We start from the raw sequence: 144,179 nt of genomic DNA, 5'->3' as shown, positions 1-144,179 counted from the left end.
ACCTGCAACCAATGCCCGCCCACAACCTCACATGCTCTTGTAGGCAGCGCTTTGTGGGGCAAGAACTTTATTCTATCTTGACAGCCAATAACTTACTGTATGACATCTGCCAGAATAGGCAGTATTTTCTATTTGGCTCAGCCTATGCTGACAAATGACTACGTTGAAATAGTCTTTGAAATAAAGGCAAGGAAAGACTCAGGAGTTGGATGAGTTGAATGTGGAAATGAAGTTAAGCAGACTTTGTGTGATTCCTAAGACTACTTGAGATTTTCTTACAATATGCCCTTCATTTCCCTCCCAGTAGCTACCAAAAAAGTGGCTCATTTTAGTACAAATCCTGTTTGCATGGCAGCAACACTTCAATTTTTTTTTAAAAAAGAGAGAAACTAAAATACTTTTCTACTTTGAAATATGGTCTGCAGGTATGTTTAGATTTTAGGCATAAACACAATAACTCAGAAATGATTATTTTGCTCAAAGCTTTTTCTTTTCTACATTTACCTTTCTTCTACCACAAATATTATAAAAGGCAAACCTTATGTTTTTAAGAAAATGATCCTACTTTGTATACTTTGTTTATAACTCTCTACTAGCATCTTTGATGTGTGTCCGGGCATGTGATATATTTCCAATGACATGATTAGAACAGCACTTTTGTTCAGATGTCAGAAAGTGATACAGTAGGTACCTAACTGGCTTCATTTATCCTTCCTTTTTCCCTGGACAGAACCTGGAATAGAAATTTTACCACATCCAATATCCAGCATACTAATAAAGATGTCAACATAAAGACTGCATTTTAGAGGGGGGAAAAATATGTTGATATTGACCCCAAAACAAAACTAACACTCACCATTTAAAATAATAAACCATGGAGGCAGCCAGATGGCTCAGTTGGTTAGAACGTGAGTTCTGAACAACAGTGTTGCAGGTTCGATTCCCACATGGGCTAATGAGCTGCACCGTCCACAACTAGATTGAAGACAACAAGCTGCTGCTGAGCTGCCAGAGGGGCAGCCGGACGGCTCACTTGGTTAGAGCATGAGCTCTCAACAACAAGGTTGCCAGTTCAGTTCCCTCCATGGGATAATGGGCTGCACCCCCGGCAAGGACAACAACTTGTCCTGGAAAAAACACAGTTCCCCAATATGCCCCAATAATTTTTTTCCAAAATAAAAAAGTAAAATAGCAAACCACATGCATAAGAACGAGTGAACTGTTAAAAAAAAAGAAAAAGAAAAGAAAAACGAGTGAACTGTTTAACTATTATGAGGGAGAAGTGTGAGCTCCCTCTCCAAAATGAAAGTCTACACTCATGCTACTTATGCAACACTTTTCTGAGAGCTGTGGTTCTGCACAGAATAAGAGTCTTTGAGTTTCCAGAGAATTCACTGCTGGCTTCTCTCAAATAGAGAGTTGTCCAGGGCTTAAGTGGAATTCAGCTTATAAACACAAAACCACTCCACCCTCATCAAATTGAACAAGTTTCTTACTCCTTAAGGATGGGCTGTGCAAAACGACTCCCTTCCAAAGAGTACAGTATGAAAGGGGGTGGGGTGTGACTTTACAGTAGAGAAACCTGGAAAACCATGAGAGAAACACCAGATCTCAACTGTGGGTCATTCTATGACATCCCTAACCAGTATTTCTCAAAATTGTCAAAGTCATCAAAAACATGGAAAGTCTGCCCTGCCAAGAGGAGCCTATGGAGACATGACAACTAAATCTCATGGAACATCCTCATTCGAACCATGAAACAGAAAAAAGGACATTAGGTAAAAACTAAGCAAAACTGGACAAAGTACGGTATTCAGTTAATAATAGTATCAATATCGGTTCATTAATTGCAACAAATATACCATGTTAATGTAAGATGTTATTCATATGGGAAGTTGGATGTGGGGTATATGGGAAGTCGCTACACTGTCTTTGTAATTTTTCTCTAAGTCTACAAATGTTCTAAAAAAAATTAAGTGTATTTTTAAAAAAATTAAGCACCGATGACTGTAGGAATGTGGCTGATTACACATGTGTAAAGCTAGAGAGAATCGGGATTGCAGTGCCACCTGTGGCCCAGTGGGGTCTCTTCTCCAAGAGAATTCTCCCAGATCTGTAAGCACTATTTTGTCTACAAGCCTTTCAGGTGTGAGACTGATGTGTAGCCCCAGAAAGATGCCTTCCAATGACCCCTGGAAGACAGTCTTTTACAGCTGCCATTTCACCTGTACTGGCTCTCAACAGAGGTGAAATTCATGAACACAGAAAGTACAATCAAAAGCAGCCCCGAGGCCAGAAAAGAACTTCCACCTACCAAAGAGTACAAGGATGTTCTCTGAGATTCTTGAGATTTGTTTTCTTTATTTGGTTGCCGTTCCCTGAAAATGATGGAGGATGTGGCCCATCAAAGACTATGCAACTTTCAGATCAGGCCACTGTCCCTCTGGAAAGACAGCATGCCCATGCAAGGGGAGCCAGAGTAAAGGGGGTCAGGGATGAGAGAGAGGCTATCATAGCCTGGCCTGCTGCTGCTTATAGAAAGTTAAACCTATGCACCTGACAGTCCATCTTCTTATCTCTATTAATGTAGATAAAGAGTCAATAGATCTTTCTGTTGTATTTCCAACGAAAGTTTGCTTTTAGTTAATACTATGATTTAAAATAGTATATTTTTATGTTATTGCTTTATTATGATTCTCTCTAATGTAATGATATGCCATATTTTATTTAGAACCACGACCTGCTGGATCATGCAGGGTACAGAATGCAAGGAGACTTAGGGGTTCAGAAGATCTGCTGTATCCTGGATTCACGTGGACATCCATGGGCCCAGAGCCCCTTACCCCAGCAGGAAATATACCATCTCTGTCTGGAACGAGAGGTAATCCCATGTTCCACAATCACTGGGAGTTTTGGGTCCACTTGCCTAATGGCCAGCTTTATATGCACCTGACCCTCCTATGTAATGGTCTGACTTGACACATGTCTTAGTGGTTTGGCTGCCCTAACAAAAAAAATACTACTGACCACATGACTTAAACAATGGACCCTTCTTATACTTTCAGAGGCTGGAACTCCAAGATCAAATTGCCTTCTGGATTGGTAATAGGTGAGGCTTCTCTTCCTGGCTTGCAGACGTCCACCTTCTTGCTATATCCTCATAGCCTTTCCTTAGAGCATGCACAGAGAAAAAGACAGATCTTAGTGCCTCTTCCTCTTATAAGGGCACTCCCTATTGGATTAAGGTCCTAACCTTATGATTTTATTTAACATTAGTTATCTTCCTAAGACCTTATCTCCAAATACAGTCACATTAGGGGCTAAGGCTTCAACACATGAATTTTGGAGGGACACAATTCAGTCCATAACAACATGGAAACATAGCAAAAGTAATTTAAATAACACAGTAGAAAAACCACTGGTTTGGAGTGAGAAAAGTTGAGTTTGAAACCAATTTTACTAGATAGTGTCACAGAATTCAGGTCACTTGCCTTCTCTAATTTGTTTCTAATATTTTTTTTCTGAATGAGAATAAAAACAATGCCTACAAATTAGAATTATCATAAAGGTAAGATGTGACAAAGCATATAAAAATGCATTGTTGTTAGCAGCCCTCAGTTATAATAAATTATGGGCCCACTGGTTCCGGAAGTAAGTGCTGCAAAAGTAAAGGATTCAGAAGAAGGAAGACATAGGCTCCAATGGTGCTTCCATCCATGGAACAATCAGGGCAAGCTCCAAGCATCCCAGAGTGTGAGCAGCTGCACTTTCCGTACCTCTGCAGCCACAGAACACAAGCTGCTGCTTCTATCTGAACAGATTCCTCATACAAAGCTCAGTCAGGTAAAGTCTGCAGCCTAGGGTACTTTCCACTGCTGGTGAAGGGAATTTCAGGAATTAAATTGAGGTAACTGAGTGCTACCAATTGCCTGGACCCAAGCTTCAACTGAGATCTTCACTTAAAGGATTAATCAATGAATGAATTGGATCCCCTAATGGGCAGGATTTTTGCTTTGTATAAATAAATTTCAATAGCCAAGGGCAGAATTTCTTTGATCCATGCAAGTCCTTCACCTCCAAGGCCTGCAGTCACCCATGCCAGAGGCAGGACCCAGCCCCAGGCGTCCTGACTTAGTCATTCGGTGAATGTAACAAATAGTACTGAGTACCAGCTGTGCTGGGTTCCAAGAATATAGCAAGAACATAGCCAGATATTGTTCCTGTCATCATGGAGCTTATACCCTCAAAGGATTCAGATAATTAAATAATTACACAGATATTAAAAAATGAAATTATCACTTTCAGAACATGTGTATGGTGTTATGGGGGGGGGTTAGGTAGGTGGTTCTGAGGATATAAGTACCAGTTAACTAAGAAATGACTGAGGAAGAGAGAGAAAAGTGGATCAGATAGAAGTTCCCATGGCAGGAGGGAGTGTGGCAAGTGTGAAAGGAATGAAGCCGTGCAGCTGGTGTGCTTGACACAAAGAGAAAAGGGGGAGAGTGGTGTGAGACGAGACTGGAGAGACAGAGGCCCTTATAAAACTACACAGACCCTCATAAGTGGTGTTATAAATTGTCATTTTATCTTATGAGCAATAGGAAACCATGAAAGTGTTTTAAGCTGAGGAAAGGAAGTGATGTGACTGGGTTTACATTTTTGGCTAGATCCCTTTGGTCATAATATGGGACACGTTCTAGATTTGGAGAAACACAGATTCGTGAAACCCATGTTAGGAAGCTCTGGCAGCTGTCCTGGCCAAACACCATAGTAGCCTGGACTAGAGTGCCACATTCATTCATTCATCAAATATTGTATTGAGTCCCTCTATATGCCAGGCCCTTTGCCAGGTTCTAGAGGTGGACAGAGGCAGAAAACTTGGAGCACTAGTTAAGAGATAAAATAGACAAGACATACTGATGAGGGACATGGAGTGCAAAAAAACCGAATGCAGGTGACAATAATTTCCAAGGCTAGGACTCATCAGGTACAGAATGGATGGTGGAGCTGGAGCGGCCCGTGGTTGGGGAAGAAGATTGAGCATCTGGAACTGCATATTCTGAGTTTGCAAGGGCTGGTGAGGGAGTTCACAGCTCAGAGGGAAGGTGTGTGAGGCTCCAGAATACAGATGCTGGTGGAAGTCCCAGGTGTGCCGACAGCCTGCAGGGCTAATGGGTGAACAGTGTGAGCCAAGCATGGGGTTCAGGGTTAACCCTCAAAGGACCACCAGCACATAATGGCTGAGGTGACAGGAGAAGGAACCTGAAAGGGAGTCCACAAAAGAAGAGTGGCAAGAAAGATAAAAGGAAAACTTGGGCCAGTGTGGAGTCATGGAAAGCAAGAACAGCAGAGTGGAAAATTCTGCTGGTGGGTCAAGTGGAAGGAGGACTGAAAGTATTCATATGCGTGTTCTGCAACACAAAGGTCATCGATTACGTTAGTGGGAACAATCAGGGTAGGGTGAGAGTAGCCAAATGGGAGTGGGAAGAGATGTGAGGCAGAGTGAGAAAGCAGAGAAAATTCTAGAGACATTTGGCTATGGAGAGGAGGGGGAAGATGCAGGGTGGGCATCTGGGTAACTCTCCTGCCACAGTGCACAGCTTGGCTTTGGCTCTGATAGTCTAGGATTTCCACCTCTATATTTCCTGCTTCACAAAAAGCACACACACTCACACCTCACGTTGTCACAAAGGCATGGATCCCTAGGGCTCAGCTCAGAGCGTCCACTCTGGCTCTGAAATACATACAGGTGAATATACTGCATTTGTCAAATCATCCCAGGGACTAAGTTCCCAGGAAGACCATGGCTCATAGGCAGGAAGATGTTTGGAAGGGTTCCAAGGATGAGAAAAAAACATTTGACTACCTGTATCTTTATTAACAAAATCTCTACTCTGGGTAACATTTCAATATGAGCAAATGTTTCTGTTAATACAAGTAACGACTGTACTGCTTTACACAGAAAGCAATGGTGACAGATCTGTGTTCCTAAATAAATACTTCATTTCATTAACCGAAGCTGTCTTCATCCTTATGCACTAACTCACTGAATCCTGCCACTTAGAATCCTGACAAAAGCAAACATATTTCCTTATGATTGCACAAAACTTGCTTTCCTATAACTCCGTTTTTCCTTTAGTGCTTGAGCTTTATGGCAGTAAAATGTTGCAAATTGTCATTTGGTACTTTTTGGTGGCAGCAATTTAGCATCCAATGAGCAAATCGATCCCCTCTCCCCCACCCAGGCAGTGCAGACACTCAGGAGCTAGTTCTTGGGGTGAAATGGGAGTGGCTTTATAAAGGGAGCAAATGTGGTTCAGACATGGAAATCCAGCTGAGAAAACAGGCTCCTGAGTGTGCGTGGGAAAGAAATACAAGCAAGGTTAAATGCAGGCTATTGCTGCATATTAGACTAAAGAGGGACAGCTGACAGTAGTAGTAAGAAAAAAGTACTAATCATAATATTGATAATAGTCGCCATTTTTCAAACGCCACCTACTGTGGCCCATGCACTGTGCCAAGGGTTTTGCAGAATGATCTCATTTGTTCACTACAGCAATCCCATGAGTGGTTCAAATCATCCAACTGCTCTGATCTTCAGTTTATAAATCTTCAAAATGGAAATTATAATAACTGAGGTCACAAAGCTAACTTCAAGTGTTAGAGACAAATTTTAAACCTAGGTGCATCTGATTCATAAGAATAAGGTTTTCAAAAATTGTGCCAGGAGGTGTAGCCTAGAAATTAAGAGATCTGGTGTTTTTCCCACACATGGCTACAAATAAACTGTGTGACTCAGGACCAGAAAAGTAACATAACTCTTTCTGAGTTTCACACCTATAAAATGAGGAGGTTGGACTAGGTAAATTCTCTCCTCCACTCCAGAATTAACACTGCCATTCTCATTGGCTTTCCTCCCTAGGAATTGCTTGAATTTATGGTTTGTAAACTTCTGGAAATAGAGCAGATAGTTTTAAGAGATGGTCCATGCTATGCCAAGAACAGAGAACGATTTGTGCCCCCATCATTTTGAAGTTGCAAGATCCAGTCAACCGTTTTGAAGTTTTCACTGTACTAATCATACATCATCCTCTCTTCTCGGCTCTAGCTAACTGATAACAGAAAGTTAAAAACAAGAGACAAATAAATCAAGCAATAGAAGTATATGTCAAGAACTGCGAACAGGCTGAGATTTAACACTGCTTGCAAAGTAGCAAGTTATTCTGCCAGTTTCGTAGATGCTTACAGAAAAGCCGTGACTCCTGGGTCACAAGCAAAGGAGCAGGAACTTCTCATTCACATCAGTTGCCCTTGTTCCCCAAGGCCGGCAGGGCAATGCTGAACAGCCTGGGACGATGCTGCACGTGCAGTGGCTCTCATCGGAGCTGAGGAACCCAGAGTTTAGGAAACCCCAATCTTTTAGAAGGAGTCGATTAGGAAACGTGCCCAAACTTTGCCCCAAAGGGAGATATTATCTTTATTATGTTGGGCAGCAAATAAACCTTCCCTCTGCCCTGGTGAGTGATTCTATCTATACCAAGGTTGTTTGCTTTACAAATTTATCGAAGAGATTGTTCCAAAAAATAGCTGATGTATGATATGAAGAAATAGGAGCAACCCACAGATAATTATTGTTACTCAACCATATGAAAATACTTAAATGTTTAAAGGTAGGCACTAAGAAAAATTTTATAATCCACTATAACCAGGAGGTGGGTGGGAAAGAAGTAAATGGAGAGGAAGATAAGGTATGCTGATTTCACCATTGTTCACAATAAGGAGTTAATGGTATTAGCTACAACTTGTAAGAGTAAAGACAAAACATTTTTTAAAAAGGGCCGGCCCAGTGGCTCAGGCAGTTAGAGCTCCATGCTCCTAACTCCGAAGGATGCCAGTTCGATTCCCACATGGGCCAGTGGACTCTCAACCACAAGGCTGCCAGTTCAATTCCTCGACTCCCGCAAGGGATGGTGGGCAGCGCCCCTTGCAACTAAGATTGAACACGGCACCTTGAGCTGAGCTGCCGCTGAGCTCCCGGATGGCTCAGTTGGTTGGAGCGCGTCCTCTCAACCACAAGGTTGCTGGTTCGGCTCCCGCAAGGGATGGTGGGCTGTGCCCCCTGAAACTAGAAACGGCAACTGGACCTGGAGCTGAGCTGCGCCCTACACAACTAAGACTGAAAGGACAACAACTTGAAGCTGAACGGTACCCTCCACAAGTAAGATTGAAAGGACAACTTGACTTGGAAAAAAGTCCTGGAAGTACACACTGTTGCCCAATAAAGTCCTGTTAAAAAAAAAAAAAAAAAAAAAAAAGATCCCTTGGGGGGAAAAATTAAATAAATAAAAAATTAGCCCAGATATACTTGCAATGTGAGAAATAAGGCACGCAGCATCATTTGTAAAAGCAAAATGCCTATTTAACCTTGAAGTTTCAGTTAAAATCTCAGTTCCTTGAAGAGGCCTTCCCTGAACACCAGACCAGGTTTGCCGTCCTTGGTATCACCTCTTGTAGCTGCCAAGGTCACACAGCTAGTTAGTGATGGAGTGGTGTGGAAGTCAGTACCCTCAGTAGTTCAGCTCTGCCAGCCACTCACTGATGTATCTAATTATATTCCGTTCACACCTGATAGCACCTCATTTTGTTTTGTCTTCTAACTTTGCTTAAATGCAAGGCTTAATTCTCCAGTGCTCTGGGAAATACATTCTCGATGTGATGATGATGATGATGACAACAACTGAATTGACTGAGTGCTCACCACTTGGCAGGCACTGTTCTAGGTGCTTTACACACATTACCTAGTGTAACTGCCTTAAGTGCCACATGGTGGGTAACGCCATTAACCCTATGTTACAGACATAAGAACTGGAGCACAGAGTAACTTGGCTAAGGTCACACAGCTAGTATGAGAGCTACTGTAACCACTACACTTTACTGGTTCCTAGCAACAGCTACCCATTAAGTACATACCAGTGGGCCCTGGTCAGCCTTTTCTCAGTTGAGTCTTAAAACTCAAAACAAACAAACAAAAAAATGAGGTAGATCTTTGCATTTTCATGGAGGATTATAGAGATCAACTCTTATCCATAAACACACTGCTCCCATTACCTAATTTTTAACTCTGTAAACGTCTTAGTACATTAAAGGGTATTTAATATTGACCATTTTCTGGGTTTAAATTTTGCTTCTTTCCTCCAATGGTACCTCATTCCCAATTCATCTGAGTGTACATTGAGCCTTTGCATTAAAGGAATTTGTTGGGTCCTGGGAAGTCTTCCAGCTCAGGACCCCAACCATATATGTCCTGCCTACTGGCAACCACACTTTTCCAAAGAAGAGACTTATGTGGAAAATGAGAAATGCTTTTGGGGGACTGTGGCATTGAGGGTGGCATTGGGTTGGCTTCACTAGGTCTCTGGCTTTTCCATGCTTCCAATTATAACTGTGCAGTAGAGAGAAGGAGGACTAAGTGTGCCTAAGACAGCAAATCCAATCAGGAAAGCCTTTGTTTTCTGAGCCTCAGAGTGATAATGCTGTGATGTATCCCATCCCTCTCCTCCAATACATCTCTCACTCTTGGCTTTATCTCCATAGCAACCAAAAATGTGTCCATGACCTTGAGGATATATTTCTCTGCCTTTTTACCTGTCTTAAGGTTAAATTCATTAACATAACTTTGTCAGAATATGATGGTTTCCAGCACACTTTTGAATTAGCTTAGTGATGAATCATGAAATTCCAGGAATTAAACTGTCTTCTTTCAAACCCAAGCTATGCAGCTTGTCACCTGTATGTAACATTGAGTAAGTTGGCCCTGGTGAGACCCATCCTCCTTCCTCATCTATGCGATGAGGATAGAAATACAAGAATATTATCAGGATTGTCAGGGATAATGTATGAAAAATAAAACCTAGGACAATGAATGGTCTTTAGAAACTGCTCAACAAATGTGAGTGTCACCATTGGAGAGCACAGGGCAACTTTGCATCTCGTTAGCTGTATAGTGTGTTGATTAAGGAGACATGGCAAATGTGTCCCAGGCTTTTATCCTCAAAGGTTCGCAAACCCTGTCCCTTTTAGGGATAATGATAGTACCTCCCACAGTAAAACACTCTGATTACATTTTCCAGTTGATTCTTTATGGGTCATCTCAGAAACCTGGTGGGGAAAATTAAGGGACATACTGACTGGAAAACTTTGTGGTAAAACACATAGGTAAATAAACCAGCCAACCCCATACCTTGTAAGCCAAGTACCTTTGGTGACTGAAGACAATTGGCTTTAATTACCAAAGTACTCCTTTCTAATTTGCCTTGCTCTTTCAGAAAATGAGCCACAAGGGATTGGAAACAAAAAAAAACAAAAAATGGTTTTCCTATCTTAATCAGATTTCAGGAACAGAATGAATGATGCCCTCTCCTCATCACACCACCAAACAGGGACAGGACTGCTCAATTTTCTTCTGGGGAATTTGAGATAAGACACCTGAGTGAATGATCATGAATGTTTAGCTGCTACATGGGAGATGCCCCACTATGAGGTTCAAAATAGCATGAAATCCAGGCAAACCTCCCAGATGTGCACTCACTGGAGCAAAGCCCAGTCTGTAAAAGCTGAAATTTTCTGTGATGTATTTCTTTTTAATGGTGCTATATTCCAACTGACGACAAACTGATGCAAAATCAATACTTCCCAAGTTTCCCCAGACACACCATCTAGTCTAATCAAACCCACTGACCTACCATGACACCCATGAGCAACTTCTGTACACGGGTCTGCACACCTGACCCTGTCAGCCTCGGAATGCTTCTCTTCACCATCATTCCATTATTCATCCTCTAAACCCAGAGCATCATCAAGCCCTTCCAACATCTCTGGCTCTCACTGATGTCTGTCCTCAGAAATCCAAAGAAACTTAGCATTTCTACTTTGCTCTCTCATGGATCCACTGTGCAGCCAAATCACTGAACCCCAACAGCCTCGGGGCCTGTTGCTGCAAGAGGAGACACATCTAATGCAGAATGCTGTTGTGCAGACTAAATGAAGGTCAGTGGTCAGGAAAGGCGCTTTTAAACTGGACAGTGTTACATCCATGAAAACCACTGGAATCATTGTTGCTGGGAGTGGTAGTAGTAATCGCCACAGTAAGTCATGAAAGACAAACTTCACCATACACATGTGGATTTTTGTCCCTTAAATATGTAACATCCAAATTACCTCCATGGTGTCAAAAAAAGTGTTTTGTAAAACTAGATTACACCTTTGAAGATTTCTGAAATATTTTAGGAATAATTGATATGAAAGTTTGTGTACAAAACAGAAATGAATACTGACAGAGCAGCAGCTCTCCCAGAAGGGCAGCTGCCACCACTTCCATCACTAATGTGACAGCACATGGACGTCTTCGTGTACACTAAGTGTGTAGGTAGATCACTCACCCGGGGCATTGACTAGGGCAAACTGACTTTCCATGTTTAGATTTGTTGTTCTAATGCATTGGGCTTTTATTAGTAGGAGGAGGAGGAGGAAGAGGTGTACTATCATCATCATCATCATCATCATCATCATCGTCGTCGTCGTCATCATCATTATCATCATAGGATTAGCATTAGCACCTTTGAGAGAGAGATCTGTGCCTCCGAGTGGTTCAATTCCTGGGATGCTATGGACATGGGTATCAGTTAAGGAAAGCACCATTCTCAGGAAAATAGAAAAATTAATCATTGGATCCACCCAGCCCCCTACCTTCCAGCCCTTGGGAGATAATTTATTTATAGAAAGTGATGGCTCTAGAGCCAGAAAACCAATTTCTGCTTTCTGTTCTATGTTCCCCAAGTGTCTAGCTGAGCCTCAGCTTTCTCCTTAAATACATGGAGACAATAGCTTGTTTTTGAGAGTAAAATGAAAAGTAATATAAAAGTTATTATGAACATGGAATGCTTAAAAAGAGTGAAGTACCAGATAATCGTGTAACATAGACAGAAACTAGCCAATACTTATAAAGTCCTAATTTTGTGCCAGACGTCATTCTAATCACTACATAAATACTGTTGACTAGCAGCAATGATAAAAAGTACAATTAATAAAAATTTATCCATATGGATATTCACAATTTTCAAGCAAAATATCAGCACATTTCTCCACACAACATTTTGTCTGGATTCCAGGACAGGAAGTAGAATTACCTCTGAGCCTCATGTGATCTATGGAGAAATCAGTGTAGACTGTTCTATTCTATGGGGCCTTGAGTGAATGGTTTCTGACCTTTGTGGTCCCCAGTTCAGTGGACAGAAAAGTAGTCCTTCCCAGAGGGGAAGGGAGTGAAACTATATCCTCTCCTTCTGAGATAATTGCCTGTGCCAGGATTAAGGCATTGGCTGCAGTTGTAATCCCCATGGATGAAAAGATAACAAAATGCAATTTTCATTCCATTTGTATTTCAAAGGACTTCAGGGTTGATCGGGAGACAGGAAGGCAATAACATGGTAGTTATTTAAAGAACCAGAGGATCAAATGGCTTTGTTCAACTACTGCTAGACTGATGTGTCCACAAATAAAAGCTTTAAAATGTTGGAGGGGGGTTATCACTTTGTGAGGGGTGTAGATGTCTAACTATACATTGTTTTGTACACCTGAAACTAATTTAAAAAAAAAGTTGAGAGAAAAATAAAATAAAATGTTGGTTCCCAAGTGCACAAACTAAATAGACCCTGGTATGGTTTTTTTGGGGGTTTTTTTGTGTGTGTTTTTTTTTCTATGATCTTTGTTTTCCTTCTCCAGAAGGAAATCTAATAGCTGGAAGTTTCTCCATGGAGAGCACGCACTAACAACTCCTAAATGGGATGGAGCATGGGTGGGTACTATAGAATGTGCACTCTTCTTGGTCATCATTGGAAATAAAATAAGAACTAAAATTTTGTAGCTGGTGAGCTGACTGATTGTTGTTAACTGAGTACTTTTTGAGTGCCAGGCACTGTATCAGGTGCTAAGTGAGATTTTAAGGGGAATAATATACTTTCTGCCCTCGTTAATACTATGGTGCCATTTTTTGGGTGCCATTCTGTGCTGGGCACTGTTGTAAGTACCCTACCTGCGTTCGGTGATAATCCTCACAGCAGTCAAACAGACAGGTGCTATCATTATCATCACTATTTTACATACGAGGAAAGCAAGACGCAGAGAGGTTAAAAAACTGGCTCAAAGTCACTTGCTAGTGAGTGGAGTTGCTGGGATTTGAACCTCAGCAATCTGGCTTTAGTGCTCACAAGGCTAACCACTGCATTTGACTGCCTCCCTTGTTGGAGAGGGGATGTGACAGGTACAGTCACACCCTTTGGTCAGTTCTACCCAAATGGGTCACTAATAATGTGCTTCAAAGAAGAAATATGGTTGATCAAAATGCTTCACAGAGAGAGTGAAGATAGTCTTCTCTTTCCTTTTTGTTACATAGTGCATAGAATTTCACAGGCAGGGGTGAGTGGATGCCACCTGCAGCTCATTGGAAGGACATGAGCAAGGTCATCCCAGTACAAAAAGCTGTTTAGTGCAGTGCTTCTCAAACTTGGATACAAATATAAGTCACCTGTTTATTGTTGAAAGGGAATTCAAGCCCAACTTAAGGCTACACCAGGGGTGTTAGTGAGAATGCAACCAGATAATGCTTTTCCCACAAATTCATTACCTGCCCTGTTTACAATGGACATGCAGACACAGAAAACCAGTTTCTTTTAGGGTCTCTTTATTCTTCAAAATAACCTGAAACTTTCATTTGATCCAGCAAAACTCTTAATAACCTCTTTTTTCTTTCCCTCTTTTAAAATCTATGTTATATGTTCTAAGGAAAATAATTACCTACTAGGGAGAATGTTCTCATAATTCCACAGTTACTTTCTTAAAATTACCAACTTAAAAATGCTTGAAGTCTGAGATTTGCCTAGAAAACTAATGATTTATTTTATGTGCATTATAATTTTCTCTCCAATAATTACCTAATGCTTAGAAAGAAAACTAGTTGGGCTCAAAAGCCCTCGTATGTAACTTTAGACTTATCTCTCTGACAGAAATCAAACAGAATTTGTCGCTATGAAATAAGGCAGGATTTGATGAGTCTCTGCAGCTGAGGCCCTGGTTTCCTGTGGATGGGTATGTGTGTGTTCCCATATGTACATTATGTGTGCATGCATATGTATGTACTCATGAATTATCATAGAAGGGAAGGCATTTTTTAACAAGAGATTCATTTTTAATCTCAGTGGCTGAAAATTGAAATCAGTGACTAGGCAGCCTATCCCCTTCCACCCCCATTCAAATACATGTTTTGAAGCTAACTCCCTAGACAGGCGGCATAGGATTCTTTAGTCAGTTGTTAATGACTCAATGGGAGTGTAATTATCAAGTTCTCTCTGTTCTCCAACAAGTGAGAATGGATCCCACAGGTAATGGGAGCTTTGCTGAAGGGCAAGTTGGAATAATACATCGGGACCTGGGATTTTCAGGGCACCTGATGAACAGATGCAGAGCCCTGGGCACTACTAGGTAGTAATTGGGGTACAGATAACCAAAAACCAACTTGGTTAATTGGTCCACTCCACACATTTCTGGGAACCAGTTTTGTTTTCTGACTTATATATTAAAATCAGACATGATTTTTGCTCATGTAGACAGTCTTCAAGGATAAGCTTGACTCTCCTCCTACACTGGGAATGTTTCTTTGGGCAAAGGCATAGTGTCAGATCCTGGGCTATAGTCCTTATTAGAAACAGATTTGATATTTTTAGAAAATTCTCAAATAATCTTAAAATGTTCCCTTGGGATACTGGACATTTATGGATGGGGAAACCTTACTACTCCCCCCAGACTAGGATACTATAGAAAGACTAAGGGTTGAGACTTAATATTCTCTCTCTCTCTCTCTCTCTCTCTCTCTCTCTCTCTCTCTCTCTCTCTCTCAGCATGAGTATTGGAAAACTGAAGTTTTATAAATGGGTATCCATGAAAGTATAAATTGGTAGAATAGCTTTGAATCATTATCCGGCAGTCCTAGTCAAGTCGAGGATATAAATTTTCTGTGATCCAGCAATTCCGCTCCTTGGGATGTGCCCTGCAGAATCCTGCCCACGGAGACATGGTTAAGAGTCTTCCTAACAGCATTGTTTGTAATTCCTCAACATGAGAAAAGATAAATGAATTATGGCATTTCATACAATGAAATACTCTTCAGCAGAGAAGATGCCAGAACAAGAATGACATGTATCAGCATGCATTTATCTCACAAATATGATTTTGCTTATAAATGCAAGTTTCAAAAGAATATAATATAATAATATTTTGCAAATTTTAAAAACAGGCAAAAAATAAGGTGGTTTTTGTAAGAGATCCATACACATGTATGGATATAAAGCTATAAAGAGTAAAGACAGAAATAATGAACATCGAGTTCAACAGCTTCCCTGAGAATGAGGAAGGATATGGAGAAGGCATCCACAGTGAAAGTCAGGGTAATGGGTTTACAGTTTTCATATTAGTCTTTATACCTTTTTGTATATCCAATATTTCATAGAATTTTTTAAAACTTAACCTAAAAATAAGCTTGGGATTAACTTTCTCATCCATCCATCCATATGTTTATTCATTCAATAAGCATTTATTACCTACTTTGTGCTAGGCACCCTTCTCGAACTAAAGAGGGAAATGAGAAAAGTAAAAAGGGTGGCCAGTGACCTCAAAGGTTTACAGTCTAGTTGGGATGAAAAGACACACAGGGAAGTTGAGACAACATTGTAAGCATTTCACAATGAAGGAATCTGTGTCTACAAACCTGGAGGGAAAAGTACATGCAGTTCCTGTCTCCCAGGCATGTGGCTAAAGAAGAGAGAGACCATGGGAGTGAGGCAAACCCAGCTCCACAGGAACACAGGACTTCAATCCCACAGTCGATCCTGTCTCTTTTTCCAGGATGCAGTGTAATCCGTTATCTTACCAAGTGCTCCCACTCAGGCCTGGGCTGTTTCAAACACTTTTTACAATGGCTGAAATTCTGCACAAAGGGTGATTTCACGCTGTGTTGTGCTTCTTTTTCAATATAAGTGTCACAATTCTTCACCCAGCGGTGTAACAATGATAGAGGCTATATTCATCAGTCATTCTAATGCCTTGTGTTTGAAGAGCACTTTTGAAGCTATTTTTCCCCCGGAGTACCTTATATAAGAACATGCTGGTTCAGACTAGAGCCTGTGCTCTCCTTCACAAAAAACCACAGTGTGCATTATAGGAGGGCTCAGTTGTCCTGGTTACAACTATTTGTGGGCACCGGGTGGGGATGTTACTGGTCATTGCATGATATCAGAAACTGAGCAAGGGAGAAAGACTGGGCAGTATTCTATCACACCCAAGGAAGGAAACAACTTGCAACATTTTATACAACCTGTATGATGTTAATGACAGCAATAACCAGTCAGGTAAATAGGAACTGAGATACAAACATATTATCTGAGTCATAATACCAAGGATGTCCATTATCATTAAATGGCATACAGAAAGCCCAGAAGTAGTTTACGATAGAATTAGTATTACTTTTGCATTAAATACCTATTAGACATCTGGAACAACAACAAAAAGAATGGTAGCTAAACATTACTAACATTATCCACATCCATGATTCTAAATGCTTTAATAATAAGCACATGTGTGATAATTTATACTTTATAGCTTCACAGCCTGTTATGGGAGGATGAAATCTAATCCTCACATTGTGTAGATGAGCACCCTGAGACCCAGGTGGGCTAAATCGCAAAATCTAACAGTTTGTGAAAGAGCAGCGGTGAGGACCTGGCTCTCCTATTCCCCCAACACAGAGCTTCCAATCTTCTATCAGTGAACATAACAATGCTAAATCACTGGCAGTGGCTCTCACTTAAACTCCCATTTGGGTTTGAAGTTTAGGGGAGATTCTGAAACAAGCTGATTTTTCAGTCATGAGCAGCCAGGGGCCAGACAAAAAGGACATTTGTTGCTTTCCCCTCTGAATAGGATGAGAGGTGGGGAGTAGCTGCCTGTTCTTTGCAAGATTCGGTAGTCATGAATCCCTCTTACTTAGAAATACTGTACAAAAATCATGCCTATCCTCTGTCAAGGGTGGTGTCTATGCTGCAAAGAAATCAGAGCAGTGAATGCATGAAATATGAAGCGTATCAAGTTCAGAATAAAGGAGCAAGGGCTTTAACTTCCCTAGAACGATACAGTGGAATGAAGCACTGGGGTGCGATTTGCTTGGTTGGTTATTTGTTTGTTTTTAACTGCACGTAGAGGAGAGGCCCACCTAAGGTTCCTCAGGCCTGTGTCTGAGGAACCCTGTGTCTGTAGGCAGGCTTGTTGTCACATGAAAGCTCTTTCATCCCATCCCTCACATTGGAAGCAGGCCATTTATCTTTCCACTGGCTCTTTCGGGCCTGAGCACTGGTGCTGCTCTCTCAGTTGCTCTGGATTGTACAACTCTGTGGAGTCCAAGAGACCCCTATGCAAGCATAGCAGTGCCCGCCCCCTGTGTTTCTAGGCCAAGTTCGTGTCCATGTGAGGACTTTTGGGGGTACAGCCTTGCCCAGTCAGGCATAGGCGTCATCTACATGCCTCTGACTGGCTCTAAGGATAGGTCATTCTACCCAGCAGGCAGTAAATCGGATGCCCAGACTTTGGATCTTCCTGTTGGGATCACTAAGGTTGTCTATGGCATCTTCCTTTGTCTTGGTTCTCTGGACCCAGTCACCTTACCATCTATTACATTCTCTTAGGATTGGACGAAATGTGTTGTTGATCTTACACTTCATGGTCTTACCAGGGGTTAGCCCCATACAAGCCATGCAACTTCCAGAGAGCTAGCTGCAGAGTCTAACCCTGCTCTGATCTGACACACCATCCACAGCACCCGCAGAGACTCTGAACTGGTGCCACTGAGCCACAGGTTGTAAAGAACCCAACAGTTTAGTGTGGAGATGACTCCTGGTGCCATAGAGCAGAAGGCCGCCAGGACAGGAAGGCAGCCAGAGTGTAAGAGAGGTGCCGATCCCAGAGTCCATCCTTCAGGACATTTGCTCTTTCTGTCCCTCATTAGTGAGATGGCCTTCGGACAGTTATTTAACTCCATTGGCCTTAATTTCATCCTTTGTAAAATGGAAATCATAATACTAACTCCATTCAGTGATGATTACACCTATGACAGTCCTTGCTGGAGGACACAATAAGCTTTTAATAAATGGTGACTTTTATTGTTATCCTGATTCATAGAACATATGAAAATGCCTGGAACACAGTAGTCAAACAAGTGTCTGTGGAAGAATGCCGGTCATTTCAGGGCTTTTTTAAAAAATCTCCTTACAGATTTATAGAAAAGCAGGTGGCTGTCAATCTTTTCACTGACTCCTACCTTTATTGTGCCTCTTTTCTTCCCTGTGCCATGTAATTATTATTATTCCAGAGTCCCAGAGAAATCCACCACACAGTGTCAATAATGATACTTAGCCACTCGTGTGACACTAAACAGTATTTACATTCCTCATCTGTTACATCCTTATAACAGCCAAGTGGGGCTTTGAACAGGCGTTAGCCCCTTTCAGTTGTGAGGCCATCTAACCAGTAAGTGTCAACAAAGAAACCAGAGCCCAGATTTTATAATTTCTCATTCTGGTTCCATAATACAGGCTGAATCTATTACACGCTCCAATTCTCCCTAAACCTGTGAATCAGGTGGTTAAAACCAACCACATCACCTATAACCCTTTTCATCTGTCATAAGTCTATATTGAACAAAGCCATTCTCCACCCACTCAAATGGGAGCCCTTCATAGCCGGGTGTCGAGACTTAGAAAGCAAGGTGAAGGTCTATACCCACGAGAAATAAATATCTACGTCCACACAGAAACCTGTACACAAATGATCATAGCAGCATTATTCATAAGTGCCAAAAGATGGAAACAACCTAAATGCCCATCAACTGGTGAATGGATAAACAAAATGCGGTATATCCACACAATGAAATATTACTGGGCAATAAAAAGGAATGAAGTACTGATAAGACAGGATGAAGGTTGGAAACATGCTAAGTGCAATAAGCCAGTCACAAAAGACCACATGTAATATGATTCCATTCATATGAATTCCATTTATATTAAATATCCAGAATAGGCAAATCCATAGAGACAGAACACAGATTAGGGTTGCCAGGGCCTGGGGTACAGGGAAATGGGGAGTGACTGTTAATGGGTTCAAGGCTTCCTTTGGAGGTGATGTAAATGTGCAACTTTGTGAATGTAAAAAAAAAAAAAAAAAAACATTGAATTGTGCACTTTCAACAGATGAATTGTGTGGCATGTGAGTTATAGCTTAATAAAGTTGTTACATTTTTTTTTAAAAAAGCCATTCTATGGTGCATCAAACATAAACTATCCGTGTATTCAACCCTGTTTGGGGACAGTGGTAACCCTGAAGTACCCTCTCTGTCCATAAGGTGCCTATAGTCTCTCTGGAGGGACAGTGTAACCGTGATGATGACAGTAGCATGAGGCCAGATACAATGTCATCACCACAATGTAAGGAGCATTAGAAGACTTGTGCTAGAATTTGACTCCACATAGATTAGGTTCTTGATTTCGTGTAGTTCGTTTATGTTTCTTGAGTTTCAAGTTACTCACAGGTTTTTTAGTTACTCCTCTCCTAGGAAAGACCTACAAACAAAACAAGCAAAAGAAGCAAACAAAGATTAAACAGGATTGCCTACTTAAGATCTACCCAGGTTGGGAGAAAAGATCTCTAACACACACACACACACACACACACACACACACACACACACACGAGTATTGTCATGATGGAACTAGAAGCAAAAAAGCAAACAGTATTGCATTATTTCTAAATGTGTCTGGGCTGGGATGCATTTCTTTCCTTCCAGTGACAGCATCCCAGAAGCTGCCATTGGGTTTGTTAAATTGCCTTAGTTTCCTGATGAACAGCGGTCTGTCTGTGACATAGTATAGATCAGAAAGAAATAAACTTCTGGGTGAATATGGTCAAGAGATCGTAGTCTGGTGACCCATTAAGAAAGCCAACCCAGGGGCGGCTGGTTAGTTCAGTTGGTTAGAGCTGGGTGCTCTTCACAACAAGGTTGCTGGTTTGATCACGACACGGGCCACTGTGAGCTGCACCCTCCACAACTAGATTGAAACAACTATTTGACTTGGAGCTGATGGGTCCTGGAAAAGCACACTTAAATAAATAAAAGTTTAAAAAAGAAGAAGAAGAAGAAAGCCAACCCACATTAAGGGGAATGAAATGGAAAGAATTGTTGGGAGCCGCCTATGTCATTAGATTCCTTCACAGAGTAAGTTGCTGCGCACCGAAGAGAGACATTCGCAACACAAGAGTTCCTGGAAAGTGGAAAGTTCTAAATATAGTCACAGCTATCATCCCTCAAGGGTTTCGTTTTTTTGCTCCAGAGCCGGTTTCAGAATCTCATTTCAATTGAAAGCTTTTACTTGATCCAAAATGCACTGAAATGCCATCAGGTAGAATCCATCGAGGGAAATTGCTTCCTGCAATGATGTACGATTCATTCATTCACATCTCTGAGCTATTTAGAGGAAATTATCCATGGATTGTATCATTAGTTTAAAAGCCACTGCAGTTGTTTTTCTGTCAGTGTACTTCTAAGCCACATAGGATCATTAGTTGGGAAAACATATTTGAAAGGGTATATAAGTAGTTCTCTCACTAGAGCAGTATGATTTATGCTGGAGAAACGTAGCACTGGAAATTAAACTTTGCAGCATAAGTCATCCTTAGGGCTGACATCTGAACCCCTCTTCTCCCTTGACATACCACACTGCAACCCAGTACAGAGTTGAGAGATTGAAAAATGTCCAGAAAATGCAAGGATATTTCTAGGGGTATGGAGCACTACTATGCAGACATCCCATTATGTACAGCTTGGGAAGATAGTCAATAATCTTGTAATAACTATGTACAGTGTTGGGTGAGTACTAGACTTCTTTGTAAGTTATACAAATGTCTAACCACTATGCTATACACCTGAAACTAATATAATATTGAATGTCAACTGTAATTGAAAATAAAAATTTTAAAGGACACATAAAAAATAAATCTTTGTTAAATGAAAAAGACATCCATATTACAGCTGCAAAATTATTGTGATGGTAAAAGACATCTCCATTGGCTCTTTCAGCAAAAAGCCCCCCCAAAAAAGTTGTTCTCAAGCTGCATCATTCAATTAGACCATGAAGCAGCCTTAGTTTTCTTTCTCAGTTTGGTGGCCTCCTTGAGAGTTGTCAGTGTCTGGCTGCTGACAGCTTCCTTGGCCGTGAATTAGGAGGCAAAATACCGATTATATCTCTGCCCAAATTGCTGACACTGCCATCTTCAAGTCCTGCTCTTGGCTTTTAGATCACCTCTTCTTCTCTCCTCTCTATGAGAGTAAAATTTAGTGTGAGATGCAATTCAGTGTGAGATCCATAAATGTCATGTTGTGGTTTTACCATCTAGAAACCTCGGGACAAAATCTTATCTTTTGCTCAGAATTTTATCTTTTGTTACTCTATGTCTTGCTGCCCAGCACTAAGTCAAACAAATCTTTCTTAGGAATGGAATATACTCTGAAATATCTCCATAAACTACTTAAGTGGTGTGAGGATGAAAAAGGCAAGGGTGAGTGGAGCCAAACAGGTTTGATAGAAGGAAAACACTATGATTTTCTTGGCCCTTCTTTGGGCTTCCACAGAACTTTGGTTTCATGGTTTGCACACAGTAGGAGGTACAGAGAGACATTCAATGATGTTGATTCTCGTGGGGGCAATTTCATGGCCTCGCTCTGGTTCAGCTTTTCAATCTCAGCTTTGTCAATCTCAGTAAATCATTCAACTACTCTGAATTTATAATCTTCATGTGTGAATCTGAGGACATAACTAACAGAATTTTGAGAGATAAGTAAGAGTGTGTGTGAAATTACTTAATATAGTGCCTACTTTATATTAAGCAAAAGTAGCTACTATTATCATTGTTAATAATAACATGGTTATTGTATTTCTTCCTACGGACTTAATTCATTTTTAAAATCAATTTCTCTCCCCAATGTATGAATAAAGGGGGAAAAGTACTCCCAAAATCCTAATTCATGTGATTACCTACTAATCAGAGCTTTCTGAAACAGCTCTCTCTTCCCAAACTACATGTTTATAGGAGGTAAAGCAATGTAATCCAGTGTAGTGGTGGTAGGATCTGTAGGATTCATCTACAGAGAAAAGTGGGCAAAATTTCAAGGTGGAAAGTCGTGACCTATTTGGTGCTGGGGGGTTCTTTTATTTTCTCTTTATATCAGAAAATAATTATATGTACCTATTCAAGACTTACAAGTAATTACAATCATATCATTCAGAGATCTGATATGCAAACTTGGATCATGTATTGCACTTAGAGGTCATGTCTCTTTGGTTTCCTTCAGTGTGTAACAATGCCTCTGTCTTTCCTTGTCTTTCATGACCTCAACCATTTTTAAGAGTATAAGCTAGTTACTTTATATAATGTCTTTTGTTTTAAGTTTTTCTACTGTGCTATCATGATTTTTGCCTTTTTTAGCAGGAATCCCACGGAAGCGACGTCATACTCTTTTCAGTGCATCATTAAGGAGGCACACAAAATCCATGAGCCCTATGATGAGAGATAGAACCTTTTAACACTTGGCCTGGTGCCTGCCAGGTTTCTCCATGGTAGAGTTAATTGATAAACATGTTTTACAGCTACATCTCACAAATCTCTAGTTTTGTATCATGAAGAGTCTTTCTACTCAGGAGAGAAAAAACAAAGGTCAACTTGCCCCATCTTTTAATAAAAGGACTGAATGCAATGATGTTCCAACTTGGTTATACAAAGTAGAGCTTAATCCTTTCCCAGCCTGGATACTAATCAGCTTCCAACGAGGCACAATAATATTAAATCACAAAGCCATCGAGCTAGAAGGCCTTGTAGATGAGTAGGCCCAAAATTATCTTACAATGAGTTCCATGAGGTCCCAGATTGTGAAGTAACTTTCTCAGAGGCCCTCTTGAATTGTTGGTAGCATTAGGAGGAGACAAGTTTCCCAGTGCCCCTGGTAGTAGTGCTTCTCCTGCACCACCTTACTTCCCAGACTGCGACCTTACAAGAGCCATATTTTCCTTCCACCAAGAACAGTCATTGTTAGACTCAGAGTAGCCTCGAAAGCTTTTGCAAATGCCTCTGTTTATCCCAAACTAAACGCTGGCTGTGCTCTGCCTTTCACCTTGACAAAAAACAGACTGGGAAATGTGGGGTAGGAAAAAAAATGGTCTGGAAAAAACTTTTTATGTTTAATAACTGTTATTACTTGATTATGATTAGCAAGGCAATAGATATTTAAGGCAGGATAATTAGAAACTACAGGGGGGACAAGCACTCAGATGAAAATAAAAATGAATCATATTCCTACCAGAAAGGGATAAATACATTCTCTTATAAATTTTTCTGTCTCTTTATATATGCGTATGTTACCATAGATAGTAATATGTAATGATATATAATAATATTTTTCTAGCTAGCTCACCAGATGCTTTTTAATAAAATAAATGGAGTTTATCATATTTCATAAATTGTATATAGATTTTTTTTGCTAACCTTCTTGACAACTTTTTCCTATACCTTTAAATATTCACATAAATAATATTAATGATTGCTTAGTGTGCCAAAGCAGGAAAGCATCATTATTTACTTAACCAGTTTCAGAAACTTTAGAGGAAATGAATATACGAATACATTTTAATTTTTGAATTTGTGTATCTTAGATTGTTAGTGAGGAGCAATATTTGGAACATTTTTATGGATTTGGCATTTCTTTATTGGTGATTTATGAGTACATATTTTTGAGCATTTATAGTTTTCCTTAATTTCCACTCATATAAGTTGCAAATATTTTTTCCATTTATTATTTATTTACTTTCGTTAAAGATGATGTGCCTGTTTGTGTATGTATTTATTTTAGGATTGGGAAGAGAGGAATGAAACCATTCTTTCTAAAATAAATATGTGCAATGTGAAAATTCAAAGTTTATGTACTGACATGAAGCATAGTCTAACAGAAATGGTTTACAGAGAGTAACACATCTGGCATTTCGTTCTTTATCTTTGCCATGATCCTTGCCAAGCAGGCACACCTGTTTCTCTGCCTAAGTTCCCTCCACCCAGCACTTAAGGAGGTGGGTACTCTTGCAGGGAAAGCAATAAATCTACAGGAGAGAAGTCCATAAAGTCTTGTTCAAGATGCTTAATGTGAGAGACTTTGGTGGAAATAGAAAATTCAAACTATATCATCACTAAGCTGTTTGCATTTCCCACATCATTTACATCCACCCCCTCTGCCACTTACTTTTGCAAACCCTAATACATCACCCCAGAGGAAATTCTATTTCTCCAATTTTGAGATCTCTTTGCCTCCTATGTTCACTGCTATTTTCTCAAACCACAGAGACAGCAATCAGGTTGGCAAAAAGAGTAAAAGGTATATAGAAGTGAATTACAGATGGTATATAGATGATGTATTACAGAATTGTATACCTGACATCTATGTAACTTTACTAACAATTGCCACCCCAATAAACTTTAATTTTTAAAAAAAAAGAAGTATCAGGCTTAAAAATCAAAGAAGACAAAGAAAAAAACAAACAACTCTCAAATAGGAAAGGTCTACTTTGAATCTTAGTCCATGGATATCTTCAAATTTCTTAAAGGTTCTTTTCCTTGCATCTCTGGACTCCAGTTAAGTCTGTTTTTCCTATTCACAATTCAAGGGTAGAATCAGCATGAGTTAGTCAAGTAGAAAGGCAGGTGGGAAATTTGTATCTTTGATGTTAACATTCAGACCCACTCCTTGACAAGTGTTTCTTAACCTTTTCCTTATCATCCCCCTTTGACAAGGAGTCCTTTTAGACAATTTTTCCTAATGGCCCTCCTCCAATAAAATGTTAATATCACAGATATACCATATATCTGTTTATGTATTCTATTTATATCTACACATTAAAAGTGTAAGTTTTTTTCACCATCCTCCTCCTGCAACCACTAATGTTTACCCCCTTGAGAGCAATATCACCTCTGTAAAGAAGGAATGATCTACAATATCTTCTCTAAACAACCCATACTCACCTTTAGCACCACAGAATCTCAAAAATAAAAGGAAACTTATTGTTCTATTAATTGAATTGTTCTTACTCATTGATTTGTAGTAGACCCATCTAAGAAGACTCTTTCTTGTAAAATACAAATGCCGGGGCTGGCTCTAAAATGTGCTATATCAGACTCTGTGTAGTGGTGGCCTGGATAATGTTCTTTTTTAATGCCGTGATTTAGATGCACACTCTAAATTTTGAACCACTCATCAGTCCAATCTTTATCTAATAATAACTTTTAAAACAGCTTACGTTTATTTAATGCCAGTGATGTACCAAGCCCTGTCTTAATTCTCTGCCTTGAATTGCTTAAAGTAAACCCATTAGTTAGGTATTACTATTATTTCTTTTTTACAGATGGGGAAAGTGAGGCATAAAAGAATTAAGAAATTTGCCAAGTGAAACAGAACGAATCTGGGCAATCTGAAGCCAGAATCATCACTCTTTATTGTTAGTCAGAGTAGCCACACAACCACCTTTAAGCATAAATCATTTGTTGAAGTATAAATTTCTTGTAAAAGACACACACACACACACACACACACACACTTCATCTTATATTCTGGATAAAGCATGTTTTAAGAGAAAAGGCGTAAGGACTCAGATTCAAGTAAATTCTGGTTAGAATTTTAAATCCTCCATTTTCTTAGTATTTTACTTAGGAATTTCTTAATCTCCCTGAGCCTCAAAACCTTCACTTGTAAAATGGGCTTAATGATACTTTGTAAATCAGATTGTTTTGGAAAATAAAATAACATGTGTAAAAGTCCTAGCCTAGTGAACACAGAGCAGGTAGCTGATAAATATGAGTTATAAATATGAATTCTCTTTCCTCTTCCTTCCTTTTTTTCTGCTTTAACATGGCCAGTGAAAATAAGCTCACTACTTGCACAATGAGCCGACCAGAGCAGAGTAGCATTCGTTTGTAACCAGCGCATAATCTACAGGAGTTCCCAACAAGGGCATTGGTATACTGGTGAGCACTCCTCCCAGGCACACAACCAAAGTGTAATCAATGTGCATAATTCATTTTTGCAATAACTGAGCAGTCACATTATTAGGGTAATTAATAAGACGTAAAAGGTAAGCTTAACATCAAACTGAAAGGGCAAAAAAGGTGAGCCTTCAGAGAATATTGCCCTTTGGGAACATAACAGAATGTTCTTAGGGTGGTAAGCAGTTCTTATCAAGAAGTAACAGAGTGCATAACAGTGACCAAGCAATGTTGTGAAAACTATGGAATGCTTTCACAGATATTGTGTGTTACAGGAAATAAACTGAGATGGAAATTTGCATGCAGGAAATTTATTGGAGAATGTTACCAGGATCCCTGCCTCAAGGGGAAAAAAAGAAGTAGAACTGAGAAGAAGAAGGAATTGAACCATGACACAATTGTAACAATGTCCTCAGCTGATTCCTAAAGGGAAGGAGTGTGAAGTTGGGTGAGGCAATGCTCTTCAGTTGAGGAAAATACTCAGACAGTGACTCAGCTGAGAGCTGTTAGCTGCCAACAATCTCAGCAACTGGGAGAATGACTATCTCAGTCCTAACGGGCACAGGGGCAAGGCTGCAGGTATACCACAGCATCCACCACAGTCCACCCCTTTGAGCTGACGGGATTCACTTGCTTTGTACAATGAATTCTGGGAGCATCTCCTTCAAGATCCTGGTTGATCTCTCTTTCCTAGGAAAGAGTCACACTCATAGAGCCCATGGTGGTGAATTAATGCTTTATCCTTATTAATACTATTTCCTTATTAGCACTATTTCCTTATTAACACATCCTGACTTCATCTGAAGTGGTGTCTGCATATTTCATTTATTTATGTAAGCAGACTAATAGAGAATAGATAAGAATGGGAAGAGGTAAAAAAAAAAAAAAAAAGGGAGAAAAATAGAGTCCACAGAGAATACATCCACTTTGAAAGTTTGTGCAGCTGAATAAAGTGGATGAGGCAGGAGTCAGGGAGAGAACATAAAGAAGGCCAGTAGGGAAAGAAGAGGAAGGGTGGCAGAAGGTGGATTGCAATAGCACAAGAGGAATTGATGGGCTTCAAGGGGTGTGACCTGGAGAGGAGTAGAGGAGGTGTGCACAAGTGTGAGATCTGGTCTTCATTCATGGGAGACTTGAAATGACTGGGTTTGGGCATCTGCACATCTTGGTCTGAAATCTAGACTGGTCCAGAGAGGAGAAGTTGACAACAAGGGAAGTGAATGAGGTTGGTACTATGGATCTTTAAGGGAAAATAGGCAGATTGCTCTGGTAAATGGAACAGGGACCTTCTTGGCCTTTGTCTTCCATGGTCCCTTCTCTAGGTGGGAGTGCGGGTGGGGTGGGGGTAGGAGGAATTCCTTTCCCTCTGATTCTCTCTCTCTCTCTCTACCTCCCTTCCTCCCTCCCTCCCTCCCCCCCTTCCTGTATCAGCCCACAAGTAAATGTTCTTTTGCCAAATGATCATAATAACAACAACAAACCAAAAGCCATACATTTTGATTCATGCAAATCGGTGCCCTGCTAGGCCTCCCTGCTAAAGGAGATCTGAAGCAAGCACGGCTGCCCAGACTGAAGTTGCTGATCCTCCCCCAAAACTTTCCCTGCTGAGGCTTTAAAAAGTAAAAATTTGCTTTTTAAGAAAGTGCCATTCCTGCAAAGGGCAGCCCTGTATTTCTCTGTGACTTGAGCAATGTCATTACTGCTCAGACAATGGAGAGGGGGGGCGGGATTTACTGCTTAAAAGGCTTCTCAATAAGTCACTGGTCTCAGCCGAGATACATATCCATAATTTATGGAGAAAGTGATCAATCACTAGAAACATACATCCTGCCCATTAAAGTGAGCTGTTGGGCTCCAGACTCCTGTCAGCCCCTCCCACTGAAGCAGAGGGCCTGGGCCAAGGACACCTGGTACTGCCTCTCTCTGCCACTGGTTTTCAGAGCACAGACAGGAATCTTGTCTTTACCTCAGAGGCTTTGGAAAATAGATTCATATAGGGGGAAATAGGAGAGGAAGAAGGGTCTTTAATTCATCAGGTTTGTCTTAAAGGGAGACGCCTTCAGCTATTCCTGCAGGTTATGGAGAAGCATGCATGAGTCTGCATGTCTTATGTCTGTGGCCACAATAAGAGTGGAGATTGAAGGCTAGTAGTCAGTCTATAGAGACAGACAATGAGCACTGGCTTATCTAATCCACTTGCAAAATAAGAGGAAAGCGCAAGAGAGAGACTGAAGGGAAGAGAAGAGAGCAGGTGAAGGACAGAAGTCACCAAAGAAGGAAAAAGAAAGTGAGTCTGTACTAACCAAAGAACCGGAGGGAGACAGAGGACGCGGAAACCTAGAATCATAACGTGTGTGTAATTGCTTAGCAGTCCAGCTGTCTTGGCCCAAATCTCACGTCATTCTTGTTTGTAAATGCTCAGGAGCTCTAAGGGAGACCTGTTTCCTGTCTCTTGTAATTTATAAAAATGGAAAAACCCAGACACCAGGGCAGCTGGGCAGACATTTCATGTCACACTGGCCTGAGCTCCCGCTGGATTCTGACCACACAAAGGCTACCGCTTCTTGGCCCATGGGTGCTCTCAGTGAGCTCCTGGCCCTCCTGACAGCAGGAAGGCTTTGGCCAAGAGGAGCACCTGGGAGGTATTTCCCTCCCCCATGCCCACTGAGGCATTGCTATAAGGGCCTCTGTGGGCTAAAGTGAGGAGCGTCCCTCACTCCCAGTATTCTTGTTTCTTTCACTCAAGAGGGCGCCCCTACAAGAAAGCATCCACTTCTCCCCTAAGACAACCTGCTTGCAGAGACATCCTTTATACCAAGAGGACAGTGGAATTTCTTCCCCTCTGTGTTTTCACATTTTAAATGGGACCCAACCCTTGGTCTAAAAGAATGAATTGCTAAGAGTGGGATTTGAGTTAATAACCAGCCTTATGAGTAGGCTGGGCCTCAGTGAAATCACCCTTTTATGGCCTATAGGTCACTGACGGATCCAGCCTCTCCTCAGGTCTCTGACTTATATCCTACCACTCATGACACTTGTCTCTCTCCTCAAACACATGACCATCTCACCTGCCCCAAGGCCTTTGCACACATCCTTCCTTCTATCTGGAACTCTCTTCTGCACTTCTTCACATAGTAGTCCAGTTTAGCCTTTATATGACAGCACAAATGTCACTCCTTCAGGGAAATCCTCCCTGCCTCCCCAGGCAAGGCAAGGCCATTCTAATACAGGCTCCCCAGCACGAAGCACCACCCCTCCACAGCATATATGATTCATTCCTTCTTTGGACTAAAGGCCCTTGGGTCACAACGAGCTTGACAGTTTCCAGCTACCTACAGAGGACCAGTGTGTCTGGGGGACAAGGATGGGAAGATGAGTGGGTCAGAGAGGCAAATGAGTCGGACCCATGAAAGCTCAATTCAGGATTTTATTGTAAGGGCAATCAGAAAACATTGGAGGGTGTTAAGCAGTAGAGTGACATGACCTGATTTATACTGTAAATGATTGCTCCAGCTGCTGTGTGGAAAGGATGAGGTAGAAGACAACCTTAGAAGCAGGCAGGTCGCTTAGAACACTATTGTGCTTCCGATACATAGCGGAGTAGTGTATTCATAGGCTGAACGTGGTATTTAAAGGAAAGAGCACAACTGGTTTTTGACCTGAGTAACTGGTAAATGCAGCACTGTTTATTCACGTGAGGAAGATTGGACAGGAGTAGGTGAGTGAAATCGATACTGTTTTGGTGAGTTAAATTTGAAGTCTTTTAGATACCCAAGTGGAAATGTCAAGACAGCAGATGGAATCGCTAGGAAAAGGTCAGAGCTGGAAAAAGATATTGGGCAATTACTGACCCACAGACAGGCTTAGGAGAGGCAAGGTCGCTGCTTGAGTACAGTGGAGGGAAGGGCTGACATCAGTGTTTACAAGTGAGTGAACTTATAGAACTGCAGTACCTAACTGAGTGAGAAGGGAAAGAAAGACCCGCGAGCAGTGAGAACAAGGGGAAGTCACAACCAGGTTATGGAATTGATAAAGTAGAAGATCTAGAGGAGTCAAGATGGGAAGAGAGGCGATGGTGGTCATAGAGTGGACTTAAAGAGGCAGCTGGGTTGGCCTTACAGCTTCCAAACCCCAAGCCTTCGCTATGCTGGTGGTGTGCTCTGCTCTGAAATGCCTTCCTTCCTTGTTAGGTACCAGTGCTTCCGTGGATGTCGTGGCACACTCTGTAACTTTAAACCAGCATGATGCGCCTGTGGGAGGCGTACGCATCGACCATTAAATGGTCACTGGAAAGGCCCCCAAGCCATTTGTGAACATCTCCCCGAATCACTTCCGGCCTGCTGTTTGTTGCTCTGCAGGATTTCTCACCTGGCTAAACTCTGTTTGGCTCTTACACTCTTTGCTCTAGTCTAGATTCTTGGGTCCATTATCCATGAAAGATCACGCCTTCTGCCTGGATTCCCTCGGAGGGTAATCACTGCTTAGTTCCAAGGAGCTGAGCCTCTGGCCGACAGGGCTCCCCAACTATGTGTGCCAGGTTCCCCACGAGGAAGAAGATTAGAAAACCCCCACGACTTCCTCCGCGAAGCCCTCCACAGAAGGCCTTCTCGAGCAGACGCCATCTCCACGCTGACAAGCTCCACCTCCCGTGTTTCTCTCTACACTTGACAACATGTTCCCATCAGCTCTGTAAACATGTCCCTTCTGGCATGCCTTAATTGTCTGTAGGAATGTTATTCTGCTCCTTATTCCCTTTTTTAAAAAAAAAATATATATATATTTTTATGGACTTTAATCTCAACCTTTTCGTTGTTCATTTTCATACGGAATTTGGTGGTTTTGCTTCCTAACTTCATGGCTCTAGAGCGCCCTCTTCTGTTTTTGTGAAATGTTCACAATATGTCGTCTCCTTTGTGAAACTCTCCTAGCTCTGGTCTCCTCCTCTTCTTTCATCTGGACTTTTTTCGTTGGCTCTGTCGACTCGGTGCTGCTCACTTTGGTTCTTATTCCTGCCGTTTCTGCTCCCAGTGGGGCTTTGTCTTGGAAGAGGGTTTGGTAGGGTTAGTTTGGTGAGTTCACGGGGCCGTGACTACTAGGCCCCTTCAGAACTCACCACTTGCTCACAGAAGTCTACTAGCTGGAGTTGAAAAACTCCCAGTTTCAGCAATTGTTCCCAAGTGGTTCTCTAAGCTTCCAGTGAATACCTGTCTGCTTGTTTTGGAGATTGCAGCATCCATCAGCTGCCCCATTGCTTTTCTTTGCTTTCTCCAGCACAGTGTGGATACAATTCAGGTCTTGGAGTATTGGTGGATTATTCCCACCTACTCATATTTAGTGTTCATGAAGATACTTTATCAACTGGCTTTTTTGTAGATGTTGACGATAGATTAGGGGAAGTTGGGTTTGTTTGTTTTTTCCTGTCTAATTGCTGTTTAATTTTATAGATATACTTGGAGAAATTACAAAATTATGCCACCATGGCCGTTTTCCCAGACTTCTTTGGGTTACCTGTTTAAGACTTTTAACAATACTCTGAGGTACTTACCATTATTATTCCCGGAAACTAAAACCTAGCAAGGTTAAGCAAATTTCCCTAGATCAAATATTGTAATCAGTAGAAACAAGGTACAAATTCAGACCTTCTGCCAATGGAGCACATACTACTAACGTCTCTGCAAAGCTGCACCTAATTGTCATTGAGCTATCAGAAGGATCAGTAGAAATTAACAGCTGAACAATAGGGAGAAACCTATTCTAGGCTGAAAGAATAGGCTAGACAAAGGCCCTGAGACTTCCTGCTTTTGAGGATTTAGAAGAAGCCAGTGTGGCTAGAGACTTGAGAGATGTGGAGGATATCGGGAGATGATGATGGAAAAGAAGACAAAGTAGATTATTCAGGACACTGCAAGCCATGGAAGAGATTTTGGATTTTATCCCATATGCAATGTAAAGTCATCAAAAAAGCTGTAATTAAATGGCAAATAGACATATGAAAAAATGCTCAACATCGCTAATCATCAGAGAAATGCAAATGAAAACCACAATGAGATATCACCTCACCCCAGTCAGAATGGCTTTCATCAACAAGACAAATAGTAACAAGTGTTGGAGAGGCTGTGGAGAAAAAGGAACTCTCTCATACACTGTTGGTGGGAATGCAGACTGGTGCAGCCGCTGTGGAAGGCAGTGTGGAGGTTCCTCAAGAAATTACAAATAGAATTACCATATGACCCAGCAATCGCTCTCCTGGGTATCTACCCCAAAAATATAAAAGCATTTCTCTATAGAGACACGTGTACGCCAATGTTCATTGCAGCTATGTTTACGGTGGCCAAGACATGGAAACAACCAAAATGTCCTTCGATAGATGAATGGATAAAGAAGTTGTGGTACATATACACAATGGAATACTATTCGGCGTTAAGGAAAGATGATATAGGAGCATTTGTGACAACATGGATGGATCTCAAGAGAATAATGCTAAGTGAAATAAGTCAGACAGAAAAAGCAGAGAACCCTATGATTTCACTGATATGTGGTATATAAACCAAAAAGAACAAGACAAACAAATGAGAAACAAAAACTCATAGACACAGACAATAATTTAGTGGTTACCAGAGGGTAAGGGGGTGGGGGGTGGGTGATGAGGGTAAAGGGGATCAAATATATGGTGATGGAAGGAGAACTGACTTTGGGTGGTGAACACACAATGGGATTTATAGACGATGTAATACAGAATTGTACACCTGAAATCTATGTAAATTTACTAACAATTGTCACCTCAATAAATTTAATTTAAAAAAAAAAAAGCTGTAATTGTATGCAACATTCCAACAGAGCTTGGAAGAAGGATCACTTTTCTCCACTTATAGAACAAAATTAGGTTTCTTTGGCCCTGAACAACAATTTGACCACAGAGAAGATAAATGAATGCTATGACATAGTGGATTCATTACCCATTAAGAAATGAACCAAGATGGGAATGAAAATGGTACCCAGGAAGGGGAAAAGTCATGAGAAAGGAGGCTAGATAACTTGGACTCGGGACCAGACTGAGAAGGCCCTGGACAGCAGCGAGATCCTGGGAGCAATGGCCTTTCTTCACATCAGTTGCTACTGGGAGAAGAGTGCTGACAGAGCCACGGCACCTGTGACACCATCAAAGCTAAAGAGAGCCACTGCTTTCAGTTGAAGAGAGCAGCACATTTTTCAAGAAGCTTCATCCCCTCTTATAATTGTCAGGGCTCTGCATCAGAAGGTCAGCCACATCACCTGTCAAGATATTTTGGATAATGACTCTCTTGCTATTCATATCAGTTGCCTTTTGTTATAGTCACTGAGGCTTTGTGAGCTGGCTTTGTGAGAAGTCTTGTGTACAATGTAATATTCAGTACTTCCCTATTCTCAAACTTCAGCAAAGGTATCAGGGAAATATGAAAGAAAGGATGATGCATGTGACTCTTGTATTATTTTTATCTACATCTCACATGAAGGAAAGTTGTTTAAATGCTGTGGAAATGTCTTTCTGGGATTTCATACGTGGTCAGACAATTAAGTTGATGAACTCATCCTAGGAAAAATACTACATACCTCATTGCTGAATATCACTACAGTCACCTTCGAAGTACTCCCCTTGGGAAGCTATGCACTGATGCCAGCACCTAGTCCACCCTTCAAAGCAATTTTGGAACTCTTTTTCTGGAATGGCCATCAGAGCTGTCATCGTATTACCCTTGATGTCCTGAATGTCATTAAAATGTCTTCCTTTCAATATTTCCTTAATCTTCAGGTAAAGAAAGAAGTTATTGGGGGTCAGATCAGGTGAGTAGGGAGGGTGTTCCAATACAGTTATTTGTTTACTGGCTAAAAACGCCCTCACAGATCATGCTATGTGAGCTCGTGCATTGTCGTGATGCAAGAGCCATGAATTGTTGGCGAAAAGTTCAGGCCATCTATCTTTTTCACACAGCATTTTCAGCACTTCCAAATAGTAAACTTGGTTAATTGTTTGTCCAGTTGTTACAAATTCATAACAAATAATCCCTCTGATATCAAAAAAGGTTAGCAACATCATTGCAACAAGTTCACAAACTTTAATCGTCAGACCTCATATATTCAATAAACATATCCAGCAGAGTTGCTTTTCCACAATCACTGATGATTGAACTTCTAGAACTGATCTAGGTTTCCATTTTAAACTCTGTCTTCTTATTTTAGGTGCGGAATGATTGGGAATTATTTGTGGAGAGGACAGTGGATGATGGGACGTAGGCCATAGGTCGAAGGGAAGTCAAGACAGCTCTAGTCAGCTAAGGGCAACCGCGTGGAGATGAGTGCAAGTGTAAGCCATTATCATCCAACACCTGCAGCAGCTGGGGAACGAGGGCACTACCGTGGTCAGGGTACTCCAGGTGAGCCATCAGTCACATCTGCTCCCTGAGGCTTAGGTGGGACCACATTCCTAATATTTCTAACAACACTTTTGTCTGGATAAAGGGATCAACTCGGGAATCACTTTGTCTTTTTAGAAATGTTAACATAGGCTGTGATGCTTATTTGCTCTGATATTTGATCCTAGTGGCACTGCTCGAGATTTGGTCTCAGTCCTAAGGCTGTGCTTTAATGGCCGCACATTTGAAATCATTAGAAGCAGTTTCATTTTCCAACCCTGAAAGTCCCAGCATCTCTGAGTTGTCCATAGCTCTCTGAATATGCAAACCTTCTTTCCTGAGCTCATCTCTTTCTTGTACTGCGTTATCAAATAAAGCTGGTTAACAACCAGCTCACATTTTCAAATTCTGCTTTAAAACTGGCTAACCCAATACTCAAGTTAGGAACACTCTGTTTTCCAGATTACCATAGACAATAGTTTTACCAAAGGCTTACCAGTGCACAACATGAGATGTCATTCTCCCAGCCTCCTATACCAGTTCCCTCAATGCCATCTGTCCACCAAGAAACCATGCAATGATTTTAGATGTATAATTCTTTGGAAGGGTAGTAAAGAATTGAGACCAATAATATAATTAACACAGCATCTGACCCAAGCTGGACCAATGAGAATGCTTTTCATGGAGATGGAGACTAGAAGTTACCCCAGTGGCCCTGATTCAGATCCTTTCTACCTTGAGACTATCTGCAAAGAGAGCTAGTCTGCAGACATGGACAAATGAAGGAGACGAACAGAACAAAGCAGACATGTGAGAGGCACAGGGGAGGTTCCCTGGATTCCTGTCACTTTGCACGTTCCTTGTTCCAGCTCCTTCCAGAGGCTCAGCTATGTTCCTTTGCTTCTGTGAGTCCTTCTTTCCCCATCTTTATGATAAATTCCCATTTTTGTTTTACACTAGCTTAAGTGGTTTCCTGTTACTTGAAATGAAATGTTCTCAGCTAATTAAGACAAACATGATGTTCCTGAAACCTAAGTCATGCATCAATCTTCGTGTGGTCCAACACTCCAACCCCAGCCCCAGCCAGTCTATCTGCCTTTGCCTGTGCAGCAAAGGAGGGAAATCTTCAGAGCATGGGGGATGGGGAAGTACACGCATACACCCACTTCACAGGTGACAAAGATGACGATAATGACGATATGGCCCCACCAAATAGATATGTTCTTTAGCAGTAATGAGATGGACATACCATGGAGACTTGGAAAAGGCTCTTAAAAGACCATCTCCTCCAAGAATCTTCCCTACTACACAAATGAGGCAGCTTCTCTTGCCCACCACTCAGAATTCCTTGTAGAATCACTTGCATTAATATTTGTAATAAATCCAAGTCGGAGGGATGGCATTTATGCTTATAGTATTTTGTTTTGTTTTAAATAGAGTTTCAGGGTAGAAATTTCAGAATCAGAAAAAGTTGGATTTAAATCTAAGATACACGACTTACTTGTTGTGTATCTTGTAATCTTAGGCAGTTGTCTCAGCCTTTCTAGGTCTCAGTTTTGTCATGTCTAATAGAGATACTAATGTGTACCTTTTAGAGATATTTTGAAAATTAATTTGTGCTTACTATATAGAGTAAGTCCCTTTTTGGTCTTGCCTGGTTTTTTCTTTTTTACTTGTCTTGTGTTAAAGCATCACACACCAAAACTCCATGGGTGAGACTCCTTTTTATAGTAGAACTAAAGGGCACCACCTGTGACTTTGCAGTCTCCAGTGATCATGATATTAGTTGTGCCCCAATCCACCACTGGACTAGAAGAGCTCCATTCCTCTAAACGCCATTGAGATTGATGTACCATGTCTCCCTAGAATGTTAGAACCAGAAAGGCCTGAGAATTAGTTCATTTCTTGTAGTCCTTTCATTTTATAGATGAAAACACAGTTGAGATGACTGTGTTGAAGGTCATTTGGTTAGGTAGTAGCAAAGTACAGATTAAAATGTATTCTAGCCCACCTTCCACTCCGTTATCCTACCTAAGAGCTGAAATTGAAGACATCACGGGGCCGGCCCAGTGGCTCAGGCGGTTGGAGCTCCGTGCTCCTAACTCCAAAGGCTGCCGGTTCGATTCCCACATGGGCCAGTGGGCTCTCAACCACAAGGCTGCCGGTTTGACTCCCACAAGGGATGGTGGGCTGTGCCCCTGCAACTATCAATGGCAACTGGACCTGGAGCTGAGCTGCACCCTCCACAACTAAGACTGAAAGGACAACAACTTGAAGCTGAATGGCATCCTCCACAACTAAGACTGAAAGGACAACAACTTGACTTGGAAAAAAGTCCAGGAAGTGCACACTGTTCCCCAATAAAGTCCTGTTCCCCTTCCCCCAATAAAAAAAGAAAGAAAAAAAGAAATTGAAGACATCACAATTTTCTCCTGGTTAATTTCCTGCTAAATTTTTAGCTTAAAAAAAAGGGGGGGGGGGAATAATCTGATTCTCTTCCCACTTCATCTTGGCTCTAGATTGGTGCCTAAGTTTTCAAATCAGAGAATAATGGAATAGGCATGATTATGGATGTGATTCAAAGAGCAGCAAGAGCGCAACAATTCCAAAGAGCTCAAATATCTTAGAAGCAATCATCTTTGTGGAGTCCAGTCAGGGAACACAAGAGTTCTCCCTGACCACCCCACAGTCCTGCATCCAGGAACACTCAGCAGAAGGCCAACAACTTGACCCAGAAGCGAAGCTAATTAACATACACAACAGGAAATGAAGCTGGGCCACCTGCATCATCAATAACCAGTGTTTGTTCAAACAACTGTAGCATCGAGAGAAGAAAAAGTGAAGAAAATTCCACTATTGTAGTTGATTCCAAGAGCGGCATGTGGTGGTTTGTTTGGTGTTCCACCAAAGCATGTTGCAACAAGGAACCAGGCCTGAAAACCTAGAGCTGTTCAGTCGGGAGGTCAGCACTAGGACCAAATGATTTCAAGAGATATTAGTAAGGTGACCCAATGATTTCTACACATGTGAATTGGATGCAGAGCAAGACTGTTTCCAAACGTAAGACTTGTACAGCCGCCATATCTGTACCATGCACTGAGGTGGCCAGGTCTCCTGGATCGAACTGGAGAGACAAGGAAGCTCCACACTAAGGATACAGGCTACGAGAAACATCAAATCTCAATGCCAGGTGAGTGAAACAGCAGTGAGAGCGGGAGTGCAGCTGAGAAAGACCCCCAGGAGTGGAGGTGAAGAGGACTTTACTTAGGAGGTGAGATTCTGACTCTCTCCCCTTCATTCCAGATCACCTCCTCTTGGGCCGGTGGGTCTTAACCTTGATAGTTCACTTTGGGCCATTATGGTACCATCCTCTGCTGACGTCTCTGTATTCCTACTCAGGACTTAGGAAAACAATGAGGAACTGAGCTCCTGCTTCTGTGCCACCTGTGTGTGTGGCCAGCACTAGCCAAGCTTATGTGGGAAGCTCCTCACCAACTCAACCTTCACACAGATGATGACAGTGGTCGTCATGGTTCTGCTTATACATGTTTCAGGCCTATTATCTTCCTCTCGGCGAACACTGTTTACTCTCATTTCCCCAAATCTTCATGATCACGCTCCCTAACCAGGCCTCAGGGGCAGCCTCCTTTCTCCCAAAATGACCGGTTTATTCACATGCCTCAGGGACTCCTGCAACCACCAGCTTTCTAGTCACCACTTCCCTTTACTCTTTGAATGACGCAGCTTCTGGATAACTGATGACTTGTGCTTATGTTGGTAATGCCCGTGTATCTCTTCACTCTTCTAATATGCATTTAACTTGGATTTAAATATCCCAGTGAGCTACCCACAATCTAAGAAAAAAATTGTAAAAAGGTTTCTTAAGGGCTTCTTAATTTTTTCAAGACATATGCTGTGTCTGTTATCCCTAAGTATTATTGTAAGCATTATTTAACAGTGCACTGGCTGCTGTGAAGAAACAAAGATGTGTTCCCTTCTCAGTGAGTTAACAAATTAAATCCGGGGGGGGGTGGGGGGGAATGTCAGGGAAAACACAACAGAATAGGAAACAAAATACTAAGGAGACTGGCAATTACTCTGTAAAAATGTATGAGGGGTGTGCGTTTCTGAGCATGTGTCTAACAAACCTGGGAATCCACCAGAAGTCACTTGTGAGTCCCTCAGAGCATTGCTTTAATGATTTAAACTAGTTTCCAAAAGGAAGATTTCCTTTACTCAGTTTAAATTATTCTGATCACTTTGACCACCCATTCCACAGATCTTGAACCCGAGCAGTTACTCTCTGGCCATTCCCAGATGGGTCTCACACCGTGCCGTAAACAGGCCTGTTTCTGAGCATGGGCTGTAGCCCACACAGTCACTTTTCCTACAGAAAAAAGGACGTTTCCAGTATGCACCAGGCACCAGCAGGCCCTGGGATACAGTGGGGAGTAAAGCAGGCAAGGTCTCTGTCCTCAGGGAGTTTACAGTCCAGTGGGATGGACATACTTACACGTTCACCTGTGAGATTATGTGTCTAATTATACCTGCTCTGGAAACAACGTCCTGTGAGAGCTACAGGAACCTGACCTGTTTGGGAGTGGAGGTTGCCAGAGAAGTTTTCCCTGAAGATAGGGTGATTAAGCAATGTTATGAGAGGTGAGTGGGGATTAATAAGAGAAAGGGGAGGGGACTGAGAGGTTGGTGGCTTCTGAAGGCCCATTAGCACAGAGTAAGGCAGTGGACAGTAGATGGTGTCACTAGATTGCAGGCAAGACTGGCCAGATATGGCACCAGAAAGCCAAACAAGAACCAGATCAAACAGCGTCTTGTGGCTCATGTGGACAATTTTGAATTTTGTTCCAAGAACAATGGCAAGTCATTGGTGTGTGTTGAATAGTGGATTTGCGGTTCCATAACCATTAAAAGAAGAGCAAGGCTTGAATGTTGAAATCAGGTTAGCATTTGGCTGACATAAAGAAATAGTTCTTTGAATATCTCTCCAATCTGTGTATGTCTTTTTACAGATTAAGAAGGTCGTGGAGGCCTTCCCTCTGGAATCTCTGCTGTTGACTGCAGAAGTGTGAATGAATCTGGTTCTGTTTCAGCTGGGGAGACAGTAGAGCCCTCTGTGTGCTACGTGTCGGCTCTTTTATGTTTCCTTCAGAAATCTGTGTAAATTAGAGTTCAACAGTGGAGCAACATGGGAGTATGAACCAGGAAAGGCAGGTTGGACTGGGTCTGTGGGAAAAGCAGCGGCGAAGTTACAAGGTGAACAATAAAGCTTTCTTCCTCACCCCACTCCCCCGTCCTCCCAGGACCAGTGCTCAAAAATTGGGTTATGCAAGTTAACATGGATGGCTATGGAGTTCTGAAATATCAATTTTGAGCAACCTCAAAATCGATCACATCCATAAAGATTATTGAAATCAATGTGTTGAGAAACACTTCAGTTTAGAGGAAAATGAAGACGGAAATTCTCAAAATTAAGAAGGAAATTTCCTGTTGCTCCTGGGCCGTTGCTGTCTCCTCAGATCCTCTTTGAGGGGCATTCCTGCTCCCACCCCCAACAAGTCCTTTCTTTGAGTGTGTCCTGGCACAGCCCGCTTCCTCTCCCTCCTCCTCCCAGCCAATGACTACTCTCTACCCAGTCTCCGAACGACTTCCTTTTCTCTCTTTTAAAATTCTTATTGATTTCTTTATGGAATGAAACAGAATAAAGGGAACTATATGAAGAAACTGTACACAATAATATGTCAAGAAGACCTTCCGTTGCATGGTAGAATGAATTCCCGAGGGAAATAAGAAGAGGCCAGTGACCTGAGTTATTTAAAACTCAACTGGACAAAGTCACCAAGGATGTGGTGGCAGGAAGGGCCCCATCTCAGCCATAACAGAAGAAAATGACCCTAATAGGATTTTTCTCTTGTCTTATTTTTTCTCTAGGCTGAATTCTTTAACTCATACTGAAATCGGTTATACCCATAGACAGCAAGGTTCATTACTTTCCTGTGGCCAAATTCATCAGAAATTAGAACAAAAGTAGCAGAAGGGAATATTAAAGAACCCCTTCTTCAACTATCAAGAAACCTCCTGGACCATGGGAGAAAAATCAATGCCGTGCTCAGTCTAATCCTGCTCTTGATTCTGTAATCAAAGGAAAAATTCTCTGGAAATCGCAGGGTAAGTTCTGCCAACATTTCATGATAAAAACTGCTCTTTAGACATAGCTTTCTATAGTGTCTGCATACACTACATTTTTAATTTATAATTTTTGTCCGTCAACAATAAAGTATAATCCCTCAAATCCACCTGTTTTCCCATTACATGTTCATGGCAATTTTTCCGAAGTCCATTTTATACATATATATGTGTGTGTGTGTGTGTGTGTATATATATATATATGTATGTATACATATATATGTATACATATATACGGTATGTATATATGTATATATATGTGTGTGTGTGTGTGTGTGTGTGTATATATATATATATATATATATATATATATTTATATACACCACCTTGCAGAGCATTGCAGAAATCTTTTTAGATTCAAAATATGTGAAATATAAACATTACTATATTGGGACAGATCAATGTTCCAATGACCTAACGCTCTAAGATCCAAGGAAAAGTGTTGTGGTTTTTTTATATTGGCATCATCAGATAATCATATCCCTTGACTTTACCCAAAACTTCAATGAAAAATCTACCGTGCTTTGACAATGCATTATTACTCATACATAAAACATTTATACTTTATAAGCTCTTTCACAAGCAGGCACTCTTTTGATCTTCAGTTTGGGTATTATTAAGTCCATTTTCCAAATGAAGGATCTAAAGCTCAAAAGGGGGAAACAATTTGCTCCATGAATGACACAGAGATAACAAGGGCAGGCTGGGACACAATCCCAGATCGTTCGCCAAAACCCTGGATTCTTCCAATTCTACCACCCTGCCCTTCTCAGGGCTTTTGGGAGCCTCAACCTAGAAACGTGTAGATAAGGTGCTTTAGATGCTGAGTTCATTTTCTATATAAGCCAGACCAAAAGACAACACATTCAAATAGACATGACGTTTCAATCAGTGGCTCAAATGAAGTAGCTGCTTGTCTACTTTCAAACATCTTTCATTCACAAGCAAACAATCATGCAAATTAATTTGAACTTCATGTCTCTGGGTTGAGGGAATCCACCTGATTTCCCCAAATTGGATCCATTTTGCCTGCTCGCTTTGCCGAACGCTCTTCTCTCAGCGTTCTTAGCCCAGCCCTTTAATCCCACCAGGCCAGGGTACCTATAGGTATTCATTCCCCCAGGGCTGTTAGGAAGCAGCGCATCAGAGTAGCAATAGCTTATTGTTGATTAGGTTTAACTGGAAGATGAAGCAATGTAAACCATACAATGTCTTGAGCAGGAGCTCTCTGTCTTCTTCAGGTGACTTGTTCTCTGCCCATTCTAGTGGACCATCAAAAACTGCAAAAACTTGACTCTAAAGATGGCAAGGAATAAAGAGGCCAGCTTGTGGACATAGAAATAATGCCCTGTTAAAGGGGGCCTTAATAAAGACCTTAACAAGGCCCATCTTCACCCCTTAAGGGTAGAAGGGACCTGATACTTATTTTTAACCAATAAAATATGACAAGGGTAACTGGACGTCAGTCACTCCCATCTGGCTGGCTTGATGAAGTAAACAGCCATGTTGAGAAAGCCCACGCGTTAGGAAACTGCAGGTGGCCTCTAGGAACTGAGAACAACCTCCAACCAACTACCAGCAAGAAGCTGGGGCCCTCAGTCCTACAACCACAGGGAAATTAATTCTGTCAATACAGCAGTAAAAAACTAATACATCATACGAAGATACATTTACCTAGAGAGTGAAATAATACTTGGGTGGGCCAATTAGACCTTAAACGGGTATATAGTCATGTTTTCAATAATTTTTCTTAAGAGCTAAATGGTCCTGATGAAAATATTTCAAGCTGCACCAGAAGCAAACAATAGCCCTGGACTTTGAGCCAATATGGTCCTTTCTGTCTTGAGCTGATTGAGATGAGAGGGTTGTTTTGTTTTGTTTTGTTTTATTTTGTTTTGTTTTGTTTTCTGTTACTTGCAACAGATGTGGTCCTAACTAACACACTGCCACTAATAAACCCATACCAAAAGTCTAGTTTCCCAGGTTGATCTCCACAGCAACGTAAACCAATCAGAGATTTTTTAGGGCTAGACAAGAGCCATTGAGTTTCCATATAGAGAGAGAGAAAGATAATATACATACAGAGAAAGAGAGAGACGGGGGCTCAATGAGAGAGGGACAGAGATGGGGCAAGATAATCACAAGTAGAGAAGACTGTGCCACATTTGCTTTCGTTCAGTTTGACAATATTAAACTTTACCTGAGCCCTGTGCTACCAGAAAACAGTGACAGTGAAAAAATTCCAACATCTCACGTTTCATTAGTTTCCCACAAAGAATTGTCCTTCCCATGTGACCTAGATAACACTCAAAGTCCTTGATAACACACAAAGTCCTAGATAACACACAGAGTACTCTTTCTTGTGACTCTCATAAGACATGGGGTGGCTCCTTTATTTACCTGTGACATGGCCAAACACAGACTTTTTCCCTTCCCTCTGAACCTGCTGACCGTCCAACTTCCTGTTCTTTGTCTCATGATTGATTAATTGAGATTAGAATTGTTTGTCCCCCTGAAACAAGTTAACCACAGAGAAAAACATTTTCTGGTCTGATAGCAGACTGTGACTTATCCTGCTTGCAAAACAACCCCAACTGTAAATCATCTTATCTGCAATTTATTTACTCTCCTTCTGCTCCCATAAAAGTTTGAGGCAAGACCACCCTGCAGAGACCTTCTGATTTTCTGACCTGGGGCACTTTTTTTTTCTTTTTATTGCAATAGCCTGAATACAATCAATCTTCTTACTTGTCTGGTTTTTGCCTTTTTCCACCCAGCTTTATTGAGATATAATCAACTGGTCTTTGCCTTTGACAAGCTGTCCAGGTTTTACTGAACCTCTAACACACACGTGGGAGGCAGCGATAACTATGACACTCTCTCTTCGAAGAGTTCAACATGGAATAGAGAAAAGATACATGAGCCTAAGTCATCCTAGCACCAGTCAGGCTGCAGGAAGTGCCCAGACAGGTGAAGAGTGCCAAGGCAACTGTGGCGATGGGGAGAGCCATTCCACCTGGGGGTGTGGAATTTAGAATGCTATGGAAGAGCAAAGCAATCTTCCCCATGTGTGGCGCCTACTAGTGGCACTGAAGGGTAAGCAGAGAGAGTTCTAAGTACACCTGCATCACCTCTGCCCAGGCCATCTCCTAAATACACAATCAAAGTAAACCCAATGTCCTTGATATACTTCAAATATGATTGCTTCAAAAAACAAAAAAAGTCTTTTGACCCCCACTTCCAACCAGGTTGCTTCTTTCTATAGGGACCAGTGGCCGACACTGGCAGCTCTCAAGAGTCTGAAAATTACCAGAGCAGCCAGGATGAGACCTACTGACACCGGGCGGGGGAGGTGGTGCCTAGCCAGCCTCCGGAAAGTGGAACGGAACCTAGTGGCTGACCTGATTGCTGCATGCAGGTTATTTACACAAACCTTTTCACTGGTCCTGCCAGTGAAAAGTGGATTGAAGGAAATTATCAATTAGTAGTTCATCATGAGTTCGTCTTGCCTTAGAATGCATAGGCTCAGATTACAGCAAGTGGGGTGGTTTCCCTCCCTTTCAAAATTGAGGATGGGGGAAGGGGTGATAAATTGCCAGACAAAACCAGATTGCAAAGGGCAGCCTATCACAACTTCCAGAGAATCATAAAGGGCATCATCCTTATCATAAATCATCAATGTGCATACACTTAAATGCACATTACAGTAGCTGAAGCCTAGCCTAAATTGGTGCATTTTTTTCAATTATGTTTTATTATTCTTGTGAGGTTATTACTATGATTGCAACTCTTGCAATTTGCCCGAGTATAGAGATGGCTTGTCCAGAGAGATGCAGCTTGAAATCAAGAATAACAGAGATGATTTGCTGTGAGCACCGATTTGGAGGGCAATTGGTCAGGTGGCATCCCATTCAGGAAGCTCAGTGTGTCAGGGAGAGCCTGGTATTTACACCTGAGGAGAAAGATGCTGTGTAAGGAGAACTAGCCTAAACTCCAAGCTTTGCTGCTAAACAGTGACAGGACCTTGGATAAGTCAATTCACCACCCCCCCGACTGTGAAGTCCTGTAAAGACCCCTATACTGCAGAATAAAGAATGCTGCCCAATCTTTGCATACCCTGTTCCCTCTGTGGAGAATGCCCTCTTCTCTTTTCCTCAAAGGCCCATCTACTTGGTAAATTGTCTTCCTTCAAGTTTCTGCTACAGCATCACTTCATTAGCTCTTCCCCCAGTCTCTCCAGATAGAACAGATGACTAAGGACAGCCATCAACATTTCCTAATACCATGCACATAAGAGAGCGTGGTGGTCGTGGCCTCATGCATCACAGAATATTAGAATTATGTGTCTACTTGCTGCCTGCCTATCAGACTCTAAGCGTCTTAAGAACAGAAGGTGTGTCTCGATCAACCTTCCATCCACTGTGCAGTGATGGCCCTTGGAGGACAGAGTAAGTATTAGTTGAATAAGTGTCTTCCTCAGTATAAGAAAAGATTTCACAGAATTGTGGCCCTTGCCAAGCCAAATTGTATTAAAGTACCCGATAATGAACACAAATCAAATGTTTTCATAAACTCCCAACTGGACAAGAAGAATCTATGTGAGAAATCACACAGCTGCTCATAAAGCCAGCTGGTGTCTGTTAGTCTTACATAAAGAGATGTAGTGAATGGCAAGACAGAGTAATGGCTTTGAAACAAAACCTACTTTTCAAAAATTATATTTGCAAGCATTGACTCTGCCATACTGTTACACTTTACATGGCAGGTTGGCCTCTGACATCCAGGGTCTTCTCCTTAAAGGGTCCTGGGGGAAAGCAGGGTTGCTGGTGGTGCTTGCTCCATCCACAGGATGTAGGGCAACACGAGGTTATCAGGAAGACCAGAGAAAGGGGTCTGGCTCATGGGGAGGAAGCCTCTTGGCTGGGACACCCCCCAGGCCACCCTCTGGTACTGCCGGTCCGGACGGCTGGCCTTCATCTCCATCCTGTCCTCCAATGGACACAGGTGGGAGACAAAGGGGAGGATACACCACCAAGAAACAAGGGGGAAACGTCCTCAGGACACACAAAGGCCGCCAAGTCTGGGTTTTAGCACTCGGACCTGTTTTCCCAAAGTTTGCTGGAGGCTTCAGCAGCAGCAGGCAAATATTTACCAAGTGATTCATTTTGAGAACTTCAGTTCCATTGTTTGTTGCGGATATATTCTACAGGGAATGGGGACAAGACCAGAAAGGTACAGTTCCTTTCTCTCGCCAGGGAGATGGTGCAGAGCAACTCCAGAGGCTGGGTGTGGGCAGGACAGATAGTTTTCTTTGACACTGAAACCCCTGCTGGAGAGAGAACCAGAAGGAGGATGTTCACAGCGTATCAAGTGAATGCACACCAGTTCTCAGCACCTTCCTGCTAGATTCGACTGTAAGTTCCCTGAAAGGAGAGGGAATGGCTGGCTTACTTCTGTACTTCCATCAGCACGCACAGAATAAAAATAAGGAAATGAATGGGGGAATGATGAAATAAGCTCTCTTAAGTACCACCCATAAAGACAGAAGGGTACTCAGCTCTATTTTGCAGGGAGAGTGTTACAGGAAGGTGGACACACCGGTAGGAAAGAATGGGACTTGCTCCTCAGGGAGGACTAGGCACCATTAACCCAGGGGCTGATTTCTCCCCAGAAACAGCAGCCAGTGGATCTGTTTTTACCCAAAGCCCCGGCAGAAAAAGTGGGGTCAGGTAGGTTCCTTTCTCCAGGTTCTGCCCTGTTGCAAGTCAGAGGAAGGGCTCTAGAGGGGAAGAAAGGGGAACCCAGTTCTGGCTCTACTGGTAGACACAGTTATGGCCTAGACAAGTCCCTTTCGTTTCTGGGTCCCCTTTTCATTGTCACAGAATGGCAAGGAGGCAGTTTAGTCTGTGCTTCCCTGATGTCCCACGGGGGTTCGCCAAGTGGCAGAGGAGCGAGAAGGCCTGTGGGCTTGGAGCACAGCCAAAAGCTGCTACTGTAATCAGTAAAACTTTTTGAGAATGCCACTTTAAAAATTCAGGCACATTGCTCATTTGACTTAATAGTGTATCTGTTTGTTTAATATAGAATGACGTGTATGTAGGAAGCCCTCGCAGCTCCCAGAATTATCTGGGAAGCTGAGCCATATTGCCTTTGACTAGCAATCCCCACGGGCATTGCCATATCGTTCCTTGAGTGTTGAGAACCTCAGAGCTAGATGACTCCAGGGTCCCTTCGAGCCCCTAAATTCCATGAGTCTTAAAGTTGAAGCAGATGGGTTCCTCTCCAAACAAACCCACACTGTCTTTCCTGGTACCACAATTATTCTGATCTGAGTGTTGTTCTTTGATGAGAAAAGTTAAGGGTGCAGCAGACTTCTATGACATTCTTTAGCAAACCCTTAAATTCAGGAATGTATCCTTCCTTGTTTGATCTATTTTTTTCCTGGTCACCCTGATAAATTTAGGTAGAAAACCTGCAGGAAAAAATTCCTTTCCCAATATGTCTCTTCTCTAAAAGCACATTAGGGGAGGCCAGCAAAACTACTTGCTTCTTGATAACAAGTTGGTGAAAAAAAAACTCGGGCAGAATACACATAAGTGTTTCCTGTGTTGTTTGGTCTTAGTAATTAGTTTTATAACTGCTAGACCTCTGTTGGCTCTGGTACCCACCGTTTGCTATTTTAGCAGCACGTCTGAGCGATAGAGGATTACTAGATGTTGACAAGCGCTGGAATTCTGTGGCGACAACAATATAGAAGGCCTCTTGGTGTTCTATGCATCATTTGCCAGCTTTCCCGGCTCAGCCCTAACCCTCTCACAGACATGCTCACCACCAGGGGCCAAAGAGCAAGTCTCCTTTGGTGGCAGCGATTGGGCGAACACCTTGCTCATGCTGACAAGGAAATGAGCCCATAAATCAGACCGCTAGCTTCATCCCCTGGACTGGAAGGCAGGAGCTGCCATCCTTCCAGCTTTCATAGCTCCAGGGCCCATTGCAAGGACCATCTCAGGGACATCCCTCAGGCATTGCTTGTGACAGTTGGATGTCCCTATCAGGAAACGGCCAGCTCAGAATCCGGGCTTATCAGCACAGACAGCACACTGTTTTGAGAGGACCTATACCACGTGAGAAATGGGAATCAATCTGAAGGCGAAAGAATAGTGTTGTCCTAGGGGCCGACTCTTCAATTTTATTTTTAAACCAACTCTACTGAGATATAATTTATCTACAATGAAATATACTCATTCTAAGTGTACAGTTCAATGTTTTGGCATGTGTTATACACCATGTAACCATCACCACAATCACAGTAGACAACATGTTTACCACCCTTCAAAATGCTTTCCATGCCCTTTACACTCAGTGCACCCCACCCCTCCCCAGCTCTAGGCAACCACCGCTTTTTGTCACTATCGATTAGTTTTACCTATTCAGGAACTGTAAATGAATGAAACAATATGGTATATACGCTTGTTTCTGGCTTCTTTTTCTCACCATGTGGTTTCTGAGATTCATCCACATTGCTGAGCATATCAGTAGGTCTTTCCTTTTTGTTTCTGAGTAGAATTCCATGCTATAAATATACAAATCTGTTTATTCATTTATCTGTCAGTGGGCCTTTGGCTTGGTTTCAGTTTGGGGCTATTATGAATAAAGTTTCTCTGAACAAAAGTCTTTTTTGTAGACATACATTTTCATTTCTCTGAGGTATCTCGAATTAGAACTGCTGGATCATATGGTAAGCATATATTTCAATTTTTAACAAACTGCCAAATGGTCCCTAAAGTGATTCTATTATTTTACATTCCCATCAGCAACGCATGAGAGTTCCAGGTGTTTCACAGCCTCACCAATACCTAGTATTATCAGTCTTAATGTCAGTTATTTTAGTGTATTTGGAGAGGTAGCTCCATGTGGTTTTTATTTGCATTTTCCTGGTTACTGATAATGTTGCGCGTCTTTTCATGTGCTTATTGGTCATTTACATGTCTTTTTTTGTGAAGTGTCTGCTCAAATATTTGGCCAATTTTTATCATTTGTCATCTTATTATTTTGTAAGTTTGGGGGAAAAAACCTCTAGATTTTGTCAGATGTATTATAAATATTTTCTCCCAGCCCATTGCTTGCATTTTCATTTTTAGTGAGTATAAATTTCAATTTTGATTATGAGATTATATAAAATGACATGTAAGGGATAAGAGGATTGACGGCTAGGGCATGGACATGGAACACCCGAGAAATCACTCCCTAAGGAGACAATGAAGCAGAACACGTAGAACCGAGGCCTGAGAGAATGTCAAATATGCCAAATATGCCAAAACTTCCAGAAGGCTTCCAGATCTTGATTCAATCCCTCATAAGGCCCAGCTGTGCGATCTGCCCCTGGATTTCAGGAGCTACCTTTGTGTCCTTCTGGTACACTCTTTTCTCATGCATAAGCTAATTTGAGTGGTGTTGGCTACTTTTAACCAAAAGAGACTAAGGTAAGTGCGCACCTGTATGGTCTAAGCCCTGCTTGCAATAGAAATTCTGAGAAAGGAGTGGTGTATGCAATCTGGAGCAGCCAGAGAAGATTTCCCAGGAGACCTCGAGGTGGACCTTAAGAAAGAAATATTTGGAGAGGAAGGCAGAGGAGGAAAGTACGTGTCGCGGATGGTGAGAGTAGCATGAGTGCAGGCAAAGAGACAGGAATGAGCACGTGTAGGGGAGACCACGGGACCAGCCTGATTAACAAGGCACGTGTATGTTATGAGGCTGTCGACAAGTGAAGCAGGAACATCAGAAATGCCCGTTTCGAGGAAGGTCATGATTATCGTCTCTTGTGAAGTTGACCTAAAAGGTCAGGAATGCCACATGAAAGCCTTAACTTCCCAGTACCCCTTCTGCAAAATGCTGTGACAAAATAAGACAGTCAGTTGTGGACAAAAGCACCTAAACTTTGGGACCAGCCAGACTTGGACCCAAACCTATCTCCATCATTTACAAGTAAGACTGAGCAATCAATACACTTGCATGCTCTGAGCCCCAGTTTATTCGTGTGTAAACTAGAGATAATTATACCTATAGCAGAGGCAATATAAAGGCGAAATGAAACTATGTATTTAAAGTGCATGGTTCAGTCACTCAGAGACGCTAAAATATGTGCCATTACCCACATCCATTGTAGAGTAGATCACTGTTAATTAGGCTTGCTAATTAGTAATAATGCACTGATTAGTAATAATGAAAATAATAATATTGCTGATTGTTTCGGATTACTAAGCACACGCTGTGTCACAAGCACAATGTTAAATGCTTTATGAGTGTTGTCTCATTCAGTCCTCACAACAACCCTGAGAGTGAGACAATCCAGTTCAAGTTTGCGCTTGTAGAAGTTTTCCAGTGGGATTATGGCCAAATGATGATCAAATGGGGACAAGTGACACCTTCTCTATCGTGGAGTTGGACATGGTCATGAAAACAAATGCTCTCCCTCAAACCTAAGCCCATCAGGCTCCTGAGAATGCGGATTTGTTCTCCTAAGTGGTAGGGGGACCTGCACACTTCAAAGAGCACTGACTGCTCCTAAATTGGTTATGTGAGAAGAAAGCAGCTGGGCCAGTCAAAAGAGCAGGGGGGCAGCCAGTTAGCTCAGTTGGTTAAGAGCTCTCAGTTGTTAAGAGCACGGTGCTCTTAACAATAAGATTGCCGGTTCGATTCCCACATGGGCCACTGTGAGCTGCGCCCTCCACAGCTAGATTGAAACAACTACTTGACTTAGAGCTGATGGGTCCTGGAAAAACACACTCAAAATAAATAAAAAGTTAAAAAAAAAAAAAAAGAGCAGGGTAAGAAGGAGACTTTGCTTCTAGATGTAGATTTGCTGTAAATTAGGTCCTTTGTGTGACCCTCAGATAAGTCACTTAACCTCTGAGAATGTGAGTTCCTTCCCTTGTAATAGAAAATGTTTTGTCATATGTAACATAAGGAACTTGCCTTAAATCAGTGGTTCTAATTCCTGGTTGCATATTAGAATCACCTGGGGGGAGTTTCATTGCTGTTGTTTTTTAATAGGATGTCCAGACTTCTACTGAGGCCAATTAAATCAGAATCTCTGGAGAGTGAATCCCAGGCACAGACGTTTTTTCAAAGTTCCCCCATGTGATTTTAATGTGCAGCCAAGTTTGAAACCCAGTGAACTCAATGATTTTTAAGAGCTCCTCCAGGTTTAAGATTCAAAGTACCAGATACTTGATACAACAAGATGAAGAAAAAGTAAATAAATACCTCATTGTTTAAACTGAAATGGGTCAGCAAACATGGTGTGGTGGAAACAAAGTGATGGCTGCTTTATGATTTGGGGAAACTATTTGAAAGGCTGAGCCAAATGTAGTGAAAAGATATGTGAGTCTGAATAAAGATGCTGGGATCGGTAATAAACGTAGAGATCAGCGTCCTGGGAGATTGGCTACATTCGTTTATCAACAAGTATTTATGGAGCACTTACTGTGGGCCACTCTTGTTGGACTCTGTAGTTGAAACCCAGGTAAGTTGCATGTGGATGATTAGATCTGAGTATAATAGAAACACTATCAGTGAAAATACTAATCACTTCTCCATGGGCACCAGGAAATGCTTCATGGAGGTGCTGTTTGAATTACACCTTGAAGAATAGGTGGAAGTATCTGCATGTGTGGAACTCAGGAACTCAGGGAGGTGGAAAGCACATTCAAGGCAGGAGGAAGAGGGTAAATAAAGCTTCGCACTTCACACTCAGCAAAACTGAACTCTGTTTCTCCACACATACCATAATCTTTCACGTCTCCATACCTTCAATCAAGGTGTTCTGCCTGCCTCTGATGACTCCTCTTTTCACCTGGCTAAGTCCGGTCATTTTTTAATTTTTTTACAGTCATCTAAAAGTCAGCTTCCTCTAGGACACCCATCGCTGAGACACCAGGTCTGTCTCCCAGTGCTTCCCTGTGCTTGCCTCCATCATGACATTTACATATAATAGCCCCAGTCATGTTGTAAGCTCTTCAAGGGTAGGGATGGATGAAGTATTTATTCATCCTGGTCTTGTTTCCAGTGCCTTTCACATGTCTTGCCTCTTAATGGGTCTTAAATAAGCATATTTTTAACTGAATCAAGAAAATGAAGCAATCTTTCTAAAAGGATAAATCAGACAGTACTATTCTTTACCTGAAAATTTTCTAATGGTTCCATGTTTACTTATAATAAAATCCAGACTACAAAGTTCTAGATGATTTGGCCCCTAGATATTTTTCTAGACTGAAATCACTTTTCTCCCTTTTTCTCTAAATGCATAAAACAAGCCTTGAAAGGATCACCCAGATCCACAAGTAAATTAACTCCTTGCCAGAACAAAACTTAACACTTCTATCAAGGAAGACAATGAAATACAGATAATCATACTATGGCATCCAACATGCAATCAAACATCCTAGTCACATGAAAATGTGACACATAAGCAAGAGAGAAATCAGTGAATAGAAACAGATACAGAAATGAAACGGATGGTGGAATTAGCAGAAAGGATTTAAAGAGCCAATAGAGGAGATAAAATAACATACCAAAACAATTGTTTTAAAAGTTACTCTTAAAGAATGCAGGAAAGAGGGAAAAGGGAGCAAAGACCACATGGCCCAAATAGAAAACAAATAGCAAGATGGTAGACTCAAACCCAGTTAAAGATAAATGGATTAAACACTCCAGTTAAGGGGCAGATATTGTCTAACTGGATAAAAGTAAAATTAAAAATAATCACATGGGAAATCCAAGATGGCAGAATAAACACTGTGCCTGCTTCCTTCCATGAGCACATTAAAATTACAACTAAGTTATAGAACAATCAACCTGGAGAACTATCTGAAGTCTGGCTGAGTAGAAGTTTTATAACTAAGGATATAAAGAAGCCAAGTTGAGACTGATGGGACGGGCAGAGACATGAAACGGGCCCCAGATTTCCATGTGGCAGTTGAGAATGAGGAGGGATAGCTCAGCCACAAAGTTTATCCCTGGAGGAGAGAGGGACCCCAGCCGCACACACCAGGCTCCCCAGCCCAGATACTTCATATACCAGGAGTGCTAAAAAAAAAAAATGTATACATGTGACTTGTGTTCATCTTTTGTTCCCGGTATCTATTGAGTATTACAATTTTAATACAGTTTTTTCCTTTCTGAAAAAAAAAAAAAAAAAAGTAGTATTGGTGCTAGGAGAGGAGCCCCTATAAGATCTGGCTGTGAAAAACAGTGGGGATAACAACCGTCCGAGCAGGATGGAAGGCTGCGAGAAACCCAGACGTCCTCTTAAATGGCCTGCGCACAGACTCACTCACAGGCACTTACCTTGGGCTCCAGTGGAAGGACGGTGACTCTGGAAGCATCGGAGACATACAAGGAGGCAGACTGAGGTGTGTGGCTTTGGGGGTGGGGAGGGGACTGGAAGACAGTCGACATTTTAATTGTGTGAGGTCCTCCTCCAGTGCACTTGGGCAGGCCGGCACCATCTTTCCTGTGGTGAGCCCTCCCCCTATGCTTAAGGACAAATCTGAATCCAATTGGTCTGATGAGCTCTACGGCCCTGCTGATTCACTGGGACCCCACCCCACCCAACTCCCCCATCACCGGAGGCACTTTCTCCAAGAGCAGCCAGCCCCCCCCGTATTGCACTCTTTCTTGGAAAACTGTCAGAGTCCAACAGACCCCAGGTGGGCAGCGATTGGCCTCAGTGTGCTCTGAGACTTTTGCTGAGTAGCTCCAGGCTCAGCACTGGCACCACACCAAAATTTACATTAACCTGGTGACCACAATCTTCTCACTCTAGTGACTCCCTGAGACCCTGTCTCATCCAACTTACATACCTCATGAGGCTTTATCAGTGGCTGAACCTTAAGGTGGCAGCAGTCCTCAGAGTGTCCTGGCATTTTGTGGAGCTACCCCAGGCCTGGTACTGATAGCAGACATCCTCGGTTCACAGCATGGCCTCTCCCAAGTGCCTCCACGGTTAGCACAGGCAGCGAACGACTGTGGATCACTCTGTAGCTCTTACCAGGTAGTCACTGGCTGGTCACAGGAAGTAGGTGACCTGGACCTGCACCAGAGGCCCCCACAAGAGGTCCCAGAACAGACATAAGTTGGAGGTTGCCTTCAGACCACAGTAGAGCACCACCCAATTAGCCCCACAAGCAGCACACCCCAAGGGCAGTCTCAACAGGCACCAGAGCACCACTGGGGTGAATCCCACTCAGTGACGTAAGCCCCCTGCACAGCAGCCCATAAGCTGTGGATGTGGCCAAACCCCACAGCCAGTCAGCCTGAGGGCCAATCCCACCCACTGATGTGCCCATAGCAATCAAGGCTCAACTATAGCAGGAGGGCACACACAACGCACACAAGGGACACTCCTGGAGCACCTGGAGCAGGTGACCAGGGAGACTCTGCCACTGGGCCTCACAGCACACCTACTATATAAGGCCACCTGGCAAGACTGAGGAATGTAGCATATCTAGCAGATGTAGCAGACATTATACAAATGTCTTACCTATACACCTGAAATTAATATAAAATAAAATTGAATGTCAAATGTAATTGAAAAATTTAAAAAGGGGGGAAGGTAAAGGGGAATAAGAATTTCAAATCTTCAGGTATAAAACAAGTAAGTCATGGGGATGTAATGTACAGCATGGGGAATATCATCAATAATATTGTGATAGCATGGTACGGTGTCAGATGGTTAAAGGACTTGTCATGGTGATCACTTCTGTAGATATATAAATGTTGAATAACTATGGTGTACCCCTGAAACTAATATAATATTGTATGTTAGCTATATTTTAATTAAAATCTTTTTAAATTAAAAAAAAATCACATGGGAAATGGCAAATGTCCATTTTGATCTATTCACCAGGTTTTGAATGTTAAGGAATGAGAGATAAGACTGGGAAGTTTGACTAAAGCCAAATTATGTTGGGTCACAGATGTCAAATCCTATATTTACTACAGGCACTTCTGCCTTCTGTTGCAAATAAATAGTCCACCTTGTGAAATAGAATGACCTTCTATAAGAACAGGTATAAAACTGACTTACTTTATAGAATGTTTTATTTCATAAGAAAAGCAAATCTTTACCAGAGGGTAAGGGGGGTCAAATATATGGTGATGGAAGGAGAACTGACTCTGGGTGGTGAACACACAATGGGATTTATAGACGATGTAATACAGAATTGTACACCTGAAATCTATGTAAATTTACTAACAATTGTCACCCCAATAAATTTAATTAAAGAAAAAAAAGCAAATCTTTATTCCATCTCCTAATTTTCACTTTCCTTGAGAAGAAACAGAGTGGCCATAGTCATACCTTTCAGCTACCCAAGCCACCAATGCATAAATAAGCCAGACGACAAACAAAATGTTAACCTTTAAGCTACACGTGACACTTTTTCTTTTAAAAGTGAAAATGGGCATGGAAACTGAAGATAGTAGTAAGTCTAATCTTACCTTGTCATTAAATCAATAAAGAAATTAAAGACAACATTACTCAAAACTGGTTCTTGGAAGATATCACCTTTTTTAAATTATTGTCATTACTATTATTGTTATTTCATTTTTCAGTGGCCATTGAGTATGAAGGTTCCTATAGTTAAAGGCATAGCAAGATGTAGGAAAGATATTGCTTTTGCCTGAGTTTCATGAAGCTGATATCAATCTTTTATTTCATAAACTTCAGGCTGGTTATTGCTTTAAACTCAGGCTTTGGTGCATTAAATGTGGGACTGACAGGAATACAAATAAGAGATTTCCCAATGAGACTAAGCGGAGGGGCTGGGGAAGGACTGACTTCCCTCCCATGCCTGGAGAATAAAATTCAGGAAAGGTCACAAAGCAGCCAAACTTTGGAAATAAATCTGAACTCAACTGACACAGTGAATGACTCAGAGGTACAGTTTTTGCTGTTGTTTTTTTTCCCAGTAAGAGAGAAAAGGACAAAGGATTTGATTCTCAGAAGAAGGCCTGACTATAGTGAGGTTGAAAGGGCCCAGAGCTCAGAGTCAGAAGATCTGGAGTTTATCCCTCATTCAGCCCATAAATAGCCCACTCCTCTGGACATCAGTTAGATCTGTGCAGCAGTTAATCCCTAAAAGTCCTTTCTGGCCCAAAATCTTAAGGACCTAGTATATACCTATATGGAGTAATCGTTAATATTTTCACAATACTTTCCAAAACAGCAGTTGTCTTGATACTAATGACAACCTTGAGAGGAATAAAGGGGACGAATGAAAACACTGAGGTTCAATTAAGCTGAAGGACAGAGAATTAGCTCACCAATTGCCAGATCTGGTCCCAGGTTGCACGTCTTCTGGCTTCTAATCATGCGTTCTTTATCCCATCCCTCGCTGCCTTTCAACAAAGAGAATTCAAGACCTATTTAAAGGGAACACTCAAGCAAAGCAGAGAAATGGTGCTTCAGGGGAGATTTGGATCTGGGACCAAACTGTAAAAACGGAACGGAGTGGTCCATCAGGTCAAAGACTGGAGTTTGCTCCACTCCCAGGTATACACTCAAAAGAACTGAAAACAAGTCCACCAACAAAGCATTGTACACAATGTCATTAGTGTCAGCAGATAACAACAAGTTTTTATGTTGCGGGAAACTCTGGATAATCTCTGCATGGACTACCAATTAAAGGGCAAAATCCTTAACTTCCAAAATCCCCAATAATCTAGCCTTCTCTTGCCTTTCCAATCTAATCCTCACCATTCTTCTTTCTCCTCTGTATACTTTACTTCTCTCCTATATTATAATTACTCCTGAACTTGCCTTATTCCCTCTCTTAAATGGTACATTCCTTTAAGGTTAGAAAACTATGGACTGTCACAGTACATGGATTTAGGAATTCAAACCAATCTTATATTGATCTCTAGCGTGTCAGGAGCTGCTGTCATCTCAAATTGGATATTAAACAGCTCAATACATAGTAAGTGCATAATACTATTTATTGAATGTTATTTGTTCATTTGATCTCAAGGTCACTTCAATACTAAAACTCTTTTTCAATCTTTACTCACTAATCATTTAAAAACTGGCTTTTAGAGTAATAATATCTAATACCGAAACAATGAGTATTTTTAGCGAATTTTCTTCTAGAAAAATGGAGGCACTATAGACCAAGACTCGGGATTTCTTTCCCATTGCTCATTTCTGGTATCACCAGGAGAACCTTAGAATTTTCTTTGTGACATGTTTTTAAGGCCTCCAGATGAAAACATGCTGAACTGAAAGTAAATATTTCCATTTTGTTGCTCTCAACCAGTATTCAGTTGACTACTAAAACACACCTAATCATGGCACATATTTAAAGCCATGAAATATTTACAATGCAATGCCTAAGGTAGATGACGTATAGTTTACTCATTCTACAGCTCAGCAAATTCTGAATACAAAGACTCAAATTGATGCTCTCAAGTGTGTTAGTGAAAAAAAAAAAAACGGTCCTTACAAAAACATTTCTTCATCTCCAGAATTTGATTTTCATACTGAAAGATGGTGTTCTCTAGATACGTCTTAGATGACATAAATATATGTAGGCTATAACTCTTTCCTACAGCTATCAAAGTACATTCTGCCTTGTGACTGAATCATTTCTGAGCAGGTGACACTCTTCCTGCTGTTCCTAACATGTTAGAGCTACCACATAAAAAGCTACGTCTAAGTACATACCTGCTAAATGCAATAAAACACCTCAGCTGAATTTCCCAGAGCTCTGAACAAATCCCACTACTGTTTTGATGTCTCATAAAAGTGCTGGCTCCATCAGTGAGTTTGTAATCCTGGAAAACCCAAGGACCTGGTAGTAGATGTGTTTTGAAGTGTGACATGCCAAGAGTCTTTCTTTGTCGGAGACTGAGACACTGTTTTACTAACTTCTATATTTTATTCATTTGCCTCTTTAAATCATGTTGCCTCTGTAACTTTCCTTTCTCCAGTGATTCTCCAGCCATTATCTTTTGGGCTTTTTATTCCTTTCTCACTTTGTACAATAGTCACTAGGATCAGTTCATGAGTACTCAATAAATATTTGTTGAATGAATAGAAAATTATTTGTTACCACGTGTGAGGTATTGTGCTAGATACTGGAGATGAAATTGTGAGAAGAACAAATATGGCTTCTTACACCATGGAGTTCACAGCCTAGTGGGGAAGACACACCGTCAGTCAAATGAAGACAAAATAAATGTTGGCTTACAGATGGAATGAGCACTACAAAGAAGCAACACATGTGACAGTAAGAGGTTTTATGAGGGGAGCTCTGAACTGGTCCGGATGGTCAGGGAGTGCTTCCCTGAGAAAATGAAGCCTTAGCTGAGATCTGAATCATGAGTGGGAAGGGACAGGTCCAGACAGAGGAGATGAGCATTCCAGGCAGAGTGAGTGGCATGTGCAAAGGCCTATTTGAAGGAATCTGGAATTTACCAGAGGCTGAAAGACGGGTTGTAGGGCTGGAGCAAAGAGAGTTAGGGCAAGGGAGGTGATAGATAAGTCTAGAGAGGAAGGACTAGGTCAAGTCATGCAGGCCCTTATCTCCACGTTCCAGAGTCTATTCTAAGAGCCACAGAAGTTGTTGGAGGATTTTAAGCAAATGGTTGACATAATTGGATTTGGGTTTCAAAACCAGTATGAAAATTATTGATAGAAAAGAAGAAAGACAGCAGCAGAACTGCTGGGTGAGAGGAAATATTAACCAGAATATGACAAAAGCAGATAATAACAATATGCTTTCATTATTGACTTTTTGCTGTGCTCCACTCTTGGTGCTAAATTGACACATCTTGTCCTAGATTTGAAATCATCTCCAAGCAGATCCTTGGCAACCCAACCTCCTGTACTGGCCTTCAGAGATACTAATGAAAACAGTAAGGGACAAAGCATCAAAACACGGCCAGACAGTTTAGAAGATGGCACGCCTCCTGGTGGTCATCAACTCACTCAGCTTCAACAGGAGATAGTTCAGAGGCCATCATGAGTGGGAGGTGACAGGTCCAGACAGAGATGAGCATTCCAGGCAGAGTGAATGACATGTGCAAAGGCCTGTGGGAAGGAAATCTAGAAGTTACCAGGGGCTGAAAGAAGTTACCAGGGGCTGATTCTGGCCACTAGGAATCACAGTGTCACTGTGCAGCTCAGCTCCAAACTGCACTCGTGACTCCAATAACCATTACTGACCAAGGACCAGTCACATGCCACCTCACTCTTGCAGGAACTCTGAGCATGTGGCTTTCAGTCAGAGGTTTATCACATTCGTTTTGTATTTAAACCAGTGACTCTATTTGCTTTCCCTTTGGGGTGTTTTAATGACACTGATTCCTCCTTCTACCCTTGGTGTAAAATAAAAGACCATCTCATAAGTGAGAAAGCTTTTTAAATGAGAATGATACCAACTTGTGGACTTACTCCTCTGTGTGAATTACAAGACTCACGTTGGGAAAATTGTTTATTTATGAGGACTCCCTAAGTACCAAAACCATTCTAACTACAAATCTGAAACTTTATCCTTAATTCTGTCTTCCTAATGAAATTGAATTGTCTTTCCCCTGGAGAGGGGGTCTCGCTAACTGTTCAATCTGCTGCGTTCATGAACCCAAGCACAATTCTGTAGTCCTCCTTTCCTCGCCCTTGGTTGAAATTCCACCAACCATTAGGGCCCATATATCTAACAATACCTCTCCTTTGATCTTTTCCTGATTACTGCTCCTCCAGAGGCTATGATATCTTTCTTCTCTAAATCTTCCAAAGCTTTTGTATCATAGTTTGCCTTTCAGACCAAATGCCCCCATGTACACACTCCCTAGGTTGTTAGTTGTTTGAAGGTTGGTTGAAGGGTTTCAACAATGAGCAATCACTACATGCTGCCATTTTCAGAGGATGTTCCATGTATTGAGTTTAACTTTGATGTGCAGATGGCCCCTGTGAGCCTAAAACTTAAATCTCAGCCCTCTCAAGTCTGTCTCAACAATGTAGGAGAATATATTTCTCACGTTTGACCTGCTTTTTCCATCAACGGGGATGGGTCTTTTTGCTGCCAAGATAATGATAGAATGAATCCAAACTTACGAAATGAGAGAAGCTAGAGGACACATGTTGGCTACTGTACGTAGGGAGCTCATTTATTTATGTAAGCAATGTTTGCTTTCCTTACAGAACTTTATACTTCTAAGGAATGGGGGCCTCTTTCATCTTTGAATCCACACTGCCCATAACTATGCCTGGTTGGTGGTAGAAGCCACACACATATTCGTGGAAACTGACTCTGGTATGCCTTGTCACCATGATCAAAGTAAACTACATTATAACAGTGTATTATCCCTTCCCAGAAACATTTTCCTGCTAAAAGGAACACCTGCGGTAGATAAAGCTTAACCTACATCTTTAATAAAGTTGGGTGCTTCTTCTTTGAACCAGAACTCTAAGATGGCCCACCCACTCTCAGAAGGTATTCTGTTCTCCCAGCTCTATTTTGAGTTCTCCAAGAGCAGGCAAGGGGTCTTGTGTGCATTCCTCAGTCACCCAATGTGCACACAGAAGGAATACAGGAAAGATTTGGTATTTCTGACCAATATTATAGGCACAATCTCAAAAGCTTATGGGAGAGGTCAGCACCATGTTGCCCCTGCCAAGCCCAGATCCAGGAATGGATGAAACACTGAACGCCCGGCTACCCTGTGCCAGAACATTCATACCCCCCCAGGAAGAAGGCATGTCCAGGCCTTCCAAAAGGGCCAAAACTGGGCAGTAAAAAGATGAATAAAACAACTATTGGCTCTGTCCCTCGTGAATTTGATTTCTTTTACCCACATCATCACCAAGAGGTTGTCAAACCAGAAAATCTGATTTCCCTTTATCCCCTCAAGGAAAAAGTCCATCTTTGAACAGCTCTGGCTGCAGAAGGTTCATCCTCACACTGAGCCTGTCTTTCCTCGCACAGCCTGAGAAGCCTGAGGTAAGCACAGGATGCGCCAATAGGACAGAGCCCCGGGGAGGCCCTAGAAAGGGGCTGTAGAAGCCTCCTGCCTGCCCCACTGACATTATAAACTCCCCTGTGCTGCAGTCGCGTTCGGACATGCCATGTCTCCATTAATGCACACGCTCTGTGAGGGGCCCGGTGGGATGGATCTTTCCGTTCCCATCATACCCAAAGGAGGGTCCCATCAGAACTGGCATTTCAGGCAACTTTTTTAAATGAACTCTACCTACGTTCCTGTCTACAGTCGTGAGCTGGGTACAATGACCTCTGAGAGGACACTGAGTGGCAGCCACGTGGAAGCCTCCAGATCAATAGGAGAGAGCTCACGAGGGTCCTCCACAAGTCTTATCGACTGACCGTATAATTCAGTGTATTTCCTTAGCAGCTGCTGGTGTCTGTGCTCTGCAAAGTACCACACTGCCATCTGCTGGCAGAAAAACACCAGTGGGCCTCAGATGCAGCTGTGCTCACCGTGCAATTGATTGGCTGGCAAGTCCCAATGCCTGACCCAGAGTAACGCCCTCCTAACCACTGACATGTGACGCTGTCAGCTGTGGAAGCCCCGAGCTCTCTCCCTTATGGTTTCCCAAGCATCTCCCTGGACACACATCCTTGTCTTCAAAAATCTTTCTCTTGTTCAGAAACATGTCCTCCACCACCCGACCTGGGCATACGGGTAGCCGACTCTTCTGACCCTCAGAGGAAGGAAAGGGAGCGTGGGGTGGTGGAAAGAGCCAGGCACCTTCCAGTCAGCCTTTCTCCGTGGGGCTTCCTCGCAGCCCAGATCACAATGCCCACGCAGGCTTGCTCACGTTTTCTGTAATGAGGTTTGTTTCACATTTTAACGACTCAGAAATAAGGATGCGTCTGAAGACTCCTAACACCTCTGACAGCCTTCCTGACACCTTCTGGAGAGATCCAGAAAGCACCAGTATCAATACGTCTCACCTTAAATTGGTGACTTCTACAGTATGTGAATTATATTTCAATAAAGCTGCAATTTAAAAAGCATGTGTCTCAGGCCAGGTTGGAAGACATGGGCACACAGGCCAAGCTAACATTTGGGAACACATGACAGGAGCTTCTTTATCCGGCCCTCACAACCAGAAACAGGAGATGCCACCAACCTCTCTTTACAGAGAAGGAAATGGCTCGGAGAGGTGTGTTCTTGCCCAAGGCCTCAGCTGTACGTGGCGCCATCTGCTTTGGAACCATGTTTCTAATTACGATAGCCTCTCATGTGCTACTTCTATAATGAAAAAATGAAATAAAATGCTCATTAAAAAGAAAATAAACAGATTTTCTCTTTTGACTTTAAAAAAATATATAAGAAGCAACCAAGATGTCTTTCAATAAGTGAATTATAAACAAACTGATGTATATATACAATGGAATATTATTCACTGATAAACAGAAATCAGGTATCTAGCCACAAAGACATGAATGAATCTTAAATACATATTGCTAAATTAGAGAAGGCAGTATGAAAAATCTACATGCTGTATGATTCCAATTATATGACATTCTAGAAAAGGCAAAACTATAGAGACACAATAAAAAGATCAGTTGCTGCCAGGAGCTTGGCGGAAAGGAGGGAGGACCGCATAGATGAAGCACAGGGGAATTTTTTAGGTGGTGAAACTATTGTGTATGATGTTATAAGTTTGGATACATGACACTGCAAGTATCAAAACCCACTGAAACTTACAGCACAAAGAGTGAACCTTAACGTATGCAAATTGAAAAAATCATCTAGGAGGTCAAGGGGATTCCAGGATGGAATGCAGGATGTGACAAAACAATGTAACTGTATTAAAACGTATGAAACAACCTCCCTGAAGGGAGTGAGAGGAAAGGGTGCTGATGTAACTTTGGAAATGAGTGGAGCGTAAAACCAAAGCAAAAGGAACTGCACATAAACACTGTACAGGAATTGATAAAGTCATTTCCCACTGAGGCACAGGTTAATAACCCTAATACTGTTATACAAGTACACCAGCACTGGACAATGAAGTAAATGGATGGGGATGGTGGGAGCCAAGGTTCTCACTGAGGCAATGGGAGGTTACAGATAAGCAGGGAGAGGTGTTAATGGATAGGAGTTGGAGACATGAGCACAAACTCGTGTTTAGCTTAATACAGACACACATGGTTACATACAGAAATATTTATAGGTAGATGATGATAACAGATGATACATATATACATTCATACATAAAGTCTACATCCATCCATATGCTTCCTTGCTGCCAGCTGAGGGCCTAGAAGCAATGATAATCCAGGAGCAAAGAACCCATCTAATGCCCAGACTGTGGTTTTAAATATCTTTCTCCATTAAAAGAACTAGGGCTCCTCAGAGAAATGGCTGATTCTGGAACTGAAGCAAGAAATATACAAGACATACAAGATGAGCCGAGAGCATCTGTAGTGCCAGAAACTAAGGAAATGCTTCACACACACACACACACACACACACACACACACACACGACAGGGTTGTGTCAAAGGGACACAGGAATCAATGAAAGTGTTCCCAGTGGCCAAAGCTGGAATAATTTGAGCAACAAACTAGTGTTCATTAAAAGCTGAAGTTAAACTAAATATCCATGAGTCTAGAACGATTAAATACATAGAAATGATTAAATACAAAGAAATGATTAAATACATAAATAAATGTAAGAGACAAAGTTGCTGTGCAGAAGAATTCCAAATACTTTATGTAGGTAGTTCATCCTCTAGAAGACTGAGCTTAGCTTCCCCCTCCTTAAGTGTGGGCTACACACAGTGACTTCCTCCCAAAGAGGACAGTATGGAAATGGGGATTTAAAAGAGTAACTTCACAGTGGAGGAGCCTGACAAACACTGTCCTGGTCAGATGATCAAGGTCAACAGCAACAGGAAAAGTCGTGTTCTAAGTCTGTACCCTTGATGGGATGGGATGGGATGGGATAGGAGGAAAATGACACTTTACCTCTGTGGTCTTCCTCCCCAAAACCCATAACCACAGTCTAATCATGAGGAAAATCCCAGCAGACAGACATGCTACAATATTTAACCAGTACTCCTCAAAACTGTCCAAGTCATCAAAAACAAAGTCCAAGACACTGTCACAGCTAAGAGAAGCCTAAGGAGACATGACAACTAAGTGAAATGTGATATCCTGGATGGGATCCAGGCACAGAAAAAGGATATTAGGTAAAAACTAAGGCAATCTATCTAAAGTAGGGTCTTTAGTTACTAATAACGCACCTACATTGGTCCATTAATTGTGACAAATGTACCATATAAAGGAACTCTCTACTCTCTTCACAGTAAATCTAAAACCATTCTAAACAACAAAGTTTATTTTTTAACATAATGATATGAGAAAATCGGGGAGTATTTGGGAAGGAAGAAATAGGGGACAACAAGCAGAGAATTCAAAAATAGAACGGGTGTTCTCCTTCCTGCTTAAAAATATAGGCGTCCTATCATAAGAAGAAACAGCTTAGTAGTTACCACTTGTCCAGCAGTGGGTTAAGCGACTCATGCACACTTTTTCACTTAACCCTCACAAATATGCTATCACTAAATATCCACCTATCACTAGATATCATTACTCTCATTTTATAGATGATGAAACTGGAGGTTTGAAAAGATAGATAATTTGCCCAAGGCCACCAGCTAGTACATGATGGGACTAGATTCAATTTCGCCCCCATGACCTACTCTGCTGTAAACATATTTGGGATGTCTTCATCCATTATAGCAATAAATAAATATTTATTGAGTACCTACTGTGTGCCCAGTCCTGGGCAATAGCTGGTGTTGGACCCCAAGGATCTAGAAGTCTACTTGGACAGACATGGGAAAAGTTAGATTTTAAGAAGAGAGTATCCATTATGGTTTGTGAATAAAGTGAATGCAAAGAAATTAAAAGCGAAAACTTCCAGTTGGAGCAATCAGGACACATGTCACGGAGACATGTGGGACTTGAAGCACACTCTGAAGAAGGGAAGGAATTAGAGGATGAAGTACGGGAGGGACCCTGCAGCACAGAGGTTGCAGCCAGTGGCTGTCACCTGCTGGTGGGGCAGGTAGCAGGAAAGTTGCACTCCCTGATAAAAAGAGCTCTGGCCTGAGGCCAGAGGACCAGGAACTGGTGCCATCTGGGCCTTCAATCTAGACCTCAGTTTCCTCACACGACCCTTTCCAACGCGCAAAAAAAAAAAAAGTTTAGAGTCTACCGTAACCATTAGAACACAGAGCATTCTAGACTAAGAAAGAGATCTTCAACCATGTGACCTGGTGTGTCTTTTGCAGCATCTCCTTCAAAGAACGTGCAATGGGCACACAGAGGCCTCCTCCCCTCATTCGACAGCAGTCGCCTGGCCGCAGGGGTGGTGGCTACATGCCTGTCCTCAAGATTCGTACAGTCCAAGGAGGAGACACAGCTGCTGCCCAAGAACCAAATTCAGGTCACTTGTGTTTTGTGTGACCCACACGTTTTTGTTTTGTTCAATGTTAAATTGGTTGCAAATGTTTAAAAAGTGCAATGTAGCACACACACACAGAGCGAGAGAGAGAAAGGAGATTCAGCTCCTCTTAAAAATCAGGTGATAGGGCGGCTGGATGGGTCAGTTGGTTAGAGCGCGAGCTCTGAACACCAGGGTTGCAGGTTCGATTCCCACATGGGCCAGTGAGCTGCGCCCTCCACACCTAGATTGAAGGACAACGACTTGACTTGGAGCTGATGGGCCCTGGAGAAACACACTGTTCCCCAATAAATAAATAAAATTTGTTTTTTAAATCAGGTTTTAATGCTTCTCCTCTGAGCACATCAGCTGCAGAAGGGCCCCTGTTCCTGTCACTCAGGGCACTTGCTCTCCTCTCTTATCACAGTCCAGTCCCACCAGCTCGAATTCAATTACCTCACCCACCTGGCCACTGTCGGTGTGTTTTTTTTTTAATTTCTTATTGTTAAATTTAACAGAGATACAAAAACCACATAAAAGAAATGTGAGGCTAAATGAACTCTAATGACACCCTTGTAACCACAACCCCATGTCATTCCATTTTCTTCTGACCTGTGAAAAGTCTTGCTGCGAAAAGTGCTGACGGCAATCTCATATTTTCTCTACTATAACTTACTGGATCATTTGTTTGAACACTAACGAATTTTTTCTTTCTCTTTAAAGTATACTAATTTTATTATAGTATGTCCTGTTGGTCATTCTGGGTCTCCTTACTCGGATTTGGGGTATTCCCCTTCAGTGTGTACTTATTCTGTTTTGGGGTGCTCCCCTTTAATGTGTAGTTTCAAACTTTGGGGGCTTTTTAATCTCAGGAATATTTCTAGAATTATGGTTTTCTAGAATTATGGTTTTTAATATTTGTTCTATTTCTCTGCTTTAGTGTTCTTCTTTGGGGAAACCTACTATATAAATGTTGAATGTTTTTGCCTATCTTCTGTATTTGTCACTCTCTCTTAAATCCCTTTTATTCATTTTGTTTTGATGTTTTTTAAAATTTTCCTCTTATTCATCTTCTCTTTATCTTAAGACATTCTCAGTTGTGTTTATTCATTCACATGTTCCTTTTAGTCTTCATATTTAAAATGATTTTTTTCTAATTCCTAATTCTCATTAAATGTCTGTTTTTGTTTTGTTGTTCTTGTATATACTATTTTTAAATCTGTAAATGTGTTTTGAAACAGTATCATTTTCATGTGAAATTTACTTCTCTGAACTTCTGGGAGACTTAAACATGAATATTTTTCTTATTTAGGGCGCCAGATGTCCCCCTTTTCCCCCTGTTGTCGTTGATTTTGTGAAGTGCTCAAAAACACAGCACCTACTTTCTGTGACCTCCTGGCTGTTCCCTCTGACTGAACCTTCTCTGTCCTCTGTCTCTACTGCACCTGCTCTCCTCAGCTTTGGATCCTATTCCCAGCAGTTTCTCATCAGTGTGGGACTTTGTCCTAGGAGTTCCTGGGACAGTGATTTCTCCTGTCCCCCACACAGGCCACACCTCGAACCCTCACACTCACTTACTGAAGTGGGCAAACCACTCTGTTTCCATAGCTATTCTCAAATTGGCTCAGAGATTTTGAGCTCCTGATGGTTATTTCGGGGTTCTCAGGTCCATCAGACGCCCACACACACACATTGCTTCCTCCGGCCTCCTGCACTAATACTGATAACACCGCTCGTTTACCCTGTACCTGCTCTTACTAATGATTTATGGGGACACTTGTCACCTATATTTGGTGTAGTCTCATCCACGAGTTTTGGTTTTGCTTTCCGAGTCTCTCTGCTTTTATGGAATGATTTGGAGAGACTTAAAAACTATGACACAACTGCCACCACCTCGCCAGAATCTGCAGTTTTGTTTTTAAACGCCAATCCTGTGAATTTCTTACTCTGTACTCCAACTACTGTCACCATCTAGCAACCATAGTACAGGCTTTAAAATTGCCAAGCACCCCTTCTCCCTTCTCCCAGCCCTCCCTGTACCTGGCCGTCTTCCCCAGGAGTCACCAGTGCTCGAGCTGTTGCTTGGGGAGTGTGACCGAGTGCCGCATACTGTATCTTCACGTCACTGCTGGTGTAGTTTCCCCCAGCTGTCGGAAACCCCCAGGGCAAGACCTCCCTCGTGGTTTGAGTACACCGGCTCCTTCACAACCGTCCGCTCCCACCTGGTGAGAAATGACTGATTGTTAGTGCTGGGCCGCTGGATGCCAGGACAGGCCGTGGGCTGGACCAGTGCTGAGGGCTGGGATGGTGGGGGCAGGCCCCTCTCACGGCGCGAGCGACACAGATGGGTTTTGTCTACCAGAGGGTAAACAAGCCTCTGGAAGTCAGCCCCTGGGGTGTTCACAGAGGAGGCCCCACGTCTGTACCCTTCCCTGAATCCTCACTACCTTGTATATAAAATTTCACAAGGGAACAAAGTGAGCAAGACAAAAACAAAACACAAGATCAGCTTCCCTGGAATTATTCCATAAATTCAGTATCATACCTGTTTTTGCACCTAACCTTTTTTTCATCATTTATGTAAAAGTGAAGAAGACTGAGTCTTTTGCTCCACGTCTTTATCTCATCTTCCCTCTGAGCTCTTGCACAGTACAGATCTGTCTGGGGCCATCTCACCTCGTTTATGTGTCTTGGATATAAATGCCAAGATATGCAGGTCCAGGCAGGAGGCTCCAGGCACCCGGCACCAGGAAACTTTGCTTCTTGGGCTTGAGCCAATTAAATCAACCTCGCTCTGAGCCTGCCTAGGAAGTGACAGGCTAACTGCTTGATGAACGTACAGTGGAGGTGACGTCGCACTTGGGTTATGGTCTGTTTCAACTCCAAATCAACTGCAATTTACAGCTCCCATTTCCTGAGAGAGGGAAAACTTCAGGGTATCAGAAACGACGACCAGGGTCCTAGAGGGGAGGGATTCTGACTTAGACAATGGGTGAGAAACATGATTAATACGTCTTATCGCTGGAGGATGAACTCCTCTTTGAGTCCAATCCTTTGGAACGTATTAGAAACAGGAGTGAGTGTGAACTGAAAGCATTCAAGAATTGATCTTTGGTGATCAAAATACATCCTGTTATTGTGAGGCCACATCACAAATATAACCTGAGAACTAGCCATGGTATCTTGTTTCCTCCCACATCACAAGTTGGAATCAATGGACCTGGAGAGAAAAGAATGGAGGGAGGCAGTGGAAAGTTGGCAAGTTTTTTAGGCACTCTGCCAACTTAGGCTCACCTGATTAGTAACATTTTCTTTGCTGCCACCTTGGTTCTGAATGGTAACTCAAGATTAGTGCATTTGATTTCCTGCTCCACCAGCTGGAGAAAGTAACAGACATTACCAACTATGCTTTGGTGAATGGGCAAAATACGCTTACATTTATTCATCTTTCACAGCCATCCAAATCAAAGATGTGGTTTGAGATTTAATAAGACTAATTTTAAAAAAATAGCCATACAATAGAAATATAGTATACAGTCATTAAAAATAATTAGATTTATATGTACCAATATGGAAAAATCGCCAATGTGGATATATCGCCAAGTTAAAAAAGCAAATTGCATAGTATGTACAGAATGACCTGATTTTTGTACAAGGGGTGTGTGTGAGTATATGTGTGTGTGTATACTCGTAGTCTTTTATATGTACACGCAGACTTATTCTATATGCTACTGAACACTGACTACAAAGAAATTGGCAAAAAACATGTAACAGATAATAGCAGTTATATCTCCAGGGTATGTCTTGGGTTGGGTTCCTAAAGAAGCAAACCCTAAGACAAGGACCTGCATGTAAGTAATTTATTGGAGGATGGACCCAGGAAACACTGTGGGAGAAGGGAAAGGGAGACACCAAAAGGGAGAAATTAAAGGGTGTGTTACTAAACGAGTTATCACAGTGGACAACTAGGGCTCAATCCCACGGGAAAACCCCAGAAGACAGTGTAGACCCTGCCTGGGACATCCCAGCCAAGGGGCGAGGAAGTCTGTTTTCCCATCCCCAGCCTGGCCAGTCTGAGGTTGCAGGGACACTAGCTCTCCTGGCCCCATAGACTTGCCCCACGTTTGCAAGTCAAGAGAAAGCCTACAAGCAACGAGACCATGTGAGCTGTGGTGCTATGGGTGAGATATCTACCGTGTCTGCTGTAGGGTGGTCATGGGAGGCTCTCTTTCTACATTATCTTTCATTGTTTTTCTGTATATCAATGACATTTTAAAGCCAGAAAGAGAAAAACTGGTAATACAAATACCAAAATATTAGGTTTTCTAGAGAAAAGAAAAAAGGGCTTACAATTAAGCCAGATAACATGGAGGGAGGCCAGGGATCCCCCCTCAAAGTGGGCCTTCCAGCTAGAAACGACTGTCCCAGAGGCCACCAGCCCTGAGGATGAGGTCGCCTGACATGCAGGATGGCAGTGTTATGAGGAAAGAGACAGCCGAGACAAAGCATCTTCTGACATTTTATTCACTAATTATAAATACAGTCCCATGAGCATTAAGGTGAATAATGTACTACTAGCACCTGGAACTTGACCGTACAGAGCACTTATCGTTTCAGCATCTCTGGCCAGAGAACTCACGGTGGCTCTTGGGGCATCTCCCCTGATGAGTGTTCAGCTTCGTGGGGACCCTGCTTCAGGTGCAGCAATTTTATTCTTGGCTCATTTTCAACAATTTAAAAAAAATCATAAAAGATCAGGTGTTTGCAAGAAAAATATCAAAGAGGATAAGAAGATTTTCAGTTCTTAAAGTCTAAAAGTAAAAAGGGGAGGCAAGAAAGGAGAGGAAAGGGGAAAAGTCGTCAGGGGTTGGCCAGGTTTCTTCCTTTCCCCAGAGCATTTTATAAAAACATTTTGTAAATGGAGGTATTAATGCTGTTTGCAGATGGGCTGGGTCTCTCTGATGAGCCACTCGAGAGCTTCCTGGCGGCCCTGTTTCTGCAGCTCCTTCCCGATCACATCCCTGCAGGTCAGGTGGTAGTTGTTGAGCCAGTCGCACTACAAGAAGGAGAAAGACGACCAGACGTGTTCAGCAAGATGCCTTCACCACAGGCCCCACGCACGGCGATCACAAGACGAGACGAAAGGGGCACAAAACTCTTTCACCCTGCTCATGCACATGTGACTTCCTTGGGTTCTATTTCCCTGGAGATAGATGGGACGAGGCCACATTGCACACAGTGAAAATGCTCCTGGAATGTTCTATGCATGTGGACTGGCCATGATTGTAGGGAACCGTGAACACCTAATGAAAAGCCATGGTTTGGGGCTTCCCTAATCAGGTAGAGGGTAACTTGTAACCAGGTGTTGCCTTTGACAGGACTCTGGAAGCCATCCACATAGGCCATTACAAGACAGAGGAGGCAGGGGGTCTCACAGCTCCTGCACATACCAAAGTGGCCTCATTTCCTCACACCTGAGCCATCTTGGGGTGGGGGAGGAAACAGAGGGCCTGAAAGCTAGCCCTGGACCATGGTGAAGACTCCTGCTGAGACACACCTGGAGCTGGCCTGCCAACACGCCCAGTTTCCTACCCTGCACCCACTGACAAGCTGAATAAACCAGGATGTGGGGCTTGAGAGTGTGGCTGTCTAGACAAACCCCAAACCTTTGGTGGCCAAGGACGGTGGTGCTGCAGGGTGGCACGAAGCTTGACTTTCAGACTCTCAACTGAATGTGGCCACCATAGTAGGAGACAAAAAAGAGCTAAGAAGGAAGGAGGCCGCCAGGCCCTGGTGCCTGGGTGGGGGCTGGTCCACTGGATCTGATGGTAAAAGTCCTGTAGCCAGAAAAGTGTGAAATCTTCCCCTTGTAGGGGGTGGGCAGGAGGGCAAAGGCTGGAGTGAAGCCAGTTCTACCATGAAGACAACCACCCACTCTCTTCACTGTCTGAGTGGGCCTGACGGCCCCCCAGGGCAGCGAGGCTGGGAAAATTGACACCACCGTGGGAGTGGCTGCTGTATGAGCCCAACACCGTTTGGGAGGCAGTGGTGTCACAAAAGCATGGCCTCTGGGACTATGGTCTGGACCAGGTACAGAAGCGGGCTAAGGGATCGAGTTGGGTACAAGAGGCCTCAAGGCAGAAGGGCCGAAGATGGGGTGGTGCTGCCAACTGGCTTTGACCAGCCAGGGCTCCAGTCCCCGCCGATAACAGCCTACTAGCCCCTGCTGGGAGTAGGGGACCAGGTAGTGTCTAAAGGAAGCAGACTGCTATGTCCCCAGCAAGGCCAAGCCGGGCTACAAGGCAGTCTGCAGTGCAAAGCAGCTCAACAGTGAAGGTGACCACAGCAGCCAACCCTGGGCCACTCCCAGGGCCTTTTCGGATGGGGCGGGGTGGGGGGGTGAAGGAGCGGGGACACCTCAGAGGGGCCTGAGCAACATCCCAAAGGCCCCAGCAGTCTGCAGCTGCCCATGTTCCTGTCCAACCAAAGACCTGCTGCCACCTGGTGACAAGTGATGGGAATGCTGACCCAACCCCAACATTCCCTAAAGTGACAGCTAAAATAATCTGTTTGGGAGGTAATAAAGGGCCAGGTATTTCAAAAGTCCCATGAACAGAATCTGTTGTGAGATATTATCGTATCTTCAAACGGAATGAAGCCCCAGATGCACTGAGCGCTATATGGGAAAGGGGCCCTTTTGCTAAAAGAGATGATAAATGTACTCTGCTTAGTGTTAAATACTGTCATCTACTGTCATTTGTGGAAAGTGCTATGATCCCAGGGTAAGAAGATATCTGCCCTATAAAGCTAATAGCCCAAAAGAACAGTTCAGTGATCTGAGTGTGCAAGGTACAGTAATGAACCCTGGATAAGACAGAGCCATCTATGTCCAGTGTCACAGGTGGGCTGTGAGTGACAGGTTAATAAAACTCCTCCTCCCTCAAGGAAAACTGGCCTCCCTTCGCCTTCCTCATGCACTATTTCCCTGGATAAAGTGGAATGTATCTGGGAGAGATGCCTCCTGACTGCACACGTTATGTGGACAGCAAGGACTGCGTGAGCTAGAATCATGGGTAGGAAGCCATGACTTGGGGCTTCCCACAGTACGCAGTGACTGACTACTGGAGAGTCCCTTGCTAAGCCATGGGGAGCTGTGCCCGAGAGCCACTACAAGAGACTGGTCCCTATGGGGCACAGGCCTCTAAGCAGGGTGGCTCCTGTGCCCACCTATGCATTCTAGTGCCCTTTCATCTAAGCCATTGCCCACGGGGCAGGAGGAAAGCCCCCAGACCCCTGCAGGTCTCTTCCACCTAAAGACACACACTTGACCCTGTGCTGCCGATAGGCTGCTCCCTGCTCTGCGTCCATCGACAAGCTGGATAAACCAGCACCGCAGGGCCCGTCTACGTCCTGTGGAGGGAATGTCTGGCGGAACCAAGGCCCTGATGGCCAAGCAGAGGTGTCCAAGTACAGCAGAAAGCTAAGCAGGCAGTGGGTGACCTTCCCGTCACCCATACGCGAGGTGGGTAAGGGGGAAGAGGTTTGTTGCTGGGAGTACCCTGTGCCACAGTCCTGTAGAAGGGGCTCCTCTGGTCTCAGAGGTACTTTTCTTTAGTGCCAGCCAAGCACCAGACCCAAGCAGGCCCACTGAGGACACATTCCTGCCTCAAGAAGCACTCGAAAGCCCCCGGGATGAGACCAGTGGCTGCCTTGGGTAACAAAAGGTTTTTCTTTCTTGAGTAAGCGCCATGCTTGTCCTGCCTTTGGCTCCGCCAGTCATTCACTTCTGCTAGCACTTCCGACCACTTGCCTCGCTCTGGAGTTTGTGTCCTGGTTGCCGTCACTCTGGCTTGGGAAGTGCGTTATCTGTCCAGGGCTGACAGCTCCTGCCCTGTTCTTGACCCTGGTCTCTGCTCTGACCTTGGTCACCTGCCTGATCCCTCAAGTCGTCCTCCAGGCTCCTGGACCTGCCACCTCCCTAGCCTCATGAGCCTGGAGACCCACCTAGGATTTGCAGGGGCTTCTGGACCTGTAACAAACACTCTGAGCTTCATTGCTGAGCACTGCTATGCTCCTGCTTCATGAAGGTGGTCACAGCCCAGAGTGACCAGAATAGTAGGTATCACCTGTGTTGTGAAAATCTATATGATAATAGACATTGCTTCTCGTTTCCTTAATGTTTCATGGAATAAAAGAAAACAATCTGGTATGTGCAACAGCCAACAGGCCCCACCACCCATCTGCTTTCTCTGGAGAAGACACGTGGCCCATGTTTGCTAAACACACCTCACGGCAGCTATGGTTCCTGCCCTCCAGGAAAACAATGCCACACACTTCCCACCCAGAAACCCCTACAGCCCCACGATGGTGGGGGAGCAGGATTACCTCTACCTGCTGGCCCAACAAATACAGGAAAAGCACCTAGTGCTCAGGACACTTGGGATAATCAGACGCAAAGGCCTACACCTCTGACTTAAAAAGTGAGACTGGAGTAGAGAACGCAGCGTGGCTCCCCCCCCCCCCCGACACACACACACACACACACACACACACACACACACACACACACACACACACTCTGCCTTCCCTTACAACCCTCGTTACCTCTTTGTCTGTAAGAGAATCCACATCCACCATTTTGGTCTGTATCGGAACCAAAGTTAGAGGTTCAAAGGTCAGGCTTCCCCGGTTATTGAAGTTATACTGTGGGAGAAGGAAGGAAACAGAAGCTTTACAGCTCTTTACCACGTGAACCACCATGAGGTCATTCCCACCAGCCATGACCCTTCCTCAGAGCCCCGTTAACTGGGAAGCAAGAAATGATCAGCTGGTCACACTTTTAACTGGCACAGGAGGCACGATAGGAACAGCTGATGCCACTTGCCAGGAGCGGCTCCGCTGCGCAAACAGTCTGCCACCAGGGAAAGCCAAACAAGCGGTGCCAGGGGTGTCCAGCAGCAGGTCCACAAGACTCATGCCTCCTGTGATGGATGGGAGGGAGGGGCCGGGTGTGGGAGTATCTGGGCTCAGGCGAGTGACCAGTTTGGGTTCTCGAGACTCTGCAGGGGTATAATCCCCCACATCATTTTATTAACAGTCAGCCATGTGACCCTGCCTTGACCCAGCCAGGCCCAAGGTGACAGGCAACAGGCATGTCCACTCCACACAGTATGGACCAGCCGGGACACACAACAGCATGCTGGGTCTCTGGGAGTGACGTGGGGTCACTTTCAAGAACAGTGACTTCAATACGGAAGCAGAAGGCAGATCCCTCCAATCGACCCTGTTGGAGGCTTAGGAAACCACTTCCCTCCCCCTGTTCAATCTTCATAGTTACCAATGCAGGAGGAGCAAACAGGTCTTTTAGGTAAAGCTTAGCACCTAAAGCCCTGTGACCTCTTGGTGACGAGGGGGGAGAGGGCAGCGGCGAAACACCTGTCTTACTGCCTGCCCATCGGGCCTGACCCAGGGGATAACTCAGCATTCCTCAGCTTGGCCTGATAAACATCACCTGGGGCATTTATTAAAAATACAGTTTCCAGGCCTGAAAATGGAATCAGGTCTGTACGGGGCCTTTAAACAGCACCCCCAAGCAGAGGAGACTTCATGACAAGACGCTGCCTCTAGTAACTCAGCCCAGGTCACATCAAGTAGGGGCCTGCCTGGGATTCCGTGAACTCATTCTAGGTCCCAGTTCATTAAGGATTCTCCTTCTGGCTTTGCAGAGGAGAGGCCCTGATATCGGGGGAAGGTCTTGGCTCATCTTCCCCATTAAGGAATAAGGAAATTCTTAAAAATGAATAAATACGTAATTACTCACCTTGGTCTTCACGGGAACCACCAAGACAACATTCTCAATGCGAATTCCAAAAGCCCCGTCTTCATAATACCCTGGCTCTAAAACAAACCAAATCCCCAAATGAGAAGCAGCCCAGTATGGAGAAATACCCACAGAGCTTTCCCACCCGGGATGACAGCCCCGTCCTGAAGGGGGAGGAGAAACAGATGAAGGGCCCGTCAATCCATCAATCCAGACACAAGAGCCCCGAGATGCTTCCTTCTCGCAGAAGGCCATTTCTAACGGGCATTTGAGGTACCGAAAGGGAGGCTTTGCAGTTCCTGAAAACTGACTGCAGAGGAGGGAGGACAGGAGTGGGGGGGTGGGGAAGGGTGGCCCCCAAATGAATCGTGCTGCATAATGATGCAGGCATTAAAATACATTCACAAAAATTGGGTAATGATGTGGGAAAAGGAAATATATTTAGAAAGCAGAAGACAGACAATAGTTCCAAGATAAGCTCGATGACAAAAAAAGGAATATTACAAATATAAAAAGTTAACATATCAAAATATTAAGTCATGTTTCCCCTGGGTGGTTGGATTGCAAATGATTTTAATTTTCTTCTTCACACTGTTCCAGTCTCACTTTTTCTACCATGAACATGTATCGCTTTTATAATTATAAAAGGTTGATATTGTTGTTACTTAATTCAAGGTAATAGGAAGGGGAAATTGTTTCCAATTTAGTTTAAAACAATTAAAATATAAAAAACAATACAGAGCTTTCAAAAAGGCTGGAGGAGCCAAGCACACCCTCTGAGTGAGGGGCACCTACCATCAGTGACAATCATGCCTGCCTCCAAGGGCTCATCGGAGAACGTTTTATAACTAATGCCACAAGGACCCTCGTGAACGTTCAGAAAAGATCCAACACCATGTCCTGTTCCGTGCAGGTAATCCAGGCCAGAATCCCATAATGCTGAGCGGGCAAAGGAGTCGAGAAGGTGGCCTGAAAGACACAAAGAGCCACTTGATGATATTTGTACAGTACTTTTCAATTTGCAAAGCACTTTAGAGATTAGATTTGTTATGTTTGGCTCCAGAGGGTGAAACAGAAAACAGGTAAGTTACTGGAGGGCTCAGATTTCAGCCCCGAAGGAAGAACTTTCTAACAATCAGAGCTCCTGAGGACAGCTCCTCAGCCAGTCAGAGCTCAGTTTGAAGCTGGAGGACCATTAGCCCAGATGCTGATGAGGGGGCAGGGTCACCTGCAGCAGGTAAGGGCTGCGTTAGGTGACACAGCCATTCCCTTCCCAGCTCTGGGACCCTGAGGTTTCAGAATTACAAAGATGAGATTCTAACCAGGCTGCAAGCAGGGAGGCAGGCCCAGCAGATGAGGAAACTGGTACCCAGGGAGAGGAGTGCAGGCCCAACCTAAGATTCAAGGCCCAGGTCTTGTCAACTCCCCATCTAATGCCCCACCCACTAGTCCTCAAGCAAGAAGGTATATATCTAAAATCAGCTTCCGGTAAAATAAATCCCTCCAAGGGTCCTGAAAGGAGGCGCTGGCCTGGTGCTGAAGAGCAGACCAGAGGCTGCACCATATACCATTCAGGTGCTGCAGCCCTCACACCTGCTGTCCTCTCTGAGAGCCACCTGCGTGTGTCATCAGTGCTCAGGACAGACACACACAGCGGACACCAGGCCCAACCCTAAACCTGGCTCCCTGGGAGGCCCTCTGAGCTTCCAGAAGACACACTGCACACAGCAACCCCCTTACCCCGGCTGGGCCAGAAGTGGGCTGGGGTCTGACACAGACAGGTAGGGACATGTCCTTTCACTCAAACTGACAGGTGTTTGATGCCTGAACAAGAAAAAGCCCTATGACAGAAGGAACCACCTACCTTTGGTTCCAGTTGGGAAAATGGCTGCGCTCACAGCTATGTGGCCCTTGAGGACGTATGTGAAGCATTCCTGCCAAAGAAAACCAGGGGGCATGTTGCACAGAGGGCATGGGAGCTCTGGTCCTGCAGCTTTCTGGTAGTTCAGAAAACCTTGCCTCTGACAAATTTTTAGCAATACCACACAGAAAATCAAAGTAACGAGAAAAAAGTCTGGTAGAAAGAAAGGTTGGCCTTGGGACCAACTTTCCAGAAAATCTTGAAATTTAAGTCAGTAAAAGAGAACTGTCAAAGAGATGACCCCACAGATCTTTCTCTTATAATGAGCATTCTGACACACTCTATGTCATCTGAGCCTTAGAAAAACTGGGAAAATAAAAAGGACTGATGACACTAGCTAACATTACTGAGCTATTCCTCTGGGCCAGGCATTGTACGTTTAACCCCACACCTCGTAACAGAGGCACTGCTGTCATCCGCATTTTCCAGGGAGATGAGGTGCATGCTGGGTAGTGCAGTCCCTCAGTGGCAGCATCTGGCCTCAGACAGGCAGTCCTGCTTCACCATCTGTGCTCCCTTCCACCATGCTACACTCAGGGGTTATCCCTACTGCCCGGACAAGCAAAGCGCTGTTTGGAAACTTAGTGGCTTGCCAGTGATCCGATCTGGGGCTATTTTCACAGCATAAAGAGTCACACCAAAGGTACGTGGACCCAGGTCAAACTCTTCTAAGGTGCTGGTACCTATACACGGACAAGGCAAGGAACCAAAGCTATGAAATCTGCCCCTCTGCATCACATGAAACCCTCTTCCTGGAGTAAACTTCCTGAAGGAGCTCCCCGACATTCACTCAGAGACTCAAACAACATTCGCTGGAGGGCTCAGATTTCAATGACTATGATTTGGGAATTTGCTGGGCTCATGGAACCTTCTTAAGAAGCCTTGGAAATGGGTACGTTTATCCCCATTTTTATGGATGGTCTAAGTGCTTCGTTCAAGGTCATGGAGCCAATAAACAGCAGAAGCCCAGTCTCCAGACTCCTCTCTCTACCTCACAGCTGTTTCCTCCTTTTCTTGCCAGACAGACCAGAAACCAAGCAGAGTATGTCACTGAAGAGGGGTCCTAAAGAGTTGAGCCTACAAATAGGAATGTTGAACTTGAAAAAATAAGGAGGTGGCTTTCAGAATCAAATATAGATACTGTTTGTAAAAAGCATGTATTTCATTATCCCACTCCCATCTCCAAAGAGATTTCCTGACTCAGGAGAAGGCCAAAGCTGTTTAAACTTGAATCTGAGCTGTTTTGACCTTAGCAGACAGAATGTTTCTAAAAGTGCTCCAATAATTAAATGGACCGCATAAAGCAGATAAGCCTGTCTCTACTGTAATGAGCTCTTTTACTATCCCACATGTAATTTTTACTTATTTATACAATCCCTTTTCATAAAAGCAACGCTCTTAAGAAAGCAGAGGGGCCTCTTGAGTTTCCTGCTCCATACACCTTACCTTCTCATAGGCCGTAGGGTTCCCAAAATGCATGGTCCGGGTCACATCTGTAGTTCCATCCCTTTCAAAAAGAAAGGGCAGATTACTTTTCAGTCAAAATAAGCTTTTGCTCAAATATGAGACAGGTGAGGATGTGGAGAAATGAGAGCCCTCATATACTGCTGGTGGACATGTGAAACAGTACAGACGATTAGGAAAAGTGTGCAGTTCCTTAAAAGGTTAAGCAAAGAGTTACCCTATGACCCAACAATTCCACACCTAGGTAAATACCCAGGAGAACTGAAAACTTGTGCATACAAAAACCTGTACACAAATGTTCATAGCAGCATGATTCATAATACGCAAAAGGTGAAAACCACCCCAATGCTCATCAATTGATGAAAAGATAAACAAAATGTGGTCTATCCACACGATGGAATATTATTCAGCAATGAAAAGGAATGAAGTACTGATACATGCTAGAACATGGATGAACCTTGAAGACATCATGCTAAGTGATAGAAGGCAGGCACAGAAGTCCATATAATTCCATGTATATGAACTGTCCAGAATATAATATGATCATACAATTCCACGTATGTGAAATGTCCAGAATCTAATATAATGTGATCATACAATTCCATGTATGTGAAATGTCCCGAATATAGTATAATCCATACAATTCCATTTATATGAAATGTCCAGGACAGGCAAATCCAGAGACAGAAAGTATAACAGCAGTTCCCTGGATAGGGAAAAGGGGAAGTGACTAGAGATGGAAAAGGGGTTTCTTTTTGGGGTGATGAAAATGTTCTAAAACTGACTGTGGTGATGGTTAGACAACTGTGATTATATTAAAAACCAGTAATTGTACACTTTAAGTGAGTAAATTGTATGGTATATAAATTATATATATCTCAATAAGATTGTTATACAAAATAAAATGAGACTAAGTGTGAATGCAAGGATGGCCCAACGTCTTGGCAGTGAACTCAGTCAGGCCCTGACACACACATTCTTGGACTACAGTGTGAGAACTGTCTCACGGGAGACACCATCACGGGGATTATGAATGAGAAGGAGGAGGACAAAGTACATACGAGCCTGTTTCCAGCAAAAAAGGACCAAATTCCCAATTCCTCCTGTCAGGACAGCAAGCAGTTCATTGGCCCCTAAAAATACCCAAACACACAGCCCTGACATAGAAAGGATAACTTCCGGAATGCTGCTGAAATTTAGAAGTGAACCAAAGTTGACACCATTACCCAAGCAATCCCAATACGCTTAGCTCTTGGCTGTTGTTACCAACCCCCAAGGCCATCTGTGGTTCCTATGGACTTGGCCGAGCTCATCTAATACTTAAGTCGGCCGGCAGCCACGGAATGGACATTAAAAGCCTTGTCTGTGCTCTCTCAGTGCAGATAACTCCTACCCTAGCCCCTTCTCATGGGCCCCACATCAAGAGCCTACCAAAGCTTGCGTTCTCCTCTAAGAAACCAATCTAAAAGATGAGTGTAAAAGCAGCAAGACATGAAGAACGAAATTCAGGGGCAACTTTTGTTTCTCATTCATTCATTCAAAATTAAGCCCCAACTCCACAAGGCCCTAAGCTGTGGCAACTGCAGGGAGCTAGCAGGGGTAGATTTTCCAATGGCTCTAAGAGTTTGCTTTCAATTATTTAATTTGAACTTCCAGCAAAGGACTTAAATGTTTCTATCAAACAGTCTTTTGTGGGAAGAGAGTCACAACTGGGCTATTTCAAGTAGGGGAGAAAAAAAGGACAAGACATAGGAACGACTCCATTAGGGGCCGGCGCCAAATGAGATGACAAGCTGAGCATTCTCGGCTGGAGCTCAGCTTGTCCCCATCCTGGCTCAACCGTCCTGACTCAGCAGTTATGCTGTGTGGCTGCCCCAGCTCACTTACTTGTATTGAGCACCCGAGTCAATGAGGTACACCTCATCCAGTGACAAGGTCCTATTCGTCTCAGGGACTGGCCTAAGAAAGTTAATTAAAAATTAATTATTCCAAATGTAAACACTTGCGAAATCCAGGAGGAGGACATACTTATATTATTCTTACAACTTATATAAGTCTGACACTATATCAAAAAACAAAGTTACCAAATAACTTAATTATTACAACTCATATTAACCGTCTACTATTTGAGGACCCAGTCAGCCTATTGCCACAACTAGATAAAAAGCTCAAGAGAAGGTAAAATAACATTCTTTTATTAATATCTACCTCCATTCGTCTCTGGAACAAAACAGGTGTTTATAATTGTTAAAAACTGCAAAAATAATCAATAGACACAACAGGACCAAACTAGCCTTGGGAACTGGGAACAGGGAAGGCGGGTCACTGGCCTCTGGGTGTCGGGGGCCCCGGGCCCCTGCCTCAGGCTGGTCACTTGTCTGTGGGTGTGGGGGCCCCGGGCCCCTGCTTCTGCCTCCATATCCCTCCCTCAGTCCTGACCCCATTAGGAGCCTCCCCACTTGTTCTCAGACCACCAGAAGGCAGGTAAGTGTCTCAATCTGGAAGAAAAACTCAAGGGATTTTTGTTGGGAAAAGGAGTGGATTGTGATGCTCTTAAGCTGTAGCGCTTTTTCCAAATGAACATGAGGTATTTTTAAAAAGTGATCTGCTTTCCCTGTGCCTTTTCCACACAGTGTCACTGCACTGGGAAAAGCTAAAAGGGACGAGAGCAGTCCAAGTCTCTGCACTGCAGCTGAGAGAGCTTCTTCATTTCCAGGCACCACCCACCCCTGAGGCAACAAGGGCGTCAACAGCCATTCCAACCAGACATGGGACCAGCTCCAGCGCCCTGCCATGAACAAACGCCACAGGAGAAGCAAAGTCTCCTCCCTTGTTCTGAAAGTTTTTAATGTGTTGATTATGTGCAAATTCTAGGATAGTATCCAGCCAGGAAATTCATCACCTGAGTTAAACATCAGACAAAAGCTGAAGTCCTCTTGCTATTTTAATGTTGGAACAGAAACATTCATGTGAGAGAACTGTGCACTCACAGCTGTGACCATCTCCCTCAAACAGCTTCAGAATTTGCCCCTAGACTAAAAACTCTAAAAGCAATTATAAAAAGGGGGTGTGGGGGAACCTGTGCCCAAGGACAGCAGAGGGAGACAGACCAAGTGTTCCCTCCCTGACTGCACATCACAGACAGGAAGCAAAGAACTCCAAGTGCCCAACACAAGGCAAAACCACCTGACAGGGCAAAGCTGAGGCTGGAGCCCCGTGGGTGGCCACGCCAGTTCCCTTTCCCACCATCTCCACAGGCAGATCCATCTGTTCTAAACCTGTCAGCACCCCTCTTATCTCACAGTGCAGGGTCACTGGGCTCTGTGGGTCTGTGGACTCTTATAGGTCACCTGATAAAAAGCCCCAGAGGCTGGGGTACCAGGCTTCAAGCCCATGGGGAGGGAAGAGAGGTTGCTATTATCTTCCTACCCATAAGAGGCTACTCCACAACCTAGTGACAAGTTTTGTTGGCAAGAAGTTTTGGGGGGCTAGTCTATCAAGAAGGCTGCCATCAGGAAACACACTAGAAAATTCTAATCACCGTGATTCCAGGGCTATGAACACAGCTATAAATACAGCTATGCCTACAGCTTCCGCAGCCTCAGAAAAGAGGGCGGGACAAGCCGTTTGAGTACCTCATGGAGCCTGACAGTGCCTTACATCAGAGCCCAAGAGGAAGCTCCCAAAAGGTAGAGGCTTGGGGAGTTGGAGAAAACGAGACCTTAAAGGTCTTAGTTCCCGTATCAGAACAGTGTCGGCAGACACACAGAAGGGGGCCCTGGGGCGTCTGTAAACACTCTCTCTCCTGCGCAGGCTCCTGTGCCGAAGCAGCAGCGAAGCCGGGCAGTGTGCTTGTCCGCAGGCCTTACGCGTAGTGGATGATGGCGCCGTTGGGTCCCGTGCTGGAAATGGTCGGGAAGCTCAGGTCCACAAAATCGGCCTGCTGCCTGGAACAGAAAGGCGCAGAGCAGAGTGGCTGCACGGTTTCTCATGTGCAAATAACCAGGGCCCTCCCAGCCTCCTTTAACTCACCAAGGAAATAAATACAAGGTTCATAGGGCCCCAGGAAGACCCTTACCTTCGAAATTCCTCAGCTTTGTCAGCAGCTGAGATCTCTGTCACGCCACCTTTGGGTACCTAACAAAGAAGTTGTTTATAAATCGTCTGGTGTGATAAGTCATGTGTCTCCTACATATTAAAGAGGGTACACTGAAAGCTTACTTTTTTCCCTCAATTCCCATGTCTCAACTGTCCAATCTATAGGACACAGCTTATGCCTCATCTTTCACCAGGAGGGAATTTCCAAAGGCTCTTACCAAAGCTATCTAAAGTAGAAAGGTTTCTATCTGTTTAGTTTTCACTCAACTATTTTACCTCAGTACTACATCCTGAAACCTGTATAAAAATTCAAAAGCACCCCCTCCAAGGATATCATCCTAAGAAAGTCATCCCAAATAAATAATAAAGATAAATGCAATGATATAATTACAGTTATTAGGTGGTACAAAAGTAACTGCAGTTCAAAAGGTTAAAAATAACTGCGAAAACCACAATTACTTTTGCACCAACCTAATATTAATAAATAGCAAAAAATTAAAAACCTACACATTTGAAAATAGGAGAAATGGGTAAATACATCAGTCTAGCCACTAAATACAGTCTCCATTTGGATCATGTTTTTAAAGCCTCAAAGTACATGGAAAATGTTCACACTATCATATTAAGTTAGTAAAATAAACAAAATCATATCTGTACATTGAGAGACATGTAAAAATGATTTATACTAAAAAAATGATTTACACAGATGAACAATAGCCAAATGTGGAATAATAGTTTTACTGGTTGCAATAAGTGTGGTATTTTCTTTTTCCCAATTTAAGCTACTTTTAAAAAGTTATTTATTTAATATTTAAAGGGAATATGATATTATATAACAGCACAAAGAACTCAGGAAACTAATGACCAAGAGTCAATTTAATATAAAAAGTTAAATGGCTTAAATTAAAGTTCAAAACGTACAAAGATCTTTTTCTTTTAATACAATCAGTTTGCCTATAATATTATCCTGAGTCATTTTTCCTTATAATTAAGTTCCACTTAATTACAAGATAATTCCTTAACCTAAAATTCCTACTCTGTTAAGGAATTTCTTTCTTGTTACTATTTTCTACACTTAAAGAATTTTTAAATACACACACAACAAATTTCCAAGAACAACTTTTAAAAGAGAGCGCTAAAATCAGATCAAGGTCATAGATTTCATGGTCACCAGAGTATGGAGGGTGTCAGGGTTAGAATCGCATGAGAATCACGGTTAGAATCTGGACAATCTATATCCATAAATTAAACAAAGACTAAGAACCAACCTCTTTCTCCAGCCAGTTAAAGAGTTCACAGAGGGCAACGGCATCTTTAATCTGTTCAAACAATGAAGGCATTTTTAAAGTTATTACTGAGAATCAGATGAGCACATCAGAGCCCAGCCCTAATGTGATACTGAGAGCTGCACCTGCAGGGCACAGACCATCAGCAATCAGGGCCCAACAGGCGGGCTTTCCCTGTGACAAGCCTGCCACAATTCCCACTGTCAGGGGCAGGGCTCCTGGGCCGTTCAGCAGGTCAGGCACGATCAGGAAGGGGCCCACGCACCTCAGAGCACACGCAGCTCCCCCAGAAGGTCCATGCCTGTCCCATAGGGGTCGGGAAAGACAGGCCACTGGCAAAAGCCATCTCTGGGCCCCAAAGATTTCTAAACTTCGCACTGGTTTTCAAACACAACCTGGGCCTTTTAAGAGGCTTCACCTTCTTCATCCTCAGCTTCACCAACATCACCATCACCTACACTATCATCATCAGTATCTCCGTTGTGTTCTATGTTATTCTTTGCAAAGATGGAGCCCACTGACTGTGTTATTTCATTCTCTCGTTAACACCAGAAGGCTCAGAGAGGTTCCAACCTGTGCCAATCTCAAGGCCACAAAGCAGGCGAGGGAGCTGGGCCTTCTGATCACCATCCATCCCCTCTTCTGCACAGGCTGCTTTACTCACATGAGCTCGCCTCATGCCTTCTGACTCGGCAGAATTCTTCACAGCTTTGGCGATGCAGATGGGGGTGTAAGGCATATAGCAGCGATGATCCTAGGGCCAAAGGGCAAGCGCATGGGAAACGGAGCCTGGCCCCCTCACCCACGACCAAGGCAATCGCTCTGCACCCAGTACACCACACGTCAGACCAATCCTCTGAAGAGCTCCCGCTCAGGACCCACCCAGCTGGCCAACCCCTAGGGCCCAAAGACCTGCTTCTTCTTTTGGTTGATGACTGAACAAGACAAAAGAGGCTTGAGCTCCTCCAGGAAGATAAAGCACATCCAACAAGGTATTTCTCTTCTGTCCCTCACCCCCTTAGCTCTTTTGAGACTGCTGACTGCCAGCCATCAGCAAGATGTTTCCTTTTCAAGCCTCCATGGTGGTGGTCAGAGTTCACCAAGCGATCAAAGCTTGACCAAAATAACCCCTTTACTGCTACACAAAGGAGGTGTTTTCCCAAAGTCTCGGGAGACACGTGACTGACGAGGGAGGGCTCATGCTCCTTCCCCCTTGTCACTCAGGGATCACACGTCAGCTACTATTCATGGTCTGATCTTCAAGGGCTGGGAAAAACTCTTCCTCATTTGAGAACAAGTTAGGATCCAGCCTGTGTTACGGGGAGGGGACGGAGTAGGACGCCTCGCACTTGCACAGAGCGCTGCAAAGGGCTTCCGCTCCCTCCACCCTCTATTCTCTTTCACATACACGCCCCTCGGGAAACAGAGAAGGCAGACGTGATCCCCACTTAGGTCCAAGAAGGAAAGCTTTGAGTAATCGAGTGTCTTACAGTGTGACAGGGACAGGGTGTGATGGAAAGCCAGGTCTACAGGACCAGGTCTGAGCTCTCCCCAGCTTGATGGAGAACGACATCACTGGCCCTCTCTGCCAAAGGTCACTTGGCACCAGAGGCCCAGGGCAGGACAGTCAAAAAGGTGACATCTAAAGTGGCTTGGATTCCAGTCCTGCCCGAGCCCTAGTTAAAATGAGGGAACTTGTATCAGCTGCCTAGCACCACCCAGCAGAAGCTCAATTAAGAGCAGGTCTATCACTACAACTTGACCTTTGACATATCCCCAACTCCCAAAGCCTCTCTGGGCCTCAGATCTCCTCACATATAAAATGTTGGAGGTGGGGGGAGTAATGTTCTCCAAACTTCGGGCATTATCATACCACCTGGACAGCTCTTATCCTAGCTACCTCCCCCCAGACTCTTATTCACGTCTTTTCTTTATCTTTAAATCAACTTAGTTCATTAAACTCAACTTTCTCTTAAAACTTTTTCATATTTTCATGATCTCACATGCTATTATATTTTTTTCTAGTATACACTAAAACACTTTTAAAACAGATACATTTAAATCAACCTAAATACTAATGTGCAGCACCTGACATCATCTCTCATGTCAGACATTGGAAAACACAGGCCTCGGTGAGTTCTAAGGCCCCTCGCCTGTCAATATGGCTCCAGCCTAAAGGGCTCATCGGGGGGATGACACCTCTGACGTGAGAGCCAGTCCCGGAGATCTACCTGAACAACCTCTGCTTCAAAGACAAAGCCATGCAACGCCAGACCTGGGAAGGGGCTGGGAAGGGCGTGTGACAGAGCTCAGACGGGCTTCAGCGGCTACCAACCTTGGGGATGGCCTCACTCACAGCATAGCTGGCCTTGTCGCTGACCCACACCTTCTCCCTTGGGGAGAGGTTGGTGCACAGAACCTTGAGCTCGCTGATCATGGACTTATAAGGAAGCACCTGGATTCTGTATTCGGCTTCCAGGCTCAAGTTAAGAAGCAGGTGCTCTTTCACACTGGGGGCATCTATGCGGTCACCGTCAATGAAGAGCCTGCAGAGGGGCCAGAGGTGAGGTGACAGAAGGAGAGCTCATGAATGAGAACAGTGACCCACACACATACAACAGGCTCTGTCCTCTGGCAATCGAAACCGAGCAGCTTTCCCTTCCTCCCCATTCCATTCCCAAATCCTGCTCTCCAAACTGCGTCCCCTGTTTTTGTGTATATTGTCACCATCCACTCAATTCCTCAAGCAGGACCTGGGCACTGTCCTCCTTGATGCTCCTCTTTCTCTCCTTCATTAAGATCTTTGGACCAGTAGCCTAAATCTCCATCAAATCTGTCCAGCTTTAACTACAACCTGGCCAGTCACTGCCATCTCTCAGCTGGATTAGTGCCACAGCCCCCTATCTGGTTTCCCTGCCTCCAGCCTTCCCTACCCAAGCCTAGTTTTCACAGCCATAATATTCTTTATGATTTACAAGCCTGAATATGTGATACCCTGTGAAAAACCCATTCAATAGCTCCCAAATAACCTCAGGGTAAGAGCTCAAGGCCTTGAACTTCCTTTACGTGGCCTCTGCTCACCTTCTGGGCTCCCACTCTGTGTTCTGACCACATTGACCCACTCCAGGTCATCCACAAGCACTGTGGTCTCTCCTGCCCAGAGCCTCTGAAATGCTGTTCCCTATGCTTCGATCACCATTCCCCTTGCCCTCATCTACCTAGCCAACTCACATGTACCCTTAATCTCTGCTTCAATACTGCTTCCCCCAAGGGTCTCCTCTGACCCCAAGTCTAGGTCAAGCCCCTGCTGTAACACTTATAGCCATCCTACTGACAAGTTAGTCCCCACTCGTGTGCCTGAATCCCCGAGGAGATACTCATCTCCCCAACTCTAACCTGGGCCCCTGTCTGTTTCATTCATCCCAGCAGCCTATAGAGATCCTAGCACATAACAGGCATTCAATAAATGTTGTCTGAATGCAAAAAGCTGTCCAAATAGAAGAGCAATGGCAGGAAGGCACAAGAAACTTTAAAAGACAAACTGATGGTTGGATAACATGGGACTTGGGGTTTTCCTGTGTCATTTCTGACCTTCATAACAACTGGGTTTATTTGCATTGTGGATCTTGGATTGTGTACCTTGTAACTGGGTCTATACACCCTTTTTACTGGCTGCTAGAAAACTTGGAATCAAACATGTGGCCTAAACAAGACTTTGCAGCAGGAATTTCGTGAGCTAACCTCACTCGGTTTTGTTCTGATGTCCTCACCTACTTATTCCTTTATCTCATAGTACTATACAGACTTTCACAGATTGCAAATCATTTGGGTAGAGGCAGGATATAAATGAATACTGTTAAGGAAGACAAGAAAGGAAAGGTAAAATAGGCAAGAAAGGGAAGAGCAGGAGAAAAGCAGCGGATCAGCGGAATGTCAGGCAGTGACTGGTGGGCGCAGACCAGAAAGGGGACACTGGGACTCTGAGCAGCTGTGGGGAAAGACTTTCAGGTGTGGGACACACTCACATGATCGTCTCTAGTCCTATGATTGCGTAGGAGAAAAATACCGGATTGTGCTCCACATCTGATCCTCGGAGATTGAACAGCCCTAAAACAAACAAACAGAAAAAAAGGGTCCCTGTCACCTGCCTGACTTGAGGTTTTAAGGGGGTGGCTTGTAGGAAAGGGAACGGCTTACTATGGAAGGATTCAAAGGCAGGGAGCCGTACTTCCTGGTTCTACTTCTGAGCTGCAATTGCTCATGTCCGCCATGTGATGGCACCAGAACTGTTTCTTATACCACCACCTCACTGGTCCCAGGAGAAGGGAATGGAGGAGTTATTAGTAAGAAAACAGGAGAAATGCCTCCAAACAAAGAGTTGAAATAGTCCACCTGGTGGTGACCTGCCAGGCCCGGCCTTACCGCAGAAAAACCTCTGGCACTCCCAAATCAAGGGGAAGGAGCCAAGAGCTGTCTCCCTTCTGAGGCAAATGACCTAGGGTGGAAAAACTGAGACCCACCCAGGAGGGAAGCCAAATGAGGCCCTCCCTGTTACGAAGGGTCAGTGTGAGCCCTGTGGAGGTGGAGCTTCCCAGCAGAGGAACAAAAGCAGTGAGTCAGAGAGGCCCACCCAAGGGTCAGCTGTGCTACTATGGCTGGGTCCAGGGCCCGCCTACAGCCAGGGTCAGGGTTTGGTGAGGTGACTGCATGTTTGAGAAACTAGAGGGACCAGCAGAGAGCACAGACCTGGTTCCTGTTGCTTAGTGCTTTCTCTCCTGAGGATCAGAATTCCAAAAGACCCTGGCCTCTATTTTTTTTATATAAGAGTTTATTTCAGTCAAATTGATGACATGTGTTGGGTAGCAAAATCTCAAATGCTCCCCTACTGCCTCTATTTTTAAATGATGGCTTCTCAAAGTAAAACAATGAGGCAACATTTTTAACCTATCAGACTAAACAAGCACTTGAAACAAGATAGTAAGGGCCTGACAAGGGTGTGGAATGATGGGCGTATTCATACAACACTGTACAACCTTTCTGGCAAGAAAATAGCAAGATAGGTCAAAGCCCAACCATGCACATATCCTGTAACCCAGAATACCACCCCTAAAAGCCAATCCAAAATAGGAAGAAAATTATCAAAAACTAAGACAGCAATTTTGATGCACCAAGATTTTGATGGCAGCATTGCAATATTAATAAGATCATGGGAAAGTTGGAAATAACCAAAGGTCATCCTTAGGGGAATAGTTAAATAATGATATAACCATATGACGGGATTATCTAATAATCATTAAAAAATCATGCTTCTATGCTTAGAGTCTACTGATACATTGAAAAAAATCAAGCCACAAAAGTATATATGCACACAATATTAACAGTGATTATCTCTGGGTAACAGGATTCTAAGTGAGTTTTTTCTTCTTTCTATTTCCTCTGCATTTGCCAGGTTTTCTACAATGGGAATGTGGGGGTGGGGGGTTTAGTAATAAAGAGGAGAAATTTGCTTTATATGCTATTTTCTCTGATGTTGAGGTTATTAAGTTAATTTGGGGTGTAAATCACTGATACACTTGACAAAGTCTGGGGGCTGGGGATTGGAGAAACAGGACACCATGTAGTGGTAGTGTCTCTTTCTCCAGTGAGAAAATAAAAAGATAAGGCAGTGCCTCTTCTAAGTTATCCTAGGTCAAATCAAGTCAGAAAATAGCAGACAGGACAGGAAGGTTGAACCAGACTCCTTCAGATTCTAGAAGATAACAGAAGGTACTAAATAACTGTAAGAGGGTGGTTTAAGATCTAAAAATTGAGAAACTGCTACTGTATCAAAAGGCTTGGTGAAGAACTTGCAGTTCCTAAGTTTTCTGAGGTAGAAATATTTCCAGAACATTCTCACTGCGAAGAATTTGGAGAACTACAGGAAAAAGTATATGAAGAAAAAAGAAAATATCTCCTATGATCCCACTTCTCCACCTATAGAGAGACACAAATGTTTACAGACACAAAACATTTGGAGGAAATGTCTTTTCACAGAGGTTTCACAGTCCTGAAGAGACTGGCCAGAGGTGGACATCACCGCAAATTTAGCATCAGGCCCTGGCTATACTACTCCTCAGGGCCAGGCTACATTTCTCTCCCACACTCCCTGTAATTCTTTCTCCATCCTCCTTGGCATATCCTATAAGCATTTGGTGCCACAGTGTTTGCATATTCCCTGGCCACTCAGAAAGCTGAATGGCATGACCACATAGATTCCCAGAGAACCAAAGGAGAGATTGGGCAATGTGTCCGAACGGTGAAACCAGCATACTCACACGCAATCTCATCCAGGGCAGTGACCACAAACCACACAATGTTCCTCTCAGCCATTTTCAAACGAAGGTCTGCAACCTTGTCCTTCCAGGAGATGCCTGTAAAAACCAAACGTACGTGCAACTCCAGCCCTGGTCCCAGGGACCTAACTGCATCCCAAACTTTCTTAATTGGCCCCACATCCTAGGGAATGTATTGCTTGAGCACAGGTGGCCTGGAACCAAGCTCTACACGAGAGGTGTTGACTCTGTCCAAGCCAGTTGACTGCAGAAAGCCCTGACCACCTCACCAGCAAAACTGATTCATTTGTTCATCCCACAAACATCTCTGAAGAATCGAGATTTCCCTAGCACGGCATCTCAGGCGCTGTGCTGGTCACTGCAGTGACATCTCTGAGCAACACCCAGTCCCTGCCCTCACGGAGCTTATAATCCAGAAGAGAAGACAGGCAATTAAAGCAGCAATGGTCACACTGCCATATAAACACTAATGCAACAGAGGAAGCACTGGGAGCTTTGCGAACACTCTACCCTCCAGAGAGAACGCCTCCAGTCTTAGCGGACAGGGGACTATCACCCAGCACTTTCCTCGCCTTTCCTGCTAAGACCCAGGAATTCCCTGTGGTTTCACTCACTGTGACTACCAATTCCAAATCACTTGCCCTCTCAGACATAGCCAGGGCCTCCTGCTGCTCCCCACGATGAAACTGTGGCTCTAGAGGAGCTCATCCCATCACCACACCTCCATGTGCATGGGGCAGTACAGAACTCATGTCGCAGCCACCAGGGAACAGGGCAGGTAGGCCTCTGCCCTATTCACCCAGCACCTAGCAGTGTCCTACACCTCGTGGGCACTCAAATCTTTGCTGAGCATAAATCTTACCAGCAACATTTGTTCTCCCCTCTTCTACGGGCAATAGGTCAGAGCCTCTGCTTCAGTTTGAAAAAAATTCAAAACACGCTGATGGAAAATGTTTAGCTGACCCTGGGCCACTTACTGGACCCATCCCCCCAGTCTGCGATACCCTCTGGTGAGGGTGTCACAAGGAAAGCAAGCTGGGGGCTGCCCCCACAACCAAACGCTGCTTTGAAGCTCAGCTCAGGAATGCTATTTAAAACTTGGCGGAGAGTCTGGACTGTAATGCTTTCTTCCCAGGACCCCTCTGGGCAATGTGCCTACATTCCAGACATCCCCCATCCACCTCTCCTCTCCTGTTTCTACAGCAGGCCTCCCTCCCCTGCAGCCCCACCTCCCAGCCTTTCCCTCTGCACCCTTCACTGTCCTATAAATCCACACTTTCATCTCCCACAAACTGTTCACAGAACTCGTTCCTCACCCACCACTATCACACAGGCCAAACAAACCCACTCACACCCCAAAACCTCTAAAGCAGAAGATACAAAAGGGCTGGATGCCTAGGAAGGTAAGCCTACAAATGGTGCAGAAGAAAAGGAAATGGCACCCAGAAACCTCGAGGCTCTGTTTCCAATGTTAGACACGTGACAGGGGTAGTTGAGCAACTGAGGGGTAAAAAAGCCATCCTAGCAGCACCCAAGGTCTGTCCAGGAGAGCTCTGCAAGAGTAAGTTCTGCCAAAATAAGTGGCAAGTAGGTGGCAACAGTGAAAATCAATTAAAGCTACTATTTTCATCAAATGCCCCAATCTCCCCACATCAGCTCAAGCTTGAATGACTCAGGGGACGTGGGGGGAGACCCTGGCAGCAGGTGGAGGGGACGATGGCTGAAAGGCCCACTTGGCACAGCCTCCGCTCTGACCTGTGTAATCCAGGCCCAGGGTGAGGAGGGGCTTGCACGGGCGCTCGGGGCGGTCTGTCCAGATCTTGTCCACAAGGTTCTCCTTGACAGGAACGAGGTGGTGGCCAGCACTTCTCAGAACCTTGGCCATCTTCTTCCAGTAATCTGAGGAGAAACACCCATGGCCCAGCCGTGACGGAATGCCCATAACTGGCAGCAGGACTTTTGAGCTTGGCGCCTTCTGAAAGGCAATCCTTCCGTGGCCCTGCACTGGCTACGTGGGATGAGAAACTGTGAGAGGACTCTCCACCTCCAGTGGCTTCCCCTGCCCTGTGCCAGAATTCATCTCCTCACCTTGACCTTCACTGTGGCATCAAATCATCCTGCGCCCCTAAGAGTTCCACAACCCACAACAAACAAACAGGCACCTGGAACCCACTTCCTCACCCAAGCTGGAGGAGCCCAAGCTCGCTCACCTGTAGGAATGATCAGTGGGTCCACACCAACCTTGGATCCTTCAGGTAGGACACTCACCAGCCAGTCTTCCTGAGTTGGTGTGTCCTTCAGACCTATGGAGAGAAGAACTGATAAGAAGCAATCGCCAGCGGGCCCAAGCTCACTGTCCTACCAGGAAGGAGGCAGTTCACCAATATCACGATAGCAGGGTCATCATTATCGCCTTCTTTAAGGTGGACTGCCAGGATTTGGAAAATCTGACACTCCCTCAATCCTGGAAGCCTCTGAGAAATATAAGATGGTATATAAGGAAACCCAACCCTAAGATAAGGGTGAGAAGAGAAAAAGGAGGATTTCATTAGACCCCTGGTAAAAATGGCACCCTGAGAATCCCTGCAACACAGGTACGTAGAGTCGTTGCGAACACCATCTCATCAGCCTTCGGTCACTTTCCCACTCCCTGTCACCTGATGAGAACTTGGTGATATGGTGAAGGCTGGGAGCTGGGAGCTTCCCTTATATCCCACACCAGGAAAGGGGAATGCATGCCACAGTGCCTGGAGGGCAGCACTGCAAAGAAAAGAGCCTCGCCCCACAACCAGGCCTGACTGAAGGGCTGAGCCCAAGTCTCAGTAGCACAAAACAACCCCTTCCAGAGATTACAAGAGAGATACACAAGAACTGCCACCACCGCCTTTAACATGGAGCCCTAGGTTTCCCAACTCCCAAGAGCAAACAGCCCTTCCTGTTTCTAAGAGGCTAGTCATAGGACACCAGAAAGATATTTTTGATATTCCAGTTTTTCTTTAATCCAAGCTAGTATCTTCTATGTCTGCGAGGTATACGAGTACTTCTTTAGCAAAAATTTGATTTTTGCTAAACAAGTAACATCTTGGCAAAATAGATGCATAGAGTGAAAGTTCACATACTCTAAACCAGTACTCACCTTAACTATTTTCTCCACTAAGTACTGACAACCACATTACCACAGTAGGGAAGTTCAAAGGTTTATAAGGAAATGAGCTCACGAACCTCAGTTCTAAAACACTGCCAAGAAGCTGGCACTGAGTTGTTATTTTGCTATTTGATTCTTTCCTATTTTTTTTCAAACCACTAAGCAAGCCACTTATTAACGAAGTTTTTTTAATGCCCCCAGTATAACTTTCACAGGATGAAGTCATGTCATCTCTTAGCAGACAGATATTTGGCAAAGCCCCAGGGATGAGTCACCCACCAACCAAACCCACCAGAATCTCCCAACACAGGAGAGACGCCTGAGGAGAGGTAGACGTAGGGGAGAGGAGTCTCAGGGAAGAAACTCGAGGGGCTTGGAAGGGAGATGGACTCATCCCTTGGGGCTGCCACACACCTACTATAAGGAACAGGCAGACAGTATCGCTCCTCTGATTCTGACCCCCACGTGCTAACAGACCTAACTAACAGCTGGAGATGTGGGCCCCAAAGAGAGATGTCCACACCTCAGGGGTACACTGAGTGATCCACTGGGGTGCAAACAGAAAATACTAGAATTTCTATTTGTATTTATTTTTTCTAAAAATAATAAAGAAATTAATCTTTGCTCCTATCTGAAATAGACAGACACTAGCACATATATATAACATATAAACAAATAAAAATATATATATTAAGCGTACAGGAGCCATTCACAGAGATATACAATTGAAAAGTATAGAAGTATAGGCCTAGAACCCCACAGCCCCAAATGCCTGTGTGTGTGTGTGTGTGTGTGTGTGTGTGTGTGTGTGTGTGACAGTGAGAGTGAGAGAGTGTGTTTGTGTGAGACAGAGGCGGGGGGGGGGGTGGGGGGGCTTTGGCAATAAATCCATTGCCAGGACAAAAACAATCCTGAGGCCTCCCTAAGACAAACAACACATGTATATACAGATAGAGGGTATGACATGCACGTGTGCACACGCGCATGTATACACACACACACACACACACACACACACACACACACACACACACCTCAGTAGGCTAGCTGCTTGGGTCTTGGTGTCAACTCAACTCAACTCAGTGTCAACAGCCTCTGTTCCCTGAACTGTGAGTCTGGTGACAACCTGCTTTCCTCATTTCTTCCTAAAACAAACAAGAAATATCAGTTATTTGCTTCATCTTCTTTTGCCTCATCTTCTCTTCCTCACTTGGCCCTGATAGCCCCTTTTCCCTCCTTATCTTCTACTCTCCAAGTTCAAAATTCGGGAGAAACAGACCTTTGTACAACTACTAAAACCATGTTCCTAAAGACTATTTTCATAGAAAATAGTCAAAGAAAAATACACACAGCACAAAATTAAATGAAAAACCAGAGTGTACACACACACACACACACACACACACACTCATTATTCGATAAACACTGAGCTCTACGCTGTCTGTATTTCTTTAATGCTCACCATTTTATGTGGTACTTACTACTATTATCCCAATTTACAGATGAGGAAACTGAAGCACTAAAAGTAGAGTGACTTTCTTGCCCAAGAAAGTTCCAGACCCATACTCCTGCCCTGTGCTCTTCTCCAAAGCTGAGCTGCCAGAAGACAAGTCAGGATCCTCAGAGAGAAGGCTTCCTAGCCTCCGCTGCAATGGCCCCTTAACTTTCTCTTGCTCTGACATGGGGTGGTGAAGAGCAGTGGAAAGGCCCCCAGTCATGCACGAGTCAAATGCATGGCAAGGGGTGTGACATGCAGCAAACCACTGTCCTTTCTGGCCCTCAGTTTCCCCTAAAATGAGCATCAGGAACCAGGACCTTCTAAAACTGAACAGTATATCTATAACGATGCTATTCTCTTAGTTTTCCTTGTGCCATGAACTGGACTGTATCCCCTCCAAATTCATATGCAGGAGCCCTAACCCTCAGTGTGACTGTATTTGGTGACGGGGGTTTTAGGAGGTCATTAAGGTTTAATGAAGTCATAGGGTGGAGTTGTAATCTGATAGGACTGGCAGCCTTATAAGAAAAGGAGCTAGAAGTCTAGCCACATAAAGACACAGTGACAAGATGGCCATCTGCAGGCCCGGAAGAGAGCTCTCCACAGAACCTGATCACGCCGGCTCTGACCTCAGACTTCCAGCCTCCAGAAGTCAGAAAATAATTTTCTGTTATTTAAGCTACTCAGTCTATGATATTTTGTTATGGCAGCCTGAGCAGATGGAGACACTTTAGATTCTAAATAGGGTTAACATCAGAAGCCCTGAGGAGCCCTACGGTCCCTTCCCAGAACTGACCAACCAAGGCTGGGAGTGACCATGCCTCTACACACCCATCTTCATGAGCGTCCAGTTGCTGTCCATCTGCTTGGCAGCCTGAAGAAAGTAACGCCCATCGGTCCACAAGGCTGCATGCTCTTCTGTGACAATGGCTGTGCCTGGAGCGAGGGAGCAAAGACATGAGAAAGGTTTCTGACAATGACCCAGAAGCTGCACAAAATGACAGCAGATGGGCAAGCACAGTGAGAAGCACCAGCTCCTGAGAGGGCCAGCCACCCACCACCACTCTGGTGGGGCCTCTGAGTCCAGGAGCACGTACGCGCAGGCAAGAGAAGACAACGCCTCTGAGAAGCAGCTGTGGGCCAGGCTCTGAGGAAACGGTTCTGAGGCATCCCTGGCCATCTGCATACTGGTGTCTGCACAGGAAGGACCCAGCTGTGCTGCACACGTCCAGGACAGTAGCACAGAGGACTGTGGACCTAGGGCCAAAGTGGCCTCATATTCCACAAGGCAGGTAGAAACGGCGCCTGCGCAGTGATCGCCACCGGACACCTCAATGGAGGGGGCCACCTTTCCAGAGAGAGATCAACTGGACCCTGGGAGTGCTCAAGATGACTCACGGGAGTTTATGCTTCCCACCTCTACCTGCCCTCGGTTCCCACAGGCCTGGCAGAACTCAGGGCTTTCGGCAGAGGTCTCTGCCAAAACCAATCCTACCTGCCAACCAACACAAGCACTTACATCAAAGGAAGCAGTGGGCTAACTCCATGGAGAGAGGAGCTCTCACCAACTCTAGTTAGCTGAAGGGATGTGAGTCTGAACGGAATAACCCACCCAAAACTCAAGGGCACAACAGCTTCTTTGGAAAAGTTAGGACAGGGCACCAATGTACTCGTAGCTCCACATTTAACCTGTCATTTAAGCAGAAAGTGAAAACACAGAAACTGAAAGCCAGGCACTTGGAGAATTAAGCAGGACCAGTAAGCTAAGGTGGGAGCGCTGGGAGTTATTAGTGTCCCATTACTTACCTGGAGTGCTAGTTGCACAAGTATATTCTGTTTAATTGATATGATTTTCTGTATTAATGTTATATTCCATAGAAAGCTCAAAACATTTCTTAAATTAAAGCTTTGAAAGCAAAGGCACAGAGAAAAGAATTACTAAAAGGTGACCTTAGGGAGCTGAAGGATGCTGGGAACTCACACCTCCCTGCAGGGGCTCAATGCGGAACGTCTGGTTTGCATTTTCTTTTTGGTCCTATATCATAGGCTAACACTCATTCCAGTTATTTTTGGGAGGTGAACAAAAGTACAGAGAGAACAGAGCGAATTTAGCGACTCACCCGCAGAGCCATCGAATCCAGAGACGAAGGCCCGCCGGCAGTCACACGGAGCAATGTACTCACTCTGGAAAACAAAAGGGACAACGAATTGGACTCCGCCAGCCATGGCTGGGAACCTCTGCTCCGCTCTGTGCTAGGCCCAGCAGGGACGACAAAGGCTGGCGAATCCTTGGCACCTGCCTTCAAGGGAAGGACAATCTAGCTGAAAAGGCAAGCTGAACATTAAAAAAGAAAAAATGAAGCGCACACTGCAGAAGACCATAATTAATTAAAGGCTGGAAGAGCTGTTCCCTTTAGCCTCTATTTCCTCATCTGGAGAACAAAGCAAGTCAAGAGAAACACAGATCAAAACTGCTTTTGTCCTCACTGAGATCCTACTCAAAAAGCAAACCAGTGGACTTCCCCCTCCCTTATCACTGACATTTAGGCATCTGTTATTTTTCTGAAAAGTAAGGATGAATATCTGTTTCAAGGGCCAATAATTCACTAACTTAAATCTCGTAAAGTTTTAGCTTGTTTCCAAACTTCCTGTTTGTGTCCCCCTCCAAAGTAGTGTCACCAATCGCTCCCCCACAGACCCTGTCCCTTCCTGTTAGGGAAAGAGAGGAAATGCTTCCTCCAACCCAGGAGACTAGCAAAATGAGATGTCACATCCAAATCCAGTCCTTCCCAGATGAGAATATCCTTGCCTCTTAATGGAAGGGAGTCAGGGACTGAAGAACGTAAGTGGCTCTCATTCCTGGGCAGAGGGTATGAGGCCACAATATATAATTTCTGGTAATAGCCAGTGAGGCACAGAGAGTTAAGTAACTTGTCCAAAGTCACACAGCTAGTAAATAGCAGAGGCGGGAATTGAACCTGGGTCATCAGCTCCAGGAAGCCCGATATATATGCCATGCTGCCCCCATATGACACATTATCTCATCCTCGTAACAACTCTCCAGGATAAGACCAGTAGCAAATAAGAAAACGGAGGCTCAACGACAGACTCCGTAAGTAACTTGCCCACTACCAGGTCAACAGCAGGCCCAGGATCTGGTCTGCTAAAGGCATACGTGTCCCACTTCTGCTGCGTGGGTGAGAGCTGCTCCTTTCACCACAGCAGCCACAATCACATCCTGAAAGCAGCTGCAAGACCACTCCCCATGGAGATGCTAGAAGGGCCAGCAGAGAGAATCACAATGGCAGAAGAAAGAGCTCTGAGCCATCCCTGAGCTCCAGGGAACCAGCAACGTGCTCTGCAACAAGTCTTGTCACCTCTCTTGGCCTCAGTTCCCAATTTCTAAAACGGTCATTTCAGACTGCTAAATGCCAACAGCAGGCACATGTTTTATCCCCAAAACGTGAAGGAATATTTAATAGATAGCACTAAGGACATAGAAAGAAATGGCTGCCAACATTATGAACTGTAGAATACTCGTTTGTTTATTAACCCAGTAACCACTAGTGCAAGACTAAAAAAAGGCAACAATGGGTGGAGGGAGGGGTGGGAGGGAGGGGTCCCACCCTTCTCCTAGGACTGTTGTGAGGAACTTGAGTTAATGTTTAAAACAATTCACCAGGAACCTGAGTGCTGCATATATGCAGTGGACGAGAGATTATTGATTTCTTCTTCCTGGATTGTGGTGAAAAAGCATCGAAGAGGCTGGGAGAACTAAGTTAACAAAAATAACTCTTGTGCTAAAAGTCACAGTGCACGATGGGGAAGACACAGAGAGGGCACTCTCCACAGAGCAGGAGGCTCCCCTGGCTTGGGGTTCTTCCTCCTGTGACATAGGAGCAAGGGGACAGGCAAAGGGTGGGCAGAGAAGGTGCTGCTGCTCTTAGCCCGGCTGCACTCGTCCCCTCGGGGACACAGTCCTCGAGGAATGCCCCACCTCTATCTGGGCAAGCCTGAGAGGAGGGACAGGGCAGCCACAGGCGTTTACCTAGAGTTGCTCATCAGCAAAGGCAGGAGGAAAGTGTCTCCAAAGGGAGGTGAGACTGGCAGCAGGTGGGCATGTTTGGGATCAGGATGAGGCCTGGGGTAGGAACGTCTAGACATGACCTAAACGGCCAACATGCCAGAAAGGCATCGCTTACCAAAGCTGTCACCTCCACACCAACAGGCTCAGCAGAGGCCAGACAAGCACTGGGCCTGGGCCTCTTACTCTTCCCCCAGCCATGAAGCTGGCAAAGCCCAGGAATATTCTCCCTAGAGAACAGCAAAAGGTCTAAAAAAGCCAAGGTCGTAGCCGGCAAGGAAAAAGGCTCAGAAACACAGCCGTTGGCTTTTTCTCCAAAACCATCTATTTCTCTCCAACTCTCATATCAATACTCAGTCCAAGCCTCCATCATCTCTACGTGGACCACTGCCCTGACAATCCACACTCCGAGTGAGCTTTTCAAAAGGCTGACCCACTGTAGACTCCAGATCTCCGGAACCATAAGATGTAAATTTGTGTTGTTTTAAACCACTAAGTTTGTGGTCATTTGTTACAGCAGCACTAGGAAACTAATACTGTATCCAACAGGAAAAACACCAGAAGGGGTTATAGCTGAGGTTTCAAACTCAAATGCCTTAGAATTCGGGCAGGTAAACCCAAGGAGCACAGCAGGAGGAGGGGGTGTCTTATCTAGAGAGCAGCTCCTACTCAGCTCTGATTCCTGTGGTGCTGGAATGCAGGCCACATACCGCCAGCCTTCAGTACTTCAGGAGAAGAAAAACATATATGAGTTCAGGAGACATCAACCAAGTTTTAAATGTTAGCATCTAATTCAAACAATGTAAACAATACACAGCCAAATGAAGCACATCTGTAAACTATTGGAAAAACAAAAGCCTTAGCCATCTCTCAAAATCCAGCCCAAATGCACCATCTTCCACAAAGTTTTCTGACCCATGCAGCTTTCAGAAATATCCCACATCTCTGGATTTTTACAGGGCCACCCACACTAGCATTTATTCATGCCCTGCCTTGAGTGATAACAAATAATATTGGCTAAGATTCACTAAATACCTACGAGTTGCCAATAACTATATTCATTTCCTCTAATTCTAATCCCAGCAGCAGCTTTGGAAGGTCTCATCCTCCCCATTTAACAGATGAAAACCAAAGTTCAGAGAAGTAAATTACTTATTTCTTCAAGGAACCACTGCTCTGAGTGGCAGAGCTGAGATCTGAGCTCAGGTCTGACTCTCAAAAGCCCATTCTTTGTCACAATGCCAAAACACCTCTTATTCTGTTCAGAGATTGTGCGCATCGGGTCTGCACACCTGGATTCTACACGCTGAGGTAACAAGAAACACATGGCCTGCCCCGCATTTACCTCTCCCTTCGTTGCCTACACCCAGAACTCACGTCTGTGTGCAAGCCTGGCTCCCTCACTTAGTAGCCGGGGAAAACTTGGGCTTCATTTCTTCATCTGTAAAACAGGGATGAGAAAAATGCCTACCTTGGAGTGTTGAGGTGAGACATAAAGCAATTAGCATATGCTAAGCTTCTGACAAACAGAGGTGCTTACAACTATGCACAGGCAATGTGCTGTGCCCCATAGGAAACAAAAAAGTATCTTCTCGGAGTAGACAACCCAGCCAGCAGTTAGACAGATATCCATGAGATATTAGCGCTAATAAACAGCCACATAAAGTATACTGAATATGCAACATGGCTTTTGCTACAGTTTCAAGGATGCTCAGATCTGCGTGTGACCTGGGCCACCGTGGATAGGTGAAGAGAAGCAGAAAGCCATCCAGGGAGAGGGAAAGACAAGAGAAGGCCCAGAAGGAAGGTCTGTGGTGGGTAAAGGGGGGAGAGCCAAGTAGCCTGACTGCTGGGGCTGAAAGTTCAAAGGAACGCAGCAGATTCCTGGAAGGGTAGGCTGAAGACAGTGGTCAAGGTCCTCAAACATCATACTAAGAGGAATGAACTTTATCTTGCAAGTTCTAGAGAGAGACCAAAGTTCAAGGGGAGTGGTGACATGACCGGAACTGCGTTTTTCAGAAGAGCAGTCAACATGGCCACATGCAGATGGAACCAGGGAAGCAAGGCTGATAGCTGAGTGGTGAGATAAGCATAACTGAAGTTATTAGGGCCCGGTGCGGACTGACATCTTTCCCCTGGCTGATACCTCCCCCTCGTAGGCCATGAGCACGGCACAGTGCCTCAGACATACTAGGTTCTCAAGAAAAATGAAACCAAATGAGTAAATGTCTATGCGTCCCCAGGAAATCCCAGAGGCTAGATTATGAATGGCACAAGGGCTGCCTATGCCCAAATACTAAAGGAACCTCCAGTCTTTGGTATTTTCTTCTCTCTTAAATGAAACCAAGTCAAGGTATGTGGGGAAAACGAACAGCTGTCCAAAGATTCATGTCCTTTCCTTAGTGTGCAGTCGCTGGACAATGGCATCCCATCCTGGGCTTAATTTCTCAAGCTCCCTCGCATCTAAGTGCGGGGTCACATGACTAGCTATTACCAATGAAATGTGGGTGGGAAGTGATGTCTTGGTCAGGGTGTGCCCTCTCCACACCTCTTCTCCTTCTGCCAGCTGGAATGGTGGTGTCATAGGATGGAAAGAGCCTGGATCCCTGAATCACTTTTCTTCCTAATAGAAGAAAGTCACCCACAACCAGGAACACCCATTCTGGACTGCTATATGAACAAGAAACACGGCTCCACAGTACCGGGCCACTGAAACTTCGCAATGTTACCACAGCTAGCATTACTCTAATTAACAGAGTGGATAAAATCACTCTGGGATAAAAACCACTACCCCCACCCCAAGAGTCTGTTCAAGAAATACAAAACAAAACAGGAAGCCGACTCCAGGAGGAATGGGAGTAGGATCCAAAGAGTTTAGGAAAATCTGATTCATGTCTTCCAGAAGGAGGAACCATGAACACAGCCAAACACTCAGTTGGCAGAGTCACCCCTGACAGAACACGACCCTTTGACTAAGTCGATCCCAAAAGGGAAATCTGGGATGTTACAGATGAGGAGGAAGAATTCAGATTTCTAAAAAGCGTAGCTCCGGCCCCAACCGATGGTTCTCCTGGTTTGGGGCCAGTGATGCCCACCAAACCCAATGTCTGACTTACATGGTACATGAAAGCATCCCGATTACCAGGGAGAATGGACAATTCCTCACTGCAAAAGTGCCCCTGGGCCCAAACTCATTAATAGCACCACCTTTGTTCAGAGTTCCAAAAAAAAAAAAAAATCCTTAGAGCTGCAGATCCCTGAAGTGCCAAGTCCTTGCGTAATTATGCATTTGGGGTGTGTCTTCTCTCTAACACAGAACAGTGTGTGGGTGTCTGTATTTGTGTTTTGGAAAATACACAAAGGACAGAATTCAAGATTCCCCATCATTCTCCAACACTCTCCCTTCCCCACCCATAGGAGAAATTCCATCAATCCTGACTCTAGTCTGAAATGAAACAATTAGGAAGCAGAGCCACAGAGAACAGCGGCCTCTCTATTACTGAGGACGCCACTGTGGCACGTCACACACCAAGCCAATCCTTCCTCCTGGTCCTCAAAGTCCCGGCAAGGACCCAGAGTCCACTTAACAGTCACCCCAGCTATGCCCCACCTCTCTGCAAGGAACTCAGGGCCTCCCGTTGCCTTCTATAGATGGCACCACAAACACTTTCGAGTTCCAGACTTCCCAATGTCCTCTGCCATCTGCCTGCAAGGCCCACACTCAATCTATTCTATGGCTTCTCCTCTGAACCTTTCCCCTCTTCTCCGTTCCTCAAGCCAGCACCCCTGTACCCCAATCGGAGACCCTGCAATGGCCTCCTAACAGGCTTCTCAGTTCCCAGTGCCTCCCTTCTCCAGTCCATACTAAACACTGCTCCCTCAGACTGATCATGTCACGGTGGTGTTCAAAGACCCTCAGTGGGTTACTACTGTCTAACAGAACCTCGAGTCCTGACTCTGGCGGCCATGAAATGGGTGGCTCAGGAATGACCTTGGCCAGGCCCCTATTTTTCTTTCTTCTTCAAGGTTATCATTATTCATGGTCTCCTATTTCCATGGATTTGCTCATACTTCTCTATCTCCAAGCATCTAAATTCTACCTGTTCACATTCCAATGTAAATACACTTCCTCCATGAAGCTTTCCTTGATGCTGCCAGTTCAATGGATTCCCTCTCACCTCTGAATTCAGTCCGCACTTGATCTAAATCTGTGCTGTCCATTACGGTGGGCACCAGACACAGGTGGCCACGGAGCATAGGAAATGTCAGTGATGTGAATGAGAAACCGAATGTCTAATTTTATTTCCTTTTAATTAATGTAAATATAAATTTAAAAACTAATGTTCAAGATTCCGCCATTAAAATACTTTTAAGTATGTTTAGAACAACTGGGTATGTAAGTCTACTTTTTCAACTGTAAATTTTATGAAATCTAAAAACAGATAATATATTTCCAATGAACATTTTACATTCAGATTGAGATGTTCTGTGAATGTAAAATGCACACTGAACTTAAAGACTTAGTATAAGAAAAAGGAATGTAAACTGTCTCATTAATAATTTTTTATATTGATGTGTTGAAATGATATTTTTGACATCATGGGGTAAATAAAATATTTATTAAAATTAATTTCACTGTGCTATACATCGGAAACTAATATAAAATAATAATGAATGTCAACTATAATTTAAAAATGTGTGTGTGTGTGTGTGTGTGTGTGTGTGTGTGTGTGTGTGTGTAATCACAGCATGTAGTACAGCATAGGGAATACAGTCAACGGTATTGTAATAGCTCTGTACGAGGTCAGGGGTAGTAGACTTGGTGGAGTTATCACTTTGTGAGGGGAGTAAATGTCTAATCATTATGTTGTTTTGTACACCTGAAACTAATAATTACATTAAATTAAATTAAATTAAAAATTAATTTCACTGTTTCTTTTTAATTTTTTTAATATGGCTACATACGTGGTCTGACTATTAAGTTCGCAAACTCATCCTAGAAAAAGTGTTCCATACCTCATTGCTGAATATCACCACAGTCACCTTCCAAGTACTCCCCTTGGGAAGCTATGCACCGACGCCAGCACCTAGTCCACCCTTCAAGCAATTGGGGAACTCTTTTTCTGGAATGGCCATCAGAGCTGTTGTCATATTACCCTTGATGTCCTGAATGTCATCAGAATGCCTTCCTTTCAATATTTCCTTTATCTTTTGGGGGCCAGATCAGGTGAGTAGGGAGGGTGTTCAATACAGTTATTTGTTTACTGGCTAAAAACTCCCTCACAGACAGTGCTGTGTGAGCTGGTGCATTGTCGTGATGCAAGAGCCACAAATTGTTGGCAGAAAGTTCAGGTCATCTAACTTTCTCACGTCTCACGCAGCCTTTTCAGCACTTCCAAATGATAAACTTGGTTAACTGTTTGTCCAGTTGTTACAAATTCGTAACAAATAATCCTGCTGATATCAAAAAGGGTTAGCAGCATCATTGCAACAAGTTCGCAAAGTTAATTGTCACACCTCTATTTCTACTCAACAGTGCTAATCAAGTCCTTTCCTAACATTTTCGTTTAGCATTTTTGTCCGTGGCTTATCAACCCTTTAATCTCTTTAAGGGGGCCTTTTCCCTCATCCATCTTAATAATAGTAATAATAACAACAGCAGCAGCAGCTAATATAATAAGACTTACCAGGTGACAGACATGCTTTAAGCATTTACATCTATTAAGTCATTTAATCCTGACAACAGTCCGATGAGGTGGATGTGTCACTATCCCCTTTTTGCAGATGGGGAAACTGAGACCCAGAGAGTTTCACTGACACTTAGGAATCTGCAGTAACGTGCCTGAAGTCAAGAAGCTGTTGAAGTGGCAAACCTGGTATGTGAACCCAGTCTCCACAGCCATACACTTACCTGTATGCTCACCGCCTGCCCTCTGCATTTGCCCCAATACTTAGCACTGAACAAGCAGTCAGGAAGCATGCACCAAACAAACACAACACAACTTCTCCCACCACACAGGTCACATGGCTAAGATCAGCAAGAGAAATGACAGGTAAAGATTTAAAAGAAAAATGGCAGGGGGGGAGGGACAGCAAGAGCACAAGAATGAAAGTTTTTGAGGCACAAACAAAACAGTGAATGCTGTGATAGACTGACAGCTAATAAAGAGCACGGTTAACTTTTTGTGTTTTCAAGATACAGCTGGAAAACACATTTTTCTAGGCTTAGAGCCTCAGTTTCCTGATATAGGCAGGAGCTATCGAACTCCAACATTCCACGATCATTAGGAGACAAAGCACTGAGGGAAAGCCTGGAATATTACCTGTGGTTTGGCCAGCAGCACTTCCATTCCCAAAGTTGAACAAGGAATTGATTTGGATGTGTATTAGTCCCCCATTTACTGTCAAAGAGCATTTTTAAAAATCAGTAAGGGTATTGTACCCAAACCAGCTTTATGATGGCAAAAAAAGTTGGCTCGGGAACAGCACCCAGGACCCAGAATATTAAGATAAACTTGGCTTGACTACAAGAACATCCCCGATTAGTAAACATAGAGATTGTATCCTAACTCCAAGAAAGGTAAAACTGAAATACCAACACTACAAAGCTTCTAACACATCCCTCTCCAGAAACCTTCAACTTTTAATTCAAGTAGGACTCACAGTCAAATCTTTCCACACAGTGAGGCCTCCCTGGAGATTAAGGTTCATGAAGAAAGCAGAAGTGTCAGGCGTCTTTTGCTGGGGCTCCATGATAGCCTGTGAAACCCCTCTCAGAGGAAAGACCCAATTTCAGGCAAGTGTGACCTAGTGGACTGGGATGGTTACTTTTATGTGTCAACTTGACTGGGCTAAGGGGTTAGAAAGCTAGCTGGTAAAACATTATTTCTGGTGTATCGGTGACATTGATGTGGAAGAGATTAACATCTGAATCAGCAGACCAAATACATGCATACATGACTCTATGGTGGAACAGCGCTTTGTACATTGTCTCATCTCTCTATTAAATCTAAGCACAGTGAGCACAGGAATTCAGCCTTAAATTCATCTTTGTAACCCGACCGTACCGAGACCACATAAAAGCATGCAAACACTTGCTGACTCAATGACCTAAAAGACTAGATCCTAGAATCCTTTCATCCTCCTGCCTTTCAGCACCACACGAGGTCTCCAGCTCTCCAAACCCAACTCTCCCATATTTAAATCACTAGTGTTCTCAAAGATAAAGGGCACTGATTGAGTGCTTACTGAGTTGCTTCCATTAAAGGTGGTGGTTGTGGGGGAGGAAGGGTGATATTCAGAAACCATCCCTAAAACCTGCTAGTGTGGCGATCAAGACGACTTTCTGGCTGTTCTTCTGGCCACGCCAGAGGATGGGACAGTCTGGATGGGGAGAAGGGAGGAAGGACAGACAATTCCACTGGAGATAAGGTGAGACAGAGGAGATAGGGTAAAGTGTGCCAGCAACAGGAAGGCCCAGACTACGGCCACTTCATTTGTCCACTAATTCTTCCACAGTGTACTGAAAGCTAGCTGTAGTCACTGGAAACAAGGAAACCAGAATCAAACCAACAGGCAGTTAGTGGGACCCCACTGAACACAGGTCCCTGTGCCAAGCCATGGAGGACATGCTTAGGTGTGGGTCGACAACTAGAATCCAATAAACACATTCCTTAGGTCTGGCGGAGACAATGAAATGAGAGGAGAGGCTGGTAAGTTCCATCACTGGGCCAGCTGCACTCAGTACCTGGTGGGCGTCTCCCGACGGGATGATGTAGGCCTGGATCGGTTCTGTCACATACTCCAGGTTCCTCATGGCTTGTCTCAGCTGCCGAAGCAGCTCTGAAGTTACCTTTGGAGGCATTCTGCCGTCTGCAACAACAGGAGAGTTTGTTCCAAAACCAGCCTGCCCCATGCCACTCAATGACTACTCAATGGCAACTCAACGGGAGCCCCAGAGAAGCACCCAGCATGCTCTTACCCACTCCCAGATGCAGCTCCAAACTGACCACCCCACCACCAGACAAAAACTAAAGCTGCCAGATGCTCTTTGCTCCGACAGTTCATCCCTCCCTCCCCCAGCCCCTGGTAACAAATCCTTTTACTGTCTCCATAGTTTTCTCTTTTCCAGAAAGTTGTACAGTTGGAATCATGTAGTATACGGCCTTTTCAGATTGGCTTTTTTCACTTAACAATATGCATTTAAGGTTCTTCCATGTCTTTTTATGGCTCGATAGCTCATTTCTTTTCAGAATTGAATGATAATCCATTGTCTGGATGTACCACAGATTACTTATCCATTCACCTACTGAAGGATATCTTGGTTACTTCCAAATTTTGGCCATTATGAATAAAGCTGCCACGCACACCCACCTACAGGTTTTTGTGTAGACGTAAGTTTTCAACTCTTCTGGGTAAATACCAAGGCGCATGTATCATACACTACGTGTACATCATATGGGAAAAGTATATTTAGTTTTGTAAGAAACTGTCAAACTGTCTTCCAACCTGGCTGTACCATCTTGCATTCCCACCATTAACCAATGAAAACTCCTGTTGCTCCACATCCTCGTCAGCATTTGGCATTGTCAGTGTTTTGGATTTTGCCAACCCATTTTTTAAACAAACGAAAAATGTTTTACTCAACCAAAAAAGTTCTAAGGCACAATGCTAAGTAATGGAGAGCTACAGTGAGGCCAGTAAACTACAGGCTATCTTCAAGGAGTGACAGCCTGGCTCACTGAGGCTTGTACCCTGCGCGGGGTGGATCCTTTTCGGTGCTTTTTCCTTAACATTTTCATCTGCTGCTTCTCCTTCATGATCACCAGTACCTTGTGCTTCCACACAAGGTCAGTCGTGACGGTTTCCTCCAACAGATGTCCCTGTAACGTACCATACTGATCTCGGGACTCACTGAAAAAGTGCTCCATTCATATAATCTGCAGGAAGGGCAGCATCAGTCGCAGGCCTTGAAGCTCCGCCTCAAGAGTCTCCAAAGGACATAAGTACTGAGAGTCACTGGAGATGGTCCTATTCACAATCCAAACCTATCCATGTTCTTTGCATTCCAGCTGCTTCTGAATACTTTTCAGAAGGGCATCTTTTCCTTCTATCCGATGTACTGAGCCTATCATTTCTGACCTGTCTGAGAAAGAGGGTGAAGTATCTGGTCTGACCTAAGCTGGTATGTCAACACCTCCACTGAGTTCAAAATGAAGCCTACTGTGACCTCGTAAGCTTGCCACATCTGAAAACTTTATTATGACAGCTTTGAGGAGCTTCAGAATAGACTTAACGTCTTTCCAAACCATATGTCTGAGCAACTTAACAATCTTAGAGTCAAGCAAAAATGTTGACTTCCTTTGGAGCCGTATTTCAACCCTGACTGCACATTAGAACTACCAGGAAAACTTGTGATTTAATTAGTCTGGAGTACAGGTTAGGCGTCTGGAATTGTAAAAAGCAAATATATGATAGAAGCCAACATACCTTCTTTCAAGACCATTAATTTCCTTATAGACTCTGGCTTCTATTCGGGCCCATTCTGATTAAGGACTTTGATAGCACAGACCCAGTGTTTACAGTGCTGACTGCAGGATGTATCAAACACCATCAGTCATTAACCTCACCAAGAAAGTCAACAGGACCAATGGCAGGCCCAAAAGTCCTCAATTACAAACTGCACGCTGTCAAAGGCAGCCCAAAATGGAGCCAGTCAAAGACATCCTCTGCTTCCTGGGACCATAGCTCCCTCCTCACCACCACATTCTGAGCTTCACCACCATCTCCTGCCTCATCATTACATTCCTCCTCCTCACGGGCCCCCTCAGTGTCACCATATCATCAGCTTTGCTCTACGACAGTGGCATTGTCACACTTCTGCCCACAATGCCACCTGCCCCATCACCACTCTTCACACTTCTCCTGCTCCTTCCTCCCCATCCTTCATGCCCTGCACATTTGCATGTTGTCCTTGGTCAGATACAGCCAACTCTTTGTCACCTAAATCAGATACAGTGAAAGAACTGCCAACACCACAGCCCACAATTAGGATGGTAAGGGACAGCAACAGCAGAGCTGGAGAAGACAGCAACATGCAGTGGCTGTGGCAACGTGCTTGGCTGTGGAGCTGGACACAGGAGCAAGGTGGTTGAGACAGCTGTGGCCACAAGGTCAAGAGGCCTTGAAAGTAACTGAGTGGGTGAGCAGCTACTGCTGAGGAGGGGAAAACCTGGTGCAATTATAAGACCAAGCCATTAAGGTGGCAGAAGGTGAAAAGGCACTCAAGGTGGAGGAAATGAAAGGCATGGCTGGCAACGCTCATAGGGTCATTTTCATGAGGATTAAGTGGGTTACTACGTATAAAGCACTTAAAAACAGTGCCTAGCACATAGTAAATGTTATGTGCTTGCAAGTTAGATACACAAGTACCTAACTATAAAAGCAATATGACAAATGGTGCAACAGGTGTATATAGTGCTTCTCCTTAAGACATCTCTCTCCTTAAGAAGACGTCACCTTCATCTCCAAAGACATGTATCTAGCCCAGCACCTAACACACACATATGCTCACTCAAAGATGGCTGATGAATATCACAACTTTGTGTCTATGATCATTTCAGACTCAATATAACAGTAATTAACCTTCAGTGAAAGAAAGCTAGGATCTTAGAAGACGCCGTATAATGGCATCTGTTCATTCCACGTCCCATTACTTTTCAGAAATGTCAGGAGCAGCCAAGAGCGAATCAGGGTGTGCAGGGAAGTGGAAAGCCAAGAGCAACAAACCTAGGCCATGATGTAACATTAGCCCATACACTGCCAGGTATTTTTAAATCATGCTTTAAAATGAATGACTCATTTAAAAGCCTCTTGCATATGTGGGTCTGCTTTTAGAAATAAGTTCCTAAACCTTCAGCCTTTATCACAAACAAGACTTTTCACTGCTTGGAAATACATGAAAAGCACACCCTATTTACCTCGCTGGGTGGCTAGAAGAATTTAACATGAAAACATGTGTGAAAGCACCATACACTAGTACACAGTGGAAACTCAAGAAATATGATTTGAATCTAGATCTAAGGCACCAGCTGGGGTTCCTACACGCCTTGTTATAAGAATAGAAGGGACTGATTTATTCCAATTTCAGCATCTTAACACATGCACAGATGCCTAGCTGCTCCTCCAGCTTCAATAGCATTAGCGGTGGTGGCTTGTTTCTCTGTCCCACCGCTGAGTGAGGACCAAGGGCTTTATATATACATTGGTGGTTAATTCTCACAATAATCCTCCAAAGAAGATTTCACTATTCCCATTTTACAGGTAAAGGAACTGGATCATCAGGATGGGGATCTCTAATTCCCCAAGTCCATGCTCTATTACACCACATTATCTAGGGAATATAACAGAGGCTCTCTTAAAGCTTTCTAAGGAAAACAGCATGAACACAAGTGGGTTCTGGTTTCCAGCGGGGATCTATCTGCAACCTCAGACAACTGAAGCTCCTTGAACCTCTATTTCTTCAGATATAATAAAAAGAGAAGTTCTCTTCAAACTCTAAATTTGATGATTCTATCACTTTTTCCCTATCCTTACTTCCTCTTTTTCCCATTCCTTCTTCCTCTCCTTCCTGATATGGCCCAAAATTTATTGCATACATCTCTATTTTTTTAAAGGACCTAAAATTGTATGCAATTATAGCACTGATCTTCCAGAGAGAGAGCAGTCACGGTATCTTATGTGCTGCAAGTGATCAACTTTGTAAGTCCTCTAAAAGGAAGTCATGGTTCTCCTGAATAGTCCACAGAAACGTACTGGCTTACATGGGACAGAATGACAGAAATACACCACTTTTCAGAATTCAGGTTTCTGGCAACCCAAAAATACAATTAACTACTAGTTTTGGGGAGAAAGTATGGCTCCAGAAATTTTTCCCAAAAAGATTTTTCTGAATGCACATTCAATTTATAAAGCACAATCATATAGTACAAACTTTTCTCATTTCACAATTGTATGATGAAAATTGAAGGCAGTCAATAAAGGATTATATTAGAGATCAGAAAGACTAGGACTTTTTCAATAATAACCTATTACCATCACCAGCATCACCAGCACCACCACCACTCCAAGAATGGGAAATGCAAAAACTACAATTCTCTAACTGACTACCTTAAAAAACTAGTAAATATATAGAGACAATAACCAACTATACAGAAAGCCAAAGAACAAAATGGATATACATCCTCCCACCGCCAGCCATGACCAATTATTAATCCCTTGCCTTCTCTTTTTTCCCAACTTGAGAGAAAAATTTTAGGGGGACCTAAAATCCTTTTGAGATGTTCCATCTAATAATAAGCAAAATTATTACCTGTTTCCAAACCTGGCTCTCCTGAGTATGTCACCTCGTTAGGTTCAATTATTCTTAAATTTTTCAGCTGAAAATCCCGATGACTCGACCTAAGATGAGAAGGAACAGGTATTTCAGACTTTGACCAGAGTAAACGTGGAAAGGCTTAGTCAGAGAGGATATCAATTAACTTAGCAATTTCCTTTGTGTGTCAGAAAAACTCTTACCCAGTATCAGTGACGAAATAAATAAAAGCCTCAGCTAAAACCTGTAGATAAAACATCACCATGGCAGGTAAACCTTCTCAGGCCTAGCCCCTAGTTCATGAATTCTCTTTAGCAAAGTCTAATCTCTTGTTTAACTAGTATAAAAAGATTTATTTGCCATGACTATATGTGTCACATGTAAAAGTTCTATCTGAGACTTTTTTTAAATTTGCTTCTTCTTTCTTTGCGGTGTCCTATTCTTTCGCTACGGTTTCTATTCCCTCTTGGCTTTAATAATCTGTGGCCCTTGTTTTATAATTCATTTCAGACTGTCCAGGAGAAGGTTTGGGGACAGTAATCCTCCAGTTTGCTGAGTCTGCTGGTTCCCTCTTGGCAGGTCATTTCTTGTGTGCTTTGTAACCGTTTAGTGAGAGCTTATCTTCAGTGGAGACTATTTTATCTGTGAGATTGAGACACGCCCTGGGTTGTACAAGCACTACTGTCACTGTCATTTGCTTCTGAGATTAAGTTTCATTTTTAACTTCTTAGCTAAGAGATTTGCACACAAGTCTCCTGCCCCCATATGTGGATAGTCTGATACCCTGGACCCTTGGCAGTACGAAGGCCTATAGCATCTGATAACCTTCCCAAGACGCAGCTTACCAGCTAAGTTCCCCTAAATTCAAGCCTTAAATTCCACTAAATTTCTGGCACCTGAGGATTTCTTTTTCTTTTAAGTCCATCAGTCAACAAATATTTATTGAGAATCTTCTATAATCCAGGCCTATTCTAGACACAACAATGAACAGAACAGACATCTGAAGAGGTTTATATGAGGGTAGGGAGGGAGAGTGCTGGGAGGAGAGGATAAAAGAGGAAGGCAACAGATACGAAACAAGAATACAGTATGTCAAGTAGTGGGTATGTGTTCTATGAAACAAAATAAAGCAGGGCAGGGGAAAGGTTATTTGATATGGGGTTGTCAGGCAAGGCCTCTTTGCTAACAGATGACAACATTGTAGCAGAAACTTTTTTTAAAAAGTGAGGGATTAATATATGTGGCTATCTAGCGGAAGAACATTCCAGAAAAGAAGAACAGCAAGTGCAAAGGCCCTAAGGAAGGAGTATGACTGATACACCAGAGGGCAAGCAAGGAGGCCAGTGTGCTATGGTTGTGTGTGTTGGGAGATTGGGAAGTAAGTGGTTAGGAGACAAGCTCAGAGGGACAAGGAACCTGTTACAGGCTGTAGAAAGCATTTCAGATTTTACTCAGCTATGAACTTAAAAGGAATTTGGTTATAATTTTACCACATTTTTATGTACTAGTAGAGGAAGGGGGGTCCACATTAGCTCAGTCCATCCCACAGACAGAACCAAAAGACCAGACATTTTTACCAGTCACTCCAGCCTGCTCTCAGATGCCTGCTATTTTAATTTCACTGGACAGAATGAGATGTTCTTTACTAGGGGAACCATATATTCTTTCATTAAAAAGTGAGACACCTCAATATTTGTTATAAATATAAATGCAAATAACCTCAACAAAATACTAGCAAACTGAATACAGTAACATATAAAAAGGATCATACTCCATCACCAAGTGGAATTTATTCCAGGAACACAAGATTGGTTCAACATCCAAAAAGTATTATAATACACACTATTAAGAGAAGAAAGAACAAACACTGGGCCGACGTGGTGGCCCAGGTGGTTGGAGCGCCGTGCTCCTAACACGGAGGTTGCCAGTTTGTTTCCCACATGGGCCAGTGAGCTGCGCCCTCTACAGCTAAGATTGTGAACAACAGCTCTTCCTGGAGCTGGGCTGGAGTGGGTCACCGTGGGCTACTGTGGGCAACCGACCGCCTCAGCGGGGGGTCGCAAGGCTCATAATACCACCAGCATGGGCCAGGGAGTTTTGTCCTACATAATTAGTCTGAGAAACAACAGTTTGACACGGAGTTGGGAGTGGGGGAAACAGAAGAAGGGAAAAAAGGAAAAAAGAACAAAATCTATATGATAACCTCAAAAGAGACAGAAAAAGCATTTGACAAAATCCAACACCCCTTTATGATAAAAGCAGTCAAACTCAAAAAGAAACTCCTCAACCTGATCAATAACATTACAAAACCCACGGCTAACATCATCCTTAAGGTAAAAACGCTGAATGTTCTTCCCCTAAGATCAGAGATGAGACACTCTAGCCACTTCTAGTCAACACTGTACTAGAGGTTCTATCCGGGGCAATTAGGCAAGAAATTGAAATAAAAGCAACCATAATAGAAAAGAAGAAATAAAACAATTTCCATTTGCAAATGGCATTCTATATCTAGAATATAAAAAAACCTACAGAATCCACCAAAAAAAAAAAAATTAGAGCTGATAAACTCATCAAGAATGCAAGATACAAAACCCAATACACAAAAATCAATTATATTTCTATATACTTGTAATGAATAATCAAAAAATTGAAATTAACAAAAGTTCGTTTACAATACAATCAAAACAACACATACCTAGGAACAAATTTAACAAAAGAGGTCTAAAACTTATACTCCAAAAACTATAAAACGTTGTTGAAAGAAATTTAAAAAGACCTAAATAAATGGAAAGACATTCCATGTTCATGGATTGTATGATTTAATATTGTTAAAATGGCAATACTCCCCAAAATAATCTAGTCAATGCAATACCTATCAATTCCAGCTAGCTTCTGTACAGAAATTGACAAGCAGATCCTAAAATTCATATGGAAATGCAAGGAGTCCAGAATAGCCAAAACAATCTTGAAAAAGAACAAAGTTGGAGGAGTCACCCTTCATGATTTCAAAACTAATACAACTACAGTAATCAAGACAGTGTGGTATCGGGCGGCCGGATGGCTGTTAGTTAAAGCGCGAGCTCTCAACAAAGCGAATGACTGGACTTGGAGCTGAGCTGCGCCCTCCACAAAAAGACTAAAGGACAATGACTTGGAGAAACACACAGTTTCCCCAATAAAAATTTTTTATTGCATTTATTCCCCAATAAAATTTTTTTTAAAAGTGTGGTACTGGCATAAGAATAAACGTATAGATCAATGAAACAGAATTGAGAGTTCAGAAATAAACCTTCACATTTACTGTCAATTAATTTTTGACAATGGTGCCAGAATCATTCAATGGAGAAAAATAGTCTCTTCAACAAATAATGCTAGGGGGCCAGCCCAGTGGCTCAGGTGGTTAGAGCTCCATGCTCCTAACTCCGAAGGCTGCCTGTTCGATTCCCACAGGGGCCAGTGGGCTCTCCACCACAAGGCTGCCAGTTCAATTCCTTGAGTCCCACAAGGGATGGTGGGCAGAGCCCCCTGCAACTAAAAGTGAACACAACACCTTGAGCTGAGCTGCTGCTGAGCTCCCGGATGGTTCAGTTCGTTGGAGCGCGTCCTCTCAACCACAGGGTTGCCGGTTCGATTCCCGCAAGGAATGGTCAGCTGTGCCCCCTGCCACTAGCATCGGCAACTGGACCTGGAACTGAGCTGCGCCCTCCACAATTAAGACTGAAAGGACAACAAATTGAAGCTGAACGGCACCCTCCACAATTAAGATTGAAAGGACAACAACTTGACTTGGAAAAAAAGTCCTGGAAGTACACACTGTTCCCAATAAAGTCCTGTTCCCCTTTCCAATAAAATCTTTAAAAAAAAAAAACAAAACAAATAATGCTAAGAAAAATAGATACACACATGAAAAAAAAAAATCAAACTGTACCTCTATCCTCACACCATACACAAAAATTAACTCAAAATGGATCACAAACATAAATGTTTTCTTAGAAGAAAACAGGCATAAATCTGCGTGACTTTGAGCGAGGCAATGATTTCTTAGGACAGCAAAAGCAACAAAAGAAAAAAGATATACTGGATACAGTTAAACAAGACTTTTGTGCTTCAAAGGATATATCAAGAAAGTAAAAAGACAACCCTTAAAATGAGAAAAAATATTTTCAACTCATAAATCTGGTAAGAGTCTAGTATCCAAAGTATATAAAGAGCTATTGCAATTCAACAATAAAAAGACAAATACCCAATTTTTAAATGGGCAAAGATTCTAAATAGACATTTCTCCTAAGAAGATATACAAATGGCCAATAAGCACATGGAAAGATTTTCAACATCATTATCCATTTGGGAGACGCAAATCAAAACTACAACTAGGTACCATTTCACATACACTAGGATGATTATAATTTTAAAAACAGACAATAGCAAGTATGGGCAAGGCTGTGGAAAAATCAGAACCCTCAAACATTGCTAGGAATATAAAATGGTACAGTGGCTTTGGAAAACAGCCCAGAGTTCCTCAAAAAGTTAAATGTAGAGTTAGTTACCCTATGACACAGCAAGTTCATTCTTAGGTGTGGAAAATTGATAACATAAGTCCATATAAAAACTTGTAAACAAATGTTCATAACAATATTGTTCATAATATCCAAAATAAAGACCAAACTTGCTCAAAGCCTCCTAGTTATTTGGTGACAGAGTTAGTCTAGAACTAGACTCCAAGACTCCTAACTTCCAGCTCAGTGCTCTTCCCCTTCCCAGGACTTCTTCAGCCTACACGTTCTCAACATCATTATGTGCCATGAGGTGGCTAAGGGGAAAGAAGCGTACAGAGAACTTCTTGTTCAATCTTTGCATAAGATGGTTAGGGTACATTTTTCTCCCTCTCTCTTTTTTGTTTTTAAAGAAATCCCAGCAGGGTTCTTGTTATCCTCCCCTTTCTCTGAGCCCATGATGAGAATCATCCATGTCTATGACTCAGGATGGGATAAAACAAAGACCTCGTAAGGTGAGACAAGGGTAGAATAGAACAAGTTCTAGGATGGGGAAATGGGCAATATTGTCATTGCCTATCCAGAATCCATCCCTCCTTCTTTTGATCACAGCACCTTGGTTTTCCTTTTGAGAATGTCTCTTGTCCGTTTTCAGTCCACAGAGTTGGGATGAGTCTCACCCACTCACCCACCAAGTTCTGGGACACGGGCCTGGTCAATCCATCCTTCCGGCCATGACTGGTTCAGGGATGGTCATAAGGATCAAATCAGCCCCGTAAGAATCAGATCTGAGATTTCTGCTCCAACCATTAAGTAAGAGAAGTCTACTTCTGCTGGGGCTGTCAGCCTAGAACTGTCATAACTTGCCATAACGTTAAGGCTTGCCTATCAGTGAAGCCAATACTGAAGAAATCAGAGCCAAGAGGTACAAAAGAGAGAAAAGTCTGATGCCAGTGTTGGCCTCCTGGACTCAGCTGCACTAGAAGCCAGCTCAACCCCTTTTCACTTAAGTCAATTTCACTTCAGTTTCCATCACCTAAACTGAGTCATTTTCACGCTGAATGGCACTCAAATTCTGACATCAGCAGGGTAGCTGCCTGGAGCAAATGGCCTCTCTTCTCTCAGCCTCTCAGTGGCCTCCTGTGTGAGGTAAGGAGCCTGTATCAGCTAATGCTGATGTTGAGCCTTCGGCTCCTAAAATCTTGTAATTCTATGAACCCAGCAAAGACCACCTTGGTCCTCAAAGTCTACTTCTCCACCTAGGGCCTAACTCATCATTTATTCGCTGGCGTGACCCCATTTCCAGCATTTAACATGCACGCAGCTCCTTCCACATGCAAGTTTGCTACACCTCACCATACCCTTCCACAGGGCAGGCATGGTCCTCATCTCTAACGTGCTGTAGCAAGGCCAAGTCCAGGTAAAGGATGGCTTGGGATCTGTCCACTCACAAACACAAGTACAAGCCATGGTCTGTGTTCAGCACGTGAGCCTGGTCATGCTGCCAAGTGTGTTCATTTAAGTTTCAACCGGTTGGAGGATGGCTGGACCCCTGTGGCTCTCCAGGAAGTTTGGCTTGTGGCCTTTGTGAACTCTGAAGGTATCGCCCAGTCTCCCACTTTGTTAGCTGCTCTGATAAGTATACCCTGGCTGTGGGGGGAGAATAGGCTAAGACGTATTGAATGTCGGACTGGGGGAGCATCCTTCTCACCTCCCTGTATCCCGGGGGAAAACAGGACAGGTTACTGGGGGGACTTTCCTGGCGCTTAAGCCAAAGTATTCCCTTACACAGCCTTCTGAAACCCCGTGGGTAGGGTGGGGCCGCGGTTGCCCATCTTTGTGATGATGACAGATGAGTAAGGCGAAATGCAGGTGTCAGTATCGTCAGGGTTGTCATTTGATGATTAAATTACCAGGATACAGGGGCGAGGGCAGGAACTCGCCTACCTCCCTGGACCCCGGGAGGAGCCACGACAAGTCAACTTCCTGCACCAGTGGGGCCTCCCTGCTGGGCCGGGGGCCGCGACGGCCACCTCCCCCTCGGGCCGAACTCAGCAGCTTCTGCGGATACACTCCTGCGGGGACCGCGCTCGCGGTGCCTGGGGGTGCCCGCGGCCCCGCGGGAAACAAACCGGAACTTGCCCGGCTGCACGGCTCCCTCCCCCAGCTCTCGCTCGGGGGACTCCGGCAAGCCCCGGCCCTCGCCAGCTGTGATGGGCCGCCCGCAGCTCCTCACCCGCTCGTCCCTCCCTTCTGGAGGGCCACACGCGCGCCCTGGCCCGGGGAGCCGCGCGCTGCCCCGACGCCGGCTCCCCGGCAGTCCCCTCACCTTACTCGCGGTGCCTTTCTGGAGGCTGCCATTCGGCAATGACGCGCCGCGACCCACGTCAGGAGAGCGCAGACCAGCTGATCACCCGCCCCAGGGCTGGAGGGTGGGAGGCCGGCCGGTGCGCAAGCTGCAGGCGCGCGCACCGGGCCAGCCACGCCCCCCTGAGTGGAGTGCGCGGGCGCGGGGCCCCGCCCAACCACAGGCCCCGCCCACCAGCCCACAGGCCCCGCCCGCCCGCCCGCCCGGTCTCCGGCGGCGCGGTCCTGCAGGAGGGGGCCGGCCTGCGTTTTCCACCCAGCGTTTCCGTAGTGGCTGTTAGGGAGTGGATACCGTGCTGTGGCTCGTCTTTTCTGTTCATTTTGCTTAGCATTCCCCAAAGAGGGAAAAGAAGGGCTTTGTCGCCTGAAGGGGCGGAGGATGCAATGAGCGGCGCGCCTGGGATGTTAGGGCCTTGAGGAAGGTGGAGAGGAGCGTCACATGGCCAGTTCTGGAAGTACCTCCGCTGGGTCTCACTTCCTGAGGTTTTGGAGGTGTCCCCCAACTCACTGCTCCAACAGCTTCAAAATCCTGCTGCCCATTCCACTTGCATCACTAATAGACACCCTAAACTTAACATGTCCGAATGGCACTGCTGGCCAATGTGCTCCACCAGTCTAAGCCATCTCATGCAGTGACTATTCTTTCCGATGCTCGGGCCAAAATCCCAGAGTCATCCCTGCCTCACCTTTCACACCCCACATCCAATCTGTCAGAAACTCATTTTGGCCTTGTCTTCAGAATAGATCCTTAGTGCCACCACTTCTCACCACCTCCAGTTGTATCCACTCTAGTCTGTGTCACTACTGACTCATCCATGTGATTGATTGCACTGGACTCCCTACTGCCACCAGGCACCTGCACAGTCCAACCTAAACATAACTGCCAGGTCATTTCTTTGAAGTCTGAGATCATGTCCCTATTCTGCTTAGCACTTGCCCATGATTCCTCACTTCAGTAAAGCTAAAAGCTCTACATGATCTACTCCTAACCTCAGTTCCTTCTCTTCTCACATTGCTCACTCTGCTCCAGCTAAATCCACCTCCTTGCCATCCTTGAAAAAGCTGGGCACACTCGTGCCACAGGGCCTTTGGACTCGCTCCTCCACATATCCGAGCTCCCTTCCTCACCTTGCTTTCAAATCTTCCATCAAGTATCACCTTCCCAATGAGACCTACCCTGAATACCCTATTTAAAATTATAACCCCCCAACATTTCTGATCCCCCTTACTCTGCTCTATTTTTTTTCATAGCACTTAATTGCCTTTTAACATGATAAAAAAAATCTATATGTATTATATTCTGCCCCCCTTACACACACACACATACACACAGACACACACACGCACACAGAGCCATCTGTGCAGAAATTGTGTCTCCTTTGTTTAATGATAAAAAAAATCCGTGATATGTAGTAAGTTCTCATTATTATTTTCTGCATGAATGAATGCCCCCAGAATGCACAGTCCTCAAGGGTAGGAACGGTGGCTCTCTTGTTCATTGTTATATGCTTAGAACAGCACCTGGCACAGAGTCAGCACTTAAGAAATATTTGCTAAATGAAAGTGACCACCTTTTTAAAGGTGATCTACATCTGTTGCTTTGACCTTGGTGAAAGGCCTAATACACCTGTAATCAAATAGGTTCTGTTGCCTTCAAGAGCTCAAAGTTCTAGCTGTTATTCAATAAGCATTTGGACAAGCTAAATTCGGCCCTGTAGAAAAAGTATGAAAGAAATGAAAGATGTGGCGCCTTGGAAAGCAGCAGACGTCTGTTCCATTTCCCCAAATTCATGGAGCCAAAAAGAGAGAGCTTGAACATAAAATGACTGGTTCCAGCCCACATCTGAGAAATGATGGAAAAGATCAAGTTGTAACAGAAAAAAGGAGATGTCAGAGAGATAGATAAGTGGAACCTAAAGGGGACAGGTATTTCATAATCACGTTGCCTAGGAGGAGTCCGCTCAGAATTTATGGCATCTGGCTTTAGGGGAGAAAAAGAGAAATACTTTGTGTTCCCTGAAACAGATTTGCAGTCCCGTTTGCAGTATAACAAACACCCTCCTCCCTCCCGAACTTCTTTCAGCTGAGCTGAATTATCACCCGAGGGTGAGAACGCTGGGGTTATGTCAGGCTCTGCTCAAATATTCGAAGAGGTGGAACAGTCACACCATCATTTTCTGAGCATTATGTGCCTAGCCCACAATGATCCAATGAGCAAAAGACTCTTATCCTCATTTTACTGGTTGAAGAGACAGGTTTGCAGAGATTAAATCGCTTGCCCAAAGACCACAAGCTACTAAGTGACGGGGCTGTGGTGTACATTCAGGCAGAGGGATGGATTCCTAGCCCCAAACACTTAATTACTAAGTTATATGGAAGGAACACTAGAAGTATGTCATCCAAAGAGCCCACATAGTGGAAGGAGAGAGGCAACAGGATTCATCATTCCTCATTCAAACTCAGACTGGATAGGTTTTAAATGTAGCCAGAAATATTGTGTGGAAACATGGATTGAATTGTGTCCTCCCAAAAATCTTATGTTGAAGCCCAAACCCAGGTCTCTGTGGCTGTGTAATCAGTTAAGATGAGGTCATACTAGAGTATGACCCTCATGCAATGACTGGTGTCCTTATAAAAAGGGCAAATTTGGACACAGAGAGAACACCAGGTGAAGATGAAAGCGAAAATCAGGGTGAAGCATCTACAAGCCAAGGAATGCCAAAGATTGCCCACAAAACACCCAAAGCTAAGAGAGAGGCCCTCCGAAGGAACCAATTCTATCGATGCCCTGATCTTGGACTTCCAGACTCCAGAACTGTGAAACAATAAATTTCCATTTAATCTGCCTAGTTTGTGGTACTTTGTTATGAAAGCCCCAGGGAACAAAACAAAATGAGTTCTAAATGTCCAAGTGTATGAATTGCAGAACTGTTATTTTGGCCACACAACATTCACCCATTCTCCTTCTGGTTACCATCCTCCTATTTCCCTCTGAGGGCCCATCTTTTTTCCTCCTTCCCTCCTTTCCTCAGTCTCAATCTGTACTATCACGGTGTAACACTTGGATTTCAGGAGTCTATGGTGATCCAGGGATAAGCCACCAGGGTAGGCTTAGAGATGGCTATGGGACCAGTACAGTGAAATCTTCATGGTGAGTGCTGGAACAGAGCTTTGTTCTCCTCTGCCAGGCTAGATAGAGCCTGGACGTATATACTCCCGAACTGTTGCCTCCACATGCAACATGTGAATGGCACCGAAGCATCAGAAGGCAGAGCAAAAATGGAGGAAGAGAAGCAGAAACCTCATAACACTGTATGAGGCCTGAATCCTGCCGTGCTTGAAACTAGATCCGCCACTGGACTTTTCAAATGTCAGCCAAAAAATTTCCTTTTGTGTTTAAGTCAGTTTGACATGGATTTTCTGTTACTTGCAATCAAAACTCCTCACTGAATCATGTTAAGTTATGTGCCATCTATACAACTGAATGCTATACATGAAGTAGATAATAATGGTTTAATATTCATTAGCTATGAACTAAGAAATGGAAAAAGTAAACTATAACACAATGTAATATCCCATTAATATAATATAATCTGATATAGGTGTGGTGTTTTTTTAGGGAAAATGATTCACAAAATATTAACAGTGCTTCTCTCAAGGTAGCAGAATTTGGGGTGATCTTAATTTTGCTATGCTTTTTGGGTTGGTATTTTTTTTTGAGATTTTTTTTTTTTTTGATTTAAAAGAAACTTGAAGAACTAATCATTTCTCTCACTTTTTCTCCTTTGAAGATTGACTGAAGGACCGGTTCCATCCTTCAAATCTGAGCACCACCTACAGCAATACTCCTCCAGTATTCAAACTGATAACTGGTGATGATCTGACCATTGATTGAGGGCGGTGGGGGGACAACATCCTTTTTGATAAACCCCCAGATGAAAGGACTAAAAAAAAATAGAAATTCTTATACGCTATCAAACAAAATTACAACATCAGAGGAGGGTTTTAACATTTTCAAATAGTTTGTTCTAATAAAATTGATAGTTACAGGAACAGTGGTGAGTGCCTCATAAATTGTTAGTTATAACGTGGCCTTATTTTTTATCAAGTTAACTGAAAGATAGGCTTGTGGTTACACCCTAGAAAAGAATGAAAGAAGAAAAGCCAAATTTCAGGATTGTAGAGTCTGCCAGAACAATGTACTGTAAATTAAGGGTGGGAGAATGCATTTGGCTGAGTTCCGAATCCACTCACCCTTTGTATTCAATGAAAACTGAACTCAGACCTTTTGATATCTGAGTTCCATTTACTCTTGGCAAAGTTCACTTCTCTGGTTCAAATTAAAAAAAAAAAAAATGGCCCAGAGGGTTTCTTGGACATCAAATGGTTCTTGCACAAACAACATATTGATGAGCTAAGTGTAAATGAATCAGAAACTTACAGAGTAAGTAACTGTGAAACACCCTCCCATGCTATAGGAAAAAATGGCTCAGGGAAGCACTACGTTTGTTTTTCCTTTAAGGAGTGTTCCTTTTTACCCTATTTTATCCCTTTCTCAAGAAGTCTTTCAGAGATCTTTATAAAATGTATCCAGCTATTCCTGATGCTGATGTCTCACAATCCCTTCTTGGCTGTGCCTTGAAAGCTGGGCTTTGGATAGAGGCAGCATGGCCTAGAGGTTAAGGTCAAGAGACAAGTTCTGGCCCTGGCTCTGCCACTAAATAGGCGAGTGACTTTGGAATCAGCAGATCATCCTCTTCTCTGATTTCCTAAGAATTTGGGTTTCACCAGCCCCTTTCTATCCAGCCCCTGCTATCCATTTGGTCATGTCTTAATCAGAGGACTTGAAGTTGGCAGCCTGGCAGATATGTTTATGTGACCCTCACTGAATTCTTTTATTTTGTAATAGTTTTATTGAGATACGATTCATATATCATACAATTCATCCACTCAAAGGATGCAATTCAATGGTTTTTAGTATATTCACAGAATTGTGCAATCATCACCATGATCAATTTTGGAACATTTTATCACCCCAAAGAGAAACATGCATGCTTTAGCACTGACCTCCCATTTTCCTCCATCCTCCTCACTCTAGGCAACCACTAATCTACCATCTCTACAGATTTGCTTCTTCTGGACATGTCATATCAATGGAACTTACAATATATGGTCTTGTGTGACTGGCCTTTTTCACTTATCACAATGTTTTCAAAGTTTATCCATGTTGTAGCATGTATCAGTACTTGATTTCTTTTTATTGCCAAATAACATTCTATATAATGTTTATCCATTCATGACTTGATGGGCGTTTGGGTTGTTTCCACTTTTTGAATATTGTTAATAATGCTGCTATGAGTATTCATGTGCAAGTTTTTGTGTGGACATGTTTTCATTTCTCTTGAGTATATATCTATGCATTAAAATGTTGAGGCATATGGTAACTCTATGTTTAACCTTTTGAGGAACTGCTAACTGTTTTCCCAAGTGGCTGCACCATTTTACATTACCGTCAGCAGCGTATGAATGTTCCAATTTCTCCACATTCTCACCAACACTTATTATCCTTTCCTTTTGATTCTAGCCATTCTTAGCGGATATGAAATAGTATTTTACTGTGCTTTTGATTTGCATTTCCCTTATAGCTAATGACATTGAGATTCTTTCATGTACTTATTAGCCATTTATATATCTTCATTGGAGAAATGTCTATTCAGATCCTTAGCCCATTTAAATTTTTTTTATTAAGCTGTAAGCATTTTTAATATATTTTAGATGCAAGTCCTTTATCAAATATATGATTTGTAAATATTTTCTCCCATTCTGCATTTTTATTCTAATTAGATAGTAACATTTAAAAAGGAAAGATTTGCTATTTAAAAAATCCATATCCAGCGTCTTTTGGAAAATCAGAAGGTTGGTTTGGGAACACTGGCCCTTCTCTACATGCAGCAATAAACAGCATGAACAGAGCAAGGGCTACTCCCTTGAAATGGGACAGGGAGCCCTCCATTTGACCATGGTAGCCTTGTCTATTCCTTATCTGCCAGGCTCCTGTAGACACCCGTTTATGACTCCTTCTCCTAGAGAATTTGAGAAAGCATGGCCTAGATTTCAGTGCCACAGAAATTGCCCTTGCAATTGAGTTGAATCAACTACTTCTTGCCAAAATCTTTTCACCTTTGGCACCTAAACACAGAATCTCCCTAACTTAGCACCAGCCATCAAGTCCTCCACTCTTCCTGTTTTGTGATTTGGATTTTGCAAGGCATGGGGCAACTCACTGGGGCTTGGCGAGGCCTCTAGAATTTTGGCCGCCCCATTGGTACTGATGTCATGAGTGTCCCTTGCCATAATGCATCCTCATTACTAACTCAAACCAGCCCAACTCAAACAAATGGATTTGAAAACCAGAGTAACAGGCTACCTGGACTTCATAACACTGCATAAAAATATCAGAAAAACAATTTCACGCTTAGGACCATAGCCAAGAATGAAAATCACAATTTCTGATTGTTAATCATTCCTTCCCCAAACCATAATTGACCTGCTAAAAGCAGCCCCCTCCCAGAATAAAATGAGGATCTCTAAAAAGACATATTTATAACTTAACGTAGTCATATAACATTCTTTTCTTGTTTCTCTTTAACTTTTATGTAACTTGTTATTCATCTATCCCTTCATTTAAAGTTTTATCCTTACTATTCTTTTTTTAAATAGCTTTATTGAGATATAATTTACATAATACACAACTCACCCATCTAAAGTATACAAGTGGTTTTTAATGTATTCAGAGTTTTACAATCACCACCACTAATTTCAGAACATTTTCATCACCCTAAAAACTAACCTCAGACCTTTTAACATCGCTCCTCATTTCCCCCATTGTCTCCAGACCTAAGCAACAAAAATCTGTTTTCTGTCTCTGTAGAGTTGTCTCTTCTGAGCATTTCGTACAAATGAAATCATACAGTATGTCACCTTCTGTGTCTGGCTACTTTCATTTAGCATGTTTTCAAGGTTCATCCATGTTGGAGCATGTATCAGCACTTCATGCCTTTCGAGTGTAGAATAACATTCTATTGTATAGATCTGCCACAATTTAGTAACCCATTCAAAGGGACAATTGGGATATGTAAGAAACTCATAAAATTCCATAGCAGAAAAAGAAATAATACAGTTTAAAAATGGGCAAAGATCCTGAACAGAGATTTTTCCAAAGAAGACATACAAATGGCCAACAGGTATAAGGAAAGGTACTCAACATCAGCAATCATCAGGGACATGCAAAACAAGACCACAATGAGATATCACCTCACACCTGTTGGGATGGAAATGAAAATCATCCTAACAATGGCTAACAAAAAATAACAAGTATTGGCGAAGGGGTGAAGACAAGGGAAGCCTTGTGCACTGCTGATAGGAATGCAAACTGATACAGCCATTGTGGAAAATAGTATGGAAGTTCTTCAGAAAAATTAAAAATAGAACTACCATATGATCCAGCAATTCCATTTCTGGGTATATATACAAAGGAAATAAAATCACCATCTTGAGGGGATATCTGCATTCCTATGTCTATTGCCGCATTATTCACAATAGCCAAGATATGGAAAAAACCTAAGTGTCCATCAATGGATGAATGGATAACGAAAATGTGCTACATATGCATGTTGGAATATTATGGATGGGGATAAGGGTGAAAAAGGAGATATTGATCAAAGAGTACAAACTTCTAGTTATAAGATGAATAGTTCTTGAGACCTAATGTACAGCATGGTGAATATAATAATAACATATTACATGCTTGAAATGTGTGTTCTCACCACCCAAAAAAGTAACTATGGGAGGGGATAGATATGTTAATTTGACGTGGTAATAATTTCCCAATGTACACATATATCAAAACATCACATGGCACACCTTCAATAAATAATTTTTAATTTGTTAAAAATAAATAAACTTTTCAATGAACATTGGAGTTGTTTCCACTTTTTGGCTATTACAAATAGTGCTGCTGTGAACATTCATGTGTAAGTTTTTTTGTAAGCGTCTGTTTTCATTTCTCTTGGACACATACCTAGGAGTGAAGTTGCTGGGTCATATGGCAGCTCTACGTTTAATAATTTGAAGCCCTGCCAAACTGTTTTCTAAAACGGCTGTATGATTTTTATACGCCCACCAATAATGTACAAGGCCTTAATTCGTCCTCATCCTGGCCTGTTCTTACTATTCTTTATCAATGTGTTTGTCCTTCTTCCTCCATCAATTCTCCCCAGATTTCAGATGAAATTCCTAATGACTTTTCCCACTGGAGAAGTGAGGTGGCACTTCATTTTAGAGTAAACACTTAGCCTCTCCTTTTACAGAAGCCACTGGAAAAAAATGATACTTCAAAGGACCCCCGTACTCTAGTAAATCAGATGTTTCCACAGCACACCATAAGCCTGAGTCTCTAGGCACCTAGCCATAGATTTATGGAATTTTGGAACTGGAAGGAACCCTAAGGATCCCTTCACCAACACTTTCACTTTGTAAATGAGGAGGCTCAAACCAAGAGATTCACAGGAGCAAGGCCACACAGCTGGTTTATTGCTGAATGAGACTGGAACGCAGGTCTTTGGATTCCCTCTAAAGCTCTTGTCAGGTCAACCCAGTCTCTCAGTCAGCTGTGCAAACCCAGCTCTGCAAACCCTGGGGTGGTTATCAATTTAAAAGCAAAGCCTTCATCCACACACGCACCAAGCAAGGCAAGATTTGGTGATCCCCGAAATACTTCCGACCACAAAACACACTCAAGTCAAAGCTTTGATCAAAGTTGTAAATTGGGTACCCGCGGGCTGAGTTTAGGCCATAGATGTGTTTAACTTATGCTACATGGTATTTTAAGATTTTTTTTTATAGTTGCCAACTCATAAAAACGAAGTGATTTCATTCAAAAAATTTATTAAGGGGCGTCTGTTGTTCCTGATTAATTTTTTTAACAAACAGGCTGGGATTGAGCAGTAGCGCCCAGTGCCTAGCCAGTAGGCCTCCCTCATCATGCTATCTGTCTGGCTCTTGAAAATATTTGAATGTAGGACTCTATTTTTCTAATTTATTGGGGTGACCTTGGTTAATAAAATTATACAGGTTTCAGGTGTACAATTCTATAATACATCATCTGTATATTATTACATTGTGTGTTCACCACCCAAAGTCAAATCTTCTGTCACCATACCTTGGACTCTGTTTGTCCTTTTCTACCTCGCCCCCTCCCCACTTTCCCTCTGGTAACCACTAAACTGTTGTCTGTATCTGAATTTTTGTTTGTCTTATTTGTTTGTTGCTTTCAGTTTCATATCCCACATATGAGTGAAATCATATGGTTCCCGACTTTTTCCATCTGACTTACTACACTTAGCATGATATTCTCAAGATCCATCCATGTTGTCACAAGTGGCAGTATTTCATCTTTTCTTATGGCTGAGTAAATATTTCTTTGTATATATGTACCACATCTTCTTTATCCAATCATTTCTCTAAAGACACTTTGTTTCCTTGTCTTGACCACTATAAATAAAGCTGCAATGAACATAAGTGGACATGTATCTTTACAGATAAATGTTTTCAAAATTTGGGGGGTAGATACCCAGAAAAGAAATTGCTGGGTCATTTGGTAATTTTATTCTTAAGTTTTTTAGGAACCTCCTTACTGTTTTCCATAATGGCTGTACCAATTTACATTCCCACCAACAGTATATAAGGGTTCCTTTTTCCTCACAAACTCTCCAACATTTTTACTGGTCTTGTTGAACATAGCCAGTCTAACAGATGTAAGGTGGTATCTCACTGTGGTTTTGATTTGCATTTCCCCAATAGCTAGTGAAGTTGAGTGTCCTTTCATATATCTGTTAGCCATTTGTACGTCTTCTTGGAAGAAGTATCTGTTCAGGTCCTCTGCTTATTTTTTAATTGGATTGTTTGTTTTTTGTTGTTGTTGAGTTGCATGAGTTCTTTATATATTTTGGGTATTATAAAGCCCCTTATCAGACGTGTTGTTTGCAAATATCTTCTCCCGTTCATTGGTTGCCTTTTTGTTTCGTTGATGGTTTCTTTTTACTGTGCAGCAGCTTTTTAGTTTGATAGAGTACCAGTCATTTATTTTTGCTTTTACTCCCCTTGCCTTTGAGGTCAAAATAATAAAATCTTCTGTAAGACCAAGTTCCATCGTTTAGTATTTATGTTTTCTTCTGTGCATTTTATTGTTTCAGGTCTTATATGTAGGTCTTTGATACATTTTGAGTTAACTTTTGTGTATGTTGACAGATAGCAGTCTAGTTTCACTCTTCTGCGTGTGGCTTTCCAATGTAGGACACTTATGCCAGATAATTGAGACACACATGGGGAGCTGGAGTATTTGTTGTCTGCAGGAGAACTCCTAGTAAAAAGAGAGAAAGACAGACATACAAATGCTGGTCTGCAACTGAGATTTTGGCAGGTGTGGAGGGCTGGGCAGGGGGCAGATACTCACAATAGGAACGCCAGAGCACTGCTGGCAGTAGGCTGGGGGGCCTCTGCAGAGCCTCCCTCTGGCCTAAGTTCACAAAATTAGCAGCAGATGCTGCAAGTCTTCTGCAGCTTTCGAAGAGAAAGAACGACAGTGTGTTGCCTCACATCACAAGTCCCCACCAGAGAAAGTCTGGGAACAGCATGCAGTCTTGTGAGCTGTGGCCCTTCGCCTCCCCTGGTGTGAGGAGCTGGGCTTTACTTGTTTCCAGAGAGTACCATCTAGTTTGCTCTGCTGGGCAGCACATCAGCTGTTCCAGTCAATTGCTAACTGGTGATTGGGGGAAAGGCTAGCTGACTTTCAAAGCTGTTCTGAAGACTAAACGAAAGAACACAAGAAAAGTACTCTGCACTGTGTCTGGAGCCCAGAAAGAACACAATAAATGTTAGCTCTATTATTACTGGAGAACTCCCACAGTGCATGTTGAAAATCTGATATCTATACATCTTCATAAAATCATGACTGTCCAAACTGGAGGAGTCCTTGGAAAGCCTCAAGTTGACTAAACTTATGAGAAAAGCAGTTTCCTCCTCCGTAAGATGAGGTGGTGGCCCTGCCCAGTGTGTGGTCCCGTCAGTCCAGGGGTTTGTCAATGCCCTCATTGTGTAAAGCAAGGCACACCTGCAGACACCGGGGTAGATTTGCCCATGGGGTGAGCCTTACTGTCATGCTCACCTTCCCTGGCAGGGAAGGGAGTCACCTTCCCTGGCAGGGAAGGGAGTCACCTTCCCTGGCAGCTTTGGCTCACTACTTAACAGTCAGAACTTAAGGGGCCCCTGGATGAGGCTCAGAGACAAAAGAGCTAGGAGCACACATGGGAGGGCGTGATTTACATCCTTTCCTTCTTCCCTGGAGTTGCCTCGGTACATGAGGAGTGGGATGGATGGCTCTCAGGTTGGAGTTCAGCACAGCTGTAAAAACAGCCTGTCCCCATGGCTCTCCCCAGCTCTTTGGCACAAAGAAGCTGTGGAGTGGATTAAGGAGGTGAGAGCAAAGGAGGAGTTGCTCTTAAATGTAGAGAGAGTAAAACAACAACAAAACTAATTTCTATTGCATGACCTCATCACCAACCAGGTCTTTCTTCCTTTCTTTGAAGTTAGGTGGTATTGAAATCATGTGAGTGTTAAGCAATAAATAAATGTTTAAAAGTAGTAGATTCAAAATCTCTAAAAAAGATTTTGTGGCACGCCACAATCACGCGTTCTCAAGCCCTGACAACTGCAAACAAGTTTTGAAAGTCTGGAAACCTTATAAAACCACTGTGCTGAGCAAGGCTCCATCCAAACCTCCCCTTCATCAGTGCTCCTCTCTCTGGGCTCCAGCCTTACCTTCCAGTTCCTCAAAGGGGCCTTTCTTTGTGCCTCAGGATGTTTGCACATTGTAAATGCCTGGAGAGGCAACTGCTCCCAGGTAGGGGTCACAGAGCTTAAAGAAAAGGGCATCCAACTGATGTCTCAGAGAAGAAGCAGGACAAACTGGAAGGAGAAGGGGTCCTGGCTCTCAAGAGACTCGTGCTGAGCTGTGTGACCTCAGGGGTCTCTGTCCCCACTGGGCCATACTCCCCCTATCTGTAACATATAATCCCGGATGTGCTCCAAGTCTTGTTCCTGCTCTAGTGTTTGGTGACTCTAATGTTAAGTGAAGAATGACAAAGCTATTCCTCTCCTAGGTCTGCATACCCAACACACAGCCACACATATGTATGTTCACCAAAAGGGACATACAATTGCATCACTGTTTATTGCAGCCTCAAATCAGAAACTACGCAAATGTCCACACAGAGGAGAATTGATAGACGGGGTTTATCCATACAGTTGCATAGTGTAAAGCCAAGAGAATGAATAAACTGCTGCTACACGCACAACATGAGTGAATCTCACAAACAGGATCAAACAGCCTAAGAGTATATGTTGTGTGAATCTGCCTTTATAAAGTTCAATAACAGGAAAAACCTACTTGTAACATTACAAATCAGGTTAGTGGTGATGAAAGGAGACAAGAATGGTTCCAGGGCACTGATGATGTTCTTTCTGGATCTAGTCTGGTTGACGGCTGTGTTGACTTGGTGAATATCCATGGAGATGCCCTCTTACAATTCATGCACTTTCCCATAAGCACAAGAATACTTATAAATAAGTATAAAAACACATTTAGAAGAAAATACAGGAGGCTATCTTTAAGACCTTGAGGAAGGGAAAAATTCTTCAATTAAGACACAAAGAATACAAATCATTAAGGAAAAAATTAATTAATTACATACGTTTTTTTCTTTAATTAAGAGGAAAGCAGAAACACTAACAGTTGTGAACCTACAAACAGCTTCAGTATAGTAAGGAATAACATCATGAATATGTAACACTTATTTTGCCATGAACTATGCCAAGCCCTTGGCAAACACTACCCATTGAGCCCTCAGGGCTATCATCATCCTCATTTTGCAGATGGGTAAACTGAGGCTTGGAGTTAAATTTCTCCTCTAAGGGCACTTGGCTAGGAAGCCAGTACTTGAACTCAGGTGGGCCCTTTCCCATTCCCCACTCAGCCAAAGAGGCTTAGAGGTCAGCTTGCCAGAGATCCGAGTTGGAAGAAGAAGGGAAGTCACAGGTCCAGATTCCCATCGCAGTCCATCCCCAGCAGTGTTTAATTTTTCTTATTAAGTTTGTTAGGGTGACATTGGTTAATAGAATCATATAGGTTTATAGTGTGCAATTCTACGGTACATCATCTGTATATTACATCGTGTGTTCACTACCCAGAGTCAGTTCTCCTTCCATCACCATATGTTTGACCCCCTTTACCCTCTTCTACCAGCCCCCGCCCCCTTTACCTGCTGGTAACCACTGAACTGTTGTCTGTGTGTATGAGTTTTTGCTTGTTTGTCTTGTTCATTTGTGGCTTTCTGTTTTATATCCCCCATATGAACAAAATCATATTGTTCTTTTCCTTTTCTGTCTGACTTATTGTACTTAGCGTGATACTTTCTAGATCCATCCATGTTGTCACCAATGGCAGTATTTCATCTTTCCTTATGGCCGAGTAATATTCCGTTGTATATATGTACCACATCTTCTTTATCCAATCATCTATCGAAGAACACTTTGGTTGTTGCCATGTCTTGGCTACCGTAACTAATGCTTCAGTGAACATAGGGATACATATATCTCTATGAATAAATCTTTTCAGATTTTTCAGGTAGATACCCAGAAGAGGGATGGTTCAGCAGTGTTTTCAAATAGGGTGGATAACTAGAGTTATGATGCTGAGCAGCCACCCCTCTGAGATCAGAAGCTTGAAGTCCAGTCAAAACTCTCTCCTCCCCATAGGGTAACAGGAGTGTTTAGAATGGGTATGGGATTGGGAACTGAGTAGACAAGGATAGGCTTCTCCCTTTCATTCCCTGTGCCTGTTATCATCAGGGTGATGATGGTTTTCAAGGCTCCTCTAAAGAAATGCTCTGCTCCAGCGAGTCCTCTACCCCTAGGTGTTGCTCCAATATGCCAGGCTCATTCCAGCCTCTCAACACAGTTTCAGTTTCTCCCACCCGTAGACCCTTCTCCTCCTCTACTAATTCTGCTACCTTCCAGGCCCGGCCAGAGCCATAGCTATTTTCTGAAGCCGGCACTGCCCAAAAGAACTTTCTGCAAAGTAAAAATGATCATTTGTACACTGTCCAGGATGGTGGCCACTAGCCACACCTGGCTACAGAGCACCTCCCATAGCTAGTGTGACTACTAACTGCTTTACATTTTATTTAAGTTTACCTAATTTACATTCGAATAGCCATGTGTGGCTTCGCAGCTACCAGAGTGGATAGCACAGCTCTCTGCTACTCTGATTCCCTGTATTGCCTTGACTTTATTTCTCTAAGAACTGAATTCAAAGTTGATTGGTTCTCTAAATATTTTATTTGCTTAAGTCTTGCCTTTGGAACTGGACCATTAGCATAGGAAGAAGGTAAAGGTAGGACAAATCTACTTTTGTGGCCCTGCTATTAGGTACACAGTGCTGAGCACAGAGCAGGTTGGACTCCTGCTAAAATCAGTTGTTGCTCAAAGACAGAAACACGGCCTGGGGCTGTAGAAACCCACAGCAGCTGATGTTCCACCATGGAAAGGAGGTACGGGACGGGGTGTCATTCTGGAGAAGAAGCTAATAGCTCCCCTATTCCTGAAGCCAGCCCCCCAGCGCCAGGCCAAGTATTTACACCCCTCTGGGGCCTCCTGCAATTCCTGGAATCCTCTTCTTGCACCACAGAAGAGGCTCACACTTCCGGTAAACGCCCAGGTCTGGGGCAGAGTGCAGAGATGATCACAATGCGGCAGGCTGGAGGGGAGCAGGAGAGCCTGTGAGTGCTAATTAGAGGCGTTAACGGCAGCATTCCTGTGAGGCCCTGAACTCTGCCTTCCCTTCTATAAGCCTCAGAAACACCCTCCTGGAGATTTTCTCTCTGAAGTGCTGACTGAACAGCAGAGGTTGAAAAAAGAGCTGAGCTGGGGACACCTTGGCACTGCCCAAAAGAACTGCAGCCTGTCCTTAGGTTCTGCCCACCAGTCTCGGGTCATTTCCCTGGGGACAGGGAGCAAGGAAGGAGGTCAGCTGTGGTGCTACCAGAAGCAGACAGAAAGGAGAAGGGATCATGAGTCCATTGAGACCAGAGGATGGGACACATAAACGGACTAAAGCCTATTAAAGAATGTTGGTCAGATCCTCCCAAGGCTCCCACAGGTCAAACAGGAATTTTGAAACAGATGAAGGTTGAGCTGCAAGATGAAGATGAGACTGAAAGAAAGAGGGTTTGGGGAGCCTGTACGTACGGCAAGTAGTCTATGCATTAGGCAGTCTGGGGGGTCCTTGTATGGAGTTTGAAGGGGCCCCACTACTTTCCTTTAGGGTAAGGTGGGTGGTGGAGAGGAGGGCAGATACCTGTTGTTACCCAGGACTCCCAAGTTACTGCTGCAAGATGCCCTTGGGCTGGCCTGGGGGGGAAGGGGAGAGAGGAAGGTTCCTGGATACCTGGGCATATTACAGATGTGCTTACCTAATCTAGGAGCAAGTATTTGTCATCCACCCTCTGTAGTAGACCCCAGCCCCCACCTTCTGTGCCCATACCCGACCTCCCTGTTCAGATAGGAGCATAAACAGGTTAAATGACCTGATATAAAAAGTATTTACTCTCTTCAGGCCCTGGCAGGAAAAAGGTAGCCTTCTCTCTCTTCTTTTGAGTTCTGCCCTGTCTCCCCTTGACTTTCAGAGACAGGCTCTGCAGGATGAGGTCCCCTGTCATGGCTTCCACTACTTTACTTCTCCTCTCTCCTCACTGACTCTTCTCTATGCAGTGCATTCCTCCACAGGGGCCACCAATGGCCTCCCAGCTGCCAAACTGAACAGACTGCTGAGGCCTCGCCTAACTTGGCCTCTGAGACGACCTCTCCCTCCTTCATGAACTGCTCACCCCCTAGGCCTTCTGGATACAGTGTTCTCCTCACTTTCTTCAGCCCCCATTGACGTGGGTGTCAGGTCTCTTTCTCCTCATCCTGCTCTACCCCTGGGCGCTTGCCCTGAACCTACTTGCCTCCACTGTCCCATCTTTTAACTACCATATCTTTCTCTCCAGCCCAAAACGATTGAGTCCTAACTGTCCACTCAACAGTGTGGCCCAGATATTCTGCAGGCACCTGAAACTCAAGGTCCAAAATTAAAATCATTGTCTCTGCTTGAACTTTGATTCTCTCGTTGTAGTTACAAATATTCGATACCATTGTATTCATTAGTAAAAAGCCAGCACTGGATGAGATGCATGTTTGTATTTATTCCCCTTCCTTCTGTGACACTACATGGATTTCCATTCAGACAACACGCCTGCCCTGCCCCCACTCCCTGCTCCAGCCCTGGGGCATCCGGGGAAGATGGGGCCATGCATAGCCCTTGTTTACCAGCCTCCTGGCCACAAAGTTTGGTTTAGGAACAGGCAGTACAGGGCTCACTTTGAACTAGTGAGATGGGAGTAGATATTATCTGAGAGAAAAACTGCCTCACCCTTATAAACTCCTTGGACAACTGCTTTTCTCCTGATGAATATAAATAAGGAAGCATGTAGCAATCAGAACATTCTGGCAGCCATCCTGTGGTCATAAGGCAGCCAGGCTTAGGGTGACGCAGGCAGCCTGGAAGTCTGAGAAGAAAGAGAGAAGCAACTGGGTCTCTGGTACACTTGTGGGTCTAAGCCTCACCTGAAGGCCACCTGAGCACTGGCCTCGTCAATAGATTCCTTTTATGTTTTAAGACTGTTGGAACTGCATTTTCTATTGCTTGCAACCGAAAGCACCCTAAGAGATACACCCAGTAATAAGTCCTCAATAACTATTGGTTGAATTGAACTGACCCTTAAAAATGCATGAATTATGCTTTGGCCTCCAGGTAATGTAATGCTTTGGTCCAGTTAAATGACACACATCTCATTCAGAAAGCACTTCAATGGCGGAGGCTGCTTATTTTAGAGGTTTTCAGAAATAGTAGGGCAGTATGTCACCACGCTGCCTACACAGGAGCCTGGTTTTCTCTCTCTATTTCAACTTCCTTGTCTCTAAATCCAGGTGATAAAACTTATACTTCCTTCTACTGCCCTTGGGTCATGAAAAAGTTGGGAAATCAGAGGTAATAAATTTTGTAAGATTTTTGTTTTTTGGTTTTTGTTTTTCCCACAGCAAGAAATACGGATGCTGTCTATATAAAGCAGGCCTTAGTAATCTCCTCACCTTTGGAGAGGCAATTTCTTTCTTGGAAAACTTCTGAGAAGAGCCCCAAATTTGGCTCCTTACATTGAAAAAGTCTCTAATGAGGTATCAAAATCACAAACAAAAGCTTCAATTTGTTTTTCCCAAAATAAAATTATCAAACTACAAGAAAATCTGGAAAATGATAGAGTCGAACTAGATCAGAGGTTTTCAATCACACTGTTCTAACACACTGGAAATCACAACCCATTCGTAATGTGTGCTCTAAGTAATTTCTTACTAATAATTGTCTAAGTATCATGTTTACTGCAGTGAATATCCGTTGGTTTTGCCCACCCAGCGTCCAATCTCCTGGCTCATGGTAGCAGCCCCTCAATTTTCCTTTGGGGAAATGCTCCACACCCACTATTAGTCTATATGGTTCTGATGAAGCTGACCCCACTTCCATCCCCCAAGTCCCTATGATGGAGAGAGGGAAGGAGGGAGGGAGGGACGGAGAGTAGGAAGGAGGGAGGAAATACAGTCCCCTAGCCAATCAGCATATCCTGTGACAAGAACCCAGTGGCTAACTTGGGGAAAATGGGCAGGGCTCCCAAGTCAGTCCAATGGGTCTTAATCCCTGGATTTATTCTGACACTATTGGAAAAATAAAGCTCTGTTTTCACAGAAGGTGCCAAGCTTTGAGGATACAAACCTAGGGCTGCCAGCAGCCATTTATCACTCATGGAGAGACTGTCTGAAAATGTCAATACAAAGGAAAGCAGAACCTAAAGATGAATAAATACTTTGAGTCCTAATGAAACCATTTGAGCCCCTGGATCCAGCCACAAGTCACTAAATTTCATCTTTTGCTTAACTCAGTTTGGTTAAGGGTTCTGTTACACATAAGAATCCTGAATTTGCATTTTTGGAAAATAGATTGAATGAAAATAAATAAATCACATCTCTCTGGCTTGCATTCTGATATGCATGCTTTCCTGCCTGCCGGAGGATCGGGTGGAGGAAGAGCCCACACCAGCAATGGCATTGCACCTACAGGGTAGGTATCTCTTGAAGTGAGAGAGCAAAAATCTGAGCCAACCAAAGTAGTGTGTCCTGTTCATGACCACGATTCATCGGGTCTTCCAGAGGAAAAGGTTAAAAACCTCTTTATTGTGTTATTCTTAGGTTCCCTCCAGAGTGTGTAAATGACTTTTATCGTCGCAGCACAGTTCTGTCTATAGCTTTGTGGATTTCCCAAAGCACTTCCCTGCTCAACTCACAGGCACATTAGCACGTATGCAACCTAAGCACCCAACAGCAATCAGGATACCACTTTACAGATGGAGAAACTGAACCTGAGAAAGCTGAAGTAACTAGCCCAGAGCCACAGCAGGAGAAACTCAGGTTTGCTCGTCTTAACCAGCTTCCTTTCCTCCTCCTGTGAGGGCAGATGAGATCATAAGTAGGAAAGTACTTTGGAAAGAAAGAAACTCTATTGCTGCCAGATGTATTATTATAAAGCCAATCCTAAGTACACAATGACCTTGTTATCACCCCTGGAGTGGGGATGCTTAAGATCAGGCCTGTTTAATCTCCTGGTACCCTGGAGAGAGCATCTGGGGCTTTCTCCAGCAGGGTTAAGTTTTGCATGTTCCTGACATGGCTTTCTCCAGAGGGGACCCATCAAGGAAGAAAAGAGTGACATCCCCTTCATTCCTTAAAAACATCACCCCCCCCCAATTATGCCCAGCTCAGGCCAACCCAAACATCAAAGGATAATAGCATAGATGTCAGGATTCAAAATGTATAGATGGTGTGGACATGTGTGATGGTTTGTTTGGAGAAATGGATTTGTCATGTGCAAAATATATGGCACCAGATAAAACATCCTGACAATATTACATGCTTGGGGGTGGGGGTGCATGCACATATTATTTTTAAAGCCCACTGTTATGACATTTTACAAATTCCAGAGTGAATGCTGAGCAGATCCAGAGGCTAATGTCATGTGGGAACATGCAGCTGTGCCGGGCCATGAAGAATCATCTATTTTGTACTGCAGTGTCCGTTTTCAATTTTTTTCTCTCTCAGACCTGGGAATTCATTGTGTTCTCAGCAAATTTGATTGGGACATATTTAAAGGTGTGTAACATAAAAGGAATAATGCTCTCTCTGAAAATACAAATACTTTAAAAATTTGCTCAGAATTGCAAAATTTTTAACTTGAGAGCCCAATGAATTGGAAATTCTGCTTATTCTCTCACCAGCCAGCCAACATAAGTGGCTACCATCCTTTCCCAGAAGGAGTGTTCAGTCGAGATTTGTTTGTTTTTTTCACTTACATGAGGTATTACAAAGTGCAACCCTCATATACAATGCCACTTTCTTATACTCAGATGCACTAAATGTTTTTTGGAGGGCTTATTATATATAGGCTTTCACACATCTGCTATTTTAAACTTCACCACAGCCAAAAAGGTAGGTAATGCCACACTCCTTTTACAAAGGAGAAAATGGAGACTTAAAGATTCCAGTAACTAGCCCAAGGTTACATAGGCAGGAAGACGCAGAAGCAGAACTCACAAACAGGACATCTGAGCGTGTATCCACGGACTTCCAGACATGTGCCAGGCACTGCGTTGGGCGCGAGGTGAAGGGGAAGCGAGATTTCAGAGAGGCAGGCAGGCAGGCACACAGTACAGGTTCCCAAGTTCCAGGCTGGTTCCAGTGGGCTTCAGTACCTGGAGATTTGCATAGCAGGAAGAGAGGGGGATGGGAGGTGGTTCCTCCTGCTGACCGACACTCTCACTTTCACTTACTGGGTTCAAAGCCCTGAGAGAGAAACTCTGTTTGGTTCACTTAATCACCATTAACCCCCTTGGGAAAAACTTTTGTGCCAGGCTACCGTATAGGCTACAAGCGAGGCTATGGACTAGCTGCCCTAAGGACAAGCATTCAGCTATGACTTTGGGGGTGCATGGGGATGAGGTCCTATGGTACAGAACTACCCACAAATGCTTGAGGAAGAGCTTAGAACCATTCCTTAAGCAGGGAACTGTAGGTGTAGGGTTGCCAAACAAAATACAGGACATCCAGCTAGATTTGAATTTCAGATAAACAACGAATACATTTTTCATAAAAGTATGTCCCAAATATTACACTGGACTTGCAAATATTATTCATTGTTTACCTCAAATTTCCATTTAACAGGGCACCCTATATGCCGGGGGACCATTAGGAGTTGTAGATGTCCTTCTAAGGTTTGTCCAGTTCAAAAGAGACAGAAAGTAAAAGAGCTAAGGCCACAGATGCAGAGAAGGACATCCAAAGTAATTACAGAAATTGAAGATCGGGAAGCAGTTATCAGGGATTGTAAGCCCAGGACTCCAGAGAAGGAACCCACAGGTAGAAGTAGGAGGAGGGTAGTCCTGGGTACACACGTGATGTAGAAGGCTATTATCCTCTGCTGGCTTCTAAGTGACCTCCTTGGCCCATGTGTGGGCAGGGACACTGGAAGACAGGCAGGTAGCAGGGTTGTGCTCCTGGTGATCAGCTCATTCCGACAAAGGACCCGACCAGTGGCTGCCAATAGGAAGAGGAAGATGTTAGGGATATTGTCCAGTCCCAAGGATAACTTGGCTTATAAGATCTAGGTGGCATGCAGAACTCAGCCCAGAGACTACAGAGCCAAAAGGTTAAGCAAAAACCCAGTTGTTTCAATTAGGCAAAGGTAGCCATGGGCTGCAGTTCATGGAGCAAGTGAGCCTCTGGGATGTTCCCCACGCTATTGGGACACTGGACCCTAATGAGCACAACTAACTTGAAGCCCGACTTCTGCAGCTGGCGACTCCGACCAACTGTCTGCCCAGATCCCATGGGCTCAGGAACCAAAGAGGGGCTAGAGCTGCTGGTAAGCGGGCACAAAAGGGTTGCACCTGAAGACTCGGATTGCTGTCATTTGTCCTCCTTTGCCTTCCTGGGGATTCTCACCAGGTTGGACTTCTCAGAGCTGGGCCTAGGGATGGAGCTGAGAGGAAGAAAGTCTAAGACCTGAATAAGTGGGGAGCAAGAACCGGATACAAAATAAAGGGTCAGCAAAGGTCAGGAGAGATGGCATGAGCAGCTGGGGATGCAAGGCCCAGAATGACCCTCAGAAATAAATGTCCCCAGGGTGCCTGCATCATACCTGTGGGCTGGCAGGTAGGAGTGCGGGTCACTGTCTGGTTTGGACTTTGATTTGGTTTTTGATCTTTGTGCACCTCCATGCACACTTTATAAACTGATTCAGTATACAAATAAATAACTAAAAAGTAATTTCACAAAACAATGTTTACTTTTAAACATGGCTTGCATGCTGGTATTCTCTAATCTCTTTTATTTCATTTTTTATGTTTTTAAAAAGGGTGACTCACTCAATTGATTTCACAGCCCATTAATGGGTCATAGCTCACAGTTTAAAAACATTGGCTTAATCATATTTACATGCACTCTTTGGCTATTCATTTTTTCTATCACTGGCCCTTTGCAATGCAAATACCAAATTCTTTCAGTAGATGCCATGTTTTGAGATGTCTACCCTTCCCATACAACCACTTCCCTGAGAAGTGTTTCCCACTACTCCCAGATAGTCTCCCCAAAAGGAGTGAAACTCTGGATCCATGTATCTATAACACCATGTTTCCCTTCTTGGCATACCCGATTGAACAGGAATGGACAACTGACTCAAAATGAATGACCGTTTCACCCATGGATTTGAAATTAGTCCATTGAAATGAAAGTTGGATGGCGGGTGGCCTTTGAGGCAAGGCTGTAACATATGGTTGTATAGGTTGTGGACTACACAGCTGCAGGGATTACTAAACGACACAGACTACAGTGCAAAAAATGCCTCCTAGGGTGACTTGGTGTACAACCTGTACAACTGTGCATAACAACCCTGCTGGAGCTGGAAGTTAATTTAATTCCAGGATTAAAATGGGCATATTCCATCATGTCCATGTAAAACAAAGTGAAAAACATTTTTCTGATATTACTAACTGGAACTAGAATTCATTTTAGGGAAAGAATTAGCTTTGTAAGGAAAAGTACCTTGATCAGCTACTTGGGGACTCCTTCAATAACAAACATAAGTTGATGTCGAGACATCAGAGGAGGAGGGAAGCCACAGTGCTTGAGACACAGAGAAATGTGTTTTGTTCATCCTTCTAAAACAGGCAGAGTTGAACAGTACTGTATTAGAAGGAAGCTGGGGAGCCACTGCCTGGAACGCCAATCTATAAGCAGCAGTGAAACCTTACTAGGGCAATAAAAATGCCACCGAACACATGAAGGAGTGGGAGATTTGAGTTTGCCAAAAGCTCTCAGAATAAGAAGGGTAAGTTTGTAACAGACACTGATAAGGCTCATGGTTTGGGATGAGCCACTAGGAACATGACTTCACAAAAACAGATAATTTGTTGTAAAACAACTTCCTAGGAGGGTGGGTGGAGCTAAACACAATCGTATAATTTCACACAGCGAGCTGTGCGTGTCTGGGGCCAGAGCTGAAGTGCTTAGGATGACAAAGCAGAGGCTGAGTGAGGTCTTCTCTCCTTGCTTCCTGCCGTGCACCCCCATGCTAGGCACTGACTCCCCTCCAAATACTGATTTGAAAAGACATCCAGGGTGCCAAGTTGCTCAACTGTTCAGAGTATCCAAGAGCTTTCATCTGGTTCTTGGCATAAGTAAAGAGGAAAGAGAGAGAGAGAGAGAGCGGGAGACAGAAGAGTGAAAACCTAGGGGATCAGTTCAGACCAGGGACAGTAAGGGGCCAGTGAAACTCACCAGTAGAAGGGGTGATTTCAAAATGATGACACCTACTGTTTCCTGTACCACAGTTGCATTACAATGGTTGTAAGCTCTTCCTCCATTTCTTCCTCACCAATTTGTCAATACAACTTCTCATGCTCATAAATAATCTGTGTGAGGGAGAAGTATGTGTGATGTGTGTGTATGTTGTAAGTCAGAAGAGGGTCTGAGCTTCATGTATGGTCACTGCGGAAAAGAACAGAGACCATTTGAGCTGAAGAACTGCAGAGGGGAAGGAACCCATCAGAACAGAACCTCCATTGGCATTGGAAATACAGCGATGTCTTGGAAAAGGCTTTGGGTGTCCCCTACGACAAGGGATTGAGAGTTCATTACAGTTTCACCTAGAACTCAAGGAAAAGAGAAGTCCCAGCTAATATCTGGGTTACAAGCAGAGGAGCAACAAACACTGTCTTCAGAGTGAGAAAGGGTTCAGCAGAGAGACACCATGTTACTTCTTGTACTAAGTAGGTTAAGCAGTGGTAAAAGGTACACAAAATTTTATAATGGCTCGAAAACAATATGATTCTGTTGTTATTGTTACTCAATAGTCTGAAAACAGCTCTTTTCCATGTGACGAGTCAGAAACCAGGTTCCTTCCAACTGTGCCAGTGCTATTCTCCAGGGTCTAGGTCTTCCCCACTATGGAGGTACAGCAGAAGGGGCATGAAGCGAGGAGGGGACACAGGACATTCTTGGCCTGGAAATGGCCTGCAACACTTCACTCACATTCTGTTGGCTAGAGTTCACTCATGTAGCCACATCTCACTGCAGGTGTAGCCTGGCAAGTGTGGTCTAGCTACACATTAAAGAAGAGGAAATGGATTTTCAGTAAACAGCTGTCAGCCTATCACAGTCCGCTCTTCCAGACACTAACGATCCATGTGCACTCTTCATCTCTCATAGCCTCCCCTCAAGGAAGACACCCCAAAGCTCCACTGAGTCACTACAGCCAGTTCAAAGCCTGGGATTCTTGAGGATGCAATGTCTTCCATATCAGATCTGTACCGGTCTCCTCACGGCCCAGCAATTTATTAACAAGAAGACCAGTTATCTACCCCTCTAACACACATCCATTATACCGTGGTGGAATAGGGAGTTGATAACTGCAGTAAGAAAAGGAAATCGGGGAGAATGGGAAAAACAGAGTCCTCGGTTAACAGCATGGTGCAACCCGCTATGTGGGTAATATGCAGACTCCTGAAGAGGGTGTAAGTTCCTTGCTTAGTCTTTCAATCTGCTCTCTGGGAGGAATTCATTGTCTATTTTTCTCTAGGACTCGTATTCCACCCTCTTGGGTATTCTTCCTTGTTCATTATCCTTTTTGGCCACTTCTGAATGGCCTTCCTTGAAGACTCTACAGCCTTCATAGTCCACTTTCTGCTCATGCAAATCTAGCACCAAAGGGTAAGGTTTGACCAATCAAAGATTATTTCGTCCAAGTTTGTGATTTCTTTAGTAATACAATTCCCTCAAAAACTTAGTGAGCTTCTCATTTATTTGCTTCCAGTATATTCCAAGTGCCAGCAACCACACCCAAAATTCTTTCCTGGACAGAGTTCTGAAGCCTAAATTATTTCCTTCCTTGTCTCTATAGCTTTCTCTCAATTTAATGGCAGATACCTTGAGGCCATCCAAACAATAGACTTGAGTGGAAATGCTACACCTTTAATCTGATCTTTGCCGCAGGGGTTGAGCTGCTATATTTAACTGAGAATTCTGAATGGGGTTCACTCTTTTCTAATTCTTAACGGGAGTTAGTCTTTTCAAAGTCTGTTTTCTTCCAGTCTTATTTCTTATCCTGTGGAAACCTAGAATCAATAGGCTTTTCTAAATTGAGAGGCTCTCTTCATTCCTTTCATTTCTGCTTATAAACTGGTCAGTTAGTGCCAGGGATATTTGTCTAGTAATAACTTGTTAAGAGTAACAAAGAACTCAACTCTAAGACATGCTAACATTTTATCTCTTTCTCATGGTTTCCGCTAGAGCTACAGGTTCATCTTGTTCTACGTTCTAAATGATCTCTGGCAACAGTTTTAACAAATGTTTTGCCACTGCATTATATGAGTCACCATTTCTGCAGCCTAATTTGCATTCTTGTCTCTCACTGCACTACTGAGTGCCACACAGTTTAGGTGTTTCTTCCATTAGCACTCCATTTCTAACACCAACTTCTGTATTACTTAAGGTAGGCAAACTGCTGTTAAAAATAGACCCAAAATGTATAATGATTCGAGCAAAATAAAACAATTTCTCCCACTCACATAACAGTCAGTTGTTCCTGATCTTTGGGTGACTCCCCTCCATACAGTGATTCAGGAATCAGACTCCTTTGTCCTGTGGCTCTGCCACTCCTTGAACTTCCTCATCATGTGCATTCAGTCTCAGAAGGTAAAGAGTATGACGGGGTATACCTGCTAATTAAAACTTTGGGGCCGGCCTGGTGTGGCTCAGGCGGTTGGGGCTCCGCGCTCCTAACTCCGAAGGCTGCTGGTTCGATTCCCACATGGGCCAGTGGGCTCTCAACCACAAGGTTGCCAGTTCAATTCCTCGAGTCCCGCAAGGGATGGTGGGCTCTGCCCCCTGCAACTAAGATTGAACACAGCACCTTGAGCTGAGCTGCCGCTGAGCTCCCGGATGGCTCAGTTGATTGGAGCGTGTCCTCTCAACCACAAAGATTGCCGGTTTCACTCCCGCAAGGGATGGTGGGCTGCACCCCCTGCAACTAGCAACAGCAACTGGACCTGGAGCTGAACTGCGCCCTCCACAACTAAGATTGAAAGGACAACAACTTGACTCGGAAAAAAGTCCTGGAAGTACACACTGTTCCCCAGTAAAGTCCTGTTCCCATTCCCCAGTTAAAGAAAAAAAAAACAACAACTTTGACCC

The 144,179-nt window shown here is 43.6% G+C and overlaps 1 protein-coding gene across 9 annotated transcripts; it reads right to left on the bottom strand.

Moving 5' to 3' along the window:
- Positions 1-69,800: 69,800 nt before the first annotated feature.
- On the bottom strand, positions 69,801-118,295 carry XPNPEP1 (X-prolyl aminopeptidase 1). 9 transcript variants are annotated; one of them, XM_081074948.1, is made up of 22 exons: positions 118,141-118,279; positions 114,869-115,035; positions 111,316-111,404; positions 106,693-106,817; positions 96,982-97,045; positions 95,693-95,797; positions 92,429-92,521; positions 91,974-92,117; positions 90,201-90,296; positions 87,912-87,993; positions 86,222-86,432; positions 84,551-84,640; positions 83,869-83,919; positions 82,581-82,639; positions 82,372-82,449; positions 80,390-80,461; positions 78,485-78,545; positions 76,982-77,051; positions 75,913-76,086; positions 75,118-75,194; positions 73,902-74,000; positions 69,801-70,353 (listed from the first exon to the last, which is right to left on the bottom strand). In XM_081074948.1, the coding sequence occupies exons 4-22, from the start codon at positions 106,807-106,809 to the stop codon at positions 70,225-70,227; spliced, it is 1,872 nt and encodes a 623-aa protein (XP_080931074.1). In that variant the 5' UTR covers positions 106,810-106,817; positions 111,316-111,404; positions 114,869-115,035; positions 118,141-118,279; the 3' UTR covers positions 69,801-70,224. The 9 variants fall into 9 exon arrangements, with proteins under 9 accessions (XP_080931074.1, XP_080931071.1, XP_080931072.1 ...); XM_081074945.1 differs by lacking the exon at positions 114,869-115,035 and having other exon boundaries at positions 118,141-118,295; XM_081074946.1 differs by lacking the exon at positions 114,869-115,035 and having other exon boundaries at positions 86,243-86,432; positions 118,141-118,268.
- Positions 118,296-144,179: the final 25,884 nt, after the last annotated feature.

This window comes from Rhinolophus hipposideros (genome assembly GCF_964194185.1).
Source record: "Rhinolophus hipposideros genome assembly, chromosome: 15".
NCBI lineage: Eukaryota > Metazoa > Chordata > Mammalia > Chiroptera > Rhinolophidae > Rhinolophus > Rhinolophus hipposideros.
The sequence above is the reverse complement of the archived record's forward strand: the minus strand, read 5'-3'. Positions and strand labels throughout refer to the sequence as shown.

What these genes read in the sequence shown, in the direction of transcription:
- XPNPEP1 (XM_081074953.1), bottom strand. Translation starts at nt 118,172, where the DNA reads ATGGCAGCCTCCAGAAAGGCACCGCGAGTAAG. An exon ending in CCTGGGCCTGGATTACACAG is followed by an intron (nt 90,297 to 91,973) that starts GTCAGAGCGGAG and finishes TGGTTTTTACAG; the next exon opens with GCATCTCCTGGAAGGACAAG. An exon ending in AAAGCTGAGGAATTTCGAAG is followed by an intron (nt 82,450 to 82,580) that starts GTAAGGGTCTTC and finishes TTTCTGTTCCAG; the next exon opens with GCAGCAGGCCGATTTTGTGG.